General features: G+C 44.5%; 1 protein-coding gene across 1 annotated transcript; it reads left to right on the top strand.

Annotated features, from left to right (window-relative positions):
* The first annotated feature begins 44,525 nt into the window (after positions 1–44,525).
* LOC112559048 (LIM domain only protein 3-like) lies at positions 44,526–132,545 on the top strand. Its single transcript, XM_025229898.1, is given in 5 exon segments — positions 44,526–44,853; positions 126,197–126,494; positions 128,369–128,494; positions 128,807–128,829; positions 128,832–132,545. Coding segments are annotated over 5 exon segments (774 nt in total). The 5' UTR covers positions 44,526–44,711; the 3' UTR covers positions 129,017–132,545.
* Positions 132,546–140,537: the final 7,992 nt, after the last annotated feature.

The following is a 140,537-nucleotide window of genomic DNA, read 5'->3' as shown; positions in this document are numbered from 1 at the left end:
GAAAGCCTGAAAGGAAATAGTTCTCACCTTAGGACCCGTGTCCTGGCAATTATGCGAGCGGGGAGAAAATGATGTGAATCCTAGGACTTTAGGACTTCCCGTCAGCGTCGCGGCGCATGCGCACTCGGGGCCCAATTAGTTTCCGAATTCTTGACAATACTGCCAGAACATCACGCTTCTTCATTTAGCGAAATTACAGCGAAAATGGTCTGTTCGGACTTCCAGATGGAAGATCGAGCAGCTAATCAAAAAGGAAAAAAAGAAGAAAAAAAAAGAAGAAAAGAAAGGGCGGATAAATGGTCTGGCAGCGGTTTCGCTAACTCGACCTCAACAAAAAGTACTGTGTTGTAAGACGGGTAGGCCAATGGGGTGTGCGGAGGTTGTGGAGGGGTAGACTGGGAGCGACTGGACTTGCCTTTTGCTAGTAACCTACCGGCCTACACCTGACCCCCACTGATGCCACCACGGCAGCAAATGTCTATCAGAATGTATTAAAAAATATAAAACAGTTCAGTACAAGACTAATTCTCGATGAGTGATGTATAATCTCAGTTCAATACTAATTTTCAATGACTGGACACATTCATTAATATGTTAAAATTGTTGCGCTCATTATATGCCTAATATGTCAGGAAATTGTGAATTCATCCTCTGATATTTTCAGTCTCAAAGCTAATGCGATGTGTATCTTCATAGAAGAAAGTGTGGCAGGGTTGCTGTGGTCTGCACTTTGGGATGCAGGCCTGACGAGAGGGGGGGACAGGGGGGTCTGGTGTACCCGGGCCCGCGGCTGTCAAGGGGACCCGGCCTTGGTCAGTCGATTTTTTTTTCTTCTTCTCCTTTTCTTTTTCTTTTAAAGAAAGGTCTAAGGACAGAACACCCTAATGTTTGCAGTCTATATTTCGTTACTGAATGAAGTGTAGATATTGAGATTCGAGTTGTAAACATACATTATATACTGGGAAAATAATTTACGATTACAAGTACAAGGGGCCCGGAGAGGTCGTCTGTCCCGGGGCCCGGGCTGGCTCTCGGCGGCCCTGGTGGGATGCTTTGCTAACTAATGCACAGTTACTAATGCCTGCTGAGGTAAGACATGCTGGGATAATGCGACAACAGAGCTGACCATTCATGCTATGTGACCTGAAATCTGTGGGAACTTCCAGGAACTAATTAATTAATAATTGAATTTGCTGACCGCATTCCCTGTGTGGACACGAGCAGGAAAGAACAGTCATTCCTTCATACACCCCCAGCAAACAAACAAACAAACAAACAAACAAACAAACAAACAAACAAACAAACAAACAAACAAACAAAACAGCAAACGGAAGCGACCACGAGAAGCATGAAAGAAGTGTATGGACGAAGCTGAGGAACTGAGGAGAAAACGGAAAGTTCGGTGAACTGAGAAAGGTATTTATTAAAGAGGTAGGGTTGAAAGTGAACTCGAAAGCTTCGAAAGCATAGACACACTTCGAAAAGAAATAGAGCACAATTGCCGACTTTTCATTTCTTTTACAAAAATCAAACCCTTCATTTTGTAGAAGCACTTTTTGTCCTGTCATTGCCATTGTACACATATTTAATTTCTTTGATCCTGAGGGTCTTTTAGGATGCTTTCGAGCAGCTATATTTATTGTTGTTTTGTTGCTTGTCTTTTTGTTGCTCTTTCTATCTATTGCAACAACTATTCAATATATTTGTTAAAGGCAACAGAGCTTCTCTTACTGGAAATACTTCTTTTGCTACAATTGACCTATTGACACTCCTACTGATAAAGCTTTGCGCAGTGGAGGTATCATCGCCGATGAGGCTTATCCGAGGGTTGCTACTGATTACTCTCACTAATAATACTTGTTACTGCCAGTGCCAAAGATATGGTTGTCATAGTTTCTGCCACTGCAAAAAGATACTGCTGTCATTGTTACTGCAAATGCTAAACTGCAAAGTTAATGCAACTACCGATGCTTTAATTACCCTTGATGGTAATGCTGCTAATGACTATTGCTAATGTTACTATTGATGCTAATGTTAGTATTAATACTATTGTCACTCATACAGCTGTGAATGTAGCTTTTGCTGCTATTATTACTTATTACTAATGTTGATACAGTTACTGCTACTTTTGCTACTATATATAGCAACATCGCTACTTCTCTCTCTCTCTCTACGCCACACAGAAGGTTCCACTCAAATCGCTTTGTTTGTCCGTTCTTTCTTTCTTCTCAAAGTTGTACCAGTCTGTGAAGAAGATGTAGTGAGCCCAGCCCAGGAGTAACCGAGGGGCAGACAGCCAATAACGGAAATCTCCTAATCCTCGCACTTATCCCGTCCTTTCATCTGACCCTTCATTGGTGTCACGGGGAGATAATCATCTGACAATTAACGGCTGTAGTCAGGCGATCGGCGCTCTGCGTGGCTTAATGAAGCGTAAACAGTCGGTGTGCTCTGTGATCACAGGTTATGAGTGCGTGCCCACAAGGGCACATACGCACTTGCACACACACAGACACGCACGCACGCGCGCGCACACAGTTGTTGCGTCAGTACCCACGTAAACACTCGCACTCCACCCTCCAACCCTTACCCACGTACAGACACATTTAGTTTGATATAAATGTGTGCAGACTCTCTCTCTCTCACACACACACACAAACGCATGCACGCGCGCACACACACACAGAGCAAAGCCGAAATAATAAATACAGTTAGAAAGAAATAAGAAGGCCAAGAAATCGTTAGACGGGAGGGGCGGTGCGAGGAACGAAGGAGTGAAGGAAGTAGGCTCATCGACTGGAATTTCACGTACGCACGAGCGGTTGACAATCTTCATCTATTATGTCATCACCGCCAGATTACACGTGCCTTCTAAAGCGCACGCGCAAACTGACGCAGGCGACGCGAGAGAACGGGGGGACAATTTGGCCTGGCCAAGAGCGGGGAAAAAAGGGGAAGGCTAGTTTGATGAAGAATTTGAGCAGCACTGACATACCCGCCTAATGAAGCTGAAGGGGGTCTAATGAGCAGTGAGTGTCGAGAGAGGAGCTGCTTCCTTTCGTTTCTACGACTACCCCTCGCCCTTCCCCTCCCCGTCCCCTCTAGGCCCCCTCCCCTGGACACCCCGAGCTCCAGCCTCGTCTCGCCACTCCGCTTCCTATTATTCCACCCTTTTGCACACACAGACGCACTAATAAGAACGTGCACATTTACCAACACATGCATCCACACACGCACACACGCACATTTACCAACAATCATTCATGCAGGCATATTATAATAGTGTACAAGGGAGACAACGCCAAACAAGGAAGCAATGAAGTGTAAGGGTGGTAGTAGTGGTAGTAGTGGTAGTAGTGGTAGAGGTGGTAGTAGTGGTAGAGGTGGTGCAATGTGTGTGTTAGCGCTGACGTGGGCGAGCTTTTGTGTGGTAGGAGAAGAAAATGTATCTTGGGAAGATGCACTAGGAAGAAGGATTTACTTCTTGAAGATTAAAAGACTAATTATGGTTTATGGAGAGGCTTAAGTTTTTTACCTGGAAAACACGCCATCCAAATGTGAAAAAACAAGAATCGAAAATCTAAAAGAATGTATAGAAAGTAAGGTATGGCTAGGAGAGAGTTTTGGATGAATAGTGAATAGAATGAATAGCCCAAGCTCTTTTTTTAAACTGGACAGCTATATCTGTTCCCCTCATCCCCACTTCGTGTACTCGAGCTTCTGTCTTAAGCTGCTTTTTTGCACAGGGAAACTCTAGAAGTTTATTGTGCTAATAGTCGGAGTTGGATATCAGTGGAGCATTTTTAATCATACTTCATACCTGGATTTATTGAGAAAACAGGAAGTGACGAAAGTGTAGTATTTCTAAAAACAGCATCATCTGAGCTGAATTCAAAGAGAAAAGATGTAATCCTCAGTAAAGGAAAGCAGACCAGGACAGGATGTGCTATTGCTCAATGTTCTCTTTGACACTCAGACGAAGTTAGTTTGTATTCATTTAGGAAATCCTAAAAATAATGGCAGTAAACACCCGTGGATTAACTTTGTTCAGAGATCTGTACAGACACATCTTCGCTTTGTTTAACAATTTGCTCACAACATTTTAATATCGATTGTTATCCAGTCACACAATACAAGCAAGTCTTGGACTCTCAGTAAAACAAGTTCTTCCTACAGCAATGCCAACTGTACAAAAGTACGAGCTGTTAAAACCAACTTCGACAGCTGGTAAAAAGCTTAGACAAACATCAGGCACCAGACATACAACATCGACACTTTCTACACCATCTGGTCTACAAGTAACATCTTGACAGTCACAAACAAACACCAGTAGTATACTTATAGCTTTTCATATAAGAAAAATATTTTTACATCATCAGTATGTATCAAATTTATTTACAATGTTATATTATATTTTAATGATAAAAAGTCATTAGTTGTAACTATAAAATAAAAAGGCAATGCTGGAAAATAACCATCCATCAAAGAAAGAAAATTACAGGAGTTTACCTAAAACAAACGCACATTTAAGTGTATTTATTTTTATTGACAGCAACACACTCGGAAACATAAGCTCAAATGCCTCCATTTAGAAAATAGAGAATCAATAATAACACAAAGTAGACTGTTTTTGTTGTCCATCAAATGTTGATTTGTACAAGATTTACTTGTCAAAGGAATTCTGTTTGGACTTTTTACCTTTTCACAACTTCAGTCGAAACTTCTAGATGTTCAAACCTTATGTTCAAATCCTTTGTTTCCTTTTCTAGGATAAAAAAATGGCTTCTTGAACACGACAATGTTTCTTCATTTGACTCGAAGACATGTTTATTGTATATGTCTGCTGAACTGAGCCACACTCACTATTACCAATGCTACTTGCGCGCAACAGAACTCTTCAGCAAAGGAAACTAATTTTCTTCTGCTTTCCAGATGAGAATGCCGATGGCTGAAGCTTATGCATTTAAATTTAGCATAATTATGCACTTATATTTTGGGAACTATTATTCTAAAGTGAACATAATCCGATCATTCAAATAAAATGTTGCAGTCGTGTTGTCCTTTAAAGTCAGGAGACGGACATTCAGTTGTATCACGTGACTGTCCCAAGACCTGTCACAACATGGAGGACTACCTCATCCGCCTGAGATATGAAGTTTTAGACTCTTGTAAGTAAATGATTGTTTTTCATCTTAAATTTTTGTCGGACATGACTCAGAACATCGGTATGTAAGCCAAACTTGACTTACTTTTCCCTTTAAGACTGTTGACTGTTGGGTGTGAAGTTCTGTGAAAATTGTAGTTCGCTCCACTTCGGACCAGGTCACTGATGACCCGATACTGTGACAGGAAACAGTCCTCCAGAATCTCTTTGTCCATCCAAAAGACAGAAGTTGGAATGGAATTATCAGGGAAGATAGAAGAAAACTCTCAAGTAGAAGCCTGCTTTCTGCTCTCCACATGGTGTGCCCTAAGCACGTTGAACCACTTAACATTACTTCAACACTGCCGAGCTCCTCGTTCCTTTTCTGTTACCTCTCATTTTGGTTGAAGGAAGAAGTGAAGCGAGAAGTTGTTCATTCTCAGCCTTCTGTGATCTTTTGCCAGTCACAGCTCGGGCAGATGTTTCGTTTCGCTGCAGAAATCTTGTTAAGCTGAGGAATGTGTCTTTTATTGTTTGTACCACGAGGCGGCCCCATCGCGCTCTCCACAAACTTTACTGCAGTACCTCTAACTAGGTGCGGGCTTTCCATACTAAGGACTAGGGCTACTTTACACGAAGCAACCAGTCTAGTCAAATGTGAAAAGTATAGATACATGTAGGTACAGCATCAGTTTACTTACTTTGTGTAGAGGTTATGTTTGTGGAGTTTATGTGTCCGTAATATACATTACTTATTTGTCAGTACCGACATTTCTTAATTTATAAATATAATAAATGGAATGTCTTGTGAATATACTCTTGACCATTATATATGCTGTTCTTATTCCATTCAGTGACCCCAAAGAGACCTATGAAGGTAGAAGATGTAAAGTACAGCAGGTTGTTATAGTACATCACGTGGCTATGTCTCAAAGACAGCGAGAAATAACGAGAATCAGGTGGTCACGAGTACATATTTATAAAAATCGACTGCTAATAAAGCTTCTAGTACTTTGATTAAGTGATATCTGTGTCAGCACTATTGAGAGAAATCGAAACATGCGGCGGGGTGTCGAGGTTTTAAAGAGGAAGCGATCTTTAAAGATGTCAGACAAAACTCACATACCCACAGAACTCTGCAGCTCTCATGTTGGGGAGCTTTCACTAACACTGTCGGAGAATGGGGTTACTTTTGGGAAAACTTAGTTGTCGATAAGGTACACGGACTAACGGCATAACAATTGTTAATTTTTCCACTTTTCCGGCTGGTCTATAATACTGAGAACTACTTTAAATTAGCTGAATTATTTTAAAGTTTTGAGTAAACCAATGAAGACAGATGGAGTTTAAAATTAACAATTCCCTCTCAGTTTAGCTATAATTCATCAAATGTCGTTAATAAGACAGCCGTGGCTAGAATTTCATGATGCAGCTTAATGTAGCTAGCAGCTGTGTCAAATATAATTGACTATATCTCGGGTTTATCCATAAATTGCCTTACTGTTAGCAATTATTAAGAGGAAAAAGAAAATAAAAGCATCGCAAAATTAGCCAATAATTTCAAGAAACTTTGCTCACCTCAGCGAAAAAGTGTGGCGAGGAGGTCTTCTCGGCAAGCTCTCGCCAAGCTCTCGCCCTCGAGAAGTTGGCGTACTTGCCTGGAATGCAAGAGCTGTCGAGCCATGTAAAGCCGCCTCTCGCCGAGCGAGTTCTTCGCTAATGAGAGTCATTAGAGTCCTGGGGCTGGATGGCTGGCGGAAGGCAGCTTGTTATTATATCCCTTTCTTGTTTAAAGGAGAAACAAGCCGTCAAAATGAGCCATCTGATTAGCTGCTTGCAATTCACCGCTACTGCCAGGCGGGTCTGGTTGTGATAAAGACAGTCATTCTTTTAAAGAAAAAGAAAATTTCGAACACGTAACCTTTTTGTTAAAAAAAAAATTGAGGACAGTCTCTTCGCGAAATGTTCGAACATGGTAAGTTTTGTATCTGACAATGTATGTGTATATCAGAGAATCTGTCTCTTGGTCTGCTTACAATTGGATATAATTGTAAGCAAGTAAGGGAAATCACCCATCCAGTGTGTGTAAGGAGTAAGAGAGAGAGGATTATTATTTGTAACGCCACTCGTAACAGTATCAGCCCAAAGTTATTATCTCTGGGTTGTTTTTGATACACATCCTCTTCAGAACATCCAAACAGATGTATATTTTCTCATCAATTTACAGTCGTTCAAAGTAAGCTGCGGTGAAATGCGGAAGACGAACCGTCAAGCTACAGCACGACTAGAGCCAACCGGAAGCTGCGGTTCACTTCACAGCTTCACTTCAATCAACGCGCCGCCACCGGAAGTAATACGCGCACAAAATTGTTTTGGTTGTGCAGCAGCTACATAAATCAGGGAATCTCAATATGATCTTCTCGAGGGCTTCGTGTTCCAAGGCATCGAATACTCTGATATGATATATGATTATGGGCAGGGAATCGAAACTTTTTCGTATTCGCTTCTCGTCACAGGTTTGTGTAACTACAACAATGCACCTCTGTCCTTTTATTGCACTCCATCCACCTCCATCACCACCTACACAACGACGACGACCACCACCAACAGTCCACACAGTTTATGTGCGAGTCAAGGTGAATGTTCGTCAACAGACAACAAACAGGCTACAAAGACAACAAATTTCAGCCAAAACCAAAGCACGGGGGTACTGTACTGGGTACATCTACCCATATAAACGTCACCCTGAATCCCGCTTATTCACGGCAGTCTAAATTTACCGACACAAACATCAGCAGTCTCCTTCAGCTGCAACAACCGCAGCATTCATTTACACGCAGTTCAGCCAAGGGCTTCATCAGGAGCAGCCCCGGAAGTGACGTTGGCTTGGCGGACGGTAGGGATAGGTTGCTGCCAGAACGAGGCTCTGCTCGGTGCTTTTGACAGTTTCAATCAACGAAAGCTATCCGTCACGTTGCCAGATTGATTCCTCCGGGAACAGTAAGTTCTGGCCCTTGATTGCCCAGGCAGATGTTCGGTTGAAAAAGTAATCATGTTATCACCTTTGCCCACAAATAACTTTAATAAGTCGCTGAACCATCCACCTGCACCGCTATCTCTGTCTCGCTCCTTGTATGTATGTCTCTGTCTCTCTCAGCTTTTGTATCTGTCTCTGTCTCAGTTTTTTTTTTCTCTTTACTTTCTTGTGCTTACATTCTTTTCTCACCAACCCTTTTCTCTCTCGCTAAACCCGCCTCCTCCACCAACTTTCATCCAAATAAGGAATTTGGAACGAATGTAAAAATTAGTTTCATAATTGTTCTCCAAAGTATTAGTACCTCGAAAACAAAACCCAAAAGACAAGATAAACAAACTCTTTCCTTTCTGCATACCTGTTCTTTTTTCTGTGTCTCCAAGTCCCAATATGGTTTCAAGGATACTAAAACCTTCTTCCAAAGCTTAAGTCGCACATTAGGTTACAGGTAGTCTCTATCATTTAATCATAGCCAGTAGTCTGTCTATCATTTAATCATAGCTGGTAGTCTGTCTATCATTTAATCATAGCCAGTAGTCTGTCTATCATTTAATCACAGCTAATTTGGAAGCAACAGTTTTTAAGGTTTGTATTTCGGGAACTTTCTCTCAGTCTCTGTAAAGCAGTGAGAAGAAAAGAGGGATGAAACTATTTTCTAGGAAGTTTATTATACACGAGCATTTATGGGTTTAGTAGCTGCCGTCCTATTATATCTCCTGGACTATAAAATAATTCAATCGATCAGTCATTCAGTACCCACGAAGTCTGTAGCTCATAGTCTGTCAGCCCTGACTCCCATTCTCGGTCTCCCTCATACAGTCCCCTTCCCCTCAACACCGCTAGTATATGAGGTGTTACCACGCCCCTTTCATCATCTGCTTTTCGGGCTATTTGCAAATTTAGTTCGCCAGGCCGCCCTGCCCCCCACAGCCCTCGTCTCCCTCCTACGTTCGCTAAGCGAAGCTCGTTACTGGGACTTGAGACAGGGAACCAGTCACGTCTCAAAAGCCATTTGGCGCATCAGCCCGGGTGCTGACATGCTGGATTATTTCGATTTGGCTCTGTTCCCCTCCCAACAGTGGCCACTCATTTGCGTTCGATTCCTCGTGGAGTACACAAGCTTCGCTATTTAAAAAAAAAGAAAAAAAAAATCAGAGCCGATTTCCACATCTCTCGTGGCGCAGACCGAGGCTCGGTGGTCTGCCTTTTGATCGGCGGGTGTCGTCTGCTTGCGGAAAAAGCTCGCGCGCTTGGCTGTGAGGATACGTTCCCGCGACTGGCATTTTCGTCAACTTCCTGTCGGCTGCGTCGGAGGATGAAACAAGGTGGAGAGCTCTTACAGTTTGTGTGTGCTTCGCTTCGTGCTTCAGCGTGAGTGAGAGAAGATTCCGAGAGAAATCCACCAACGGACTTGTCCACCCTTCACCGCAACGAGAGTTTGGTGAGTTCAGTTGCATGGTGCGTTCCTTCATTGATCGTTGGCTTGTGTCGTCTGCTTGATTGTGTCTGCTCCAGTCTTGAATGTTTTGTGGTTGTCGCGAAGTCGTCAGTATGCGATGAAATGTTCTGTAAGTCTCTCTGTCTTTTTGTTTATATATATATACTCGTGCCTTTAGGTGCTTGTTTACTATGGTGTGGAGCTGAGAGGGACCAATAGCAAATCTTTATTTACGAGGGAATAAACAAGAGAAAGGGTTGAAGAAAGGTTGTGAAAGAAAGGGGAGAGAGTTGGCTTTCTGTGATTGAATATATAATTTAAAAAATCTTTGCCTTCAGCGTCCACTTGTTCCCTGATTCGTGTATCGTGTTTACTAAGGTCGATATTCCCATCCCGTGTCCCCCTCACCCCAACTAACATTAACGGCTGATTAGTTCATACAATCAAAGATCAGAAAACAAAATCCTTCAGACTGAAAAGATACCTGAGTTTCCGATGTGCCTCATCTCAGTTTTTATCCATGACCTTAGTGACCTCTCAAAGTACGGTTTGTGCCCTCTGACTGTTGCAAAGTTTATATCTTGTAAACACCGTGTAACTTCTGTTGATAGTAAGTACGCTTATAATGTCACGAAGTAGTCGCTTTAACTTCGATGAAAATCGATGTTAAAGCTATTTTTATTAGTTATCAGTGCCCTTGGCTGGTGGCGGCAGGATACCATCGTCAAAGGTTTTTTTTTATAAATTACCCAGAATACCTTTGGGGGAGGGGATGCCGAACACATCGTCATGGAAAATTGTTTATAAAGAAGACTGTTTGATTCCCTAAAATATTGTGTTGAGACAATTTTTTCCGGGGTCGTAAATTGTCCAATTAGAAAAGGTTCTTTGAGAAAAAAAAGCGATTACAAATGTATGTACATTATTTTTAAACTTAGAATAGGTAACGGGCTCAAGAAAATGTCTCCTCTGAAGGCAGGAAAGACATCAATACTCATAATCTCACAATTTAGAAATAAAGGGATAAAAAGCCCGAGGGCAAGAACGGTAACTGAAGGGCAAATGCTTACACGTGTGGCAGCTTAATTCGAGCTCGTGCGATGATATTTTTAGCTCCTCACCTCCTTCCTTAACCTCCAATCAAACGCTCATCAGCCTGGCCACTGCACGTGCTCTTTTGTGAGCTGAAATCAGGACAGTTGTTACAGGTCGGCAGGACAAGCTGGCATTACAAGCTGATAGAACCAAACTGTCTTTGTCAGACATCAGTTAAAGACCAACTGGAGTACAGAACTTTCTTTTCAACTGACCTGGCTTCGTCCATTGCACGATAGTAGTTCATTAACAGACACATGCTTTGAGCATCACAGGCTTTATTCGCATTTCGGGATAAAAGTTTATTAAACAGTAGGGTTTGCTGTTAACAACATCTCATTAGCATGAGCTTATCTCTCTTGCTGTGGATGCGAGTTTTAATGACGAGAAAGAGTTACGGAGAGGTGATTGATCCATCGGTGGTTGCTCTTCAAAAATAAAATCATGTGCATTTTTGTGACAAATGGACAATAGAGAGAGGACCATGAGCTTTATAAGTATTGAAACTGCCTTGAATGAAAAGGCTTTAATGTTCCGATCATTCTTCCTTGTTCCAAATAAGCAAGATTAAAGTATCTGAAACAGTTCTCATTCCAATAAACGATCGCTTGTTAAACGATCTTCTTTTGTCACTTAACGCAGTTCTGCTCTGCTAGTGCCATACACAGTAGACGAGGGCGAACGACGAAAGAGAGGCTGAGTTATCTCAGGGAGGTTGGGCATGGGTGATCATCCCTGCTCACGCAAGCAGCTTGAGCTGTCAAAGGTCCGATAACTCGCGAGCGCTTCGTAGTGTCCATTAGCCTGGATCACGAATCGAATGCAAAGGGTCAAATGACTGGCTCGATTATAGGACATTGAAGGAGGTAATCATGGCAGACGAGTAGTCTCCCTTGATCAGTAGCCTGAAGCTGAGGCGCACGACACTGCTAACGCCCAGAGTGACAGAACAAATAATTGTAGCACTCATCGTACTATCTCTGTGTGCCATCCTTCCTTCCTTCGTTTCTGTCTTTCCTGCTCTAAAGCATTTCCACCGTAGACTGGTGTGAACAATGAAACAGAGCGCCGCTGGTTCGATACCTGCCCAGGTATGTGCTTAAAAACAAAAATCTACTGCCATAAGTTGCTTAGCAGGAAAGGGAACTAGGTATCAGGGGCGGTAAAGAATGCTAAAGAAAGAGTTGTGCTCCCTTTTCCACTCGTCGTGCCTTAGACGCGATGAGCCACTTACATTCACTAGCAATATTGTTTGCTTAACCTTTTAATGCGAAATTTTGGAATTGTGGGATAGTGTGGTCTGGCCGAGAAACATGCATCCACATACATGTACCTACTTATCCACACACTTTTTAAAATTTTCTCACACACGTTAACTCTCTCACAACACATAAATACGATCTCTCTATCATACACATAAACTCTTTCTTGCATTCACTCAAAGTCACTCTCGCACACATTCTCTCACATTCATTATTTTGAGACAACACATTCACACTTTCACTCACACACACAGTCGCTCTCACAACACAGCACTCGTACTCACACAAACCTATTCACACATACCCCACCTACCCGTACTGTCCCGAGTGCAATCACTGCAATGCTAACCACACACATCAGACAGCTTAATGCACTCATCCAGACGAAAATAACAGTTTCGCTGCCTTCCTTGTTTCTAACTGGGTATCCCTGGCCTTGTCTGACTGACTGTGTGTCGCACCTTTAATCCCAGGGCCGGGTGCTAGCTGACTGCTAACGCTAGCAATCAGCTACAGTGCTAATAGTTTATAAGCTGTTTAGCTGACTGCTAAATGTTAGCATGTAGCTAACTCGCCAGCGCTCGGCCCCTGGTACTTACCGGGCCTTCACCCGCCTGGCAGTGTTTCACCCCCTCATTACCACAAACCTATTCATCAGGCTCGTCTGTGAAAGAGATCCTAGCACTTTTTTTTCACACAACCGATTATACCAGCTAAATCCGAACCCGCAATACTTTTTTTTTTCTTTCTTTCTCATCTTTTGGATTTTACACGATTGAAACATTAATATTTCCAGGTAGCACAAAATTTGGAATTCAGAGCTTAATTACGAAAAAGTACAGTTCTGTCAGACTTGGGTAGTCCAGAGAAATCCCGAGTTAATACAAGCTCACAGTTTGTTCACAACTGTAACTATTTTAAGCTATAATTTTACATAATTATAGCTCAGCTAAGGTAGTCGGTAGGATCTTCTAACAGTGGAAACATCGGGTCTGAATAGAATATCCTTTTTGCCTTGTTACCTAGTTACAGACGGCTGAAATCGAGAACTAGAAAATATAAGAAAACTGTTCCTGTGTTTCATTTTGCTTTCCTTTTTTGTTTTTTGCTGTTGTTTTTGTTTGTTTTGAGCCGCCCGGTCGTCATACAAATAGCAAATGAAAGCCAACGTCTGATGACGAACATTCATGGTGATGATTATTATGATGATGAAAACGACGAATTGACAATAAGTATAAACACCGCAGTGTATATAGTGACGATACACTGATCTCAGCACTCAGTTATGTCTTAGCACTCATACCGGATAAGAGACTCCAATTTCTTGATGGCAATTATAGCCTTTTTTCCCCCTCAACTGATTTGATGGACTGACAGTGAGAGGGCGGTGGTATCCCCCGACAGCTGCGAGGACATCTTATTAGCCAGTGATCCTCATTCCCCTACGTCATCATGGCCGACCGTTTAGTTGGCAGATAGTCTGCTCACCTGGCAACAGTCATTGCCCTCTCGACCTTTCACAACTTGCCAAGCCGTTCTCTTGAAAGATGTTTCTGTCAGCACTAGCATCAGATTGTCGGTTGTTGAGGTCTGACTGAATTCCCTCATTCCTAACAACAGACTTTTTGAACCGCGAAAATAAACATCAAGGTAGTCATCAACGAGATCAGCTCATCGCCAATGGCGATAACTGCTTCTCATCTGGGTGCCGACTAAATGTCTACTGATTTATGCACATTACTGAAATGCTCATAACCCCTCCGTCTTCCCAGAGTTTCTAGTCTCGTCGCTGCTGAAGTCACGTGGCAGATCACGTGCTCCTTTCATGTAGTTCGGGGACAATAGCCTGGCCAGTGGCAGTAGAAAGAGTGAGCGCCTATTGTCTCAAGTTCTTAGCCCAGTGCCAGTAGAAATAGTGAGTGGTTTATGGTGTCAAGAGGATGGAAATTTGAGAGCCGAGGGTGACCTTCCTTGACGAGCAGGTATTCGCTGCCAAGGAGAAAAATAATTTTTCACGGTTTACTGGTGCAAACAAGCCTCGAACCCAGCTCTTGTGATTCCTCTCGTTTCTGGTGGTTCAGTTCGCAAGTATACCAGTTAGACTTACAGCTTGCTTCGTGGGTTAACGAAAATAACACTGCGTCCAGAGAACTGGACAACTGACTGTCAGAAATCACGGACACCACCAAACCTGTTTGTACCCTGTATACCCTCCTTTCGAATCCAACTTATTTCGTTAAACATCGTTTCTTACTGATGAAGTTCTTTGCCGGACAATGTTGTTCTTCACTCTGTGCAATTACCGTCTGTGCGCCACGTAGGAGCAGTAATTTGCGTAATAATCGGACCTCACGTGACAAGTCTCGCGACGTGCTGCCCCTGCTGCCCCAGCGCCTGCCGCGAACTATATTTATTGCACAAACACGCCCGAGTTCTAAACGAGGGCTACATCGTAAAACTACTCACAACGCGAATTATGACTGCAGGGGGCGCTTCTCTCTTCTTCCTGAACCTCGTTACTCTTATCGTGACAATCGATACTTTTCAATGAACTGATTAAATGTGATGGCGACACGTGACCGTTGTCTTTTGTGGTGTTTGCGTTCAATTTCAGACACGTAAAAACACTGGCAGCACTTCCAGACGAACGACCATTCTAATATTTTTTTTTACAACGATAATATTTGCGGAGCTGTCTTTGTCCTCAACCCCCGAAATTCTGCATTCGAAAGAAATTGATGTAAGTCATTAACATTAATTTTAATTTCAATGTTACAAAAACAAGGCACAACTTTTCAGGCTGCAGATATTTTTTTATACTGTGAACATTTTTATTCTGTGAGTAGATTATGCTAATTGGTTTATGTGCCTCGAGTGATTTTTTTTGTTAATACATTTTTTTTTCTTGTGACAAGATTGGGTAGCTGAGAGTATAGAGAGAACTTTCTTTGCCATCAAGAACATTAAAACAAGCAAGGACTGGGGAAACCCCAAACAAAATAGAAGTGCAAGCTACAGCATCAGACCAAAATCTCCAGGCATCTTTTTCTGGTGACTCACGAGGGTAATTATAACGAAAGGGAGACGACTGCACTTGTTAGGTGGCGCGCTCCTTGCACGAAATGACTGGCGTACTAGATCCCCATATCGAGGTGGCCTGCGCGAACTTGTAAATTGAGGCCATCACAGCTGCTTTTCCTTTTTTCCTTTCTTTCCTCGTCGCCTCACAACACTTGTCAGTACAAAAAACGGCTTCCATTAGTGCGACGTCACGAGCGCCTCGCGGTCTCCTCGCGCAGAATACGTCACACAAGATTGTCCTCGCCTCCGTCCCAAGAATAAACCCATACCGTGCGATAAACCTTTTGTTGTCGACAGTTCCTGCTCGTCTTTGCTGGCCAGGTTCCGGAGTTCGAGCTATTGTCTTCAGGCCTGACAGTTTTCTGCTTCTTGGTGAGTCAAGGAAGAGATGGATCGGCGATAAGCTACAAGCCTTCCTTAGCCAGGAGGTGGAAGGACGGGAGGATGGGAGGACGGGGGGCATAAATTCAAACAAGGCGAGAAATTGCTCATTTCATTGTAAAGAGACTCAAGCCACTCTAATTGTGCACGCACGCAGGGCTGCAGTCGACGTTAACCCTTTCACTACCACCGGCTCCATTGAATAGCAGCTTTGGGTGATTGACTGAGGAAGAAGAAAGTCGCGATAATCATCTCTCCTGTCAAGCCAAAAGCCTGCAGCTTGGAGCCGCCGCTACATAATGGCCACGTTTCTGGAGGCGTCTGCGAGGGTTTTTGACTCCCATTAACATGTTTTTGAAGATCGCTCATTAAATCTCGCACCTTGGAATAGCAGACAACCGTTTTGTGGGAGGAAGGCCACACTTGGAGGTCTGGTCGAATTTCCATCTTAATTTGGTGGGTGCTGCCCCTTTCTTGGGAGGATGGTCTGATTTTCTCTATTGGCTCATAGTTAAATTAACTTTTCCCCTTTCCCCGTTTTTCCTTTTCTCTCCTCCCTTTCCATTTTTTTTTTATTTCTCTGTCCCCTCCACTTCCATTTTAGACCTCACCTTCTTGCTGCTTGTTTTTGTTTCCATACTTGGAGTGCGCGCTAGTCACCAACTTTTTTCACAAATGCAAAATATAAATCTGCACATTAAAAGTAATATGACCGCATAATAACACGGTCTGACACATTATAATTCATGGATAGAGATAAAAAATCTAGAAAATAAGTTCAGAGGGGTGGGCCACGCTGTATGTCAACTTTTACCTGTTCCCGCTCCTCTCTTTCTTTCTCTCTCCTCTCTTCCATCCCTCTCTTTTTTATACAGAAAAACTATGTACTGTACTATGTAGTGAGCAGAACAGATCGCTTGATTATGCAAGATATTTATTAAAGAAATGGGTTTTCAGGCGGGATTTGGAGGCTTCGAAGGTAAACACAGTTTCAAAAGAAAAAAAAAAAGTCGGGGGATGGAGGTAAGAGAATTTCAGACAGTGGGGCGTGAGAATGAGAAGAAGCTTTTGTCGAATTAGTCCCATTTGACACAGAGAGGAGTGCAGCATAACCAGACCAAAGAAACTGACTCAGGTGGTAAGGCGTCGGTAGTTCAGACAGGTGAGCTGAGGTGAGACAACCAAGACAATGGTAGTATAGACAGGTGAGCTGTGGTGAGACAACCAAGACAATGGTAGTACAGTCTGGTAGTCTTGTCATCAATGCGAGCTCGGACTGACAGTGAAGATCGCGGAGGAGGGGTGGATTGACACGGTTTGTTGTTTTACCTACAGAGAACAACAGCAGCGGTATTATTCCGAACCCTTTGAAGTGTGTCCAGTTAGAGGATAGGGCGAAGTGAATATTTTCCGAGTGTCCATTTTGTGAACGATACGAGAAGAAACGAGGGGCATTCCGCAAAGGGCTGCTACTCTTTTCAGTATCACTGTCTAGCATGAGTTGTGTACCTTTACTTGGCGCTGGCGCCTGAGATGTAGCTGCCGCTGCTTGTGTTTGTCAGCGTTTGTCGTGTTCTGCGGTTCTCCTGATGAGTCAGTTGCCGACAGCCAGACCTCACTCTCTGTTGCGTTCCTTTTAAAATAAGATAAAGCGATATTAAATCAGTTAATATTTTTAGCATGTTTATGAGACGAGTTTGTGTTTCTCTCTCATCATCCCTTCCCCCCCTGTGAGGTGTGTGTTGTGTGTGAGTGAGAGAAGACGAGTCTCACAACAAGAAATGTAATGCGGAATAATGTAATGGCGATTGTATTAAAGAAACGTATTCTTCCCCAAGGAAAACTTTGTCTCTTGACACAATAAAATGAATTGAATGCATTCTGTTCAGTATATTGTCCTGCAGTCCACGTGTCAGTTCTACACAGTGCTCTCCCCGTAGACCGTCCGGCTCGATGGCTCACTATGTACCCCCACCACCCTAGCGCCCAGTCAGTCCGGGTGCATGTTTCTACCCGTCTGTCCATCTGACTGTCTGATGTGCCTTTGATGTATATACTCACTGCACCACACTCGCGGCTTGTCTCCCTTTCTGTGATATTGCTACTTACTGCACCAGACAGGCTTGTCTCCCTTTGTGTGATGTAGCAACGCATTGCACCCGACGTGAAGCTTGTCTCCCTTGTTTTTCCCTCTGTTCCTGGGGGTGGAGGAGGTGGTGTGCTCCTTGTAAGGTGCAATTGTCTGTGGAAAGATTTTTATTATCGTCGAATGTTAGCACTTTTGTATTTTTTTGTCGATAATTGTTTTTTTCTACTGCTATTGAATGCTAGTAAGTGTTGTTTAGAATGCTTCTAGTGTGACAGAATCCTAACAACATTGTAATGTGTTGAGTGTTGTTACTGTCACATGCTAGCAATGTGGTTTATACTGTTTGCAATACTGTCTATATATGCTTGGACCGTCACAGAATGACCATAGTTGTTATGAATGTTGGCTGTAATACGTTCTACCAATAGTGGCATTTAAAATATTTTACTACCACAGATTGTTAGCAGTGGTGTTTATAATGTTTCTACTGGCACAAAAAGATACCAATACTTATTTTTTCTGTAACAGGATATCAACAATGTTAGGAATGTCACACATACACACAAACTAACGATACTGCATAAATGTCATGCAAAGTAAGACTTTTTACATAAATGTAAACTATTGGGATATTAGTGGTATTTTAAGAATGCATGCAGTCCGAGGTTACCTGTGTCCAGATACATAGAAACTGTTGGAATGATAGTGGTAGACTGGTAGTCAAAGATTGCATGCAGTGCGGCGAGGACAGACAGAGGAATGTTAATCAAAGAGATGCAAGTCCCTCGACCTTTGTGTGCCTGAGGACAGACCTCAGTGGAGTGTCTTGTTGCTTACCTCAGTCCTAAAGTCCTGACCTCCACTCCGACCCCAATGGTCCTGTAGGTCAAAGAGGTAAACTGATTAAAGGATGATACTTCTTGTGTTGGACAGAGGCTTCTTGAAATCTTACGATAAAATATTAGTTGAAATTTCAAAATGGTTTCATGTAGTATTTCAATCCCTGTAATACTATTATTAATGCTACTTGTGGTATTGCAAAGCATTTGATATTGTAAGATACTGTTGGTGTTTAAGGACAACGAATTGTCTGGGCTTTATATCTTTTGGCAGGATGTGTGGTGCTCCAAGGATCAGGCATTAAACTCATAATGTGGTGTTATTAATACTCTTGGAGTTCTTCTATAAATAATATAAACACATAAAGTATTACCACTGTTATAAAATATTTCCTATGAATTTGTTAGGATAGAAAAATTACATTATTAGAGATGTCAAACGATAAACAATAGTTCTTTTTGTTATAATTCATTTTAAATAACGCTTGCTGATCGTCTGACATTTCAAACAACAACAAACATTTTAAAGTTACATTAGATTTTGAGAACATTTATGATCAGAATTGGATAAATTACAATTGATGAATAACCGCGCTTGTAACGGCCGCTGTTGAGTTGAGAAAGAATTGCGAATTATTGCTAAAGTTTGCTTACTAAGTGATATAACATCAACTTTTTGTTTAATCTTTCGAACATCGTTCCCTCCTGATGCGGGCTGGAGCGTGCGGGCGTCAAGCCTCCTGAACATGGATCGAATGTCGATGTCGATTTGCTGTAAACACACGTACAGCCGTGAGAGTGATGTACCCTGGTCCCCCAGCGCTAAGCTCCTTCCCAAACTTGGGCTGAATTTTGTTCTCAATTCACTGCACATCGAGAGTGATGAGTTTTGGAGCCATGAATCACGCCAGGGTCGCCCTTAAACACGCTCGTTGACAAGGGTCCACGCTTTCTATTTTCTCGTTTTAATTTTCAAAGCTATCCAGTAAATGGAATTGCCGCCGCCAACTTGGCCAGAAGAGATTTGTAAGCTGAAGCGTTTTCATTACCGCGACTGGAGAGATTAGTTGTGTAATGAGAAAGTCTTTGAAGAAAGGCAATGCTGAGAGAACTAAATCACGACCTTAGTTCAGACTGAAGAGGAGAGACATTAAGAAGTAAATGAAACAGGCTGAAGCGGTATACACTCAGGAGCAAGGCTTTCCACTGAAATTGGACTGACAGCAAGGAACGGCCAGAAGACCCATGAGAAGCATAGTCTCTCGGTGAGGAGGAGCACCAGGAGTGGTCAACATTAGTGTGGAATCCTCGGCACAGAAAGTATATGTGTTGTAACATCCAGTTTACAGAAAGTACAACTGTACTATGATCTAGTGTACAGAGATAAATAAAGTTGCTAGTGGTAAGAGCGATTTTGAGGTTCATAAAACAATGTTGACTTCCAAACAAACAGACTAAAGACCTACAAACAAAAGATCAAAAAATTTCCCGCATTATAAATTTAATGATGAAAGGTAGAAGGGAAAACTAAAGGCTAAAAGTTGCATAGTCTAGGAATTGTAGGGGCAGCGAGCTGCATACAGTTTTCTAGTGAGCAGAATCCAATCTTTTCCTTCCTTACATTCCTAGATAAACCAGGTATACATATGTAGGTGAGTAGGTATACATATGTAGGTGAAGAAGGGGAGTTTTTCTGATCACAAGTGAGCCTCCTACCACCGATACTCAGGCCAAAAGTTCAGCCCACCACCCACAAAGTTACGGGAATAATGTTTAGCATAATGTATGAGAACATCTTGGAGATACAGAAGTCATTTCAGGGGTCATATCTTGATCTACCTATTTCTTGAAGAGAGCATCACACAGAACGTGCAGAGCTGAAGAGCCCTCGACCAGATAACCGTCTAAGTACCGTGAAGAGCAGAGTAATATTCATCACCATGGACATCAAAGACCAGAACAGCTGGTTCAGAGACCAGAAATGTGCATAGCCTTATTTACATATACACACATTTGTGTTGCCTGCAAATAAATTTAAACTTTTCAGTGTCTCTTTGGATTAATGTGCTTCCGTATTTTGATGTAAACTGTAAAGTGAACGTATCTAAGCTAGGAGAAAACAAACTGGACCAATTGAATCAGTGGCCAGGCCTATAAACTAGTTGTAGCAGTAGGAGTGTCACAACGGTTATTTGTCAATAAACTGGAAGATGTTAATTTAGAGCTACAAGTTTCTAGAAAGACAGTCTTCCAACTTTGAACTTATGGCAGTACTGCTGTTGTTGCTTGTGTTTTACTACATCTATGTTACTTGTATAGTACACATTTATATTACCTCACTATTAAAATCTGTTACGTGTTCACGTGATGTTGGTGTTTCACCTGTGCGTCACATGCGTTATGACGACAACACCTTTCCTCCTAGTGTAGTGACGTTGGCGATGGACCGTGAGTTATGGTCGAGCTTTGACGAGCACAGGTCAGCATGGTATAGAAAACGCTCCAGCCACGCGCCAGGCTTCTTTGAAGAACAAAACAACACCACGAGCGTCTGGAGGTTTGGAGCTGCGGTTCGTCATTTCTGAAATGCAGTCTCTCTCGTCAGACAGGGTCAGCAGCAAATGGAACCTGACAGAAAGGATGATTTTTTTCCCCCTCACTTCTCTATCCCGCTTAGTATTGTGACAGTGATTCTTCTCGGCTGTGTCTTGTACTATATGATGCCAGACCCACACGTCTTGCGTAAGGCAATCTGCTTACAGACATCAGTCTTTCCTGCAGTCCTATAGAAACCGATCTGACGGCTTGCCTATATGGCTGCCGCTTTCGGAGTAGTTTAGTGTCGATGGCACCATATTAGGTGTAACCTTAACATAACCTGTCATTGATTCTTCAACCAGAACCTTCCTGCAAGGAAGTTCTAGAGCTATTTCCAGACGATGTTCTTGTCCACCACAGTATTTATTTCTCAGATGAAATCACTCTTTCCTTTGTCAGACAGAACATCCTCTCTTCCTCCTCCTTCTCTCGCTTCCACTGTCTTGCTGTCTTTTTCTCTGTCTCTCTCTTGCTGTCTCTTTCTCTGGCTTCTCCCCTGTCTTCCCTCGCCAGTCTCGGTGTGAAGCAGGCCCAGTGGTGCACGGCGTGGCGTTTTGTGACGGGGTTATTTGTGTGTGAATTTCGGAGTAAAGATAATTACCTCGTTAGCTCAGTGGGCAATCAGGCACGGCTTTCGTAGACCTCTCTTCACCATAGGCTCGCAGGCAGTTCCCTCCACTCAGGAAATTGAAATTTTTACACTTTCCTTCACTGAAAATAACTAGAACGCTGGGCGCTGCTGCGCCGACTTATATAATCCATATATTTGCCAGACTAGACAGGAAATGATTTTGGTGGGGCTTTGCATGCTTGCATTTATATATAGGGGGGACCCTGATGGGGTAGTGTGCATGCGTTTGAGTGGTGAGTAAGAGGCTTGCCGGGGTTACCAAGATGGGCGAAGTCTGCAGTAAAATGTTCGTTTAGTAAAAGTCTTTGAGAAAGTAGACTTGCAGTGATATAAAGAGAAAAATAATCTTTAATTGTTATATTTCTACAGCCGATGGGTTACTGCTATTGCTGCTATTACTTGACCATGGTTACAAGTTTCTCTTATTACTACTCAGTGTAGGTATACTACTGCAGCTGTTACTACTAGCAGTGTCTTCACCTTCTCAGCCATGATCAGTCCACACCATCTATTGCTTGCCTGGCCAGTCTTTCTGTTTTAAACGACAAACACAGTCAGTAGCTAAACAAAGAAAGATAATTCTTTATTGTTATTGTCTTTTGATTCAATTGTTTATGCAAACTTATATTAGCATGTATGACTTGGATGGTAAGAATTGCCATTACTTGTCATTTGTGTTATTACTGGTAGTAATTATGTTACTATTAATGTTGCTAGTAATTCATCAACGTGATGGTCACAACATCAACAGTAACAATGGCAACATCAGCAGCCAGTTTGATTGCCTGGCCACAGCACAGCTCTTAATCCACTGATATTTTGTGTGATGAGCTAGTGAATGCTCGCACTTGTCACTGGCTGCATGTATCTGCATCATGCACGTGCAACATGTGTGTCCAAAGGAGCATGAACTTATCTCTTCGTGTATATTCGTTCACTTTTTTTGTCCGATTACCAAGGCAGCTCACATTCGTCTGAGTTCTAATTCGACTGCAGCAGCTGCCGTGGTTTTGTTTCTCCCAAGTCGTCTTGTGCAGCCAAAAACTATTCAACACACCACCACAACAACCACCACCGCCCCAACCCTCCATCATTATTATCATCGCCATCAACATCATTAATAACAGCAGTAAAAATACCGTTTCTTTGCCAGAGTTATCAGTCGTTGGCTGCTTCGCAATCACGATGTAACTAACCTACCTGTGGTACTAGCCCTGACACGTGATTCGGTCTCACTGTTAAAAGTTTGTTTCCAGTCTTGTGATCCAAGCTGTTGTTGCAGCTCTTGTGGTGCATCTGCATGTGGAGGTGAGCCGGACATGGTGTCTAGCTCCATCAGCGACCTCCTGACGAGCCGGATGCCAGCTTACTTGGGACAGCAAACGATTGCACATGTACGAGCTTTCAGAGATACTGGAACCAAATGCCTGTATTTCCGGTTGTATGGAAGATTGGCGGGAAAGTTCCTCTTCGGTGGCTCAAGATTTTCTGTCTCTAGGATGATTGGGACTGTGAGAGAATCACCGTTTTATGAGACTATTTATAGAAGGTGTGGCGTTTGAGGGGTATTTTGTTTGTCAGAAGCATGGCGAGGATCAGAAGAGAAAAAATTAAATGACCAGAAATTAACCTAGAACAAAATAAGTGAACTTGCTGCTGGCGGACAGCAGTGGAAGTCTCTATAGTGGGTGTCTTATTTACCGCCTGGGTACAAAGAGAAGTAAGTGCATAAGTAAGATGTACTTTAGTGACCCCCACTGTAGTATACAGGCTCCGTTACATTTTACCTTTAGCATTATTATACAGAAATACAGTTCAATAAGTCTTTAATTATTTACAGAATTACAGTTCACCGTTTAAAGATTTATATTAAGCAAAGAATATGAAGTTTCAGAATTATGATTATTCATACACACGTTTATTGTTTTACTAGTAATTATTCACCATTGTACGCTAGCAACATGTGTTGACTAAATTTATTATTATTTTTAGAAGTCATCACATCACTTATAAGCGTTTTGCACCATTTAGTGTGGTGTCAGTCGATTATTTTACACCAGTACATGTCAATGCCACCAAAAGGAAGTAATGTAATATTTTCTTGTGCCATTCATACCCGTCATATGTGATTCTAGTTACTGAACATAACTGAGTAAAACAGTGATTATACAATAGAATATTAATCTAACTCAAAGATTACTGGCCTTTTCTGAATCTTACTGGAGATAACCAGAGCTGACTGAACTGTTGTGCTTCTTTCTGGCGATAACCGACACTATCCGGACTGTTCCGCTTCTTGCTGGAGCCCGCAGCCATGAAGCAGGTACCCGGGTTCACGGTACCTCCTCTCAGTACCTGTAACTCTGTCAAGCCCTCTGTAGCCAATAGCTATGACTGCAAACACCATCAGGGTACAGTCCTGTCAAGCCCTCTATAACCATATTTGTGACTGCAAATACCATCAGGGTACAGCCCTGTCAAGCCCTCTAGAACTCTAGCTGTGGACCGTACACAAAACGGAGGACTAAATATCAGTCGACCTACTCAGTGTTTACCTATTTCCAATGGCGGTTGGTGGTGCAGTGGCTGTAGTGCCTGTCACCACGAAAGTGAGAATCAGGTGTCGTAGGTTCGTATTTCGGCTCCGACAGGCTCATTCGATTTCATACATGTAATTGCCTTGAGTTAGTCTTTGTTGTGGAATAAATCGCTCTGTAAATTTATAATTATTAATATTTTTAGAGACAGAATCCCACAACAGAGGTAGAATTACCTCTGTCACATACCTACAGACCTGGTCCATAGGGCGAGTCGGATAGACAGAGCACTATTGATGAATAAAATCACTTTATATCACTCCTCTGATCCACATTTGTGAAGCACACTACCCTGACCGACAGATGAACTATGCATTGGAGCATCTTGTAGCCCTGTGGAGGTCCAAGGAATCACAAACGGTGAGTGGTGAACTGGGCCCAGTCAAACGGTGGTCTCCACCACTGACACGAGCTTATCGCGAGAGACGGCGAGAAGGACGCGATGACAACACGTGGCTATGAGGGATTGTAGAGCGAGACCGAGGCTGACGGGCTGATGTAGATGGCTAATTTACTTGTCATCGCTCTAATTGATGTCACACTGACACACCGGGCTTCTGGGATAGAAGTGCAGTGCGCGAAAAGAGCTTGTGTAATTCATCATCATCATCGTCGTCATCATGATCATCGTCGTCGTCTAGGACTTATGTGAAGTCTTGATGAGGAGCTGAAGATTTTCTTAGAATTAACAAGAAGAGTTTATTTGTTCAAACTTACCTGAACTTCCTTTTCTGATGGTGGTAAATAATGTGGAGAATCATGTCTGTTTGTGATAAATCATATCATTGTTGTTTGGTGATGAGCCATGCTTTTTTGGGTGATGAGTTATGTCCTTGTTTTTGGATGTGAAGTCGTGTCCTTTTTCGGTGGCAGCTCCTGTCCCTGTCTTTGGTGATGGGTCTGTCCTTGAACAGAAGAGGAAACTCGCTACTACCACCCTGACAGGTGTCGCTGGACTGTGGCTTCGGAAACAGATTCATGTGACCACGAGTGCTGGAAATACCAAACAGTTCTTCGCCAAAGGACAGAGATAGAGTGGTTTGGCTTCTTAATCAACGGTTCTAGATAATAGAGGGAGCCACATTTGATGTTCATATTCGCACCGAGGGCGTTTGTAACGTTTGTGTCTCGTGCTGTGCATGTTGGGTTATTATCACATGTTATCTGTTGTCTTCTCGTTGCCTGCTTCATCAGAGAAGCAAACAATGGCAACAATAGTTTTGTATTTGCATTGACTTTCTGCACTTCTTGTTCGTCTGATGCATTGTCTGTCAGCCTACAAAAACTTGTGGGTGCAGTCTTAACAGCCGGCCTGTCTTACATGTTGGCCATCTACCAGGAAAGCTGCTTGTCCCAGTCTGCCTGTCTGAACTGTGAACGCCCTATAACTGTGAACACCCTATCAAATAGCCAGGCATGCCCTGTTTTAATCCAGTTGAACTATGACCGCTTTACCAGCGATGTAGGCCCTTGTTCTGACTTACCTGTGTGACAATGGGAGCTCGTCTCACACCACTTCAGCTTCAAGCTTGAAACGTGTGACGATCCCACACCTCGGGCCTCCTTCTGAAATTCCTTGTCCCACTTCCTTCGTAAGTTAGAAGCATTCAAGTGAGGTTTGAGGGTCTGTGTGGTAGAAGTTTCCCCCAGTCACTGGTTAAAGCTCAGTGCCAGATGCTGTTTCCCCAAATCTGAGTACCTTTATTCCGTTCTCGAGATACATCTCCATGCAGAGAAAGCTCAAACTCATGACTTCCTGTTTGTACACAACTACCAATAATTAACATAGTTCCCAGCTCTCTATGGGTTGAAGCCGTAGCAAGGTGAATGTACAGCCTTGTCCTCGATGTTGTGGACGTGGAGAAGTGTTGAGTTTTGTTTCTCCAGAAGGGAAGAGCGGTATTCATCTAGAGTTTAGGAAATATCAGATAGCACTGAACTTTACCCAGCCATTAGAAAAAAATGGAGCCACTGACCTTTTAAAAATTTTATTAATTTCTGTCTGCCATGAAGCTGTTTTTTATTTTTTTATTTTATTTTATTTTTTGTTCGCGTGTTACATTCAAGCCATGTTTTAAAATGTAATGGACCTGTTGACATCCGTATTTTCGTTTTTCCATCCAGAAAATAGTTGTCACTGAACTACGCGAGGAGCTTATATGCATGTGTCAGCTGCTGCCACTGTTGTCACTGTCACTGCCATCTTGAAGAATGAGGCATTTGGGAAGAAGGAAGATAAAGTGTGAGACGAACTAATGTATAAATCATCAAAAACTACAAAATAGGGGAAGGGTGGAGGAAGATACTGGGATGGACGATTTGTGACGGACAGAAACACGTGGCTTGGAGGTTTGTAAAGTAGTAAACACACATGACAATACGTCACGTGACGAGACTTTTAAGATACAGAAACATACATTCAATTTTCTAACATACACAGAACAATATTTCTAATGTACAAACATGTAACAAGAAGACTTCTGACATTTCCACTTGGCAAGTACAAGGGTAGGGAAACATGAAAGGGTGGTGTGAGGAGGCTGTGTCCAAAGAGGAAAAATCTATTGATTGACACCCGGGTAGATTAAAATGCACGTGCTATACTGGACTTGTCCCTTTCAATCCTCTCTCAGCCAGAAATTTAATGTGTGGTTGACGGTGGGAGTAGTCGTGTCCAGTAAATGTAAGGAGGGTATAAAGTTGATTTATAAACAAGGGGCGGCCACTCACGAGACGTGCGTGGCACTGTTATTAGATGATCGACGGCCGAGTTATTCGCTCATGAACAGAGCTCTTCAGACAAGAAATCGCGAAGACCAGAGTTGTACTGATGACTTTCATTCAGCAGTATCACAGTGGGGCAAAGTTTGAAAGTGTAATCCCGTGAAACACCAGTGCAGAGCGAGACGGAGCGAGAGAGAGACAGTGGCAGTAGAGGCGCTTGGCTAGCCAAAGGTATAGATAGTGAAGCTTAGCTTTCCAGCGAATTAATTTGATAAGAAAATGAAAACCGAACTTGGTAAACTTCGCAAGTGAATTAAACCCTGTTATCTTGATTACTTGGACTTGCCCTCCGTGACATGAGATTTTCTCGGCAGTTTTAGAAGCAGGAGGGGGAGTGAGGGGTCCGACCCACGATGGGCGTGGATGTCGGGCACATTTTATTGAAAGGTTTCTTCTTTCAGGGTGCATTAACGTACTCTTGTGTTTCTTTTCAAAAGAAATATTCTCTCGATTGCTTTTCTGCGGTATTAGGGTGGATGGGGTGAGTCTGGGTGTAGGGATCGCACTTGTGTATTAAGCCCTGCATCAGACTTTTGCTCATTGAGCTATGTCTTGCTGCGTCATTCATCCGGGCATCTTCTCTGAGCACTGATTCTTTTTTTTAAATGTCCAAATGCTGATATCACCTTTATGCGCAGGTCACACCGACTGGATCTTTACAGAATGTCTGTGTTCTGTGTTTAGCAGGAAGATACCCAAGGGTCTTGCAAAATTTTTTTTGTTCAGAGCTAAGATATTGCGGTGTGACTAGATAGGACAGGGAGATGGGGTGGTAAACAGCAACACCCCATGTCAACAGATACAACGATCGTCATCACGTGACTTAGAAAGTGGCTTATGAACTTTGACTGAAATTAAGGGTATCACTGAGCGAGTATTCTGTTTCTATCGCTGATCGGAATGTACTCTGTTTAGAGACCCACAGACTTGATTTAAATTGTTTATTCCAATATTTTGGCCTCAACTCCCTTAACAACTCCCTTTTGCAAATTTTCGGGTATGTGGTAGAACCCTTGCTGACATTTCCAAACACGCCTGAGGCTTTATGAGGGCATTTTGTTGAAGCCCCAAACCCTTTCTCAAAATATACAAATTATTATGTAAAACCCTGAAACACCAAGGAGAACAGTTTGACAAACAGTTGTGCGAAGCGGAAACAGAATACGAGGCTTTACAGTTCAAAGAAAAAAATGTGTTTATTAAAAAACTTGCTAGTTTTTTTTTTTGTTATTTTGATTTAAATAAATAAGTTTCATAGCTGTGCCAATGTCACTTAACTTTGTTTAGTTGTTATTGGGATTGTCTGGATCAGGCCAAAAAGGTCTTCGTAGTTCCGATTAACCGTAAAAAGATATGGCAAAGAAAGTAACAAATCTGGCAGTGTCCAGTGAAGGAGGCTTCAAGACAGTTTGTTCATGAAACTACAACATTAATTTAGCCAACAATAAATAAGCACACGTGTAACTTCTCTGGCTTCATTATTTGCCTTGCTCCTTGTTTATAAAGCTGACATTTAGCTATCTGTTTATGATTTGTTTGTTTGTGTACTTTATTTCTTGGGATCTCAGCAAGCATTTTTACGGCAGTGCCGAGGGCAGATAGATGGCCTCGAGGCCCCCGCATGGAAGTTGATGACATTGAAATCGGTGATTCATGATAAAGCCTGCCGAGCTCGACTACAGTGCTGATGTCCAGCGTGTTTGCAGACGTGAGAATGGGCAGCTGCGATATGGCGCGGAAGCCGTGCGGTAAGTCATCCGTTGTTTGGCGGGGATCAGCGGCGAGTCAACACCGCGAGGCTGCCGCCCTGCCGCGCGCCGCGGATGGCGACAGATTTAGGGAGCTGGCCACGACGGGCTGTGTGCTCAGTGCATCGATTCGTGTAAATTTCCCGGACTCCAGTGTCGATGTACGACTTTGAGCGCTGTCATTGTGAATTTTATTTCGATAAATTGGTTAATGCTGCCCCAATAGATTCCACCCTCCCCCTGCCTCGTCCTTCCTTCAGCTTGGTGATTGCCACCGAACGGTGAAGAAGAGAGAAAGCTTGATGGTTGCAACTCAGCGATGAAGAAGAAAAAGTGAAGGATGAAGGTGGGGAAGTGGGTGGGTCTGGAAACTTTGCATGGGATGTCCAAAACAGGAAATTGTAGCCGGCGGTCGAAGACATTCAAGGTTCATTGTATCCGGACAAACTTTCGGTGGAAAAGTTAATTGTTGTATTTGCAGTTACTCTTTCCATTTTTCAAAAATACTATGCAAATAGAGACATGATCTGCAGCATATAGAAATAATTATTAGGAGTATGTTATAAACTCTCCATGTAGCTTTTATGGTGAGCTGTGTTCACCAGCCAGGATAGTGTCTGGAAGGAAAAGTCCATCCGCCAGGGACTAAGTTAAATTTTGGTTTGTGTCTCAATGCAGTGACTCAATGTTCGTTTTAATTCCACTCGATGGTTGTATCTATCCACCTGTTAGTTTGTCTTCATTAATATTTTCTTATTTGATCTCAGAGTTAATTACACCATCCAATATTCACGGTAATAAAATCAGAGAACCACGATTAAAGTGTTTTCTGTAATCAAAGATCGCTACCTGTACACACATGTAAAATAGTAAACAGACCAGAAATAATCAGAAACTCTAAGCAAGTTCTTAAGGAAAACATTTTCACTTCGCTAACTTGACTTTGGGAGCCTTTGTTAAACTTGTGTGTATGTTATCTTTGACTTATGTTATGGTCAGTAATGGCAGTTATAGTTTCTGGACTGTGAGAGTGTACCATTATGTTATACTGGGAGTGTGTGTTCCCGCTGTTAAACTATGAATGAATGATCAGGAAGTGAAACTGAGAATAAATGACCTGGATCTTAAAAGTGGGAGTGCATGATTTTGTTGTTATACTTAGTTTTTTTTCAAACTCTGTACAGACTGCAAAGGTCAAAGATAGTCAAGAGATTACTGTGAAAGCGATACCAAAAGTTATTCAGCATGCTCCACCTGCTTCTTTAGATTGGTTTTTTAATACCAAAATGGCACATATATCTATTTATAGATATTTGTGTAAAACGAGCTTTTTCGATCCAAAGATCTCGCGAGAGGAATAAGTCATTTCTGCCAAGAAATTATAGAACACCATGCGCCTCCACAAAAAAGGGAAATTGCTGAGAGAACAAGTTAGCACAAACAAGAAAGATATTTAGTCTAAGCAGGACTAATCATTATTTAGTCTAAAACTTTTAGAAATTTAAGTTTTATGTTGAACTTTATGATAATGAATGAAGTTCTCGTGACAAATACAAGTCTGTTCTCCTGAGGGCAAAGCCTGACACGCGATGACCAACATTTTTTTCAAACCCAACAAATGTTTAGTTTTATTAAATGTATTTTTATTAAATGAGCTATGTAATGACTTCAGGACTTTTTTCTTCGTTGTTTTTCGCTTTTAATTTTTTTTTTAAGTTTAAGGGATCTGTCAGCTTTCTTCATGCAAACTCATTTACTGAGACCACCATGAAGGTGCGCATAGACGTCTTGAGAGAAAGAAAATTCTTTATCTCAGCGATAGCATAAGAGAAAACATTAACATACATTCACAAGAAGGTCATAACTGAAAGATTAATGGGTCTGCAGATTAACAGAAAATGATAGAAGTGCTGTAGATTTCAAACGAAGAAATTTCAAACTGTTTCAAGCCGGAACTTTGGAGAAGTTTCGGAAACTCATCACTGAATAGTATCATGTTGTCACTCTGCGAACACAGAAAGACTGCAAGGTTCATCTTTCTTGCTCTTCAGCCAAAAGTCGAGGTCGGACGAGTGAAGGCGAGAAGTGAGGCGAGGCCCGGCTACACCCGAGATCCGACCGTCCGTGCCTCCCTCCTCTGCCGGCCCGTGCAATCCTTGCAAGCAAACATCGATGTGCGCATCAGATTGATGACTTTGCACAGCTATTACTGTCCTCTGCATTCCGCGAATTAGCAAATGGGGATGTTGATAAATTCATCAGATTAAACTTCCCCTCCGTGGCAACGTCACGTGTCTGCCCTCGTTTCTGCCTCGTTGAAGCTGATATTAAAGGTTACGCGGACGGCGGGGGTAAGCACGGCTGAAAGAAGGGCTTTTAGATTTAATTAGAAAGACTGCCGGCCGCCATAAGTTTCAAGGGAGATTATTCGTTTGTCACATTTATCCGCCTGGAACTCTCTTCAAGAGAATAGGCCACGTGAAAAGAGATAAACCCCCATGACCTTTCGTGCTGCTCCATGAGAGAAGAGTTCCGAAGCAAGTACGTGGGCAAAAAAAAAAAAAAAAAAAAAGAAAACCAACCAAAAAGGACCTGAAAGTTTGGAAAATTGTAGATGAACCCCCTTTCCCTTCACTGAACGAAAGAAAGTCAAACTGCTGATAGGGAGGGACTTGAACTGCGGCTTAATCACGGTTTGGAAACTGGAGGTTCGCTCGTTGTGAACAGGGTGGCAAGAATGGCGAGGTTTGATTAAAACGCTGTGGACAAGCTTCTGGCAGGGGGAGGCCATCACGTGGCGGGAATGGTGGCGCTGTAGCCTCATTCACAGTCATAGTCGCAGTACTGTCGGATTTCGTGTCTCATTTCCCATTTTAATAGAAAGTTTTTCTTTCCTGGGGTAGGTCAACCCTTCAGTCACAACACATTTCCCCGTCTAATATCCGTTTCGGACTATGTAAATCAACCAACTTCAGGTCGCCTCGCGGGAGCCAGTCACAAAATCTTCACAGCTCTTATTCTTTTCGTGTTTTCAGCCCACAAAAGAGTTAGATTGATAATGCATGTAAGAAAAGATGAAAAAGATTTCAGGAAATTAACTCTTCTTCAGAGCTCAGGACCAATTTTCCAAATGAAATTGCTTCATTTCCTTTTTTGGGCGCGTTGAAATTACAATATCCATGCATGGTCCAAATTAGCTCCCAAAATGGATTCGTGTTTCTTTTTTTAGGTTTCATATTTTTGCCATTAACGTAATGTCTTCCTTGTTTGTTCATGGGTCGATTTCTGAATCTTTTCCAATAAGAGCTGATGCCTTGGCAATCAAAGAAAAATATTAGTTTGCGTTGCTCTCATGGTGAATTTATCTGGTCAAATAAAGAAAATAGTAAGAAAAAGATGTGAAAGAAATAAAAAAGGTAAAAAGAAGGACAGGAAACATAGGAAACGAACGCGGGTAAAACTTAACAATGGAAATTACAAATTAAGAACAAGAGAAAGAAATGTAGAGAAGAGTGCAGGAGATGTGGAGCTTGACAAGCATCAGTGACACAGTCAGGGTGGATCCCACCACCCCATCCACATCCACTGTTCCGTTGTCAATGTGTCACCAGGAAGAAAGAATCTGTAAGCTGCCGGTGATGGTAGTGTTGGTGGTGTTTGTCGTGTTGTTGTTGATGATAGTGGGGTCGATGATGTTTGGAAAATGGTTAGATTGGTAGTGGCGGTTACAGTTGATTTCTTGGAAAACTACAGATTAAAGCACACGCACCACGCATGTGTGTATATATAACACGTACACGCTGAATCACACACATGTAAGACATTCTTACACAATACGTTTATCACACACTCACACACATATACACATACAACAAACTCTCTCAGTCTTTCAGACATATACATAAAATGCGAGTGCTTACAAATCTCAGTCCTCTTTTTTTTTCCTCGCTCAAACTTTAGTAAACAGGTTATATCTTGTTTTTTATTTCCCAGTAAAACAGAAAATAGACAAACAGGCGACATGTCTGTCCTCCCTGATTCCCCCGCTCGTTTCTTCTCCCGTTTCCTTCTCAACTGACACAGAAAGTACATTACGATTAGACAGTCTCTGAATACTGTCTAGAATACCCCTTCCTTGCCCTCCCTACCCCCTTCCCCTATCGCTGTATACTTGTGCAGAACACCCCCAACCACATTAGCCCTCCTCCTCGCCTTTGCCACCATCCCCCCAAAGCTGGAGGTTACTCAAACCCTCGGCAAGCTGCATATTTCGTAAATTCCATTAGGTTCATATCCGAACGGGAATGTGAAATCTTCATTTACACTTGCAGTCGGGCCTCGCACTCGTCAAGTGCGGCGCTGTGGCCGTCCAACAATTTTAACACCAGCGGATCTCGAGATAAAGCAGTGGGATGGCGGGTAGTAGCAGCCTTCAAAAGCCTCGGCGCCGCTTGTGTGAAAGAATGAAAAGCTCCAAGGACGGTTGTCAGTACGGAAGGCAGCTGCTTGCAAACAGTGCATCCGCCATGTTTATTGTGATAGGATCTGTTTTAACAGATGGCTAGCGAGAGATGAGACCGCGGCACACACAGGAGCCCGTGTAAAAAAAGGGAACTATTATGCTCCTCGCTCACTCTCCATCTCCGAGCCTGTCTGAAGGCGCTCTAATGCTGGGTAAGTGGGTGGGTGGAGTGTGGGGAGGAGAGCTCAAGTCGGGTGTACGTGCGTGTGTGTGTGAGGTGGCATGAGGAAAAATGGTTGCACTTCTGGCCTCGACACAAATGTTATCGAGCGCGAGCAAGGAATCTTGATAATGACTATAGTCTCTATATCCTCGTCAGTGGTGGACTTTAGTGCTGCGGAGTTTCCGAGGCAGGTTTTAGGGCTCTGTGAAACTAGTTTACAAGGCAGACTTTATGGCTGCGAAGCAGGTTTACAATGGAGGGTTTAAGGCTATGAAAGTAGTTTACAGTGCAGGGGGATGAAGATGAGGGTGGTCGAGGGCATTTGACCTTTTACTCCGATATTTATTACCATCAAAATTTTCTTCATCATTACTGATCCGCGATAATCTCATCCACTAATACCGTTTATTTTAACAACAATGGATAAGCGATAGTCCCGATATTTCCTCTAAACTACCGGCACTAATGATGTGTGACCAGCTCTAGTTACACTATTGCAACATCCAGATACCCGAGCTGGCTGCTGAAGTAGCCCCTTTCCTTGTCAACATGTTTGCCCCTGATATGTTGTCTCTCCTTCACCTGTAATCATATCCTGATATGCAACAACTACAATCAAGTTCACCTATGATCGCCTGTTCGCAGCTATCGATCAAATCAGATCGAAGATTGGAATTTCCGGCCAGCTCCTCGCTCCTTCCGCGCCTCCTCCAAAGACATGGCTTCCGTTTGGTAATGGCAGCTGCTCACAACCAAAGATTTTAGATTTCTTTCTTTTAAACTTTGTTATATTTGTTTTTCATTTTGTTGTTGTTGATGATGTGTCACTGACTTGTTTTTCCCCTTCTTCTCTCACACCTCTGGAAAAGTGCTTGGCGTGTACCGCCCTCTGAATGTTGGCTTTACGCGGCGTTCCGCTCTTCTCACTTGAGCTGACCTAACCTTTTCTTAATAATTCCTCCCTGCAACAACCTTTTCAGTGAAAATTTCGTCAATCCACGCCGCAACATCCCCCCAACTCTCCCTCCCACGTGATCGCAATCTATGTTGTACCCTCGCAGCTCACAACGCCTCGGTGCAGCCTTGCCTCGGTTGCCGAACTGCTACCACGTGCCTTGGCCCAAGGCGAAACTCTGGGTTAGAGTTACAGGGAAGACATGGCGGACTACCGCGGGTGTAGCTGTGTGGAAGCAGGCGAAGGGGAATGCTTTTTGTTGTTGAGCCGACTGCAGGGCCTTTCTATCCTTCGTTCTTCTACACCACCACCATCCACCTCCAGCCCCACTTCCCCCGCCCCGCTTCCCCACTCTTTCCTAAGCTCATCTCCGCCTTTCGTCAGCAATCGTGCAGTGGCTGTTTCCCGAGATGCATTACGCTCAACACACCGGTTCTTTAGTTTTGAAAGACAAATAAATGGGCAGGCAACCTGATTGCGGCGATGGCGGATTCCAGCGCTTGCGAGTGGGTGTTTTTTTTTTCCTCTCTCCCCCTGAATGTAAATATGGAGCGCCTGCTAGTGCCCCCTGGCGGCGAGAGAGTGGCAGCATTAAAAGCAATACGCAGGGACCATGGGAGCCTGTCTTGACTGAGACAGCCGTGCCTATCGCCAAACTCTTGTCATCATCACGGAAACACACCAGCAGCAGCAGCAACAGAAGAAGAAGGGCGTGGGTCTGGAGGGTCTGCCCGTGCTTTTCGTGCTCTAAATCCCAACTTAAGCTGCAAGATTTCACACGCCTTCGGCAAGGAGAACATAAAGCTAATGATCGGACACACTTGTGGACAGGTACGGTGAGTGGATGGTTTTATTTCTCTCCCCCCAACACACTTTAGAAACTCTATCACTGGATATTACAGGCTCGACCTTCGTCCTGGGGTTCGTCGAGGGCGGTGTCGGTCTCGGCATGTAGCATCGCGTCAGCGAGCAGTCGACATGGGACACTGGTGTAGAGTAGTGCTAGCATGGTGCTAAAGGTTGTCCAAGCCCGCTGGTCACATACCCGACTAGCGCCGACACGTGACGCGACTTGACAGGCAGATTCGTGCGCGTGCCGTTGATGAGTTACCCGCTCTTAGTCACGGATGTCCTGTGAGTGAATATCGCCCAAAGGACCCAAAGAACAAACATGGGTGAAGTTTGGCAAAGCTTTTATGTGACGGTTATTAAAAAAAAACAACTTTGTCACACTTGGCCAAATGTTTTGAGGCGTAAGATAGTCAAGTCCTTGCAGTAGAATGCTGTCACGTGTGTGCGCGTGCTCAACAACTTATTTGTCCAATGTTCATCGATTCTAGAGTTAAAGTTTTAAGTTCAAAACAAATGTATACGAAAACAATTTAAGTTTACAGAAAGTGTTGGTGTATTTACAGTAGTTATGTCAACATTTGGAAGATAGTTCTAGTGTATGGGACTTGCTGGATCACGTGACCTGAGTCAGTAGTCCAGTAGAAATGGAAGTTCGCGGTCTGAGGTTAGAGCTGGTTGCTCAGGCAGGTACACTGAGGCTTGTATCTTCATTGCTCGGTGTCTTGATGTCTTCAGTCACTTCACCAGAACATTTACACACACAATCCAACCAATAATGATGAAGATTTGCGATCAGCTGATGTCACACCGGACAGGATCTGGCGTTCGGTTTTTTTTTTCTCCCACATACAAGAGTGAAAACATGAATGTGCGAAATTAATGTGCAATTAATTAATAATTAAGACTAGCATATAGAATGCGAGACAAAAATGCACTTCGCGAATTAATTTTCTCTCTGCAGAACCAGACGTTGAACTTACGCTGTTGTCTCCCCTGAGACTCGAGCGCATGTTGTCACGTGCAAAGTGAATGACTTGCGTGACCCTCTTGCTTGGTAACTGTGAGGTGGATTGTCTTAGGGTTTTTTAAGATGTTCTTCCTACTCGTATATCAGGACCAGAATGTCTATCCTGTTCATCAAAACTAAATATTTAAAGAAAGTAATTTTTAAAATTGTAAACAAGAGACAGCAGTGGAGTGAGATGGACTTGACCTCGACAGGTAAAAGTTCAGTAACAAGGTACCAAAAAATATAAAAGAAAGCGAGTTCTGAATGATTGTGTCTTTTAAGAGTATAAGTGCATATTCTGACTTAAAGGATATACCCCCCACCACACCCAAATGATAAAAAACAAAGTTCCAATTATTTGTTGAGGGTTTAAAATTAATGGCACGCAATCAATACACCCATTACTTAAAAACGATTTTCGATATAAAATAATTTTTCCTGTAAATACCCGAGGTATAATTAAGAAAAGGGATGTAGAAACCCTAAACTGATTCAAAATTTAATATATAACTGATATAGTGAATAAATATTTATATATGTGTGTCCATTGAAAGGATGGGGAAAAAATGACACAGAGAAAAAGAACGAACAAAAAACCAGAGCGAAAGTATTTATTGTTTTAGTCCATATGGCTTCAACAATACAGAAATTGAACACAACTCACACAAGAGAGAGAGAGAGATGTTAGTGTGACACGAGGGAAGAATGAAAATAATTTACCACCCATGGAGATCAAAGCTTTCCCTAACGGTCAAGATAACTAACTGTTCATACAAAGATATTAAACTAAAAGGCTGAAGGCAACGAATCTTATGAAAAAAAATCATATTGAATCTCCTCGTGAATTTATGTGTTGTTAATGTCATGTGCAGAGCCTCAAGGAGAGTCCATCAGGACCATTAAAGGACGAGAGAGGAATAAGGAGAAGTTGGTGTCACAGAGAATCACGGTAAGTCTGTTGTGTCACGTGGGATATGTTCACAAGGTGTCAAGATGACACTGATGACATGGGATCAGCCACTCAGTGAGTGATGATGATGACACTGGCAGCATGATGAGTCACTCATGATGATGATGATACTAAATGTGATTAAAATGTTACAACTCTCACAGCGTGGTGAGAAGTGAACATTGAACTCTCACACCAGTGTTGACAATTGAACGCTTGGTTACAGCCCTTGCAGATGTCCCCGTCCGTTAGTTAGACGACTACTTCTTTGTGCGCTCCTCCAGTCGAAGGTGAACTGTGGGACCTTCTTACTTCCCCTTACATAAATATGTCCTTACGTTTCACAAGGTGAAGGGGCTCAATGGGCATTTTTATGTTTGGACAAGGACTGGGGAGAAGGTAAGATCGAAAACGAGCGACTACGAAGCAATATTGGGAGCCATTAAGGCAGCTGGTTCGAGGACAGCACCCAGTGACACGTGGGACTGTGACAGAAAGATGGCTGGGCTGTTAGTCTCCGGTCTCACCTGTCGCTACGAATTCTACGTGGCCTCCTCGCTACTGTCACCCGCTGAGTCATCGGGGACTGGCTCGCGGACACCACCTGCCTGGATGGCCGACAGCTTCATTGCACGTCGCGTGCAGAGTGCTCGGCCCTCGGCGGACGATGGATCGCTTCTCACCCGGTAACACAGCCCAGACTGCTGCCTTGAAATTGCACGAGAAGCCTCGTTCATGTCTTCTGCTTATGCGTGTTGTGGATCACTATTTAGACCTGTTCCTTGCACTTAAAGTATGCAAGTGTACAAAATAATTTCAAAATGAGTGGTACTTGTATCCACCGACCCCTCCGTTCGTGATATATAGGTCTACACAAATCACTATTCACAGAAAGAGGTCAAAGTGCTCACGGTAACCTTTAGTTGTTAATAGCCAATGGGAGCTCTTAGATCGCTTGCATAAACTTCCGTCCAGGGCTTCACCTAGTGCTCCAGAGAAAGATGAGTACAGCATGAGTAAAATAAAATTCAAGGAAAGGTTTGTGAGAATATATTTTTCCCCAAACTTAACAACCCAAGTTGATTCAACCATTTTGTTTCAACATCGCAAAGTCGACTTGCCCTCGGCAGAACAGAGTACCGGTACTTCCCTACTTTCCATCAAGGGGGCGCCACTGTAACAGATTACAGCTACTTATGCTAAAGCTATATTTAAATTCATGAGATTGCAGCCCTTTGTCTAGGTTGCAGATAACCTAATATGTCAGTTGCATTTGGCCAGGTGTGACTAAGTCAGTTACAGGCAGCTTCCACCTCACGCGCGACGGGCGGTTGTCTTTGACAGTGTTAATGAGCTTACACTTCCCAGTGGCCCCCGCGCGCAAATCGATCACACGCAGGTTGCAGGCAGATGCCTGTCCTGCCAGATGACGCGAGACCTTTTTTACCTTTGCCCGTGTGCACGAGCGGGGAGGGTAGCACGTGGGACCGGCGCGTGCGTCCGCTTCAGTTTGTGTGTTTATTGATGTATGTGTATGTAAACAGATGAGCATACATTCAAATACGTGGATGAGGATGTCTGTGGTTTGGGAAGAAAAAAAAATAATTGTTGAGACCAAGAAAACAACTGATAGTTCTTCGTATGTGTGTGTGTCCTCCCGTCCATATGTGTGAAATTATTATATTAGTAGTTTCGACACTAATGTACACGCTAATGTTACTGTGTGTCAGTTCGTGTGCTTGTCTGTGTGTAAAAAAATATTAGAGCGATTACTTTCACTCTTGGCAACATGGCTAACAAGTCTAGGCAATTTGGAACAGGCAACTGAAAAAAAAAAATCGCAGCCTGCTTTTGATCGTATCGCTGTAGTATTAAATAGCTTTACCGCCATTTTCTTTCTGCCGAGCGGCGTTATTGAGGTTTAAAGTCTGTTTCAATACATATTTATAACGTCTCGCGCACGAGGGGCGAGTGCTGCAGCCTGCCTCCCGCCGTATTCTCATCATGCTAGGTGTAATTGCATGCTCAGTGACCAATCTGCGCCAGATCTTACCCTTCAGCTCGGGTACGCAACTGTACTTTTTTTTCCCCTCCTACAGTTTTTTTTAAAGCCCTTCTTCCATTGCCTTCGCCTACTCGTAATAAGCTGTGGGTGATAATTGAGAGCCAGTCAGAATGCTGATTCGGTTCCTCGTGGGGCCGGGGACAGGGGGAAGCTTATTCAATCGGAGAGCTCGCAACGTAATGGAAAAATTGACCTTTGGTGGCTCGGCCTGGGCCCATGGAAAAGAAGATGGGGTTGTCAGGCCCATCTGAAACAAACAACCAGAGAACCAACTGCTTTCTGCCGGCTTCGTGGTCGGCAGCAGGCGGTGACTGCTTCGTCGACCTATTTTCTTTCTTTTCCTGATTTTTTTTTCTTTTTCTCTCTTTCCCTTCAAAAATGTGTGCGGCAGTAAGAAATTAGACGAAAAGTTCTGAAATTACTTTTCCGAAGTTTTAATTTTCCATTTTGTCCTTCTCTCGATTTTTTCGCCAACCGGAAAAGTCGCGCTGTGTCATTCGCGCGTGCGTGCACGAGTCTCCACGTGGACTGTGAATTCGTTTTGTGTGTGTGGAGGTCGGTGGGGGATAGGGGTAGGTAGGTAACATGAGTCGAGAGAGGGGTCGAAAAGGTGGGCGAATGCGTGTTTATGTGAATGTATGTTCGTATAGTTATGTTTGTGTCCATGAGGCTTGTGCGAGGGTTTTGTAAGCTAAAGATGAACCTTAGCTCTTTGAAGCACCTCGTGACCAGTGTTTATCCACTGACCTGTACTCCGCCTTTCACGTGTCCTGTACTTGCAATTTACAATTGAAAGGAAACTATGGTGTCTTTGGTTGTATATGTTGTCGAATGTGTTCATAGTCTGTGTTTCTCTACAAAAAAAAGTGTTCAGCGAGGGTGAGAACGATGTGAGAGTTTTCCGGTCAATCACTTCTACACGGACACTGGGTACTAACACCACCCAGAGAGAGATTCCGCGAACAGAAAAAGACAAACACACACCCCGAGGACACACACTCCGCAGAGAGAGACAGAGACAGAAATGGCGAGACAAAGAGATACAGAGACAGAAGAAAAAGAGAGAGGTTCCACAAATTAGTCTCCCATTGAGTCCAGCGGCGCAGTGGCTCATGTGTTAGGATAACTGCAATTACAGAGTGCTCAATCATTTATATGACTTTCATTTCTTGTAGTTCATAAAATATGAGCTGGATGACACTGCTGCCAATAGGGGGCGCTCGCTGCTCGGAAGGACCGCAGTGAAGCAGCCTTCCGGATGTTCTGAGTCAGGGCGTTTGGACGAGGAGAGTTTCTAGGGGAGATAATTTCAAATTTGCCTAAAACCCTCTGTGCTTAGAGTCCATTTGCCTGATAAGGATCTGTCCAAGTGTTCGTGACTTGCAAGCTGTGTCGCGGTTGTCTGCGCTTGGAGTTGGAGATTTGAACGAGGGCTAGAGTTTTCTCGGTTATTCTCTGAACTATTTGCGGTGTTGGTCTAAGCTGCTGCAGTCTCCCAGTCAGCGGAGAGTTTGTAATACAAGCGAGTGTCACGAGTTGAGTAAAGTAAGACAATCCCCACCCACACGACAGGAAGATAGATAATGAATGTTAAACTGAAGGAATGAGGCTCACACGCACGCAGGCATACAGACAGGATACTTGTTGATGAGGAATGTGATGTATGTGGGTGGATGTCACAATCGTCAGAAATGTTCAAAACATTCCAAGATTTTACATTTTGATCACTTATAAACGGTCAAGCGATTGGGGAGTGAGGTGTGAGAGACTAACCCAGACTGCAGATGAAGGATTAACACACTTTAAATATAAGTATTCCTCAGTGAAAAAAATCTAATAGCCGAATGGCCATAAAGGTAAGCGGTTCACCGTGTTTAGGGCAAGGCACGTGGAAGGTAGAGCTAACCCTTTCCTTCTATTTTATTTCCCCTGATATAATCAGTGACCTTTATCTGATAAGAAGCTGCAGGGTGGGCAGACCTAAGAGACCTCGAACCAGCGACTTTTTTACTCTGCAGTCGAGCGCACTAACCAACACGCGCTACAAGCGAGAAAACGAGAGATCAAGGGAGATAATGCGAATGGCAGACGCAAGTGTTCGATCGTTTGCTAGCGTTCGCATTACATCAGCGACACGTGTTTCCACACAGCCTGACATTTGTAACGGTGGCTTTGGACACCACGGTAAGGGCCGCCAGTTTACAGGGCCCTTAACTCTCGCGGGAGATTTTTATCCCAGGGCCCTCAACTCTTGGCACTGCATGGCTTCCTGACGTTTGGTTTCCGTCAGATCCTGAAGCGTCGCTCGGCAAAACGTGTTTGAGAGCAAAAATTGAATTAGTCGTTAATGTCTTCTTTTTTGAAAGTCATATTGGCATTGTCTTTTAGAACTGCGCGTGGAAACGAGGCGCGTGCGTGTGTGAGAGAGAGAGAATCTGTGAGGAGGTATGAGATACGATAAGATGATGATTGACAAAAGAAGACTGTAGACGTTTAAAGCAACAGACCAGAAGCCCTACAAGACATTAAAGAACATGTAAAGAATTGAGAATGCATGACAGCCATAAGCTATTCTGCACGCGGGCAATGGGTAGAAATTCAGGGTTGTCCACCAGAGAGGTGGCGTGTGTGGCTAGGTCAGAAAGGTCATGACACATTAGTTAACCAAACAGCTTTATTAAGCTCCAAAGAAGTTCTTGTAACGCAACATGTTGGTGTTAACAGAGGGAGGGAGCAATGAAAGAATAAAAGGAGAGGAAGCAGACTAACAGGAAAAAGCGGAGACAACGTAGGTTGCTACTAACCTCCTCTACCCAAACCCTCTACCCCACGCGTGTACGCAAATACCCACCCACCGTACTCTAGTTTGTGGCAGCAGTGTCCACCAGTGAATACCTGACAGAATAACAGACACATAAGACTATGTACATTGTTGTGACGAACATTTCCTTGAACAACGCCTCAAAAAACAAAGAAATGATCTTTGACTTTGGGACGAACAAACCTGATGAAGTCATCAGCACTATCCGTTCTGATGCCATCCAGATAGTCAACTCTTGTAGGTATGTAGGCACTTTCTTCGCTAACCAGCTTAGATAGGACATCAACACTGACCTGATCCTCAGTAAGAGCCGGTACGCCTACACCTCCTGCTGACACTCGGGTCTTTGTCAGCTCTGTCATCCTCACTCGGGGCTCTCAGTCCTTCACTGAGCCTCATCGCCTGTTCTTTCATCTCTTGGTTCCACAGCCTCTCCTTAGGGAGCAGGAACAGTCTTGTCTCTCTTGTTAAAATCTGTTCCAAGATCAGTGAGTGGTTGTTGGCGAGGGCTGGTTTGTGTCGTGTCCAGTTCTCGCCTTTTTTAAACCCTCGTGTCACGAGGACTGAGAGGCAGTAAAGCCATCTTCGCGGATTCTGTAAATCACGATGATATTTTTCATATCTTAAGCTGCATAATAGTAAATAAAACCAGCATTCAATGGGTCAGAAGCCTGCAATGTGGAACCCAACCCTTTCCTTCTCTTTTATCTCCCCCTGATATAGTTGGTAGTCGCCCTTAGCAGGTTGGAAGTGGCTTATAAAATAATAAGGTGGAATATTTACTTGAATACCACCCCGGGTACTGCACGGGGTCTGTGGGCTGACAGTCGTACGAAGAGGGCTTATTGTGCAAGCAGGGACAAGAAGACAACGATGTTGTTGTTGTTGTTGATGATGGTGTGGGAGTGTTTCACCTAAACGCACTGCACACGATGCCGTTAGTTCTCAAACATCACCGGCAAGTAGCAGATGGTCTCGTGTTACTCTCGTGCCCAGATGAATTTCGACAAGGGCGCGCATGCGCAGCTGACGGAATTGATTACGTGTACGTCACACCTGCCAAGGACCTTTCGGCATTTTTTCTGTTATTTTACCTCGTAAATTCTGTTTACAGGCTGGCACGTTTATCTCACTGTTATTGTTTATTTTAGTTTTTTTTGGTGGATGATTCCTTTTTATATACATGGCAGGCGATGAGCTACCCGACCCTCTTCATTCCATTCTAATTGCCAAGATTGTATCGAGCTGCTGGTGTGGGCACCTTGCTCATATGCACACCCACATTGCAATCCCTCCCCTCCTCTTTCTCTTTCGAACAGATAAACAAACAAGTTAAAAATAACTGAGATGCTTGCAACTCTTAGGTCGCGACCCTGTCCTGTACTAAAATACACTTACTCGAGAACAACCACCATTGTGGTTACAAAGTTAAGTATTTAAGGATGAAAAAGTAAACAAAAAAACAAAAAAAACCCAAAAAAAAAAAAAAAAAAAAAGCGAAGGAAGGTTCATGCGGTATAAAGTGCACTTGCCAATGGTAAGACTAACAGACACAACACCCGGATAACAACATGTGATGTGTTTTTATGTGTGTGTGAGAGAGAGAAGATGGATAGAGAAAAGAGAACATAAAAAGCAGCAGGAAAATAAATCCAGCACAAATACTGTGGTCGTGACTTACAGCGAAACAAACAACAAATATCGCTTAAAAGTGTTGATAGAGGAATGGAAGAATAGGTGTTGGAGATGTAAAACAAACATTGAGAACGCGCTCACAGTGATTGAACCCCTCGTCCGGTCTACAGGCTGGACAATAGCAAAGATTAGTGAAAACTGTCAGTTGTAAGCCACACACACGCTTAATTTTGTTTGTTTTGATTTTAAGTGTGTGAATGGGCGCGCTCGCGCTTGAGAAAGTGTTTTAATAAACTTACTTATTACGAATATACACGTAGACAAACACGCGCTCTTATTCCTGCATTCTTGTAACACAAACAAACATCCAAACATACTTGAACACAGATACACACACACATGCACACAAAACAGACTCAAATGTACGAGCACAGGCGCACACACGTATTCGATCAGAAAGAAGCAAAAGCCAACAAGTGCCAACGTGCACGGTGATATCCACACACACCTGCGCTCGAGCTCCCCTGACAACGTGCGCGAGGCCAGCTCGTGTCCACCTGTGAAGTTTCCCCACGCTCATCTCCCTTCTGCCATCTTCTGGTATCCTCCCGTCCCCCTCCTCCATACCTTCTCCTGAATTTCTCTCTTTCTCCTGTCAGTTGTTCACCCGATGATGTCCTGGGCTGGCAATGACGCAAAGTGTCGAGGACAGCCGCCGTCCTGCCGTCGCGTGGCCGTGGCTACACGCGGTCCCACTCAGCCCTCCTCTTCCCTCCTCCCCAACCACCCCCTCTCCCCCTGAGCGCTCGCACTCACCTCTCGTCTCAACGCGAGCCGATAAAGGCACGAGGACAGTTCCCGCGCCCTCGCCAACCGTGTGACACTGCAGCGGACTGAGCCCCGTGCGGTCTGACTTGTCCCAACTACCGGCCCGAGTGTTACCGTGTGTGGCGCGCTCTCCTCCAGCTTCCTCCACATCTCTTCCTTTGCTTCACTGCTCCTCGGCCACCCCGTCCCACGATGGAGGGTGATTTGAATATGAATGCCCACAGCGCCTCCGTGGTAGCAGCAGCAGCAGCAGCGGTCGCTCTGCCGGATGCGCCGAGCATCGCCGTGGGTCTGCAGGGCGCCGTTCTGCCGTCGACTGACGTGTGCGGGGCAGGTAAGCGGTGATTTACTTGTCTGTCGTCTCACCTGGTGTACGAGGAGGTGTGAAGGATCGAGGGGGTGATGGAGGGGCGGGGGTATGAGATGGTCGAACGTTGTGAGAAGTTGTTTCGGTAGAAAAGATCGAGGGAAAACGAGTGACTGGAACTGTACACACGTGACGCGTCTTTAGTAACATCAACTTCATCGCTAGTTTCCTTTTTCTTGAGGCAAAAAAGGTCTTGGAATACATATACACTGATAAACATACACTCTGCATCCATTCCACCAACAATATAATTTGCAGCTCTTTCCTGTCTGTTCTTCCCAAAACTGTTTTTATGCCCTCTGTACTACCACACTCTTTCTCTCTTGTCATTGGTATTGAAACTGTCTCTCTCACACACACACGCATAGATAATTCCCCCCTCTCCTATCTTACCATAGCCCAGACTGGAGCCCGTGTACCTCTCCTCCACTACTCCACGTCTTGCGGCTGTCCCGTACCCACCATACCCATATTACCTGCGCCATGTCTTGTCGCTGATTGGCTGGCTTTAAATTATTGATACACCTTTGACGCTTTCATCAAACCACAGTCAATTGCCGAGCTTGCATAAGTTGCAACACCTGCGCTGCCTTTCTTGCCTCCCAGAGAAGCCACTGATTATTCTCTTTCGCTAAGCTGGCCCCTGACCAGAGCGAGGCTATCGTCTGATTAACATTTATGGCTTCATTACGTGCGATTAATAATTTTTAAGCCAGATGGAAAAGGGATTTTTTTCTCACTTGTGTTGCAGCGGATGTGGAAATGTGACGAGTATTAGGAAACACTTTATGGTTTGTGCTGGTGTATTTATGTCTGGTCAGATGAGTTGTCTTTGTGTAGGAATATAAATGAAATGTTTCGCACGTGAGACTGTAATAAATTTGTTTTAACAGCCGCGCGATTTCTGTTGGGTAAAAGTACTGTTGAGGAATATTTATGGTAGTAAAAACTTGTTCAGAAACTTTGTGGCTGACAGAGAGTGATTATTTATGTGTTTGTTTTTGTGTTACATAACAGCATACACTGGATTATTCCCCTTCTCTCTCGTTAGTCATTAACCATTCCAGTGTTTACATGGACTTAACCCTTTCTCGGTTTGTGGCTTGTGTTTGCTCCTATTCCTTGGTACTGGTTCTTTCGGTGACCATTTCGTATGCAGAATTAATTGTTGACAGCAACGTGACCCCCCCAAGTAGACATGAACTCTAACTCCAGGATCTCGTGCCATCTCGTTCTCGTCTCCGGTATGCGCGTGGCTTGCCCGGTCTCCTGACGCTTGACCCAGCTGGTCGCTTTCCGTAATTAAAGCTGCGGTAATCCTCAGGCGTATCTGATGATCTGCACTGCCATCTGTCGTAATCAAAGTCATCGCCAGCAAGCCCTCGTTCCCTCACTTCCGCTCGGCGCTGTGTAGTGTTCCGTATGTACCAGCCTGTCTATGGGAGGCTGTCCTTTATCAAACAGCACAGCTCCCACGTCAGAGGTGACGAGGTTGTTGCTCGAAACCAACACTCGACAATAAGTGATAATCCCCCTCCTGCACCACCCCCATCTCGCCTCAGCCTCTGACCCTGCCAGTCTCCGCTGTCCTTCACCTTGGTGGTTTTCGAACCGTTTGAATGAACGGTTTTTGCTCTTCCATTCGGGTTTTCAGTACATGCCAGAAGTCACTCCGCATGTGGCATTGCATCTTTTTTTATAATTTCGCCAGTACATTGCTAGTTAGCTTGTGGTAAACCCTGTTTGAAAGTTTTCGATTTCCGGTCTCTAGACTCAACGGTACTTGAAGGGATTTAAACGGTAGCGTCCACTGGAACACATGCGCGTGCAGTGCTTGTATGGCTTTTTTATTTTCTATAGACAATCTTATCGCCATACTAGTTTTTCTCGCTCGTATGTTTTCCCTCCGCCATCGAAAGCTTTGTCACAGTCTTCATGAAGTAAGATGCTAAACACTGAACAACGGCCGATGACTGTTTTGGGGGTTTGAAATAAGAGGTGCGCTGTTTGGTGTAGGAGTGTCGACATGTGAAACATTTACAGGTGTGACTGATGGCGTCATGGAGTGATTAAGGAGTAATTATTAATAATTATTAACTTCAAAGAAACAAAATAATTCAAGTAATGCTGAGGCATCTGACTGCATGCAACCATTAGACGGCTTCTCGAAATGAAAGTCACAGAGTTTTCTTGGATAACGTGCCATGGACTACTTACAGTAGTTGTTGACGTCACAATATTTATACGTGTGACTGTTAACGTCATCATGCAATACTTACAGGAGTAATGGCTTACGTCATAAAAACAAACTAACGCGAGTAGTTGCTGGCATCAAGGAACAGTTAAAAGGTTTTTCGAAATGGAAGTCAAATAATTTTCCTGGATAATTTTATGCGCACGTGCAAACGATCAGCCTTCCTTCCTTCACGCGCACAATCTGTGATTCACAGTTTCCTTTAGCGCATGCGTGTCGACCCCTTACCTTTAGCGAATCCACAGAAACAAGTACAGCACCTGTATCTTGTCGCTACAGCATGTCTAGGAGTCGATTTGTCTTCAGGAAGCGAACATGATTATACATATAAATATTTATTTTTTAACAGAGCACAAACAAACAAAAAATTAGCGAGTGATGTAAGTTAAAGGTTGGCATGGCGAGTCGCTATCTGCCTCGTGACCCTCTTACTTGCACTCTTGATTACGCCTCAAGGTGAGGGTCGAGAGGTCGCGCATGGCATGCTGGTGTACATATTAATGGGGTGATCTGTCACCACCTTGTCGTGTGTTTGACCTCGCGGGCTTTGACGTGAACCTGCATGTTGACAAGTATGACGAGGGCGCTTGGTATGAATATGGCCTCTCACTGCTTTTATCGTACATCCTACGTCATGGGTCACACCCCCTGGCTGTTACGTCACAGGCAAACATCATCAGCCACCTTGTCTTTCCAGTGGACGGGATAAGATGGCATGTGCTGACTTCGTTTAACTGCTCGATATAGCGCAGTATTATTCACAGAAATATCGATTTGATTCTTTCTTTTCCTTATCCTGTTTATCCTCCATTCACGTCTCATTTTTAAGTTAATTTCAACGTGGAAATTTTTTTTTTTTCTTTTTGTTTTAACACGAGTTACAATATTTTTCTTAGACACAGTATGTTGAACATTTGACACAGTATGTTGAACATTTGACACAGTATGTTGAACATTTGACACAGTATGTTGAACATTTGACACAGTATGTTGAACATTTGACACAGTATGCTGCACTGCTGGGCAATGTAATCCATTAACATCACGTGATACCCATCTGTTCATTTGGTTTCCTTATAATATCTACATACCCACAAAATTAAACACAAACAACAGCAAATACTTCCTATTTTTCATCAAAGGTCCGCGAATTATTTTACGAAGTTTATCATCAACAATCTTTATAAATGTCTGAAATAAGTGCAAAACATCGATTAACAGCGAGTCTCTATCTCCAACGGACAGCAAAGAAGCAGACGATCACAATTTCAGATTTTTTGGAACGGAGGCACGTGCACACAGAGCACTGTACACTCCGATGTATGATTGATAGTCATTAGTTTTAATGCGAACTCTGATTGAATTTGGTTTTATCTCACTGAAGATGGTTTTGAGCCGTTCAAACGGACGTTGCAAAACTAACTGCCACGGCGAAGTTTTAGGGTATAATATCGATACCTGTTACATATAATTGCAATTAAATTCCTGGCCGGGCTAAAATGGACTTTTTTGTTTGATGTCTCATTTTAAAGCGCTTTCAGATTAACAAGGTTAAGAGATTTCCATCAGGCAAGAATGTCTTGGAGAGATAATGGAATTGGTTGTGTCAGTTCAAAGGCTTTGAATATCTTTTATTGCTTTGTGTTTAAGATGAAGGACCCATTAGACAGTGCGTCTCTCTCCGCTGATATTTCGGGTCCTTCTGCCACGGATTCCTGCCTACCTTCACTTCAAAAGACAGGCAACGGAATTATTTTTCTTATCAGCTTTTAAATAGGGGGCAGCACTGTTTTCCTTGGGAATGCTTGTCTTCTTAGACCGTCAGCCGTACGAAACCTGATTTCGTTTTGTAATTATTGAGATAACTAGTGCTAATGAACTACTTTTTCTTAAAGGGAAGGTCTGGGGAAAATTAGCGAAATTTACAGAAAGTGAAATTACTGTCATGGTTGGGATTGGTGGAGGTAGTAGTGAGAGATGGTTATGATCGCTGCTGTTGTTATGATGACTATAACCAGCAGAGGAAAGGGGACAGAGGGACAAAAGCAGAGGTGGGTAGGGGATTACTTTAAAGAAAGAGAGAAGACAGGTAGAAAGAAAACAAAATGAAGAAAGAAATCCCATCCTGTGCACGCACACATTCACATACAAAACCACTCACGGACGCTTTTTCTATTTCTCTTTCTCACAGGGAAGTTGCTGTTCTGCATGCCATGCATGTATATATAAACATAATTTTGCCTTCCACATAGATTCGAAAAAAAAAAAGTTAAGAAGTTAGTCTCAGTTGTCTTCCCCGCCCACCCCACCACGTGACCCGCTCCCCAGCCCTCCATCACCGTCTTTGCTGTCGGAACTATCAGATCGCGGCGTCAAGCGGAATAGTTGTTCACCTCCCTCCTGCCACTGTTCCTCCCACCCTCTGATTCCATCTGAGTCGTGAGCCACCCAGCCCCCAACAGCCACCACGTGTGGCCACCCTGCGCGTGGTGTCTGGCGCGCAGCCTCGCATCCCCGCTGTGAAGTAAGACCGATGCTATTGAGTGTATTGTTAAATTGAAGTAGCTATCGTTTTCAGGCTTGTCAGCACCGCTACAAACATAACATTAGGATGATGAAGTGCGGAAATATCTCTGCTGCCGATAATCGCTTGACAGACATCGCTTCAAGGTCCACTTGACTCGGGCGCGTGCAGAGGCGTTTTCATTACCGCAGTCGGAGCATTGCTCTGTGTGTGTGTGTCTGTGTCGGTGAGCGCGTGCGCACGTGTCAATGTACAAGAAAGAAAAACCTGAGATATATGCCACATAAGTATTGCCACTCGCCCGTCTGCTAACTGTAAATGTCGCCTAATCACCATATCTTTGTTTCAAAAACCTTGATTGAATTTAATTTGACAATCGTTTTGAAGGAATAAAAATGTCGGTTAGTCGGCTTGAGCTTAGAAAACAGCTTGAGTATTGTGAATGTATAGTTTGGGCAAAACAAAATACCTCATCTTGCTGTGACCTTGATGTGGCCATTTTCTTCCCTCCCAATCCCTCCTCCTCCTTCTTTTCCTCCTCTTTCTCCTACTTTTACTTTTACCTTCACTCTCTCCTACCCTCGCTAGTTTATCTTTACCGGCGTGTCAGGCCGACCTCAGAATATTTATGACACATTTCTGTCAGTGTGTGCAACTTGAGTATCTGTCTACCTGTTCTAATGTGTTTTCAAGCTGTTCGTTCTCTCTCACTCTCTCTTTCTACCCGGAAGCCATTACTGTGTTGTTATCAGCATCGAGGGTTGTTGTCTTACCACTGGGACGAGCTTTACATATATCTCCGTACCATCTACCTTCTCTGTTTTATTACAGTTTATAATCATTTTATTAACATTCAACGACGACCTACACTCAGTGTGTAAATCTTTCTGTCTACTGATATAACCTGTGACTGAGGATGTAATGTCACATGATAAATATTTGTGACTGATGGTGTCATCTAATCTGATAACCGCTGGGTAGGATGGAGGATGATAACAGTACAGCAGCAGCTTTCTACAGACTGTCTACAGCTTTCTACAGACTGTCTTATTCATCTACATTACTGTATTACATGTAATGTTAGTCCGATAATACCCTGTTGTAATAGCCACCCCTTTCTGTGACTTGCTGAGACATTACTTATATTCATAAAGTGTTAATGATAAAATGTTGGACTTCTAAAAACAGATTTTAGATATGGTGCTCATCATGTTTATCAGTTTGTTTGTGTGTGTGCACGGCTACCACCATGTGTAGAGAATGAAGTGTCGTTGGTGTTCATCATGAAATCACATGCTTTCACTGCAGGTGGCGAGTGTTGATGTGAGCAGCTGTCACAATGTTGTCGCAGATTGGTGTCAGGTGACATGCAGCCTTCTAGAACTGGTGCCAGCAGTTTGTCAGTTTGTGTTTGTTAGTTTTCTCTGTCACCTGACTCGCACCTTCCATTGTGCACTCATTACTTCAGAGATTTGGTTGATGGATGGATATCTGTCAGCTCGTTCGCAGTTTGCCCCATACTCCCCTCCTCCCTGTGATCAGGGTGAGCAATTAATTGTCACTCCTTGTGTAGGTGGTGTCTTTCTCAATTGAATTTTTTTGTTTGTTTGTCTTTTAAAAAAAGGTTTGCTTTGCTGACCTTCTTAAATTTGAGAAGCGCAGTTAACACATGTGAAAACAGAATTAATATTCTTTCCGTTCTGTCGCAAGGAAGCGAGAAGGACAAACAGGAAAGACTACCAGGCAGTTGAAACACGAGATGTGACAAAGATACATAAACATGATGAGGGATGGGTGTTGTGATTAGACAAGGGGGCAGAGAGAAGCTAGAGGTACACGGGATGCAATAACGATGATTTGGACAACTTGAATGAAAAGGACTTGCGGGTGGAGGGGAGAGGAGAGTGAGGTGTGTGAGAGAGAGAGGAGGGGAGTGGTCTTCGTCTTCCTCAGCTGTTCAGCAGCAGTTTCCAGTAAAGATGTTGGGTCAGGTTACATCTAAAGCTAAGTTCATTCAACAGAAAAGATGAGTAAGACTACACTTCCTTTTCTAGTGATGTAATACAGAATTGATTGACTGAGGACAGGGGAGAAGGAAAGCGGTTATTATGATAATAAGAAGCAACACTAGTCAGTGCGGCAGAGAAAAATATTGCTGTGTCATGACACGAGGAGCTGGAGAACTAGAAGTTAGGGTTCGAGATTAGACTAGGTTCAGACTACCCAAGACTAGAAGAGTGGACTTTTTTGTTGAAAACATACGATTGACATGGACATAAACTACCTTGTGATAAAAGCTACCTGTACAATTCTCTTCATTTCCATACAAGACTACAAACGTCTGCCTCCACAGAAAGGAGACCTGACCTGTGACCTCGTGGCCATGTCTAGGCCTAATTTGCATATCAGAAAAGCAAGAATTTATTGGCAAAGTGACACTGCACTCGGAATATGACTTGATGATGGAACAGACAGAACAAAAGAAAGAATAATCAGGCCTATCCTATACATATGAACATACTACCTCTCCTCCTCGCTTCCTCTCTTTCTCCTCCACACTCCCTTTCTGTCACATGCTCGGACACTTTGTCAGAATAGCAGCTTTTACCACACTCACTGAATCATTGTCTCTCCTTCACAGAAATACTTTGAAGGAGAAGCAATATCGAAGATAAGGGTTTGAAAGAAGAGAGTGAGATAGGAGGGAGAGAGAAAGTTCTTTCCATTTTTTTTTAATTTTCGTTTGTCCATCTTTCTTTCTTTTCTCCGTCCTGTCCTATCTTTTTATCTGTCAGAATAAACACAGAAACTGACACAAGTTATTCGTTGCTTTGTACTGAGGTTCACAGAGGTCAGCAGTACCCGTATGTAATACATATGAACGTCTTTACAACCTGTCCCTCGAGTGCGCTCGTACCATAAGAGAGCACATGCTTCTACACCCTAGATTCTTTCAACTGTTTTCGCGAATGTGTCCCCAAAATGTGAAAGTATGTCCACGGGTACCCCTCGTGGGAAAGTTCGGGTACAAAAGTATTTATTTTCATACCTTTGTCGCACATATTGTGGCGATGAGACACGCAGCGACCTGGCGACCTTCAGACTCTTTGGTTGTTTTAAACTTTTATTAACGCATTGAAACAATAATTAATTATCTACCCCTGCATAACCCTTGCCCTACCCCTATGGGTACGCGTACACCCGGTTGAGAACCGCGGTTCTACACAGTTCTTTAGAGTTTAGAGTATCGACTTCAAGCTCGTTAGTGGCTTTTTGACTACGTCCGCCGTAAAGGGACGTAACAGCACAACGTGAGCCTCATCTTCAGAAGTGTAAGTGCTGAGCAGTCATCACCCAAAGTGCAGCCTCTTCATCAGGACATGAGCCTTGCCAGCATTTCAAAGTGACGAATAGCAACAGCCACTGAACGTAAGAGAAGGAAAGAACAAGCCAGCAATGGACAGAGAGGAAGAGAGAGAAATAAAATATTCAGACACAAAGACAGGAAACAAAGATGTCAAAAAGAAAAGAAATACAAAAATCGAATTAAGTAAAGGGCGCAAAATAGAGGAAAGTGTTCACAAGCTTTAGCCGAGAGAAGGCGGCGGTTATATGATAAAATATAAAATGCGTCCTTTTTGAGCGAAAGCCCTCAACTAGCGGTGCTTGTGTAATGAAGTCACTCCCGGTCCCTGCACATGAAAGGGAAAATCAATTACTTTTAGAGGGAATGACCCTTCTCATCGTCTACCTGCTCAAGAGGAAAATTCTGTTGGGAAATCAGAGTAATTCTCAGGTTTTCGGCTCCTGACGTCTGCTGGTTCAGTCACACAAGCCATTCACCCATCACAACCCCGCTCCCTCCTGCCCCGCTCACCCTCCACCACTCACTTCCTCCTTTTGTTTTTCATGCCCTCATGTTTCTAGCGTTTCTCTTTCTCTCCTCTTTCTCTCTCTCCCCTGGTAACTTCCCTGTCTTCTTCGACACCACCAATCCAATGCTCTTTCATTTCACACCCCGACCCATCTCCCTCCTTCCTTGAGAAGGCTTTTATCGATTGTGTTCGAAATGTCAGTTGTTGGTTGTATTTTGTCAACTGCACGCCTGGGTCGTGGAAAAAAAAAAAAGAAGAATCCAACAAAAAAAAGAGAAGAAAAAAATAAAGGGAATATTTTAGAGTGTGTAGGTTCTGATCATGACAAGGGGGCGGCGCTAATAATGTCGCGCGCCATGGTCAGGTGAGTTTAGCCTCGTTTTGGTTCACCTCTTGGTGCTGACCTCGCCAGAAAAAGTGATGATCACGGGTGATAGCTATGATATTACAGTTGTTGTTAATTATAGAAACTTTGACAAAGCCTCGACAATATGGAGTCCGGGGTACAAAATTTTTATTTTCATAATGAAGCAGGAATCATAAATTTTAGAGTTGACACGCGTGGCTGGCGACTACAGAATTGGAAGACAAAGAATTTAGACATCACATCATTGATCGTGTGTGTTTGTGTGTGTGTGGAGAGTGCGCTTGACCACAACCATTCTACTACTGGAATACTCTCCTTCAGCTCTCAGTAGTAATAGGTACCTGATAGTAGGTACCCGAATATGAGGATTGGGCTCTACCTTTTACACACCTTGCAGTATCAATGGAAACCGTTTAAATTTACAGCCAGTCTTGCCTCTGACTTTCCCTGTACTGCAACAGCTTACCTGTACCTTTTAGATGTCTGTGAATCAAGAATTTAATCTCCTCGTTCATGTGTGTGTGAACATATGTGATGGACGTGAAGGGGAAGTAAAATTGATAGTGGATAGAAGGGGAAGTAAGCAGGTAGTGGGCAGTGAAACTAAAGGTAGAAGATAAGCAGAGCAGTATCTGGCTGCTTAGAAGCAGGATGACCGGAAGTTGTGGGAACTTGATTAAGTCGGTCCAGTACCAAACAAACTGCCGATGTGGGTCTGGCGGCAAGGTCCAGACAAGACTGATTGCAGTCGTACAGCGCGAGGTAGGGGGCGCTGGCAGCTCGTGGCCACCTACGACACGCGCCGACCAATAGAATGGCAGTGAGCGGGCGCGTGATCCCTGGGTGGCTTGTCTCTTTACGTCGCCGAGTAAATCAAGGCCGCGATTTACGTGCCTGACACGTTGCCGCGCGCGCAAGGTCAAGACGTCAATGAGCGTCGCGTGCTGCTCAGTCTCAACGCTTCCACGTGAACGAGTTTAAACTGCAGGCCGTCTGACTGACTGAGCTAATTATAGTGTTTTACTCTGTTTGCTTGCACTTAGTGGCACAATGTGATGTAGAAATATTCTTTGTACATTTAAATGTAATATTGTGACCAGTTTTGACGAAGCCATCTTTGTCATGCGCACTAATCAGGTCTCAGTTCGCATGCGCACTTCTTTAGTTTTTACACCCGTAGATACAAGAAGCCAATTAAAACGCGCTAAAACCTCTATGCTGATATTTTTATCAGCTATTTTAATCATTTTCACACTTTAAAGAAATACCCCCCAAAACTATCCCCAATCAGAAATCATTAGAGATTTCTAGATAATGTTATATACAGTAAAACTGGTTAAAATGTGTAATAGAAAAAAAAAAAATCCACTACTCAGATTAAGCAGGTTCTAACCAGTTACAGTGAGTGTTACTAGTGTGCTAGCCAGTTGTGACGAGAGTTACAGAGGGTCTGATCAGTTACATCGGTACTAGCCAATTGTAAGTTCTTCTTGCGGAGGTAGCTTTATGGCTTGACAGAAAAATTTCCTTTGAATGATCGTCTGTTTTTTTAGTGTCTGAGTAATTATACAACAAATGCTTAATTCTTCTTATCTTCTATTTATTATGTCTTTTTATCAAGCATATGCTTAGAATTACTTCTGGAATATTTGCTGTTTGAAAATGTCGCCCTCGAATCGTTCGCTGAATCTTGTTTAAAACATCTGACAAGGGGAACATGATGTCACATGGCTTAAATCGGTACGCAGGAGCTTTTTCATAATTTGCTATCTTGTTCAAGCATTGTGTAGAAATGTTTATAGCGTGACCACACCGTATTCATATAGTGATCATACAATGGTCATATAAATATATTTCAAACGATTGGCAAGACCAGTGTGGAAGGCACAACGGGGGGTGGAGTCGAGATTCAAACATTTATGAACGTCGTCGGCTTTATTTGAGAACAGTATTATAAATTCACGGCAACACAGATGATTTCTAAGAAATTGTTCATCTATTCTCTTGGACTTTTTGTTTCTTCTGGCATGGTAATTGTTCCCGTGGGTTAGTTTGCAGTGGCAAAATCTGTGGCTATTCCTCTTCCACTTGCCACGCCCACTTTTCAGTAGGGTTAAGTTTGTTTGCGTTCACGCACGTGCAGTACCTGAAAATGGCGGACTACCCGTGATGGCGACTTGCCTTCTTCCCCTTCCCACGGAAGCCCAGAAATGGTTTCGTCCTCCAGAGCAAAGTCCACATCTGCCGCATCTCCCAGCAACCCCCTTCCATCTCATCCTCCCCATCCCTCCTCCTCACCTCATTACTCGGCAGACCCCCTCCCACCTCACCTCCTTCTCCCCCACTCTTCCAAGCCCCCCAAAAATGCGAATGCGAGCATTATTTTATCGCCCTTTTCTAAAACATGCAATATGAGATTCATTTAGTCAGAAATCCTGATAGTTTGGGTTGCATTAAGCTGCAAATTGGAAGGAGTTGGCCACATCGAGGGCGGTTTGCTCTCAGAAATTGTGGAGGTTTCTTTTCTTCTGAAGTGTCAACCAGCGCACACACGGGAGGATCACGGGGGGAATTTGTGTTAACAGGTCCACGCGCGGCGCGGAAAGCTAACGTGGCTCATTGTCATTCTTGGGACATGGCGGCCGCAAAGAAGGAGGAAGAAGAAAGAAGAAAAAAAAGGTTGTGACGTAGATGACATTGTTGCTTCACTGTGGTGCTGAGCTGGACTCAGTGCCTTCATATTGAAGATCTCTGTCTCGGTTGTGTTTCTCTGTCTCGCTATCTGAGGCTGTCCCCATAACATGTCTTCCTGTCACTCTAATGCTTTGTCTCTTGTCTGTATCTGGTTGAGACAGGTTCTTTCTCTCTCATTTCTCATTCTGTCTCTCTGTATGCGTCATGTCTCTTCTTTCTCCCCTTCTTTATGTGCAGCATTATATAAACTCTGTACACAGCAGACGGACGGAGGAAACAACGAGAAATTCATCTGGAAGTAGACAGGGTGAGACATGAGACTTCTTGTTCCTTACCAAAAAAATAAAAAAAAAAAAATAAAAATTCCATTCTCTCCCTGAAAATAAATAACAGCATGACAGGAATGCTAGAACATTTCACTTCAAAGACAGTATAGAGACAGGAATATTTTGGTCTCTTCATTGAAGGAAGACAGCAGCGAGATATTTCCATTGTACACTGAAGAAGACAGCAGTGGAATGGAAACATTTCCACTCCTTCACTGGAAACAGGCTGGCGACTGGGCGGTGACTCGGGGTTTCGACATGCGTAGTCAGGGGAATAGAGGTGGACATTGGTTTTGTGCTTTGCGCCCTCGACAAGCCTGTCAACAACTGCTGCGGTTCCCATCATCAAAGACCCTCAACTCGCTTTCTTCCCAGCTCTAGTTTATTGTGCGAAAGCTCACAACTTTCCTCTGACCTTAGGAAAAAGAAGGTTTCTGTCAAATGTGTTTGCCGATTGGCAAAAACACTTTATGCTATTTATTCTTATATTTTTTAATTTATTTGAGTTTTTTATGCTACATGAAGCAAATAAAACCCGCTACCGGCTATTTTCTCTTTGTCTTTTTTTTTTTAAAGAAAAATATTTTTACCATTACTGTAGTTTTTTTTTTTTGTTTTGCCACAAATGCCTTTTTACTTCAGTCATAGAGGTCTTGGTCTCATTATTTTTCATTTACCCGAGAGTGTTTCAAAGTGTGTCCCCGAAACTCTTTTATCTACAAGGCATTACACTCGCTATCGACTTACATGCGTGTGTGTATATACAAACTTTTTCTTAGTTTTGTTTCTGTTTCAATACTAGCTCTGTGTTGGTTCTGAGATGCTGTTTAACGACTTTTATCAGATAGACTTTTGCTAAAGATTGAATAATAATAAAGAATCAATCAACTCTCATACGTACGCACATGTTTGTCACTCTCACAGACACGCACACATGCACGCACGCACGTGCACACGTTTTAAACGATCGTGCGTGTGTTTAACACTCGGCATGTCCTGAGGAGTTGGATGTGGTGGCAGGAGACGGGGGCCCAGACAAGTGATAGGAGTACAATGTTTTATCTCTCCTGCTTCCTCTCCTACTCGCCTGTCAACATCACCAGTCGTATTTCACGGCAGATGTCTGTGAGTTAGGTAATAAGACCCTCGGCTGGAGGCCTCCTCATTGTCATTATTATTGGCGCCCGTGTACTGGAGCAAGCAATTTCCTGTTTCTGCCCCGATGTTAATGTACTTCTGCTCCCTGATATACCTCTTCCTTCAGTCCATTCGAGACGAAGTATTATTATTTATTATCTTTTCTTGTTTTCGCGTATCTAGTTTTGTAGGAAGATTTATAAAGTTTTTGTTTGTTCTATGTATACCTGTTTGTGTATGAATATGTCAACAGATGTGACTGAGGTATGTCTAATCGAGAGAGAGCGCAAGCGTGTGTGTGTGTTAATGAGAGGGCGGGTAGTTTGGATGGTAATTAGGTAATTGACTAAAGATTTGACAAGGGTTTAATAAGGCTCGTGTGTTGGAATCTTATCTTATAAATTTCGTCTTCAGTATGGACTCTTGCATTAGTAGAAATAAGTGTAGACCTTAGCACCAATTTCATTTTTTAATATATTACGTGACTACAATCCCAGTTAGCTCCCTGGTGAGTAAGGTCACAGTTCAACCTTTGGACACTCGTTAACGAGTTATCTCCAAGTCCTCTTCCTCTCACGCCTCCCTCCCCTAAAAAAAAAATATTTTTTTTTCGACTGATGCTGCAACATCTACCTGCTGTTCAATGTACAGTGGATAACAATTTAAATTTGATTGAGCAGCTGGGTTAGTATCTGCAACTTTCAAACGGCCGTCTGCATAACGACCTTTTGTAATCAGCTCACTGGGGGCTGCCTGCGTTGGGCGCATCCAGTATAATGACCGTAAGGAACACTATATTGATTTCTTCTCTTTGTCTAGGCTTAAGTAGCTGCATAATTTCTGTGTTCGGGATTTCAGTTCCTGACAGGTCTAAACAAGGGCCGGGGCATGCGCCGTCATGCCTTGACGTTTTTCATCAAGGGAGGTTATCCAGTGGCTGCCAGAGAGTAGTCCCGTGTTTACACAGATAATCATCTGCAATTTCTCCCTAATCATTGCGAGTCTGTTCGATTGCCCAAGTGCGTACGGACATAATAAGTTGACGTGTAAAGACGCCATATCGCAGTGTTCTCTGTCTAAATGAACAAACTCGCCAATTTTTTTCTCTCGTCCCTGAAATGATAAATCGCACAATTAAAATTTTACTGCCTGAGTGATGAGAGATAGAAAATGAGAGAGACAATAAGTCATTCTGTCTGCTTGTCTTCCTGCTGACTGCTCGCACGCACGCTTGCTTCTTCGACAGTTTCTGTATTTTCTGCACTCCTCTCTCTCTCGTTCTAATTCATACACGCGCGCACGTGCACACATACACACAGAATGGAGGGAGAGAGAAAGAGAGTAAGCTTTAAAATAGAAAGAAATTTATGTGTCCGAATTACGTGTGATGCTTATTATCTCAAGATAATTAGAAATTGATGATAACATTTTAAATTGCATTTGTGTAAGTTTATCATTTCATTAGTCGGACACACAACAGGCGACAAACTCGGGCTTGAGGCGGAACTCATTTAGATAGGCGACTAAAATAGACTTCGAATGAGCAGTTTCATAAAAAAAATTGTGAACAATACTCGAACCACCCATGGCTGCCCGACCACCCCATTTCCGCGACCCCCGTGTCAGAATGCAAGCGGTGGTAATGGAAAGTCAGACGTGCCACGGGTGTTGTTCGTTAGAAATTACCTGGCTTTCACTGTTTTCAAGACGAACATCGCCACACAAAAGAAGCTGCAAATGGATTATTCCGCCCAACAAAAAGTACCAAAAGACCACCCTTGTCGTCTGCTTCGCGAGCGTTTCTCGCCGTATCAAACTCAGATTGCGAAGAGGCGGTGGAGGGAGGGAAGGTCGGGGAGGCGGAGGGAGCTGCGCATGTCGTGATCACGCAATCTGAATGCCAAGTCATACGCCGGCCAAATTGACTTGAAGCATTTGTTCGGGAGGGATTTAGCCAAGTCAAAACCTATTACAGGCAAGTGACACAATCATGGCAATGCAATTTTCTCTGATCCATCAGTTTATTCAATATTGAAAACCAATTTCCCGAGATTGGATCCCCATCTGCGAGAGTGGAGGGGGGAGAGCCTGGATCTGCTACACTGGGGCTTGGCGAGGGCGCAAGACATGAAGCGCCAAGAAGGGGTAGAAAGACAGAGAGAGAGAGTTCCAAAAAGGGAGTTAAGCAAGGCTATGCCAATAACCACTACCCGCCTCGGCTTTCCTATATCCTCTGCTTTCCGATTTCCATTCTCATCAAGTCTCGTAATCCGACTGAGCCTGCGCTGGCGCAAAAATTTGGGATTTTAAAGGCCCGCGAACGTGTGTTGGATGCGTTCGCTGCCCGGGGTCCGCTATCCGCTATTTGGCGTTGACCTCCTTGTGCTGAGTTCGTGATGCCTGACGGTGATAGAGGCGGCCATGATAGAGATTGCGGCCCGTGTGAAAGTCGTCATACTAATAGAACAGCGGGCGACAACTCCTGCTTGGCGGACAACTTAGGGCCTAAGCTCCGGCGCGTGTTGATAACTCCATTTCGACTTGGAATATCCTCACGCGGTCCCCGCGCGCGCCTGATACAGCCACGAGACTTTACCTCCACCGGGGAGCAGCAATGTCCTCGCTGGACAGTACTAAGACGATTTGGCGCAGCGGGTGTCGCTTCCTTTGTGGACTGATAACGATACCGAGTCTTACCGAGATACTAAGCTCCACCAACAGCAGCGGCCGTTGAGTTTATGTGGCAGATAGAGTAGTGAGCGGCTATGTGCTATGCTAATTGTGCATTTCCATTTTGAACGAGCGCCCAGGGTTTTGAAAGCGGCATCACTGGAGAGCCGGGTGATAGGGACAGTTGTATTGGGATATGACATCATCTGGGGACTGCACCAGGAGCACCAGATGGTAATCGTCTCTCACCCGGACATCGCATTCCACCCTACAGCTTTTTGTCTTTGCGGGTGGCTTACGGCAACCTGGCACGGGTATAGTGACTACGGAGCCTGGGTATAGTCATCGTGGCTACGGAAGCCTAGCACAATTATCTTGGCCCACAGGGATTTAACTGATCGCGAAGAGAATTCTTGTTCAAACTTTCGGCGAGAATAAAATCAAAAATCTGGACTTAAGGTGTGGCTGAAGAACGCTCCAGAAATAATCTCCCGGGGAGAAAAACATTTAGGTTGTAGATATGTGTTCAAAGTCAGATTCTACCCTGAACTAGGTTATTAAAGTTAGACTTTGAATTGGCGAAAGAGGAAAAAAAAACCTCAAACAAATAAAAGCCAGCTGCTTGATATTGTTCGCCAGAAGTGGAACAGTTGTTCGGGGTGTGCTAGAAACTCGCTTGTCAGTCACTTGTAAGCGGTGATAGCCTGCCAGGCTCGCTGTCCGCACCCGGACAAAGTCACGTGGACAAGACAAGAGAGGTAAGCGAGAAACCAGAGCTTTTTTGACCTGAATTGATCGAGCCATGACCCTCGTGCGTGATTGGCGGCGGGAGCCGAGGGGTTCATCCTGAGGGTGGGTTTCTTTAATATTCTACATTCTACTCATATGCATATTTCAGAGAGTATACCTACGTGTACTTGCAGAAGCTTGTCTGCACCACACACACCAACACACACACACACACGCATGCACATGCATACACGCATTTACACACTATGGTGTCATCACTTTAAATTAATAATCACGTGATTATAATACGAGACCATCATTAATGATAAGGCTTACATGACCTTGTCATCTGGACAGCGAACTAACTGTAAGTGGTTCTCTGTGTCTAAGACATGACACGTGGAAGGTCAAGACCTCTACCTTCTCCTCTCGCCGCTTATCTCCCTTGATCAGGGAACTGTTTGCTGGGTGAACAAGGGTTGTTTCCCAGTCATAGACCCGGGCGAGCCTCGAGCATCTGACCCCGTGGTCCCAGGTCAAGTGGACTAACAACCAGACTACGGCGTCTGTCTTCCTCATCAGAGGACCCTTCCCCCCCTCACTACAACAGTGATGATGTTGTCTGCACCTGCACTGGGTAACCGCGGGGCGGCGCTCTCAGCGTGTTGTTCGTGCTACTTCCTGTTGGCGCGTGAGTAATTGTAGGAGGTGCAGACGACATCAGCGCAATAATCTCCTTTCCCTCTTTTCTCATCTCTCTCTTCCCCCCAACACTTTCTCATCGTGACTTTTATTATGTAGTGCACGTGCTTTTCACTGACCGCGCGCGCAGCTCCTGATCTCGAGCCAATGTGCTCCTGTTGGCTTACACTTGTATGAAGGATGTTATCCATGATCTTTGGTTTCCTTGTTTGATTGTTGCGTGACTTGTCCGTACACGCACACAACCCGACCACCCTACAGGCTTTCAAATAAAAACTTAGTGCTTTCTTTATGTCTTTGTGTGGGGGGAGGAGGGGAAAGGAAGGGGGAAGGGCTCGAGAAACATTAACAAGAATATTATTATTTCAGCGAACGTTTCATTTTCTGTCAGGACAACAAAAAAAAAAAAAAAAAAAAATTAGATTGAAAGTCTAATGAACGTTCATTTTTACATCAGGAAAAACAGAAATTTTACATACGTGTCCTCGCGGTTGTGGAATTGATAAACAGGTTATAAAAAAAAAAAAAACCAGGTGACTAAAGGTCAGGCAAGTTGTCGCGATTCTCGTAGTCTTCGAGCGTTCTCGAAAGTTCCTTTTTTTTCCTCCACTACCATGCTTCCCTAAAGCTGTAAGCCCGCCATCGCCCTCCTCAAACCCCATACTTTTCCCTGAAGTCATCAGATGCAAAATGCCTATAAATGCTGTTGAAGAGCAGAGATCAGTAAATCGAAAGTGTTGAAACAGTTAAAGGCTCACCCGACAGAAAGCTGGAATCAAGCTCAAAGTTTTTGACAGTTTAATTTGCCTGTTCTTAGTAAGTCTAAAAAAATTCCTTGTGATTTTATACGAAGTAACTTTTTTCTACACATCTTAACCATGTAAATTTGAATTTTTAAAATTAGTGAAAAGAGTGTTTTGAGATCGTGACATCGCATGAAATAAAGTCTTATCTTCCTCCAACAGCTGACAATCACAATGTTCAAACTTGTTCATCTAGATGAGAGTGATTCGTTCAAATTTTCTTACCATTACCATCTTAAAAACAAACTAAATCCAGAAATAAAAATGTTTGACACTCGGAGCAGCCTTTAACAGCGAAGAAAGCACTGGATCATTACTGTCTAGACGGTGCGGCTGCACAGGATCCTTGGTGAACTCAAGCAGCCAGAAAGCAGAGAGGACCTCACAATGGTGTATCAGTATCCAGCACTGATCTCCAAACTAGAGTTAATCATGCGAGACCACATCGCCCCGAGAGCGTAACGGTGCACGAGCCTAGAACCGGGAGGTTAGGAAATGAAAGGTCATTACACTATACTTGATGACTGCATGGGAGGAGGTGGGGGAGGTAGTGAAGGGTGAACAAGAAGAAATGTTGAGATGGGAGGATGGAGACAGGAGTGGAGGGACACTGGAGGGCACGGGGATAAGTACGGATGGAACCCCCAACCGCTGCAGACTATCAGCTGGAATCATGTCTGGCTGGAAGCAGCATCAGTGCCGAGTGAAAATAAAGACAGGGTTCGCACGGTTGTAAAAGTTCTTAAAAGTTTGTGAGAATTGAGATAGCTTTTCGAGGCCTTTAAAAGTCTATAAAAACAGAGGAAAGTCTTTTGAAAGTTTTACAGTTTCAAATATGAAAAAACATTGAGCAAAATAACAGCCAAACTATTAGCCATGAATGTATTTCTGTCAAGAAAATCCTCCAACCCCACACTCTGGAAAAGGGCGTGCACTGGAACCATCTTAGGTTCGTGTTCTTACAGCTTGCCTTGTAAAGAGTTTCTTCCCTTAGCGGATGTCAAGTTTTCTTTTAATTTTTCTGTTGTTATGACATTAACTACATCTTTGTAGTTTTTTTGTGTGAAAAAAATAGGTTTACCCCTTTGATGTTTATTTAGTTGTATTAATAGCAGATATTTTTTGCAGTTATACACACCCTTAGCACACAACAACTAATCAACCTGTAGTGGACTGAACTTTAGAAACAGGTTCCTAAGATTTGTAGAAGGTCCCTACCTGGCATCAGCCTTGGACCCTGGGAACCCTTGATACAGCTCAGTATCCTGCCAACATACTTGTTTGTGTTTTTTTGTGACAGGGTTGTGAAAGTTTGTGAACAATTTGTGAATTTTGAAGCCTGAAAGAAGAAGGCACTCGTGAAGCCTCGGGGCTGGACAACTATAATAACCTGGTTTTACCATGAAAGTCTTCTTTCGTCTTTGTTACCAGTTGGAGGGACAGACTAACGAGTGGAGCGGGGCGCAAAACACTTTTGCAAAGAAGCAGAATTTGGAAATGATTATCTTGTAATGAGTTAAATACAGACGAGTGAGAATAATTTGCACACGCCTTTACTTTCACTTTTTTGCGACAAAATCTGATTATCTCAGCAGCAAATTTAGCGTAAGTAAAAACACTTTAGCAAATTCTTGGAGAAATTCGAGTATCTCCGAAAGTTTAACAAGTGGAAGCCCTGTTTCTCCAAATGGTAATCTCCAGAGCTTCGCACATTACAAACAGTTTTTAAAGTAAATAAATGCAACTGTTACTTGTTAAATTAACTTTCAGCTTTAAGTATGGCTAGACCAACATATACCCGAGTACACTTGTGAGATGAACTAAATACCTAAATATTCACATACACTTTTGTGTAAAGATACGAGAGCACGCGCACGTGTACACACAGACACATCACTTTATTGTCGAGGCTCTCGGCCTGTCACGAGGGACAATGAAAAAGTCTGCACACAACAAGGTGACACATTTCACAACCAAGTTGCAGCAAAAAATGACACACAAATATGTTGCCTTTCAACTTTTATGGAGCATAAAGCAAAAAAATGTGAGAGAGAAAAAAAGAGATACACTGTAGACAGAAAAATTTACACTAAAAACTGTACTAAACAGTACACACAATGACAACTGCACTGAACCACACATACACACAGACTGAGGCATCAGGAGAGATGTTGCTTCAGAGGAGAGAAGTAGCGAGTCAGTCAGCACACAGTCAGTCATTGGAAAGACACGAGGCTGCCGTAGTCATCAGTGTAATCGTCTCTAAGACCCTCGACCGACGAGCGTGGTATCATGGCCGCTCATGCATCAACCTGCCATATCGCCTCACTCCTGCTGCATCACTCGCGGCCAAACACCAGAAGAGGGGGCCGTAATTCGAAGTAATTAGGTCCCTTGTTCTTCACCAAAGCATGCAAGCCAAAGCCTGCTAGAGGGCCTTCCCGCGCGCGCGAGCTGATGCGCCGTGATGGGAGAAGATCAAGCCATTTATTTCTACCTGCTGATTGTAGTTGATGCCTGCAAAGAACAAAAGGCTTTTCATGTGAGATTGAGTTGCTGAGGTGCACAGGCTGGTGGGTGCACCACCACCACGAGGACAGTTGCAGCGGTTTGAGGGCTGAGGTCTAATTTGCGCCTCTGGGGGTGTAGGAGGCTTTGCGAGTTGCAGGTAAAAAGTACAGCGAAAACACGACAAGAACAGGCCAATCCGCATTTTGGTCTGATTCCAGGTAGCAGACGAGTTCACGGGCTTACTTTGTGAGCACTGACTACAATATTAGTGGTTGGAGTGGTATGTAGGACGATGTGATTGTTTGTTATAAAGGCAGTGGGACTATTTGGTTTGACAGGAAATATGCTGAGGTTGTGTAAACAAGGATGAAAGGCTGAGTCCAGACCAACGTACAGACGGATAATTGTTTTTGCTCGAGTATATCTTGATATGACAAGAAACAAATTGTTTTGGGCTACTAAGCAGACAAAACACGCAACTGTATGCTTTCGCAATGTTTATGTTGCTACAGTACTCAGAAAATTGTAATTAATATACACAAACTGTGGTTAACATGATATGGACATTTTGTATGCGGGATTATTACAATGCACAAGATATCGTGAACAACCGAAGGAAAGAGAAAGAGAAAACGATAGAAACAATGAAAATAGGGATTGGAGGGGAGGATCGTTAAGGCCACTAACAAGTCTCATGATTGTATTCGCTGCTTCAGTATGAAAGTCATTCATTCTATAATTTCCTCTCTGCAGCACTCCATCTCTCATTCTGTCAGTCAAGTCACTCCGTTCCCTCAGCCTCTCCGATCCATCAATCAAGGCAATCATTTTTTGTCACAGGTTCGCAAGGCCTCATTAGCAGCGAAAAAACAAAGCCAATATAATTTTTGTGAGTGACGAGGCGGTGAGTGACCTACTGTCTCTGTGTTTTTCCAACCTCCCGCAATAAACGTCAGACAAACAGCTTCTTAATATATTATCCAATCAAGTGAAGCTTTACAAATGAGTGTGCCCAATCGTGTGAACATACATAACGCAGTCATTCATCACCCCGCGCAGGCAACCGCCACTACATTCAAAAGCTGCGCTGATCATGGCGCCCTCGCGTGAAGCTGTATGGTATGGCTCCACAGAATGATCAAAATCGCACAAAAAGAAAGAAAGAAAAGTAACAAGGTGGAGGCATGATTATCTAGACAATCATGTTTCCTGGCAGGAAAATCTAGGCTTTCTTTTTTCAGAAGGGAAATAACAGTTGAGTTGAAAATCCTTTGAGGATCGGGTCAGGAAAGCTGTTAGTCCATCTTCATCATGATCCTACTTCAAAAGAGGTTTAAAAATAGCTAATTGTCTCCATGCGCAGCTGCAGCGGACGGGGGTTTGAACCTGGGTTAGTGATGCCCACATCACCTTGAAACTTCTTGACATCCCCAATACGTGACAAAGTAGTTAGGATGTCAGAGTGCTGGCCCCTTGCGTTTTGTTAGACAAATTTTTCTCACTCTCTTACACTGCCCTCTCCTCTCTCCTCCATTCCATTTCCTTGCAAGCCAGTGGTCAATATGGCGGCACGCAATTTGTAAACATTACTTGTGAGAGAGAGAGAAGGGGAAGACAGTGTTTGTGTTTGCACGTGTGTATGTGAATTGTGTTTGTGTCTGAGAGACTGTGAAGCATATATGTGTGTTTGAGAGAGATGTTGTGTGTTTGCCACTTTTAATTTTCTATGTTCTCGCTAATGGAGTGAATTGGATGATTGAGCGTGCATGTATTCTTGTGTGCACGCGCGCCGTGTCTCGCCTCGCACCTTCTCATCATGTCATCGCCAGCGAGTTGACAACAAACCTTTTTGCTTGAATTCATGTTTGTTGTCACTCCTTTAGGTTTTGCTCCGAAAAATATTTTATATTTCTGTGGATCTCATACCCTCTTAATTTTTTTAAAAGCACAGTTCTGTCCCTTGAACAACATTATTTTCGCTGATTAAAAAAAAATTCAAGCAGTATTGATAATAATACAAAATCAAAGCGGTTAGCAGCTCATTTCCAAGGTAGACACCCATTTATATATCGAATGCCTTCGATCAGTCGTAGAGTTTTAATCGTTTCTTTGCACCGTATCCCGGAACTGGGGGAGGGGCTGACTGGGGCTAGGGGCGAAAGCTTCTCTGCCCTGACAAGAGTGTGACAGATTCGTCACACTAAGTACACAGCCCACAGACAAGGGGTTTGAGGGTCATTAATTTGGCCCCCGCGTAATTGGGGATTTGGTTTGCCTTGCTTTCAGGACTGGGCCCAGGCTAATTGAGAGAGTTCTGGCCCTGGGATTACGGCCAGCCGCCAGCAGCAGGGGAGGTAATGGCGGGCGTCATCGACGTTGGCATTGTTGGGAATCGGGCGCGATAAATCATAGTCGCTTTCCGTCCTTGGTGCAAGAGTTGTCGCCCTCACACGCAAGGTAACCACCTTTGTGGACTGACGAGAAGGGGAGGTAAGTTGGAGTAGTATGGAGTACATGGTCTACCCTGTGGTGGAGTTTCTGTCACCTCCCCACCTACCTACCCCTCCGTTTCGACTTTTATTATTTCGACGAGACATTTATTGCTGTTCTTTCATGATATTAGCGCCAGAGGGATGTTCGTTCAGTGCGATTATATTCGCGCATTAGGTTTGGTCTGCCAGGATTTCCCCACATGCAATGGTGAGGAACCGAGGACAGTGTATTCTGGTGTGCACACTGCTTATTATTATTATTGTTAGTAGTAGTGGTCAGACGCAAGGTAAAAGCGGAAAAATAACGAATGTGGATATCGTTTATCAAAATCGTTTTCACCTGGAGACATAAAGATAGAGAGTTATGTCCCTTGGGATGTTGTTACACAACTTTTGATTGGAAGACAGACAAACAAACAGTAGTTCGGCTTGTAGGTTTGACTGTCTCTTTTTAATTTTCTCTACCAATTTTTCCATCACAGTTATTGGACGGTCATTTATCTTTATTTTCTTCTACATCTCTGCCAGTCAAAAGTTTAAAAAAATGTATCCCCTCGTGTTTGTTCTTCAGCTTGTTTGTAAGTGTTCTTCTCCTGGAATATTCTAGAGGTATAGCCAAGCACCTTCAGCTGCACTCATCGGCCGGCTAGGAACCGTTCCCCGACTGACATTAAGAGGGAACAGCTGGGACTGACCACGTGACGCGTGAAAGAGAACTTCAGCTAAGCGTTTGACCTCTCGGCTTGCTGGTGCGACCCTTGGCATTTGAAGGTAGAAAAAGTATCTCTGGCTTTTGGCTTCTCACGGGACCTAGGCCCTGATGCGGTAATTTGATGTTATTTCACCGCACGTGTCAATTATTTAGTCCGAGCTGGAATTATTTCTAGGGGTGGATGGGGCAGGGGTAGGTATGGAGGGAGCACTGCTGATCGGTTGGCGATCACAAACAGTGGTTGCGTGTTCTCCAGTAATCAAGTAATCATTTTTGTTCAAGCTTCGGGGAAGGAAGGAGGTGAGCAGAATTGGACGGGTGGGTAAGAAGGGGAGGCTAGTGTTTCGTTGGTTTTGATTCTTTTTTCAAATTTTCACAAACTTTAGTTGCCGAAATCAAATTGGCACACACAAAACAGATTAACTGTCTTCTTGATTATTTTTCTTTAATGCGGGAACTTTCATAATTTGTTTATAATTTCTTTTCCATAAATACCCGAAGTCTGTTCCATCTGTGTCATCATGTATGAGTACGACTGCATATTTTTTTATTATTGATGATTTGTTGTGTTTACTATTCCACGTGATCGTGTGTGATTGTGTAGATTGTACATGATAATGCAGAAATAAATGATTGTTCGTGATTTCCTATAGTTTTTCTATTAGTGTCAGTGGGATTGTCCATGATGGTGTATCACTGAGCATGAGCAGTGTTTATTCAATCTTCATGTCTTTATGCCTGGGTTACCATGTGGAGCAGAAACCTTTTTTTTTGGGGGGGGGGGGGGCTAGGGCAACTGGCTTACCTGTAGGTCAAGTGCCGTTGGAAATGGTTGACCTCAGGTCTGACTATCAAAGCTCATTGGCTTCCTAGTCTTGTGGTGGAGCTTCAGAACCTCAAGAACCAGAAAATATCTTTGGGGGGTTGGGTGAGGGTGGGGTGGAGCAGCAGAATTGGACTGTGCCACAGGGAGATCGAAAAAACACGAAAATTTGAACTTTCTGGATTAAGGGTAGGGGTGTCCTAGGGTAGCAGCTAGTGAAGTTACAGGAACACACCTTTACGATCAGAGCTGGTGATGTTACAGAAACATACCTTTGACAATATGAACTGATGATGCTTAAGAAACATATCTGTTAGCGGAAATGATTTAGTGACGTCACATGGCCGCCACCGAAGTCTCGGGGTCGGAGGTAGAGACGTCACAGAAGTCTCGGGCATGCAGGAAGGGAGCTTGACACGTCACACGTAAGGAGTTGGAGACAGAAGGAGTGGACGATGACGAGGCTGGACAGCCTCCCTCCCATCCTGTCTCTGGGTGTCCCAGGCCAAGCGCCAGGCTCCTGCTCTCCCTGCCCCACCCCTCGACGCCGCCATTTTGGAGCAAAGTGAAGTGAGACGGAGCCGGACCCGCGCGTGCCAGACTGCAGACGATATTGTTACACAGAAATCAATGCCCAGCCTACACGCAACCGCCGCCAAGTGGATGATTATCTCCTTTGATGCGGGGGCCATTCGCAGGGCCGAGAGTGAGATGATTGTTTAAAGCGTTTGAGGGTCAGTGTAATGGAGGAAATTTCCGTTGTGACGCCGTAACACGTGCATTATATTTTGAAAGCCGATGGCTTGAATTGCTTCTTTCGATTTCTTTCACTTTCCTACCGATACACAGCGACGGCCACTGATTTATCCTTCCGGTCTTCGCTCGCACGTTGGGTGGGAGGCCGTCGTCGAGTCTTTCTTTGCCGTGTATGGAGGCACTGGGGTGGATGATGATACGAGTGGGGGGAGGAGGGGTTGCAAGTGTGAGCTTCTGTTATGTGACTGTGACACACAAACATATATCCTGTGGAAAACTGTGTGCATGTTTGTGTAGCAAAGTGTTTAACCAATAAAATGTGTGTTTCTGATGGAACCATGTCAAACCACAGTGTCCATTCTGTATCTCACTGTTAATAACCTTACAAACGGGTTTTTTTGTCTGCTTGTCTGCATGCCTGTTTGTTTACTTGGTTGTACGAATGTATATGAATGTATAAAGTCGACTAAATGGTTTCTGTGATTACCAGAAAAAATGATACGAATACAACATAAGGACAGAGAAATAGATTAGTTGCACTTTGAACTTGGACAACTTTGTGAACTTCTCTCTCTCTCTCTCTTTGATTTTGTCTTCCCCCACCCCTCATACCACCACGTGTACCGTATCTTTAATCTGTTAATAACTTTGCGAACCTCGGAGTTGAAAAACCGATTCGTTCCACTTTGAAGTTGTAAAAGTTTGTGGACCTCATTTTCATTTCTTCTTCCATCACTCACCTCTCTCCTTCTGTCTCCTCTACTCCACCCTGTCATTCAACTCTCTCCTTCTGTCTCCTCTACTCCACCCTGTCATCACCTCTCTCCTTCTGTTCCTCTACCTCCACCCTGTCATCACCTCTCTCCTTCTCTGTCTCCTAGACATCACCCATGCATTACCCACACCCACCCCAGCTTCTTCACACATGTGACATCCATCGTTATCCAAACACCGCTAGTGGAAAAAGGAGATGGCCCTGCTTAGTGTTCAATGCTCTCCCCTCTCTCTTTTTCTCTCTCTCAGGAGAAAGAAATACGTTCACTTATGAATAATAAGAGAAAAACTAACAATACGAGAGAGGAGTCCATACACTCCATCATGCGAGGCTGCCAGAGTGTGGCGCCGCTAGACTTCCCCGCGTCCCATTACAGTGCTAATGGCACGGAGGGCCCAGCAATATGCTGCAGGAAATTGGGCTCTGGACTCCAGCTAACCACGCGCAGGCTCCCAGCCAGCTCCTGTTTCCTGTGAGGGTGTAGGTCCATATTTTTTTGTAATCATTTGCGAAAGTGAAATGAGTACTTCGATGGCTGTTCTTCCTACACAGTTTGGTCGTGGGTCAAAGTGCGTCATTCTTCTAAGAGTCCGGGGTGGAGAGGGGTGGGGGAGAGGTGCCAGGGTAGATGTCAAGGGAAGTTTTCAAAAGTTATTTGTAACCCCCCTTCCACAACTCTCTCTCTGTCACCTTCCCCTTCCTCTCCCCTTATCCATCAGAATTTCTGAATGCAAAATAACTTTGTTTTCTTTGTAGATGCACATTTGTTCGCATATCCCTCCTCTAATCCCATCGGCCAGGGCATGGTGACGTCACTGAGGGCCGGAAATGCCATGTGCTTAACGGCTTTGTAACTGTACACAGTCACGTGACAGTTTGAGAGGTCTTGCTGTGTGTACAGGGTCTCGACTTACCAAAGGGCTAATCTCTTTCTATCGCCACTTTTTCTCTTCGGATTATCTCTATTTTCACACGTGACTAGTGACTAGTGATACATTGTTAGTTTAGACTGACAATAACAAGATTGTGTAAACATCTCAGTGACTGTGCTCACATATTTCATGAATGCATGGCGAACAGTCAAATTTAATTTTACTTTGTTTTTCATTTTGCCTAAGCCATCTTTATGAACACTGAAGTATTATAAAACAATCTTGATCTTATTATTATAATAACAGAATTTGTAGAGTGAATTTTCCTGTGTGAAGACTACAAGAGAACTGACAGTCACCTTTACAACAATCACAATCTCTTTTACAACAATCACAATCTCTTTTACAACAATCACAATCTCTTTTACAACAATCACAGTCAGTAAAAGGACTACACTATGACAGACAAACGAATGAATGAAGATTAAGGACTGAAGAATGAACGAATGAGTTCATTGATTATGAAAAAATACTCCTTACAGAGGTGGGTGCTGAGACCGGATGAGAAACCAACACTCACTACTAATTCCAGCAGCATGCCGAAATAGTCTTTTATTTTTCCTTCTCGAAATACTAATTGCATATAAAAATGAGAAGGAAGCACAGTTGGCTACATGATGCCATACCGTCTTCACTTTCCAGCCGCCATTTTTTAACGGATTCATTTACGTTTGAATAATTGCGACTATCACAGCCCAGAAGACGCGAGCTGATGAAAAGAAAACACTTTAGCGCTATCTAGTCGCTGTAGCCAGGTTTATTTAGTTTTTATCCGCAATCGAAATTTGTGAACAAGTGGAGAGACCGCGGGAAGTAAGGCTGTGAGGCGGAAACATCAGAACCAGATGTTGTTTTCACGTGCTTGTTTTTAATCACCTGACATGCACGTGCATAAACAGCCAGCAACTTTGTTATGAGGCAACTGTTGGCGGAGTTGAAGAGTATTGTGTTTCTTTGCCATGGAGTGAAACACAGCTACATATAATTATATATATAGTATATGATTAGTCGATGGCTTTCTGTTTGTAGGCGTGTTCGTTCGTGTGGTCTGCGTGTTGTTGACAGTGAGATGGAGGCGGTGGTGATTTGTTTATTGAATTAAAAAAATTGTTGATTGACCACAGCGAGGAGAGAGATGATAACTTCAGCGATGGCAGCGAGAGCTTTCTTTCCCAGAATCAGCCTGGTGGCCTGACATGGAAGTCGTAACATGCATGTGCTTGTCATTCACCATTAGACTTGTCACTTTCTTTATCTTTTTTTTCCTCCACAGATAATAGGTCGGCGAAACAATCAGAAGGTAATAAGAAGCGTGTGCTGTCTGCAACGTCAACAGACAGTTGGTCCTGTGGGATAAAAACATTTTTCCAATACCGCCACCACTCCTCCTCCCCCTCCAACCCCTGTAACCACCACCAGAAATCTGCAACTGTAGCAATGGCATGTAGCTACCCTTCCAATCCTGTCCACCTTGAAAATGAGACTGAAAAAAATCCCACATCCCCCAAAATAAAAACACAAACAAAAAAGAAAAACAAAAAAAGCGGATTCATCCCCATACTGTGGAAGACTCAAATGGACCCCTCTGTCAAATTGATTACTTCTACATTACGCAAAAAGTCGACACCTTGACATTCCAAGCTAGTGTTAATTTTCAGGGAGGAAAATGGTGATTTTTGTTTGAAGCGCGCTGGAGAGTAATTGAAAATTTCCCAGTTTGAATGCAAGAGGTATGACTCGGAAAAGCTAGAGGGAAAATAAGATTGGTTAGCAGGAGAACTTAGAAGACAAAATGATAATTGAAGTTTGATCTCCATGGGGAGCGTTTGGAGCAGAAGTTCGTGGAAACAAAAAGATACAAAATATGTTTTGCTGTTGCCTTCTTGCTTGTCTGTCTGTCTTTCTCAGCAAGCTCTCCTTCCATTTCGTTGACCTGAAGGCTTCGTTACAGATCCTCATTCTGTAAGCCAGGTCAATCATTTCTTCAATGAAGAAAGAACTCGAGATAAGTTGCTAAAAGGCTACTCACCTGTACACTTACCTTGTTTCACACCACATTTTGTGAGATTTATTCCTGATTGTTGTCTTTCAAATCGCATTTATGTCTGTTTTATTTTTGCATGGTGTTCTTCTTTGGGACAAAAGTGGTTGTGTGCAGTGGATGTAACTGCACACATTTAAAAATATTTTTCAGTCCTGTCTTTCATTTGCGGGGAGAGTTTCGCCCGCCTCTCGTCTTATTTGTATTAGTGTTGAGGGATCTGTTACACCGGATGTGTTACGAATTATGTATTATAAAGTCCATTGAGGAAAAAAAATGGCTTGCGAGACTTGCAACTTTGAAACTCAGTTATTATGCTTAAAGAGAGGGGTGGGGGAATTTTATAATGGTCCCTTAGTACCTCCTGCGGTGTTTGGCTTATTTATGTAACAACGTATGAGCTGACTTCCTTCACTATTTTATATTTATTTTTGTACCCCACTTGCTCAATTTCATTTGCACACCATTGCACATATATACACATGTTCACACACCTTAACAGCTTTCTAACAGCCTCACATACATGGTAATCATCAAGGAACAACGTGTTAACAAAGCATATCATCCGAAAGTCGCCCCCAGAAGCGGAGGAGAAACCCTCGCTGAACTCGGCACGAGCAGCGCGCTACGGCGCCATGTCTGCAGTAAATGAGAGAGGTGTAAAAAACACACAAACTCATTCCCTTATCCCCGTCGAAGGTTTTCTTCTCATCAACTTCTGAAATACAACCGATTTTCTTGTCACCCACTCCCGTGTGCCTTTTCTTCTGCCTGAACCCTCCCATCCCACCCTCTCTCGGCTGCTTCACCTAACTTTGAAGGTGGCCGCTGGACTCAGGTTTTTGTGGACCCCTCTCCCCTTTCCTCGACATCAGTTTGGGGGCTGGGGGTGGTGGTGGTGACGGTTGAAAGAGAGAGTGAGGTAACGGAGAACGCATGCTCTGACGTCAGGGCGCGCGGTATGACGAAGATGAAACTCGCGTGCGAGTCGGCCATCGCCGAGGTTACAGCGTTCCTGCATTCATGTTCGTACGTATGAGCGATCGCCAACAGGAAAGAGAATTTCGGGTGGCGTGCAGTTTCAGCGTGCGCCGGCGGCCCTCAATTACAGCCACAATCTGAGCTTGACAGAAGGTGCACGACGTAACCGAGGCTGCCACTACAAAGCTGCGAGGGTGTTTGTGAGGGTAGTGGTAGGGAGCGCGGGCTCAGTTCACTTTCTGGCCCTCGTCTTCAAGTTTTCAAGCCTCGTCATGCAAGATGCTGGGAGGCGCAGGTTCCCTTCTCCCACCCCTCCACATCCCCTACCCTCTTTCACGGGTGTTTATTGAGCGAGAAGCAGAACAGAAAGTTAGCGGCAGTTAACCCTAAACAAGGGAGGTAATTCATCACTGGGCCTATTATTCGCAAACATGACCACAGCCCGGGCGACACGACGCCTAACCGTGCATATTATTCCACAACAATTTAAAAAGTCTAGGGTACCTCTCAAATGCCATTTCGTCCAGTTTGAGGCCCGCCATGGCATAGATTCCGATCCATCTGATGAAATACGGGGAAATTTGCCAATTTTCATGAACCCAGAAACCCAGTCACCCGTATAATGCCTAACAGCTCTATAATAACACGCATTTGTTTGGTCTCCTGAATTGTTGTTTTTTTATTTTTATCCAGCGTGTTAAGTAGAGAACTCATAGAAATAATGTCTGGCTGAACTGAGCACAGTTCACAAACCGAGACTGTAGCTTTGTCAAGTGCTTTCATAGCAGCTTACACCCCCGCCCCATGTTTCCTTTGCAGAAAAAAGGAGAATATGTGGTGAAATGAAAAAAAAATTTCATTTTTTTGTAATTACACCTAATTACCTGAATCAGACCATAGATGGAATGATTAACAAATATTCCTATTAACATTTTTTTGAGATTAACATTTTTTTTCAATAAACTCTGATTTCACGTTAGGCAGCGGAAGAAGAGGGTTGAACTTTGCCTTCCACATGCCTAACCCTTGTTTAAGTACTCTGCCGATATAAGCTGAGGGGCAATATAACCTTTGACCTTTTCCGCAAGCGTACAGAAAACTTGGGGACACATCAAAATTATCTTAGAATATAGATAGGAACATAAATACAAGCCTACTCTTTTCTTGCTAATTCTACTTTAAGCATGTATGGTATAGAAGATAGGAAACTGAATCTCGCCATGGACTAGTGTGACTTACAGTTATGTTATATGTTATGCTTATACTTGTGAATAATTAGGGTAATATTTTGGTTTTTCTTTCTGTGCCTTTAGCTGATCTGAGTAAAATGTTTGAAATCTGTCGAGCAACATATCTCAGTATTCGGGTCTTCATTCACATTTGGATGTTTCCAGTTTACCCTCGTTTGTTCTGTGTAGACCTCAACATGGGTGGATAGCTTGGGTGGACTGCAGGTGGCGTGCTTTACAGACCTTGAGGCCAGTTTTTGGGTAGCAGTTATTCGCTGACACTGTTCAGGACCTCATTGTACCCACAACCTGGTGACTAAAACACGCCCCCTTCCTGTTCCTCCAGCAGCTGGAGGATGTAGCCAATGTCTTTTCACCCGCACATTTTTTCGCGTGGACTTGCATGTGATTAGCAGGCGTGGAGACAGCCAAGGACTACCCATCAAAATGGAAATGTACACCTGGGGCGACTGTATTTTTTCCCTTTTCCACATTTCTTGTAACGAAGAACCAAAGAACCATTTTCTTAAACGACTTCTCGCCTCCCCTTTATCGCTTTTGCAAACTTGTGGCTATTTCCTTCTTGGCAGGTTCTTCATCTCGCTTAGCTCCTCTGCTTTTTGACACGTCTGGGTTTCCGTCGCTTCTGTAGTTACAGGGTTGAGGTTTCAACCCATCCAGGCTTATGCCCTTGAATTTAATTTGCGAGAAGTGTTTTTACTATGTCTCCTGACACTTACAGAGATGCATAACCTTTGACTTTTTCCCTCTGTCCTCTCTCGACGCACAAAAAACAACTCTCGACACTCGGATAAACATGCGCACAGACAGACTTTCTGTCCACAGATTAACTGTTTTCCCAACGGACAAAGTACACATAGTTCAACTCGGTACACGCAGAGAAACATTTAAACACAGGTAAATACTCTAAGCAAGGGTAATCTGGCATTCAGACACATTACTGAGAGGAAGTTGCTCGGTCTGTGAGGAATCTCGAGGCTTCTGGAAGTCTTCGACTTTAATGTCCTCTGGGAGTGGGGGGAGGAGAGAGAGAAGGAGGGAGGATTAAAAAAAGGAGGCAGCTATTAGCGAACACAAGCGTTTGTGCACAGAATAGAATTAATTACAGAATGAGCGCCAAGTCTCCCGGACAAGCGCCACACAACAACATGGCTGCCGGTCCGAGCCTTCTCCTCCTCATGCACGGGGCTGTCAATCGCGACCGGCCTGACAAAAACAGAAAAAAATGCTGCGTGCGCTACGACAGTTTTGCCAGATGAGGAAATGAACGTGTAGATTTAATTTCCCGTTATTTGCACCCCCACCCCCTTCATTACCGTCCTGTCTCTCCCCGTCGTTCTTCTTCTCTGCCATTCTTAGCCCCCTCCTTCCTCTACCACCCCTCTCTACATCGACATCGTCGTCCGGGCATTCCTTGCCGGACTGTAGCTGACCTCTGTACACTTTGATCAGTTGTAGCATTTCCCTTCCGAGGGGCCCAGTATATACACTCGCTGGCAAAGTGGCTCCCATCCTGAACCCCATCCACTCGCCGCCATCTTCCCCTGCACCGCGCATGCGCCTCCTTAAAGATCTTCGTTTCCTGGAAGAAAGTCCTAAGTTTTGATTACCTCGCTGCCGTTGCCCAGGCAAAGACGCAAAGCTAGCGATTAACGAAATGAAATTTCATTACCTTTCAGTAGATTGATTATTATAATTAACCCTGGTCTTGCCTGCTATCCGTCGCACCCACCCTCCTCCTCCTCCTCCTCCCTTCTCTCGGAGCTCATACGGTCAAGCGAAGCCGACAGGGCTAGCCGAGACCTTCAAGAGGCGGCCCACACCCAAGTTGTGCCCACTAATGGGATAGCTGGAGGAGCCAGAAAGGGGAGCACAGGCAGCCGCTCGCGTCCAGATTAATTTGCGAGCGGGCTGCAAGACCCAATCACTTTGAAAATGAAAGGAGATTCAAGTCGGCCGCTGGTATGGATTCTGGTGGGTGAAATCGGTCGTCCGCAGTCGCCATCAAATTATGCTGTGTCAACAGCGGGCGCATGTTCGAGTTAATGGAGCCCGAAGAAATAAATTAAAACATGTCAGGAGCCAAAGCCATGTGTTTTCACATAAAGCACAAACTCGATTCACAAGTAAATTGCGCAGATTCGGTCCTTTGAGGCTAAGGAAGGCTGAGGAAGCCAGGAGGGGAATGGACGGGAGGTTGTCTGGAGTAATTACAACTTGCGCCGGGGAAGGGCTGAGTTGGTAGTACGGCCTGGGCTTCTGATGGGTAGGGGTGGGGAGACAGGTGGGGGAGGGAGGGACAGGGATAGATTTGCCGCCACCCAGTTAAAGACCGCCAGCAAAAGCCGACAGCATCGCTGCCCAGCTTCTCCATCACGACCTCGTCCTGCTGTTCACCTTCAGTGCTGCGGTTACTAAGCACGGCATCGGATGCGGCCATGGCAACAGCTCTGTCCTCCGCGGTAGACGTTCAGGAGGCGCCCTCTAGCGAGCAGGTTCGCAGTCCGTGTCTCCTCGTCGCGACAGGACTTTCCGTAAAGACAGGCGAGAACTCTTTTTTTTTCTTTCCTTTCTTCTGGTGTTCGGCGCCTTGCTCGACACCGCCGCGCCTGCTGCCGGAGTCTGTGGTTGTTGTCCTCTCGTGCCGAGTGCCTGCGTCAACAAGCTGTGGAGCAAAGGACTACTGAGGGCCGCAGGAGGACTGTGAATTATTGTCTCGCGGGTGAAGTGCCTTGATGGCATCTCCAAAATCCATCGTAGGAATACCAGCGCCTTCTAGCTGAACGCCGCTCCGTCCCCTAGGGTCCTACTCCAGACTATAATAAGGTCGTGGTGTTAAAAGGTGAACATTTGCCCTCGGCTGAGTAAGGTTAAGGGTTGTCGTCCGTGCACTTCTTCTTCTTCCGGGACAGAGCTTATACGGATGTACTAACTAAACCGCGTGAAGATATTGGTAAGCACGCTGCTTCCATCTCAAGATACTGTCAGATACTGTCGAGGGCGGTGTGTGATGCTGCCAGAGATACTGCAGTGTGATTGAGGGACAGTTACACTGTGTCAGACCCTGAGCCGACCGAATAAACCAAACTGTTGTCAGGGTGTTGTAAGACACTTGTACACTGTGTAGGAGCCGGATTCTGTGAAAGGACCTGTAAGCAAGTAGTTTATTTGTGCCCATGGCTCACTAAAGCAAACAGTCTATTGTCCTCGTGCTGATTGGTTGGACCTCGAGGTATCCTGGAGCAACGAACTTTGCTCTCGTCTCGGCCTTCATCTCTAGCGCCATTTATTTGGTACAGCTGACGTCACTCCCATTCCACCCGGACCACGTGACGGTCGTCGAGATTCACATTTTACTCCGAGTTTGGTGAGTCTGTTCAAACGCATAATGTGTGTGTAAGATAGTGTGTGTGTGTGTGCGTACGCGCATGCGCGTGGTCGTTGTGTGTACATGCATGTGCGAGTGGACACGTGCAGGCGGGCCGTCCAATCGTGTCGAAGTTTTCACAGGCCGGTCATTTCCTGCCATACAACTGCCGCCTGTGTGTTGACCGTTGTCTCGCAGAATCGCGTCTTTGTCTTAAGTCCCAGAGTGCTCTGGGCCCAGGTGCACGGGAAGGCACTAAGACCTGACTTTACTTACCACCTGTGAGTCTTAAGTGACGCGCTCACGGCAACATCCGGGTGTTGTCTAGCGATACTTTGTGCATCTAGGCCCTGAGAAGGTTGGAAAAGCTGGTTCAGGAACAGGAACTGGACATCCACACTAACACCTTTCTTGTCTCTAACTCGCCAGCAAGTAGAAGCAACTCGTTAATTTTTTGTCAGATTTTATATTTTGATGGGTCGGATTGGGCATTCAAGACCGCACGCGCACATATCAAGCTACACACACACACTAAATGTTCATTAAGAGAACATTCAAACACGCACGCACGCGCACATTACTCGTAAAAACACTCACAGGAGTGGGATGGATGGGAAGGTGTTGACAGTGAGTGGACAGCTCGGTAATTATCATGACTTCCATTAAAGTGCACTCTGACTGGAGTGTTTGCTTCCGAGGATGAGCGAGGGAAGGAAGAGCTTATTCAGCAGGTACGGACTCGATAAAGGCGTGAAGATATATTGCGATGCTGCTACAGTGCTGCCCCCACAGCTCTCGGGTGTGTGTTACCATCCACTCTGCTGGAAGCATACATCACATCAGTTGAAATGTGAGTATTGTGGCCGATGGATGAATGGACATATTGCAGTAAATTTGATTCAGACGATAAAGCTTGTCGTCAAGTTTCTCAGGGTGGTATTGGGGCATCTTGTCACATCGCGGGGAGGAAATGTTGCGGAACCCCGCGAACAGTGAGCAGTGGAACATGTTGCTTGTCTCTCTATAACCTGCAGACAACACCAAAAAAGGATGGACAGAGGGTCAGACAAACAAACAAAGTCTGCTGAACGTATAAACTAAGTCTGGTGAACATATGAGCACACATACTAACAAAGAAAAAGATTGGTGAGCAGAGCGCCAGACAAACAATTGGATGTGTTCACAGAGACAAACAAATGAGCAAAGACAGAAGTCCAGACAGGCAAACAAAGGAATAAAGACTTGCAGATAGAGGTCCACGCAAATTAGGCAAGGAAGAATTAAAAACTGGCGGAGGGTCAGACAAATAAAAACTAGGGCAAAGGTTGTAGTAGAAGCTTATATGTGCAAAGATACAAAATGATATACGAGTACGACAATATACCAAAATAAATTTTCTCTGTCTTTATCATGAATGCACACACGTGTAGACACGCCCACGCACACACCCACACACAAGCAGCACGCGCATAGTCGAGTGATTTCTAATTCGTTTTGACAATCGTCATGAAACACTCGTGTACCAATTAAACTCTCGCTAACTACATGGATAATTGGACGCGAAGCCACTAAAATATAAATTTTTATGCAGACACGAAATGTTAATTCAGTCTTTGACATTATCATCAGACAAAACCTCAATAAACCTGCAACACGAGCAGTTCATCCCAAACACTGGTAAGTTTTTTTTTCGGTTTTGTCTCTAAACGGAATCAGGCGAAGAATTAATGAAGTCAAAGGTTAGCAACCCGAGTCTGCAGCTTGTGTGAAAACACGGTGGTGGCGACACCTGTCTAGTGACAACGACTGTAGACAGTGGCACTGACATCTCACTGACACTTGTCAGAACAACAATAGACAGTGTCATTAAAAAGTTTATGGAATGAACAGCTGGAGACTTCAAGACTGACTCTTGTGAGAATGAGTGTAAATAGGCGCTGACACATGTAAATAGTGACAGTGACAGTAAGAACTGCATGACACTGACATTGTCATGATATAAACGACTGTAGATGGGGATGTTGGCATTTGTCTAGTATGTCTGCAGACAGTGACACAAAGACTTGTAAGAAGGACTGTAGACACTGACAGTGACACCTGCCCAGTAACAGCCTGTAGACAGTGGCGCTGACACATGTCAATAGACAGTGACACACAGACTTGTAAGAAGGACTGTAGACACTGACAGTGACACCTGCCCAGTAACAGCCTGTAGACAGTGGCGCTGACACATGTCTAGTCCCAGAGCCAAGACGACAGGCGGCGAGAGAGACCTAATCCAATTGTTGTGTTGCTAATTCCGGGCTGCCCATGCAGAACACACAATTTCCACTCGGGGCTGGACAGCCCATTTCCTCCTCAGTTTGAAAGACCACCCGTCCCTTCTCCCCCCGACCCTACTCGGCCTGCACGTCCCTATTAGCCTCCAGCACTCCCCTCCCTACCATCATCCTCCCCCCATACACACTTCCACTCCCTCTCGAGCCGAGCGCGGACACAGCCAAGTGTGGATTGCAACCGCATGGGAAGACTGTCGCCGCTCGGGACGCGAGACAAGCTGTAGTGCCAATATTTGCTCGGCCAGTTCGCTCTAATTAGGAGGAAATTAAAATCCTCAAAACACCGGCGAGGCAAAGCGCTTCTCGGGTTGGTAAGAGATGATCGAGGAGGCATGGTTTGGATTGGTTTGCGGGAGGCGGTAGAGAAGGATGGGGTGGACGTGTGACGGGGTGGGAGCATTGAAACAAGTGTAGCTGTCGGAGACAGAGAAAACACAGAATGTACCCCAAGCTTCCACGAACACGAGAGGTTCGGAGTTTGTGGAGGTAGGAGACTGTTAAAAAGGTTCGACGATCTTTATGAGCGAAGCAGGGCTTGGGAGACAAGATTGTGGTTGAGAGGAGGGTAGGGGAGTGGTGGGGTGGCGGGAGATGAGACCAGCGTTGTTACAAGAAGATAATTGAAGTGTTTGAGTTGCGCAGATCGCACTCCTACTCGATGTCGACAGTCGATGCCGAAGACAAACACGATAGAAAGCGTCGTCAGCCGGCGCCATTGTTCCTGTTGGAAGACCTCGTCCGTGGGGTGGGACCGCTCCGCGCCTGACCAGTGTCTCGTGAGCGGACATCAGGCTACCCGCGGTCAAAAAGAGACACACTCGGGTGTTTACACAAGCCGGCAGCTAATAGGCGGTACCCGCGTAGGTGTCAGGTACCTACCACTCGTGTCTGCCAAGAAAAATGCCGGACTAAAACGGCTTCTGGATGAGTGGGGTGTGTGTGCCTATAGGGAGGGAGGGGTCAGATACTGAGAGCAAAGGTCAAAGGAAAGAGGGTCGCTCAAACCACAGACGTGTAGAGGTGGATGGCTGAGTGTATGCCGAGACCAACTCTCGGCCTCTTGGGAGGTTCTTCTTTGCTAGTCTCGGCGAGCCTAAAGCATGAATGTGACTAAACCGGAAGCTTTGTACACACCAGCCTCGTTCTAGTAATTAAGCTGAAACCAGAAGCTGTTCTTTCATGTCTTAAGTACAAAGAAGGGTCTGCTCATCTTCAGTGTAATTCTGACCACGTGATTCTTCTTGTATACGATCACAAAAAAATCCAGTGTGAAGTCCTAACTTGGGAGAGAGAGAAAGAAAAACAAACACGCACTAATCCTAAATGTGCACTGTTCTAGAATGGTGCAGAATTCTCAGACGTGGCGACAAGGATGCTTTAGTCCCCTCCCCGCCCCAGTGAAACTGACGCCATGGATGTTGGTGGCAGAAGCGACATCGCATTGTGATTAGCTAATACCTCCCCACGGACGCGAGTGAAGGGAGATGACAACACTGTAGTGCAAGCAATGGCCGCTGAGAGAAGCAGTCGCCTCCCTTGTTGATGCGCGCTAGGTGACGTGGATTTCACCGGCCTGTTGTCCGTTGTGCCTAGAGTTGGGCTGTCTTTACCTCACCAACATCAACAACAACAACAACAAACGTATGCCGAAAGTGCATTGTATTAAATGTCTTTACATTTCTTCTTCTGTCTGGAGTGTGACGTGTTCTGTTCGTTTGCAGAGTGGATGTGACGTGCTCACCGTAGTTTGGTGTCTTGTCTGGATCGTGACAACATGTTTATCTGTTGTTTTGAATGTAACAACATGTTTATCTGTTTGTTTTGTATGTGATGGCATGTTTATCTGTTGTTTTGAATGTGACAGTATGTTCCTCTGTTTGTTGTTTTGAATGTGACGGCATGTTCACTGTTTGTCACATGTCGAGCTCGACAGAATGATGGCGGAGCTTTGTAAGACACTCGCGTGCAATCTATAAGTAATCAAAATGGAGATCTCTTACCGAAGCAATAAAAAATCGTAATTGCATTTATATATATATAGCCTTTGATTGAAGCGTGATTAAAAACTGGCCTGCGTGTGCATACATTACATTGTACGAGGTATGTCTGCAAGTAGTGACATGAACAAACAAAACAAAACACTAGCAAAAAAAGCACTCGACTCAGCATAGTGAAAATCTTCATGAAACCTTGCTTTAATTAATTATAAAAGTTGCCGTGAATATTTCCGCTTTCCGTCGTATTTTGACTTGTTGTCTATTTTATTGATTTGTTTATTGGGTGAGATACAACTGAGTGACGTATGCAAGGCAACCAACCTTAACTGAAAGCCTGACTGGGTGAGGTAGAAAAGCTGAACTGTGCCATTAATCTCACCCCCAGCATCAGCTTATGACAAACACACAGTTTGTGTCCCTGACATGTCATTCTCCCCATCTGACAACGACTGTAAAACTCTGCTCACTGCCGATGATCAGCCAGGATGTCAGTGGCACTAGAAACCAGGTCGTTTCTTGTTCCTCTGTCTGTCGATCTTACATTCGCACCAGAAAACAAACTTGTGTGTTATTCCTCAGTACTTATATGATGTGTGATAGTATGTGGAATCACAAATAAATGTACATGTTTGCGGATGTGTGCACGATAGAAGGGACAGTGTGAGTTGTGTGTGAAGCAGAAAGAAGGTGCAAGAGAAAGGGACAGAAATGTGAAAAAGAGGATCAACCTTATCTCTCTCTCCTTCCTCCCTCTCATCCCCCTACCCATGCTGTTGCCCCGGCACTCCAGCCTGTCTCTCTAGTCCCACCCCACCCTACCCCAAACCAAGCTCCACTCTCTCTCCATCTTCTCTGGAGGCTCAGGAGTATTCACACGCTACGGCGTTTCAATCAAATCAACACCCCTCTTCAAGAAATTACTTTGTGTAAAAGGGGGCAAAAAAGTAATAGCCGCTTGATAGCAGGCGCGCCGCGGTTCCATTGCATTCATCCCATCCATTTTCCATTTGATCCGCCGGCTTTGGTTTTTCTTGTGTAACCAAACCGAGCGCTTATGAGCGACCCTTATTTCCGAGAGTGCAGCTTCATTACAGACGCTTTGACCGCCTCGCGCCAGCGCACTCTTCTTCACTGGGCTCCTCAGCTGTCCTTCAGTGGGCCTCCAGCTGTCCTTCGTGGGCCTCCAGCTGTCCTTAGTAGGCTCTGCAGCTGTCCTTCACTGGGCCTCCAGCTGTCCTTAGTGAGCCATGCAGCTGTCCTCAGTAGGCTTCAGCTGTCCTTCAGTGGGCCTCCAGCTGTCCTTTAGTGGGCCCTGCAGCTGTCGTTTAGTGGGCCTCCAGCTTTCCTTCAATTGGATCCTGCAGCTGTCCTTCAGTAGCCTTGAAGCTGTCCTCTCGATGGCTGTTGTCCTCGTCAAGCAAGCTCGGCTTCACTGTCGGGTATGTAGAGATCGCAGTGATGTCCCCTTTGGCCAACTCTGCTTCCCGTGGTTTTAAAGATTCTGCGATTACAGCCTTCAGTTGTTTCGGGTATCGTCAGGTCCCCGCTGGTAACGAGCCCTCACAGACTGTGGACTACACTGTCTACACTTGCCCAGATGATCATCTACACATACAATGATATGTAACTTTTGTATGCAATATACTTATGTCACTTCTGGATATATTTATTTTTGTAACAAGCTTCTTATTTATTTACTGCCAGGCTGCTGAGCTGGGAATGGAAAGAAAAGTCATATCTGTGTCATCTTTATTAAACTGTTAGGGTATTGCCTCTGGCACCGATTTGTCTGAAGATGAGAGTAGGTTGTTTGCGACCACATGGTTGTAGTCTTGAGAGGTTAGCGAGGAGCGGGCTGTCATTAGCATCCCCTTGCTGACAGTATCGTCTGCACGCGCACAGAGACACTCGGCAACATTTGCTGTTCACATTCGATTGTCCGGCTTCTCTAAATGTTTTATTATCTGTACTGACATGGCCGTGTGGTCGTAGACACATTTTCTAAGCTAGTCATGAGGGAGATGTCTACTTTCTTTTCTTATCTACAGTCTCGTCTCTACGACTGTTACAACCTAATTTTTTTGGAATTTTTTAAGGAAAGAAGAACAAAGTAGGAATGGTCCAGGTTCTCGTTGTGGTGTGCGCCTGATGGGGATGGTTGTGTGTGTGCTTTAGAAAAAAAAAAACAAAAACAAAAACGGAGCCGACAAGATCTGGTGAACTGCGAGACTGGTAATTTCCTCGTCTTTGTTCTCCTGATTACCAAAATTTTTTTCTATCCTAAACGAGGACGGAATTATCAGCCAATTATTTGTTGACTATAATTGGAATGGTTATTACTAGTTTGTAAATAACATCTCGGGCTACTTTTTGTAATGCATGCTTTACATCGTGCATGCCGCTGGACCATTGAATATGATTCACTCTCTCAGTGACCCCTGACCCTCTGTACCTCTTGCTGTGTAGATGTTTGTGTGTGATCTGACTCACCTGACGATGAATTCGTGGCACGTGCTGTTTCGGCAATTACTTTTCCTACGGATGTGGTGGCTGCTTGTATGGTCTTGATATGAAAACTATAAATGTAATGTTTATGTGAACACTTGTATTCTTTCGGCTGCGAGTGAACAGTCTGCATAATTCACACATCGTGCACTGTCGTCAGCAGATGACATTATTGATTGGAGGCAATGGCGACTGGAACGAGTAGCACGACACATCCCTAATTTTAAACACATTTAGCTATTTAGTTTAAACAGAATACATCTAAACGCAGAGTGTTTATTCATAAAAGCCACAGAAAAAAAAACAACAGTCTGAAAGAGTCGGTGAAATACGAGTTAACCAGTGTTTATACCCGACTTCCGCTTCCGCCAGCACGTTAGTGGGAAACATGGCGGCTCCCTTGGAAAATCAGGTAAAGGAAAAGGAATCACTGAATGGATTGGTTAATCGTCAGCCAACTACAGCATAACAAATAAAGTTTTGCGCATTTGCCGATGTGGCAAGAACAATGAGTAGGAATGAAAAATAAAATCTTGAATTGCGAGGAGGCAACTTAAGTAATGGAAAGTCTGGGCATCCTTCTTTCACTCCAGAAATCAATCACATCCTCATTTTACTCCTCAGTCAAGTCAACCACATCCTCATTCTCTCAGCTTATATTTTTGTGTGTAGTCTTTTGATAAAGTGCATTGAGGTTGCTGTCAAACGATGAAATAACATTGTATACTTTCATTTAAATTTAATTTTATTATTTTAATCTGGGAAGTCGTCTATTTTTCTTTTTGTTCTTAATCGCCCCCAGTGGAGCACAGGGCCGCAACTAGTGTTGTATTTGCTGTTTCTCTAGTATATATATAGGGCGGGGTTGTTAGCCCCACGCCAACCTTCCTCCTTCATCAGGGCTTGGTACTAGCAGATTACCCGGGGTGTTTCCAGGTGGAGTTAATTTGGGATGTACCTTACCTTTACTTTTACATCATGTTTTATACCTTCATTTCACATCTGCAGGTTTCTTCTGTCTTTATGTCTTTGCAGACTGGTCGACAATAGAATGTTTCGTGTATTTTTTATGATTTATATTCACTTTTTTTTCGGAGGACCGGAGACAAGCTTTTCTCCAGAACGCTGTTCCAACAATCAGGTTCGTGCTACTACCGCGAGAGTCTGGAGTTTTGTGGGAGAGAGAGAAGAGCGGACAAGAGAGAGAGAGCCTATAATAGACAGGCTTATTGACAGACTGACTTGCCATTGCTCAGGGGCGCCTGGGGTCGAGCAGTCAATAAGCTAGCGAGATTAACCCTCGGCAAGGGAGACAATTACGCCGCGCCTTGCTAACGACTTTACTAATGGGGCTTGACACATCGCTGATTTCCATAATTACGCGGACCAATAGGGTGCGCGGGTCGGCGCGGATCAGAAATGATATTAAACAGCTGGGGAAATAGACTCCCGTACACCACCCGGCCACCTCCATCCTCGCCGCACGTCGCCGCAGCGCGCACACCCAACGCCGCTCACCCCCGCGCGTGAGGTTGCGTGCGCATGCGTATCCAGGCACGCGCTGGTCCACAGTCGCTCTCCATCCCTCCGCCAATCACACACAGCGCTTGGCAGCTCGCGCCTGCCTGTCATGTCGTTCTCAGACTCCTGTGTTTGGTGCACACACAGATGGGAGTGAGAGTGACCACGGTGGGGTGACAGGGCGGGGGGCACGCATCGGCCGCTGCTGCTGGAGAGGGAAGGAAGCCTGGCGATTCGTTGGCGGGAGTTGGCTACAGAAGGTCAGTGACATTCATCCGCTGCTTAGAACTGGAGCCAGTCTCGACCTTACCTGTGCTTGCCAGCAGGTAAGACAATGTTTGGCAAACTTTTGTTGTTGTCTATTTTAGTTTCGCGGCTTTTGTTTTCTTACATCCGTCAGTCTCGGTCTCCTCGATCTTCTGCCACAGATGTTGGGATAACGATGCTCGAGGCGAGTGCGCGCGCGGGGTTAAACTCAGCAGTTACTAATACTAGGGTGCTGTCGATGTCAGTATATATCCAAAGACCATGACTGCCTCTGTCTGCCCATCCATTACCAACCTGTCACATATCCGCTGCTCATCCGTCCATCCATTTCGGCCACTGACCGCCACAGTCTACAGACGCCGCCCAGATGTACACCGCCACTCATAAATTTTATTCTTTCCTACATTTATTCCTTTTTTATCAAACATGTACTGCATGCTGTACCCAAGCTGATCAAGTAGAGAGAGAGAGACACTGGGCAACATGCACACTCAGTGTTACACTATTTGGAGGCGCAGTGAAGTGAGTGTTTCCTGCTTCGTCTGATCTTTATCTCCGCCACTTGGGGGGCTTGTTTTCTCGCTCGCTAGTCGTCCCTTGCCTTCTCTCTCTCTTTCTGTGTTCTGCTCAGCTGGGCGTCAACACAAGGCTAAGTTGTTGTGGGTTTTTCTGTCGGGGAAGTGGGGGACAGGGCGCGTTTAATCTTCACATGAAGGACACGGTGAGACACCGGGAACTCCCAACTGTTCGCGTCACTGGCAACTCGCGATCGCTGAGAGAATAAACACGAGAGAACAACTTAGTTGTTAGAAATCTGGTAGTGCGAGGTCACGTGGTCATGCGAGATGTAAGCATGTCGCTTACACCTTGTAAACAGATGTCACGTGCAGAGACAGAAAAGCGCGGCCGAGATGAGAGCTGAACCCAGGACAGACAACCTTCACTGTGCTGGTGACAGTAACCTGTGCGCCACCGCGGTGCCCCAGGGAAGTGGGGGCAGCGGGGACGGGGTGGTAGTTAATACCCATGTCGTCTGATTGTCAGCCAGTTTTTCGTTGTGGCGTGCGGAAGTTAATTACAGCCATACCAGCAAGATGGATGAACTGGAGGTGAACTGGTGGGTGTGTGTGGGGAAGGATTTGAACAAAATAGTGAGTGGAGAAGCGAAATAATGTGGATGTAGAGGGGAGGAAAAAAAATGCCGCCGTATCACCTTTAACCTTCGGAAACGGTGTGTAAATGCACCGAGATGGTGTAGCTGATGTTGCGCGGCACCAGCACCAGCACCAGCTGCAGGTGTCAGCAATATGTCTTTCATTATCTTCAGCACCCACTACGAGGGGGGAGATGGGGTGGGTGTGTGGGGCGGGGGGAGAAAAGCAGGTGGGATGGCGGATTGACTTCTTAGCACAGAGTGTAATTAAGACACTAACCGTCATCGCAGGCCCTCTCAAATTAGCTCCGCCATATTACGCCATTGATTGCCAGGTTACCATTGATGGGACACGACCGCGGGGATAGCCGCTATCAAATTAAGACGGGGATAGCCGCTATCAAATTAAGGCGAGGTATTTCATTTGATGCGAGGCTGGCTGATGCCGAGGACCGGGGACGCAATACAAAGCTGCGCTGCACCGAGTGCATGCAAGAACGCACACACGCACGCGCATGCGGCAAAAGCCCTCGGTGGGTGTGGCTTTGGTCTATGACGATTATGAGGATGACAGTGATGATGGGGCTGATGATACTTATTACGAGGATAGTTGTAGTCGTGTCAACCAAGTAACCTCCCTGTAGCGAAGGTAAGGAGAGGGGGGATAATATGAGACTGGCTTATCTCCCTTTATGTTACGTGCGGTCATCAGACTTATAGCTGTTGCTGGTGGTCATCCTGATACACAATCAGTTACTATAGTACAGCAAGCGCTGCGGCCAGCGGAAAAGCCAACAAACAGATACAACGAAAAGGCAAAAAAAAAAAAAATTTAAATTTAAATAAATAAAAACCAGACCGAGCAGTGGTCAAGGTATATAGCATAATGGAATGTCCGGCCCGCGAAATCATTTCTGTTTCATAGCAACATAAATGTATACTTGGTGAATACTACTAATAAAATAAATTAAACGAATCCTAAGGATAAAATATATTACATAAATCCTAATAATTAAGTATATTAGGTAAATCCTAATAATAAAATATACCAGGTGAATCCTAATTATAGAGGGATATCAGGTGAATCCCAATAATAAAATATATTAGCTGAATCCTAATAATAAAGTATATTCTGAAATAATTAAAGTGGCTAGTACCATCCATGACTTTAGTTATATAATTGATCTAATGTACCAGGCTCATTTCGAAGTAGATAATTTTGTATGGCCCGCAAATGAGGTCATAAATATCCAGATGACCCTTGACAGAAAAAAAAGGTTCCCGACCTCTGGTCTGGTAGATGGAGTCCGTGATGGAGTGGAAGGTGCGAGCGGAAAGGTGGCTCCGTGTTTGATTATGGTAACAGAACAGCGGGAGGATCATGAAGCGACTAGTGAAACACTCGGCAACAAGACCATCAGCAGGTTGGAGGAGTCGATGAAACCAATGTTCAGTCAGACATAGAGACCACAGGAGGCGGCAGAGAATGGAACAGCCACAAACCCGTTAGTAGAATGCTGTCACACCTACGGAACACATGTAAACCAAAGAGGTTTGGAACAGTTTGGTGTAAGCCAGGTACCCCGATGATCTCCCCTACTCCAGGCTGAACGATGAAAGATGGCGCTGTGCTCAGTGCTCAGACGGGTTAGTGCTTCTGACATCCGGTGCCAGAGCTAGTTCTTACAATCAAAGAGTTCTTGATGCATGCATCTCCACACGCGCAGTTTCTCTTGGTTCACATAGAGAGTGAACAATGGCGACAAGGTGTGAACACCTTACGAAAATATAAAAAATCTCAGAATTTAGTAGCTAAAGTCTCATAGCTTAGTAGCTTAGGCCTCACAATGTCAGAGCTCAGACTTCAGCGTTTATCAAACAAACAATTTAGTGCTTAAATCTTAGAACTTAGTAATATTAGTTTATCAGAATATATCAGCTAATTAGTCAGTATTTTATAAACTATTTTATAATGTTAGTTTCAAAATAATAATATGAAAAACCAGGGTGAGGGGTACAGACTGTGCCTCCTCCCCGATCGTACACTCTGTTCCTGTCTCGATCCACCGATGGCCTTATCGTCGCCGCCTGATAAAAGAGCCGATGATACGGACCAGTCTACCTTCTCTTCCCCAAAGAATCCCCCCAGGCTAAGTAATTGGGGGTGATCTCTTAAGGTTTGCGTGCTGAGGATGGATTTTGGCCTCTGAACTTAGGCGTTCCGACCTCTGACCGGCACCCAGTTTCTGTCACCTCAGTGGCTAGAGAGCTCCACGCTGTGCAACTCATTCTGTTTGATTAGAGCGGCGCGAACGTGCGGGTTCAAAACTTACTGCGAAGAAGTACACTGGAGGTTACTGAAACACCACGGGGAACTGTAATAACTTTTTTTAATACTGAAACTTTTTTAATGATGCGTTCTGAGACTCTTAGATCATGGCGATTTTATAAGCTAAAACAATCTTGTTCGTCTTTGATACTCACGGGGTTCCACTAAATAAATCTGTTAGTTAGTTTGGTTTTTTTTTTTTTTTTTTTTTTTTTTTTTTTTGTTTGTTTGTTTGTTTTTGAATTATTATTTCCCGGAGTGTCTGACAAAATGCTTAGGAACGGACCTGGAAAAAAAGGCGAAAAGAAAAAAAATGATTACGATGATAATGATGATTTTTTTTATTACTTTGTTGTCTACAGGTTTTATGCCAGTGTGTTATGGTCATATTTGAAATTATGCTCCTCAATATTTATCACTTCCGTTGTTTTCAAATTCATGTGCTGTGACTGACCAGCCTCGTGTGAGGAGGGCCGACCTTTCAAAGGTCAGTCATAGGAGGCGCGCGAGTGTGTAGATGTGACTATCCGATCACGTGGTAGTGAACGATGCTTATCTTCAAACACAACAAGAAAACTGCGATTAAACAATTCTGTTGATGACATCTTAGCCTCTTCATAAGCACCAGATGTCTAGTGTAATCAGAACTAGTCACCCGTTGCCTCTAGAGTGGCCTCCCCTCCCCCTGTGGCAGACGCACTGCTAATAATTACATCTCTTTTTCAATCTGATTAATCAGCAAAGATCATATTACAGTCAATCACAGGAAGACAACCTCTCGTGGGCAGGGCTCGGAACAGCTCGAAATTAGCGGCTTGATGAATTAGGGCTAGAAGCCTAGTGTAATCACACAGGGCATGAGTTTCATGTCCATACCCCAGTCTTCGCAGTTCTTCAGCCCCGTCCATGATTTTGCGGAATGAGGGGAGGGAAGAGAGAATGGGGGATATGATTGGTTTGTATGAATCATACAAAAGAATTTAATTTTAGGTCGACATTATTAGCAGATCCTAGTGTGTACATGCCAATACACTTGGCTGCAGTGTCCATTGATAATTGCAATAACATCCATGCTGTGATGGGCTCGGTAATAAGCAGACAGCTAGTGGTTTATTTTTCCAATGAACTCTTCGTCTTGTTCGAGGACGAGGTCATGGTTTTGTCGAGTTAACTGCCCTTGAATAGAAAGTTCTATCTTTGTATCTTTGTATGTCTCACATGCAAACGTACGGACACGCGTACATAAACATTCACACATACGCGCGCGCATGCACGTGCCTAGGTACGCACACACCGCGATAAAGGAGGGAGTGGTTAACAAATCCGCCCTGTCTGAGAATCTCTACCAGCAAAACAAGTTCCTGCTAAACTTCTGTCTTGCTTTGCGCGACTCAGAAACAGATGCGAGGTCTGGCGGTGGCGGGTGGAAGGGTGGGGTGGAGTGCCAAACACGGGTGGCTTTACTACTACCATAATAGTCGCTTGCTTTGTGTGATTTGGACAACTTCAACACGCTGTGCGACCCGTCCCCTCTCACCCCCGAAATCTTATTGCACTCACATTGCATAATTTTTACGAGGGTTTGCCGAGCAACTTTATCTAATTTTCTGCAAGAATCCGCCAAAAGAGATTCTCAAGCCCAGCGACTGTGACTGGCTCGGCAAGGCTGTAATTGAACTTACTGGGAGGTGAGGACATGGGAGAGGAGGGCTGATGGCATGGCGGTGGCGCTGGCCGTGACTGCAGGCTGGACGCACAATACGAGGGGTTCCTTCCATGGCCAGCAGCAGACTGCACACATAATCACACAATTCAAAATTTTGCATAACAGATTTTCTTTGTCGTTCACGTGAACAAGACTCCATCGTGTATCGCTGTGAGCACACGTGTCTGCTTGTCTGTCTGCTTGCCTTCCTGCCTGTGGGATACATTGTAACAGTGGTAAGACAGTGAGGATTGTGGGCTGTGGGTTCGGATCCCGCCTCTAACACACTCCTTTTGATGTCTAAACTGACTTTAAGGCGTAAAATCTAGCTACCGCACGCGCGCGTTTGTGTGTGTATATATATGTGTGTGTGTATATATATCTCCCTCACTTCTTTCTTTTTGTTGTCTCAGTCGCTGGTTGTTTTCCGGTCGGTAAGCGGCCTATGGTTGTTGTCAAATATATCAGCAGCTACTGATGTCTGCTAGAATTATAAACCTCATCGACTTTGATGCTTTTGTGTTCAAATGAAAATAATTGTTTTCGCCGCCGTTATTTCCAAATCAAATTTATTCCAAATCTTTTTTTTTTTTTTTGACATTTATTTTTTTTCAAATGTCTTGCTTATCTGTAAGCGTAAATATATTGCCGGATTCGTCTACACTAGCAGTGATACCGCCCTTCAATAATAGTTGCAAACATAATAATGTTAGTGACTAAAGTTAACATAGACAGTAAGAATGTGATGCACTTTAATCAATCAGTTTGCTTTTATGTTAACATTATTATGACAGTTGATGTCGTCAGAGGCAATATGGTAATAGCTTACTCCAACAGCCGTAGGATTAAAAAAACACTGATGTTATCTGAAGTGATGTGGCCAGAAACCAGGGCTTACACATCGTCGACCTCGTCAACAGGGGAGAGAAAAACAGTGTAGACAGCCGTGTTTTGACCCGAGTCTACACCCGACCGTGCGACCGGCACTGGCGTCTGTGACGTCACAGTTACCTCGGACAGGACGAGCCAGACGACAACTGGCGAGCGTCAACGTTCACAAGAACGTTAACTCCTGTAGCAAAGGTTGAGATGATCTGGGGTCAGATTACCAGCCCTTGCTACGAGCTAGAGAGCTAGACAGATCGAAACACAAAGCAGCCATCTAAGGACCCCGCTTAGCCTCGTGTTGTCCCTCGCTCCCCAGGAGAGGGGGGAGTAACGGTTTTCAAACGAAAACCACCAAACGGACCTCATGTCACTGCAGTCCCCAAATAAATTGGATACCATTGTCGCTAGTCATCTTTTTTTCGTCGGCTTATCTAATACATTATAGCTATCATTTTGACATCGGATTATCTACTAGTCTATTTCAGTGAGTGCTAACCTGACAGCAAAGTTAAAGGTAACGGATAAAAATGTTTCATAGACTAGAGGTAGCAGGGCAGTGATCGTGGGTGGTTCACTGTGTCTAGCACACTAAATGTAGATCGCGCTTTCGTTCGTTATCCTTTTACCTGCCATGCTACATCAGGTACCCGTTGGCTGTGTGTTGGGTGGGCAGGGATTTCTAGCCACTGACCTGTACAGGCCCCGATCAGCGCTGCTCTGCTGAGGGTCAAAGATCAGGAAGAAGCTAGTTAATGCGATGACAATATTTCTGTTATTTACATGGCAGATACGCACACGACAGACGGCAGTTAGTTCCAGTTGGTAATCAAATGATGATGGCACACGTCACCTAACGCACCGAGCCTCAGCTTAGCATACGCGCCCGCGAGCACACACGCACATATTTTGTCCACGATTACACGAAACTTCCGGCACGTGTTCAGTGTATTGCTGTGTTTTGTGCGGGTTGTGGCCCCTGGGTGATCGAGAGTGCGTGCCCTTGTGCGGCCATAACTGCGTAACTGCAAAGGAAAATTGTGTTTATTGTGTCGGTGTGGGTACAGATCAGTGCATCAACAAGCCTCGTACTACAGGGTAGCCACAAGTGCAGGCGCGTGCGAGAGACCCAGACAATGTCACAAAACGAAGAGACTTCTAAGGAGAAAAGGAATAAAACTTAAAAATTTAACACTTAAAACATTTAGCATTAAAATAAATTATTTATGACCAGGGAACAGAGAATACATTTTACAATTTAGAAATAAAATTATTCTAAAGTCCTTTATTCAGAAATTGTGGACTAATGCTTCCCTTCTGTGCACCAAGCCAAGTCATTTGGTTTATTGTTAATCCAGAGGCTGATTAAATCCGAGCTTATCCCATGGCATGTTTCCGTTAACTGATTAGGCTTAAAAAATAAATTCCTCATTCTCTCAGTCTCTTTGCTGTTGAGGAAACGCTTGACTTGTTACGAGCACCAGTCAGTCGTAACACCTGTGTACTTGTTACTAATATTTTCCTACAATAATCATTCACCAAATTTGCATAATACTCTGCATTTTTAGTTTTAACCATTTTCGTAGTAGAAAACCGATTTTCCCGATCTTGAAAACATTCTTAATCTTTATATTGCATTATTTACTTTAAATGTGGGATTCTGTTAATGAGTTTTTCTTGATTGCTTTATAAGTTTGACAATAACTACTCAAATGATTTCTTTGTCTTCTATAAAATGTTTGGGTGGCTACTGAAGTATGGCACTAAATTCGTAGCTTCTCAGTTGACAAAAAAACAAAAACAAATGCTTACACTCGAAATGTTTATTAATGCTCCATTTTACACATACTGCTCGCGCGTGTGTATAGTTAAGAGAAGATAACAAACATGGTGGCGCAGTTTTCTGTTTCATGTTATGAAATTTCTCCTACAAATATATCTTTTTTGATACCATTTTTTAAACCTCCGAAAGCCGTCACGCGCGCACGTGCACACGAGTTTACAAGCTGGCACTGCACGTGCATGTACGTGCTGTCAAGTGTGTGGCGCAGACGACTGTGTTATCACAGTCGCTCTTTTCACCGGAAAACAAAAAAACTTGCTTCCGCACATTTCACAAAAAAAAAAAAAAAAAGAGAGAGGCGTGCGTGGTTGGTTTTTCAAGATGATAACAACAGTCCTTGTTTGGATGCGAGTTCGCACGACTGACTCCAGCGAGAAGAGGCCTCTTCTTGTCGGCCGGCTCCTCGACACGGGAGGAAGTCTGGTATCGAGGGCCAGTGGCCTGCTGTGATATCAACTGTACAGACAATATCCTTTGTCACGTGCAGCGCGCGCAGGCGTGGTACGGTGCATGTGTTAGTGTTGGTTTCTGTGAGGTTTTGTTTACATCCATTATGCAATTTATTTTACTTTTTCACTTTTGTGAGAAGTTGAAAAATATTAAGCGATGCAAGTCAGGCTAGGTCTTTGGTCACGTGGGTTCGGGTCTCTTCATCGTGAAAATTCAAACTGCCACGCGCGTTCTCACCGTTTCATTTCAGTTCCTTCCTCGTTTTTTGCTGCCTATCTTCCCTACCCCTACATGAGGTTAGGTACCCAAGCTCAACAGCTGTGAGGCTAGGTACCCAATGCCCAACATCTGCACCCAGCCAAGAGGAGAGGGGGGTTACTTGCATTAGTCGCAGTTGTATCTAGCTGTGCGCCAGTTCTGACCACTCGGATGTCCGTTTCCCTATTGAAAAGTGCAGCAGCGCTTCATTCTTCACCTGTTCAACTCTCATTCCTTCACCATGTTTTTGTTTTCCTTTGTTTAAAACGATCAACAAACAACATTTCTCAGCTCGCAAAAATGTAAAAACCTGCGCGTGAAATGTTAATCCTACTTATTATCATTTCATGGACCTTGCTGCCATTTAATAACGAGGAGAATATGTCCTCCCGTCCTGCGGTGTGCTGGCTGATGACAGCCTCTTCTTGTGATTTATTAGTTTTGTTCTAGCTCAATCGATATCAATGTTGACGCTTTAGACTAACAAGCTGTCAACATCTCTACGCTAATTATTGTTAATTAGAACTTATGGAAGAGACTACAAAAAACGCTCGATCAATTTTTTTTCTTACGGACCGACAGTTGAATTTCCTTTGTTCCTGTTCGGATGGGAAAATTAAAATACTACCTCGATTGTGTGTCGTGTGGAGCCAGTGGAGAGTGTGATTTCCGTTGACAAAGTGTCGGAACCTTTGAAAGGTATCGCGTAGGACAGCATATCATTGCACCTCGAGCCGTATGGATATGGCGAGCTAAGTGCCAGGATGTGGCGTTAACTTCCGCGCAATGTTTCCTGATCCACCTGATGTGAGGTGGCCGGGGCCAGCCGCAAACAGCCCGCCCGTGGTTCCCAGACTGACCCCTAACGCTTATCCCGCTTGAATATCGCTCCCTCCCCCGTCCTCCTCCTCCCCTCCTCGCTTGGTTTCACTCGGCAACGCTCGGTGCACAACAAGAGATCGGCGCATTCGTGGCGTCACACGTGTGGAGAGAGTGAGTGACGTTTGCAACTGGCTGTGTGCGTGACAGTGCGTGACGCTGCCTGATCAAGAGCGGCGGAGGGCCGATGCCGAGGGCGTGTGCTCGTGTGAGGCGCCGCCAGACTGACCACAACCTTTGACCTCCTGCGACAGCGCCGACACGTCTCGTGGGCAAGCAGCTGAGCGACGCTGATGTTTAGTGAGAGAAGGACGGCAGCATCAGCATCCTCGACACCTACGAATGTGGCTGCTTCAGAAGGAAGGAAAAGGCAATGTCAGTCTGTCCACGTGTCTGCATGTATGCGCATTTGTGTGTCATGCCATGCGTTCACGTCAGTCAACTGTCGCCCTCCTCCTCTCTGACGCAGCACCGAGCGTTTAGAAGAATTGCTGGCAGCCACGAGCCTTGTCTCAGGGGAGACCACTGCGTCATGTGGAATAACTCGTTGTTTCTTCTGTGAGGTTCCACGATTCCCCCAAAATGAATTTGCAGCTAACCTAACCTGTTGTATATTGCACGCGATGGACGCGGCGCACGAGCGTCCTCACAGCTTCACTGTGCTCTCCACTGTTATTAGTGTCTGTGCACAGCACGTGACTGCTGAGGGGTTAATTCGGCGGCCACCAAACGCTCTGATTATGAGTCCCTTAGCATGTCTGGACATGGCAGCAAGGTGCCACGAGGTGAGAGTCACTGGGAGGTCTGGACATCACGTTAAAGTGAGATCACGGGCTATTCATGCGCATGCGCACGGTGGGTATCCCAACTACCGACGCCGTTCCGAGCGGAACCCGGATGTCCTCGATGTTTCTGAGGACTGGCGGTAGGGATGTTTCTGGCAGTCGCTAATGATCCCAGATATATGGGTGTTAGGTAAATGTTAGCTACCTGAAGCTGAGATACCTGTCCGTTAAGTAACTAATAGCTGCCAGGGGCCGAGATGAATGGGCGCTGTAACAGCTGTACGGGGGCTAGAGTAGCTGCCCGTTAGTTGGATGCTAACTCCTAGCTGTCAGCTAAAATGGTGATTGGAGACATGAGCGACTGTGCACCCGGCATCCCGTGTCGACAACTGTGAACGGCGTGAAAATGTAGACAAGGGTTCATCTAGGGTCACAGCTTTGAGAAGAGCGTTTACTCTGCGACATACTCTTCTCTGTGTGTGTGTGTTGTGTGTGTGTGTGTGTTTTTTACACTCAGAAAAGTACATGCATATTTGCAGTTTATCCCACGGGACGGAATCAGAGATATCTCCAGACTTCATGTGCTCTACCAGTTCTGTCATGTCTTCTACTCAATGTGTACAACTCTATCGCCCTCGGTACCGTGGCTCGGACCCAACACACAACAATGTCATCTCTGCCTTGACTCTACAAGAGTAGAGTTTAGAGTCGGTGTTAATAATGTTCCCACACAGATTTTCTATTTATCTGCTTATGAATGCGCGTGAGAACGTGTGCACGCGCCTGTGTCCGTGCGTCGGTGGCGCAGTTATCGGTTTCGTGTTTCCTACTTAGCAGTGTTTGCCGACGGTTTAAGTTTATTGTCAATTATTTCCCTCTCAGAATTAATCCTCACGTAAGTCTATCAGACACTGATTAATACCACTTAATTCCCAGTTAGTGTAGTAACAACGTTTTGAACCTTGAACTTGGAGAATGCTGTTGTCAGTTGTCCAGCTACTGTAGCATGCAGCTGCACAAGTAGCAGCAGCTGCACAAGTAGCATACAGCTGCACAAGTAGCATGCAGCTGCACAAGTAGTAAAAGGTTCAGGAAGTGGTTATAAAGGCAAACAAATAAATGTCGAACTTAACGAATCCCTGTCTTCCTCACTTTTAGCGAAAGGAACCCTCGGCATGTTTCATTGGCAGGTAGAGTGTCTGTCAGTCGTAGCTGTCAGGATGATATATTTTTTACAAGTTTTATTGTATTGTTGAACCATTTTGCGGGGTCCCTGGGTGGAATTCATGTCAGTGCTGCCACTAACTAACCGGCAGTCTACCCGATAACGTTGGGCACGTGCTCCACACGTGGCCTGGCGCATTCTCTGCGTGCGCACGTGACTGACTTGTGAGGTACAGACTTGACATGGCACCAGCCTTTCTGTCATGTCATTCTGTCCAGCTTTGTGACAATCAAGTCTGTCATCGTCATCGTCACTGCGCTGACAAGTCTGAGAAACAGTGTTTATTGTCTTTCACAATGTGGAAAATACTGGTCGTCACGGTCTACAGAACACTCGCCTCAGTGAGCATGCGTGGATCCATGCAGACACAAACAGTTTGTTGATTTGTTTACACTGGAAGGGGTTATTATGTTTTGGTTTTGCGGAATTTTTTGTGTGTGTAAAACTTGATGACAGAATTCATTTCTCAGCTCTACTGAATTTTCCAGAAGAAACATGTTGTCCCTTCCCCCACCTCCCCTGTCGGGTGTGTCCTCTTTCCTCATCCGTTTGACTTGTTTTTCATGTTATTTCAGTCGTTAAAATGAAATCATGCTGCCCCATCTCTCTGCGGGACTCAGTGTTTGTGGTAAGTCGACCTCAGAAACCTAATTCCTAGCCAGGCATTAACATTCCACACTCGAAAATCTTTGTAGTTTTTCAGCGACCGCTTCACGTGGGAGGACAAAAGAATCCGACACCGCTGTAATAACTTTTTTCGGATTAAACAACAACAACAATAAAAACTGATGTGTGATGAAGTGTTGATTTAGTGATAGCTGAGATAAGAGTAGATTTTCTGTGAAAACTGATATTTTAAGTGGCTTCCTGTAATTTTGCAGCGTGTGACCTGAACGAGAGAATGTGTCATGGGGTTGACACCTTTTATGGAAATCTTGTTGTTCGGCTAATGTGGGCCACATTGTATGAGCTTAAGTTTTATTCCTCTCACCTTGCAGTTAGTTTGTGCTTCTGCATTCTACATTAGTTATGGTTAGTACTATAGGGAGCATCCGTTGGACAATCGATCACAAGGCCCTTCAAATGCTGGTCTAATGCACCACTTGGGGTAGAATTCTCATCCCCTTTTCACACCCCTCTGACAAAGTTGGATGGAGTGAATTCATTTTAACACCCTGTTTTTCTGCCGTTTCCGCTAACGGCTATATGTCTCGCACATGCTGATTAATTCCAAAACGATTTTTTGTTTCTGAATCAACTCGAGGCCTGTCTGAGTGGGAAGCTTCTCCCTGTTGCCCAGCAAAACTGAGATAAAGGCGAGAAAGGAGGAGGGTTAGGTCCTGGCCCGTCACATATACCATACAGTAGACACAGTGAACCACTTACGTCATACCTAGAGTCACTCGGTTATGTGGCTGAATGATCTGGACGCGTCGCTGACATGAAGGCAGCCATGTGGTTCGTGTCGATGACTCACAGAAGCCTCGTCGTCAACGAGGGCGTCTTCAGACTTCAGTTGGCAGTCAAGTGCTTGTTGCTACCTGTGCATCGCGGACCTCCTCGGCGTGAGTCGCTCGGTCGCTTGTGCCCGCAGCAGGAGCAGCAGCCGACCGACCGCCGAGCTGAACAGCGCGAAGGATGCCGCCAGATGGCTCTGCAAGCTCTCCTCGACTTTCAATGCCAGCACGTGCGGGTCGCGTGTTTGTTTGAACGTGCGTCTGTTCGCACCTCTCGGCGCGATAAGGCAGGCCGCGGGGTCGTCCGTAGCGCCTCTTGTTCATGCAACCTCCGACCTCACTGACGTCACTACGATGCCTTCTGTACCACCCGCTTGCTCGTTCCCACCCCCAACACCTGTTCTCCTCCCTTTCAACTCCTGACGCCCCACACGCTGCACGTCAGACCATCCAGCATCACTGCCGCAGCCCCGCTGTTTTCTAACCCTCGAGTCGTAAAGTTTTACGATTAACGTTTGTGAGCCGTTAGGCGGACGTGCAAAAAGCTCCGTAATGTTGACGGCATTCTTGTGACAGGCCGGCTGGCAGCTCGCGCAGAGAACCGAGGCTTGGTCCGCCGAGGGCAATAAACACCTGCAGCTGCAGTTAAGACTTCGACAAGAACAATATACGCAAGCAGGTGAGCACGGGGCTGGGTGGTGGGGAAGGAAGAAAAGAGGCAAACTGCACGTGACGTGTAGGACGTAACATGAAGCAAACTATAGGGTAAAAGGGTCATTAGGTGACCTCTAGTCTTTAGGAAGTTGGGAGAGCGGTCCCAGTCAAACTTTGGGATGCCAGCGCGTGGACATCAACCCGTTTTGGGATCGCCATGCACAGATATCAATTTTTGTGGAATCTCAGTGACGTCACAACTACTGCAGGCCGTGCTACATCTACGTCACCTGCAAGAAATGACGTAATTATCTCCCTTGCCTGTCAGTTAGTCCGGTGATCGTTCAGCTGCAAGGGAGAGCAGTGTGGCGTTCATTAGTGACTTACTGGTCTCTCCTTCCAGAAAATGCTTCTGGACTGATGGGCTGTCAGCAGATAAAAGTGGCTCGAGATTAACAGGGAAACGGCCCGGCTTCCCCTTGATCGCCCCCTTTGAAAGGCGAGGGGATAGTCTGGCTGGGTCGTTCCCGCGCTTGTTTCCGTAGACACGGGAAAGTACTCTTGGATCATACAAGCCTTCAGACTAAATTTCAAATTTCGTATATCCGCATTAGCCGACAATCCGCCGAACAGCTAAGTGCAGACATTAAAAGGACCCTTCAGCCTGCACCCTGCCTCCTCCCCCACCCCGCGTATCTCTCTTCACCCATTACCACGGCTCTGACAGCAACCGGCAAGCATCTTCTACCCCCATTACCTCCCCTTCCTAACTTTCAAGCACTCGTCCCAGACGATGGAAGCAAGGGTTTTTTTTTTCTTTTCCTTTTACTTTTCCATCGCAACAGCTTCTGCGAAAGTTCTAGAGCAAGAAAAGGATACTCGGTTTCCTGTCTGCGTCTTTGCAAGCTGACCAAGAACCAAAGCTCGCGCTGCGGAGAGCCTGTGTCCGCGACTGTCACGGAAAGTGGCCGTGTGTGGGCGCCGCTGTTTTAACTTGTCAGTTTATATAAATTTACGGGAAATGAAGCAAGGGCGAGGCCGGAAGGCGAGGAAATGGGGGGCCCTTGTCCCCGCCTAGCGCAAGGCGAGCATTAAAGTCGGGCCACGATCAAAGTGCTCGCCGCGCCTCTTGTCGAGGCGAATGGCAAACTCCTGTCCTGCCGGGCTGGCTTAATTTGAAGAGGAAAAGGAGCATTAGGATCACACACCGAGGACCGTGCAGCATCCAACAGTCAACAGTAAGTGTCCTTTTGGTCCTGTTGGTAGGCGAGTGGATGGAGCTGAGTAGTTCACCACCAACTCCGTCTCCACGCTTTCATGTCCTGTCCACACACCATAGGAACAAGCCTCCTTCTGGTTAAAAGCTTGCTAAGCCTGCTCATCCGCCACCCCACCTCCATCAAGAAGGAAGAAAAATGAAACATACTTATGCAACATTAAAACATTGTTTTCAACTTTTTAAAGTTTCTGATAATGTCTTAAAAACTCCAAATTGTGGTTTGCCTTTTGAAAACATTGATCTGTCGTTACGACCTCGTCGTGGCGCTGGGCCCAAGCTTCCATTACAGCTTTTCTGTTTTAGCCGGCTATCCGACCGACCTATCCTCTTCAGCCACGCAAGGGCTGCCACCGACAGGTTGCTGGATGGGACCTTAATTAGACCATACAGTTGTGCGATAATTTCCCATGTCAAGCCTTTAGCGACCCGCTGTCCGTGACGGAGCAGACGCCAGAAGTGAAAGGGCGTGCGTTGCTAAGCGGCCGCGCGCGCCTGCCACGAGCTTCCTTCAACCTCCAGACCCCGACCCCCTGCCTGCCCCCAAGTGACCACAGAAGTACATTGTGGCCATAAAGTGAGAGGCGGCTTATTGCAGATGTAGCTCGGAGAGTCCCCTTGGAGTTAGGCACGCTCTGACACTTCGCAAGTGAGACCGAAAGACCAGCACTTTGAGAGAGGAAGCCTGCGAAGGACATGTACAGGGTTTGACTATTAACCGACATTATGCCGCAGCTTCCATTACAGAGAAAACCCGTTAGAGGTTATTGACGCGGGACCATCATTAAAGGCTTTTAGGCCCCTCCAGTTCGGCCTCGGCTGGCGAGCGTTGCCGTGCCGCGGCGGTCTCGCGCTCTCTCGCGCGCAATCTTCGTCACTTTGTCGCTTTTTCTCGCCTTGGGCAGCAGCAGGACCCGCGCGCATCTCCAACAACCCTGTGGTCTGTCTACGTCAGCCTGTGTCACTCTCCGCAGCGGCGTCCGAGTGTTTAACGTGGGGTCAAGCGTGCTTGAACCCTTCACGTCTTCCGCGGACACGCTGTTGATTCTGGGAAAGCCGCGGGGAGACCAGTGTGTGAACGGGTTGTGACGTCAGTGTTCACGTATCACAGTGAATCCGGTAATGCTGTAACGATGAACTACATCGTCATCTATCTCTTGTTGGTACGATGAGTGAAGTTCCGGAACATACCGCCATCTGACTTACACTGCGCCGCACCACTGAAGACCGCGGGAGCGGAATAATTTGTCCAGTAAGTTGCCTTCTCTTTTTCTCTTTCAAACTGCACTTAGATTTTTAGATACCGTTACAGAACAAAGATTACCGCGAGTGCTCTCGCGCGGCAGTATCGCTAGTTTGGGTTAGCTACAGTTCAGGGTCAATGTTTCACCATGAAGTGAGATGTACTCAGCGAAACAAGAGAAAGATTTCTCGCCCAAGAAACCTGTAATGGATTTCTCCTGTTTTTCCCCGGGTCCCAGTTCCCGCAATAAACGAAAGTAGTCGGGATAGTGTTTCGCAAACTGTGCGGCATGCGAGCGGCCAGCGTTTACTCGCGTCACATCCACGGCGCGTGAAGTATCCAACGGCTACCTGATCCACTTTCAAAGTCCAGCAAAACCCTCGCTACTCGTCCTCGGCAGATTGGCTACGGGAAGCTCTTTTCATTTGGACTTGCAAAGCTCTTAACAAGAGTATCTATCAACATCTCAGACGTCGGCTTCGGCGTTTCCTACATATCCCGAGAGCTTCAAAGCCGTTGCTGCCCACTGGTGTGTTCAAAATAAATCGAATGCCAACCCTTCCAGACCGGTTGGCGGGTAGAAAGACTGGCCTTCGTGGTTTCAAAATTTTGATAAATAGTTCTCTGTTCGCGCACGAAATATAAGAATTTAAGCACGGATATCGTTGAGGGTTTTCCTTACTTGAAAGGTCAAAACACTGGCCACTGTCATCCCATTAGTGAGCGCGTGCTGTCATAGCAACACATCGTATACCATGTCAGTGTATGTTGAACCTTTATGAGGAATATTTAAATATTCAACTAAGAATTTTCATGACAAACAGTGTGGGGACAGAATGCAATTGGCTACACCCCCATGTCCCTTCCAGCTCCAATTATGTAAGCTAAGGGACTGAACTCAACCTAATTAAAACCTGTTTCAAGTATTTATAATTATTTCAAGTATTATAAAACTGTAGAGGGACAGGCCGCGATGAAGAACCTTTCAGCTGCGACAACCTCCCTGTATAATTATAGGTTAATATAAAATAATACAGACTGTCGCGCGCAAAAAAGATCACAATAGTAGAGGTTATCGATGAACATGGATTGAACTGGTAGATACACGGCTTCCAGCTCCCCCATTGGCTGTTGTCTTAACGGCATTTCGACCTCAGTTCTGTTTGCTGGCCTTCACGACTTCCCTACCATGATTTGATCAGAGTTTTAAAAGTTTGTTGTTGCTGTTTTGTTGTTGTTTGTTTGTTTGTTGTTTGTTTGGGGTTTTTTTTTTTTTTGGGGGGGGGGGGTTGTGTCGAACTCAATAACCTCGATCTTTAGGCGGACAGTTGCACTGCAGCAAGTCTTTAAATCGCTGGGTGACAGCCGCATTCCATTCTCATGTAGAGAAATGTATAAAGACAAGGTTGGGTAGAGATTTGTGCGGAATTTCTAATGAGTGTGTAGATGTGTACGGACTGTTTTGGAAGCTCAAATGAACATGTCAACAGATAAATCTTATTGCATGCACACACACACCGTACAAGAACAAACGCATACATTAATCAGACCACCCAGAAAAATCTGTGAACTCTACGTCCCGGGTCACTGTTAGTGAGAACTGGACAAGGACAGCCAAGAGTCTGTTCTGACACCACGGGTGGACGCTCACAGCTCACACCCAGTCGTTGCCAGTAGTTACCAGAGTTACACACGTCGCCAACAGGCGGAGGAAGGAAGGAGGGACAAGCAGCTGTCGGTGACATGTTTATAAATGTGGGGACAGGGTGCACTTGAAGGCTGTAGTAGATGTAATTATCCCAGTAAGGAAAGCCGGCCATTTCCATTACCAAAGGAGACCGGACGTTAGACTAACGGAGCAGACGACCTGGTGAGTTGGACTAACCGTGTAGACAACGGCCGGCGAGCAAGACTAACAGAACAGACAACTCGGCCAGTTATACTAACAGATGGGTGAGACTACCAGAACAGAGAATAAGACAAGACTAGTTAAATAAGACCAGAAGTCAATAACAGCAGACGACCCGGCGAGTTCGACAACAGAGTCGACAAGTTAGACTAACAGTGTAGACGAGGGTTAACGAGTTCAGACTAACAGTATAGGTAAATACGTAAAGGTGGTCACCCTGCCGGCGGTCAGCGAGTTCAGACTAACAGTATAGGTAAATACATTAAGGTGGTCACTGGGCCGGCGAGCAAGACTAACAGAGTTGGACTAACAGCAGACGACCCGGCGGGTTAGATAACAGCAGCGACGTGGCGGCTGTTGATGCAGGCGCCCTCCCATTTGCACGGGCCGCGCGCGGGCTGGTTGTCGAGCCACTAATGGGCAACTGCACTTTGCCTTGAAGTGGACAGGAAAAAGCCCTCCATTACCGGTCAACCCCTTGTTTAAGGAGTGATGCATTGGCCATCAATTTGAAGAAGCCCTTCGCTTCTCTGCCAGCTTGATGCAGTTTTGCTGCTCTGGCTTTTAGGAGCACCTCTCGGTCCGGCGTGGCGACCTCCATTTGGCGCTGCGTCAATTTTTCTCCTCGCCAATCTTCTTGCAACACAACCCGTTTTAATGGGAGACAGCCAGGGATGGAAGGGAGGGTGGTGGGGGAGGAGGACGAGAAGCAAGGGGGGTAGCAGTGTTTTTGTTTTCCTCGACAGCTTGTCAAATGTCGCTGGCCTGAGAGACGCGGGCATGGACGTCAGCACTCAGCAATGTTTGACGCGCGTTTGGCGCAACATTTCCTGCAACATCAGGGATAGCACCACTCGAGAGGTTTGTGTCACCATACTTGGCATCTGGCGCTAGCGCCACCTTCTCTCGCCTTTCCACTGTCGAGTGCTTAGAGCAGACAACGAGAGCTGTTGCACTGAACTTCTCTCTGCTTGCTCGCCATCGGGTCTTCTGTCCTGTTCCTTCTAGGTGTTCTCTTCACAATCACAGAACCAATTAGAGGATGAGTGACCGACTGTGAACATTTGTCTAAGTAATTTTCTGCATCAAAAATTGTGACATAAATAACGAGTGTTGGCATACATAAAATACATAAAATGTCGGGAGTTCTCGGGTCCCAGTTGAAATTGTTGAGAATCTTTAGACCTATCCTTTTGTGTTTGTTTGTTTGTTTTGTTGCTGTTGTTATTTTCGACTATTTGTATAAACAATGTACATCAGTGTAATAAGGTGTCATTGTGTCATGACATGATGACACACCCTGTCCCTCCCCCATCCCACCAGGTCCCTGTCGTTTCCTTGTTCTACGGTTCATGGCTGACCACATAATTTTCGGAAGGTCAGGGTAGCTGAAGGATTCCTGAAACCAAAGCCTTTAACACGGGTTTGCTTTTATATGTCGCCTGACTGTGGCCCCTGTGGCAGAGTGTATGGCGGGTCTGGTGGCGGGCCTGCTGGCTGGCCCCACACACCATATTGATTTATCGTCAGCGCTAAAATTCATTGCCCAGTAATAAGCCTTGCCATCGGTTAAAGAGCCAGTGTTAAAATGGACCTTTTGCTGTGAACTTTCTTTACTCCACCCTTCCCACCCCTCAAGCTAGAGTTGTCGATCGTTTCCGTTGTTGCCAACTGTGCCTCATCTTTGTGGTGATCCTGCAGTTAAAAGCATGGAGTGGAGGGTAGTGTGGGGCTGGGGAAGGGTGGGTGTAGAAGTGAGAGGATGAAACTTCTAGTTTTCATTTCTTCATCCATCTGATAAATTATTTTTATAATAAATATTCATAAATAAAATAGAGAACACAGCACTGCATGAGGCAGGCTTTTTTAAAGTGACAGGAGGCCTGCGACAAAATATGCAATGATGACCATCACAAGCCCGACTGCTAGGCTCCCTCCTCCAGTAATCCTTGTGGTGGTGAAGTATTAAATCGTTATCTTCCTGGTTTAAGGGTTTAAAAAACTAGTACAGTGCTTTAGCCAATGAGAGCCGGAACCACAAAGGTCCTGCCATACTCCCATGGCAATCTTGGGAAAAAGTCACATGACAGTATTGCGCATGACCTCCCGGATAGAAGTGTTCGTAGAACTGGTCCACCCTCTGAAATATGGACACACAGTCACTGTAGGAGACTCCTCTGCTTGTGCATCCATCTCAGGACATTTCACAGATGTTTTGGTCCAGCCAGATGTAGACAAACACGTGCTGGCATTGGTCACGGTTCTCTCTGACTCACTGTTAACCGCGGGATAATTTTGAGCGAGAGGTCAGAGATCAAACCTATGAGGCTTGTAGCTGTCCACACAGGACAAGAGAACTTACACACAACACAAACTACACACACATGTCATGGAAGGTTTAGCACAGACTTAGCTATGATCAGTATCTACTAGACTGTAAGAAGGAAGTGGGATTTGGGGGTTAGCGACAGGAATTATCTTTGAAATCAATGTCTACATGCTTTAGCCTGGTGGCTGGGAGGATGACTGGGTGGGTGGATGTGTGGAAGGCGCCTACATTTCTCTGAATCCTTTGTGCAAAGTCTGTCACTCACCCACACACAAACACACAAACACAACAACACAAGCATACACATCCATTGATGTTCATCTTGAACCACGAGACTGATGCTCTGTCACACACCCACATTGCACAACTGGCCTTATAACACGTGACTGTGTCCTCTTGACCCGGACATATCAGGTGACCCCTAACCCTTACAAGAACTTAATGTCTCGTGCAGTTTGTCCACGATGCACGCTACAGAGAACTCGACAGATTACACAGTCCACTCGTGGGTGAAGACCACTTACAGTCACAGTGAAGATGGTACCCAGATAGCATGCAAACGTTTTAAAAACGTTTTAAAAATGTTTACATAAAACGTTTTAAAAATGTTTGCAGAAAACGTTTTTAAAACGTTTATCATGCCCATCAAAGTAATGTTTTTAAAACGTTTTCTGCAAACATTTTTATAACGTTTTTCAAATGTTTTTAAAACGTTTATAAACATTTTTCTGTAAAACATTTTAAAAACATTTAATAAATATTCGTATGTAAACGTTTTTAAAACGTTTTTAAAATGTTTTTTAAACCTAATTTAAATGTTTCGCATGACACATTTTTAAAACGTTTATAAAATGTTTTTTAAACTAATTTAAATGTTCCACATTTCACACATACTTTCTGCAGTTTCACTTCAAACATGGCAAAAAGGATGTACAGAGAAGATTTTCATTTGTTTTAATTAAAACATATTTCGTGTCATTGGGAATAAACCCAGGAGACATTTACATTATACAATAGCAAGTACAAAATGGTGACTATTTGTGATAAAAATGAATAAATGATACTCAAAAAAGAGAAAAAAGAATATGAATTAATTAAACACCGACAAATCAATGCATAGGATTTTTCCTTAAATCAATACTTTTAAATATTTCAATTTCAAATACTTAAAGGTGAGGTGGTGCGGCACTGTGCTCCGTGCAGAGGGCCAAGGAATAATTAAACTAAAACTAAACTTATAGACCTTTAGATTTACAAAAAAACAGTGAATTGTAAATACAATTGGATGATGTACAAAATACACCAAAAAGTACAGTTACCCTGTTGTAGATAACAACATGCACATTATCATCTCTACCCTTCTACAAGGGACATATCATTCCAATTAATTAATAATATGAGAATTTCCATACCGTAAAATAAGGCTGAACAATTAAAAGTTCATGTATGTCTGGTAAAGAAGCTTTAAGAAAATGCACTTAGAACACTATCAGATCCACATGCCTTCATTTTAACATACTAAAACCTTCTTATATGTAATTATTAGATATCTGAAAATATGAGACATTGTTGCTAAATATCAGCAAGAGTCCAATTAGGGTCAAGAGTGGCTTTGGTGATAAGCCTGATGTTCCTTATGCAGCAAGTTAGGCATACATGCCAGTGTAGAGGAGTAAAAGGAGGCAAAAGCACAGAAGTGTTATATGTGGGAGACAGCTCTTGAGCGTGGGGGAGAGCCAGTGACAAAGGACTGTAAGGACTGCCTGCTGTTGCCGTTGGAAGTGAATGGCTATGTGACCAGTACTGGCATTCGGCGGCTGTAGGTGGCATTGCAGTCATCGTAGACATTACGTGTATATCTCTAGACTTCTCTGTCGCTGGGAGAGGAGTCGTCGCTCTCTGATGCAGATGGCAGCTCGGGCGGGAAGGATGACTGCACTGGAAGAAGCACTGTCTGCTGAAGCATTGGTCTCCACTCTGTGATGGCTCCTGCACTAACTTTATCGGAAGCCTCCATACACCCACGGTTCTTCCGTACAGCTTCTGCAGATAGCAAAAGTGGGATTTGTAGATTAAAGAAGCGCTACAGGTTTATAGATTAAAGATGGACTAAAGAAGTCTCACACTATACATATTGTTTCAGTTCTATGGTGCTTATGCTTGTTCCCCATGTCTTTCCGTTTTTACGCTAGTTTCACCCATAGAAGCACAATTAATACTGACAAGAGCTACAAATAATTTTCAACTGTAGAGCTAGCAATGAAAAATGTCAATTCATGTTATACAAAAATAAGCACTTAGATCTGCACTTCTCTTTTTTGTCAAAGTATGTGTAGACAATATATCATATATCTATACCTTTAATAATAATATAGACTAACATTTATACATCATCACTTACTGTAGATCATGGCCTGCACCTTCAGTCCCTTGAAAGCACACATCTCTCCCTTTTGTCCTTTCCAGTTATAGTTCCGAGCAACCTTGTCGGTCAGGAGTCGCCGCATGATTCTTTTCGCACAATCCTTTGCATTCGTTCTACCCACACAGGAGAGGCTTTTGACTTGCAAATCATTAGAAGACAAGAAACATATCTGTCAAAAGTAGGCCACACATCATAAACAAGAAAGGGTGTAGTGAAAATATCCATGGCTTTAATTATTTACAATTCAAGGGCCATACAAAAATTATAAACTGAAAACTTTCACAAAAAGCTTACATTTAATGTTTCCTTCCCCAATAACCATAAAGTTTATGAGGCTGAAACCCTTTGAAACTGGATTTAAAATTTGACTTATTGTGTTCCACACTATATATGTATGATAGATTGACAAGAACTGATCATTCTCAAATGAATTCCCTATAAAAACATAAGTTTTTCAAAAATGTCAAGCTATGCTTTAAAATTCCCCTAAATTATTACAGATTATCATTTCAATCATGGCTTTAACAATGACATCTGCTTTACGTACGAGTAATTCATGAAAGGAATCATCATCAAGGCGTCCATCCAGTTCCAACAGCTCTTGCTGTGTTCTAATCGGAAGGATCAAATCTTCTGGCAACATTCAGGCATCCTTTGCTGGAGCAGGCTGGTCTTTGCTTATCAGTGAATGAATCACCATATCTTTTACTTCCTGTAGCATCAATTTCAATTCTCTGTCTTGTTTCAGAATGAGCCAGGCAAATGCTGCAACAGTATGAACATAGCACTGTGAGCAAAAGTGGACAATTAACTTTTATAGGTGAATGAAGCCAATCAACGGTGATTTGGGAGGCAGTAAGAAACTTGTATAACCACCACTATGTTCAACTTGAGATTGTGAAGGGAATTCACAACAAAATTAAATAGGCAAAACAAAAAGCAAGAAAAGTAACCCATAATATAAAATTGTCTGAATTACCTTCATTAGACACTCTCTGGGTACCGCCTTTTACTGCTGCAGTTGTGAGGTCTGTCCCCTCTTGTACTCCTTGCTGAGAGTCAGTACGTTGGTTACTGGGGTGCTCACGTCGTGGGGGCAATATTCTTGTGGTTAGTGCATTTACCTGTGGGCATAAACGGTTGTTTTCCACTTGTGGTTGCAATGAGTCCTGCTGGCACTGCTGGATGCACTGATTTCCATCTAAAGTCGTCTTCTTCCTCCTCGTCTGGGCTCTCTAGCCCTAACCTAATTAACAAGCATACCTATTAATAAGTGTGCAGTGAAATGACAACTATGAAAATTTAAGAATTTCTGGAGTAAAAGATTTAAGAAATAAAATAATAAATAATTCCTAGGCTATACCTATCATAATATCAATATTACCCTCATGAAAAATTGAAATGAACTGCAATACTGAAATCTGTACTGATCTTGTAAGTTGTTCTCCAAACCTAGGGATTCCCTAATCCCTGTCATTCTATAACTCAAACAAGACACAATGTGACTACTTGTTTCTCTTCCTTCCTCCGATCTTTTCAACCTTTAGTGCTGTCATCATCTGTTGTATCCAAGTTTGATGTATACTGGCTGTTATCCACTTTTCGTCTGGCAACCAAATACTCATCTGAAAGGGTTATTATTTTGTGAAGTTATAATAAACATCGAGAATAATGGCATGCAATGCTTTACCACACAATATGAAATTCACATGACAAAATCAGTTAACTGTCTGTTCGCTGAGATGTTAATGGTCATGTGGCTGTATGTTCCAGTCTGTAACCACAATAAACCCTAAGAAAGGTCTGCGTGGACTAAAGACACTAACACTACCTTAAAACCTTTTACAAAATAAATATGAACAATACTTTTAAACTTTATCAAGAGACTGACCACAAAAATATTAACCAGGCTGATGAAGTCATCAAACATCTAATCTCTATAATATACATATATATGACAATGAGTAAAAAGTATAAAAGTACCCTTTGAACCCAAAATGCAAACAGCTTGAAGAGTCCAGGTATGTCTATCTGGCAGAGCTCCCTCCTTAAGGTGTTTTGTCAGCTCACTTGGTGGCCAGTATGCTAACTGTTTAGCGTGCTGAAAAATAAACAATCCTCTATGAACTCTTACCAGGGAGGCTAACTGTGTGTCTTTATGGGAGTGTTGGACGTTTGACTTCATCTGTCATATTTCCATCAGAGATTATGACTGCATAAATTTTTATACACTGTTATACTCAAGGAACTATGGTAAATACAGGAAGGATAGCATGAATCTTGTTCAGCTGAGATATGATTGTATTGACTGCAGTTTGCTTCTGTGGCATGCAATGTTATAATGTCACGTTATTTAATGTTAGTAAAAACTCTGTCATCCTTAACGTAAATTTTAAGAACATGTAACACAAATTTACATCATAATGAGAAATGATTACACAATACCAGTGGTACCATTTCAGCCATAGATAACGGTTTAGCAATGAATTCAAGCAAGCAGTTATTACAGGATGCTTTTGTCGCAACAAGGCAAGAAGTACTGAAAGTGAACTGTTGGAAATGTTAAATGTTGCGACCCAATATGCCAACTGTGTGGCCAAATCTGTATCTGTTTCACTGTCGCTCTCTGAAGATATCCTGAATCAAACCGATCATCAATATAATCTTCAAATTCACTAAAATTAGATTTCACAACATCATCATCATTATTTTCATCCAAATTGTATTTAGTCGGTAAATATTGCTGGCGTGATGTTATCGCTGAGAGTTCTGGTGTCTGCTGGTTCGAACTGTTATTAATTTGACTCTGTAGATCTAAAACTGTGAGCACCTTCTCTACGACAGTGGATCGTGAATGTTTGTATCAGTGTGTATTGAATACATCTGACTTTCTTCTTTCAGTTCTGCCAACGCTGCTTCTACAAGTTTTATTAACTTTTTTCGTCCAGTAGGACGACATGATGTGAACTATCAGTTGCCTTAACATATTAGAATATTAGATTATGTACGAGCGCTCAATTCAGAAAGTAAACTTTGACACATCACACCCAATAAGCATACATTAAATGTGTGTTGTACTAGAACACGGTATATGGCGTTTTATAATAAAGAACCTGCAGTACGTGTGTGGTAAACAAAGAGAAAAGATTACAACCTTTGTTTTCAAACATACAGTACATCAGCAGAGAAAATGTCGCGCCGCGTGGAATCATGGGAGTAAGTGCATCCACAAGAAGAATAGCAAATATTTAGTTACGTAGCATTGATGTTTTAAAAACTGCAATGATTTTAAACTATCAAACCTAGTCATAAGACAAATATAACAAAGTCTTTAAAAATGCTTTTTTGTAAGGATTTTCAGTATCTACACCGTGGACTGGCTCTAAAATTCCGTAGGAAAAGTGAATGCCCGCGAATCAAATAGTGACGTCTTATAAAAAATTACGTCATGACGCAAAGCCATAAAGGTTAACATTGTAAATGTTTATAAAACATTTATTTAACATTTTTGTTTTAAATGTTTTATTTTCAAACATTTTAAAAATGTTTTTAAAATGTTTTACTGAAAAATGTTTTTTTGGTAAACGTTTTTCAAATGTTTTTAAAATGTTTCATCTAACACGTAAACCTTATTACAACCATGTAAACGTTTTTAAAACGTTTTTAAAATGTTTTCATGCTATCTGGGTAGCTGTGCCCCGCCTCTAGAAGCCGACATAAACTCCGGTTGCACATATCAAAGCGTATTTTAAAGAAAACTTCAGTCACAAAGAAGTTGAGATTAAATATCAAATAATAAAATGCTGAACTGTTTACAGTCAAATGTCGGGTGTGAAAAAAAGACCGTTGTACAATCACAGATGGCGAGTATAACTCAGGGTGGAGCTGACCAGTCGGAAAACTATCACGAGACTTGTCCGAGGGGCCTGTGTCACCAACTAAGGTCACAGTTGCTTGGAGTTTTTTCCGCTCAAATGGCTGCCTTCATAAACCGCATTGCCGCTCTGTTTTTAAAAACTATTCTAAGTAAACTATTCTTTTACAATCCGCAATTGTAATAGAAAATATTTTTAGAAAATATATTTATCATTTAAGTCGGACTTGCTGGCTGCCTTGCTGTTCCATTTAATGTAAATCGCAGTCATCAGTGGGCATAAAACACATGCATAGAGAAGTAAAACACTTCTAGTGACCTTAGTATGAGTGGTTCACCGTGTTTAGGTCACGCTATGTAAGGTGTATCCACAACCTCTCTTTCATCTCTCTTCTACTTTTTTGGATAAATCAGGAGGCCATCACTGCTGGACGGACGGAGGGAAAAGGGAAACTGAACAGTCACGATGCTGAAAGAAGTTGTAACTAGGAGTCCCCGGTTTGATCACGATTGTAAACTAGATTGAGGGCTAGAATGAACCAGACTGACAGAACCAGTTTCATAGCGGGAATAATCGCCAGGTTAAGATGTGTCTAGCGAAGATCGGGGGTATACTGTTTCTCAGTTAACTCCTCCAGCTGCTACCTGAATATAAACCGGCTACATGCGGATATTTCTCGAGGACTCACCAAAGCCTCGGACTGAAAAAAATGGACTCACCAAAGCCTCGGATTTAAAAAAAAATGTAAGCTTTATTGATAGGAGATTCGAACCTTAATCTGGAGCTTTGATCGGGGGTCATAACTCACCAGCACGAGGTCCTAGCCTCTTGCCCACGTCAAACGTCAGCCTGACGCACGTCGACAGGAACGCCAGCACATCAAAGGCAAAAACGCCGCCATCGTCAGCTCGATGGTTTGTTCTTCAGAACCTCGAGCCCTCGGATCGTTATCGCTCAAACAGCTGGATGCGCGCCCCTCCACGTTCCGCGCGTGGTCCTCAAAACTTGGCGAAACTTTTCGCCCGCTGTCGATGTTCGAGGTGTTTCTGAACAAATTTGTGCTCATGGCCGCCGATGAATAGTGTTTGACCACAGCTCTGATCATGGGGGGAGGGCGGAGGGGAGAGGTAGTGAGTGCCAGACGACATGCTGATGGTGGACAAAGTCTGCCGCCTCCTGTTTGTATAATAATAAACGGCCGTCTGCTGTCCCGACCTTCCAGCACGTGCGTCGTCCGTGACCTGTGCGAACTGTCGAAAAGTTCGTGGAAGGCGTACCAGTTGAAAGTTCGAGAACTCGGATGTTTTCAACGACCATCAGTTGGTGAAGTACCCGGATCTACTGCGCAACAGTCAGCTGCAGATTCCCACGCACTGTCGTCAAGGGCAACGGACGGAAACTTCTGATGGTTGGTTGAGTTTTACGCCTTCTGGCAACTGAGGCTGTATATCTCAGCCACAACTGATGACTGAGCTCTGTCTCTTTCTCTGGAAGTGAATTCAGGCTGGGTTATTTTGTTTGCTCCATCACATGTTTACTAGTGTATATCCAGCGCAGAGTTTACTGTCGGCATTTTCGCGAGAAGTTTATACTTATATTTTTGTATACAACATATATGCAGGGCAAAAATTCCGTAAAGGATTTCCTGATATAGTCATATTTTTTTACTGTTATCAAACTACAATTGTTTTATCCTCAATTAAACCGATTAGGAAGGAACATGAACACTGATGTGAAACTTTGATGGATAGACTTTGGCTACCTCTGTGTTTGAAATGTCCTATTGCGAATTTTGTTTTGTTTTGTTTTTTTGGTAAAAGTTCAAAGTTGCATCCATTTTGTTTTCTTACACTGCTTGATGTCAAACTGAGGTAGGTGTCATTCAGTTCATGTCCCGTGCTGATCTTCTGGATAATGTGGGTTTAATGTAAGCTGACAGCATGGTGGCCTCGGCAAGTTGTTACACCGAGCGCATAGGGTCTCCAGGGGCAGTAGTTGTGACTCAAGGGTAAGATGTTACCCTGGGGCAAGTGTTTCCAGACCCCACGGACACTACTTCATGTCTGTTTACTAGGACATCTTTGCCACCATTTTGTGAGCATGACTCCAAGAGTAAAATAACATCGGAGGAGGTCTTGATATCGCTTATGACTTCGGAAACAAGACACTTCTCCTAGAATCCCCCATACTGCCCCAGGATAACCCCTTACCCTCAGTTCATAACCCCGGCCCCAGTAAGTGCATGTAAGACATTTAAATGTCGCGCACGTTGCTCAAACATTTGCACTGAACGGCGCCCGGTGCTAAGGATGGCGAGCGGCGCTGTCTGTCCCACGTGCGGCTGCCGCTGACCTCTGCCCCGCAGGCTGCAGCGAGGCCGGCGTGAGTGTCGCCTAGCGGTGCGCGGCGCGGAGAGGCTGGCAGTGGCGTGCAGCGGACGCACCTCCCGTTGCGTGCGGCGCCCTACGACTCCTGCGAGAACGAGACCCCACGTGAAGGCGGCAGCGAGCGCGGCATCCTCCTCAACCACCACCACACTACCTCCCCTCCATCACCTCCATGTCGCGGGCACGCGGCCCTCTGTACACTGCCCTGCGAGCGACAGTTCAACTGACAGGCAGCTGACGACAGAAGTCGTTAAGAAGTTAGTGCCAGCGACAAGAGCATCCCGCTGCAGCTTGATGGCATGTGCTTTCTGGGGACTAACTGTGGTGACTGGCGCGAGACTAAATGTCGATGCGGTGGTGCTGCCATCTAGAGTCCACCTCACTGTTTACTTGGCATGAAACGTGTTCGGTTCCTACCTCGGCTCGTCAGTGACCACGTGACTATCAGGCGAGTATTGCTCAAGATTGATCAGTTCGATATTTTCTTCTTATTCCGTAGCGAAGTTCGTGTTGCGAGCGGTTTGTGTTCCGACTTACGAGAGCTGCGCGGTTACCACCTCGAGTTGCGAGAATGGCGAAAGACGTTGGGTAGTGAGGTAGTAACGAGGTTTTACCTGTCTAGGTCCTTACCTTCACTGCATTACCACTCTAACTGCTCATGCCCTCTGACGTCATCTTGTCACGTGCTTCCTGTCAGGCTGGCGTCGGGTGTGTGGGAACAGCACGTGCAATAAGTTTGGGACTGATGCGCCAGTAGATTCGGCAGTTAGTATTGGCAAGGAGCGATGTTACATGTCACAGACTATAACAAAAATGGCGCGATGGACATACCCAGGCTGGAATGTGGTGTCAACTGTTATGTAGTGGTAGTGGTGGCTGACAGCTACAGGAATGCCACTGATACCTGACTTGTGGTAGCCGCTGATAGCAGCTGATGTGCGACCCTTCCTCCACTCCGGTTCCTGCCCAGAGAGATTGCGTGTGGTGTGATGAATAATGATGAAAGCGATGAGCAGTTGCATCGTGCTTATTGCAAATGCTGGTCGGTATCTCGCATGGAGTGCCCTGCCCCTGCTTTATTCTCACGGAACCTGTAATTTAATCCGACATAATTAGAAGTTTCACAATGACATAATGGACACGACTTTTCACATCGATGTTGGAGAAACGAGATCGCCAGAAGATTGGCCTGACCGTTAGTCGTGACCTCATGGTCGGTAAAGCGAGAAGGAGGCGACTCCATGGGCAGCTTACTGATACCTCCAGCTTACTGATACCTCCAATCGTCCAGCACTCAACTAAGCAGGCTGAATAATCCACGGACACAGACTATCGTCGACTCATTTTTCTGTCAGAAGCACGAGCGAGCTTTGAGGGGATGAGCGGGCATTAAACTCCTCAGTTCTTATTGGATGCTGCCACTGCGTGCATGAGGTTGACTTAAGACCCAATATGGCGGGTGCTAAACCCCAGCATGGACCCTGTGGTTAAGACCCACTCACCACCTGCGACCCCGCTGCCAAGCCGCTAGCCCTGTCATTATCTGCTTTTAGCCCCCTCCTTCCAATAACAATGCCCGGATGATACAAACTTTGTGTCCTTTGTTTGTCCCTCTCCCCGCCACCACCATCCTCCCTAAAACTAGCGAATCGTCGTCTAAGTGTTTTTTCATCCTTAAAGCACACCAAAAAACGGAAAAAAACGGACTGAAGGCTGAGCTGAACTCAGCAGCGGGCGAACTGGCTCTGATAACAGCCGCGATTATAACCTACACTGCGCCAAGTCATAACAGCTCTGTCAACAGCGCCCCCGATAAGAGTGGATAACTCTGGGATGGAGTTCTCCGCCTCAGGCAGAGGGAGCTGCGGAAAGCACGCGACGACACGTTGTTGATGGCGTCCACGTGTCGTCACAGGAAGAAACAACACCCGTGACACCCGAGGATGTCGGCGAAGTGGTGCGCTGGCTGCTGAGCTGTTATCGGCTTCTCAAGACGAGACCTACCACCGACCTTCACCTTTATGCCGTCGGGTCTGGAGCCCTGACTTCCGGTTTTGTTTTATTGATTGAGTTATTATGATGTTTCACTCCGACTGTGAATTCGAGTCTTGGACGATGTTGTGTTCAGAGATTGCAACCACTTTTTAAGGGTTTTTATTTTCTCGTGTCAGGGATGTTCGCGAGAGATTGCGATAGGTCCTCAGGAATGAAACATTTGTTTACTTGGTATATACCATTTTTTTTTTTTATTTGTTTTGGCCAGGATCCAACTCATCAAAATTTACACGAAGACTAACAGTACAAAAAAGTTTACGGAGGGACAGATTACTTGAAGGGGGCGTAACTGCTGTACTGTCCGACTCCAATTTCACAGACTTTGCGAAAGACCTTAACAGGACCATCGACAAGACTTAACCAAGTTTAATCAATTTATAAACGTTTGACGAGGAAAACAAGACGACTTCCGTTACTTATTTGATGATGGTCTGAATTTGGCAAAGATGTAGGTTGTGACCCCGAGGCACCGACTTACTCCGAGAATGATAGACTGTGGAGTCATCTTATTTACGAGACTGGTGTTTACACCCAGGTTATAATTTGACTGCATGCTGACCTGATCCTCCCTCCCTTACCACCCGTCCACCCTTCGTGATGACGTCAGTAAACACCAGGGCGGGGACTAGCGGATGCTGGTGTGTTGGAGAAGCTGTTCAGATCCCCCCTGGGCTTATCTCCCAGGATTCCCATTGCCCTTTAGCCTCGGACCCGCTGAGCGTCTGCCATGATAAGGGACTGTCAGCATGGGTTGCTTCCCTTTTCAGATTGTCTCCGCAACAAATTGGACAACCCATTAATCGAGCAGAAGCTTAATGAGGCGAGGATTGGATGGTGGTGGGTGAAGGGGAGAAAAGGGGGAGAAAACCTCTCCGACAAGGAAGATAACTCATTTATAACCGCGAACGGCAGGTAAAGGCGGTCTTGTTAGCGCGAGGCTGTGTCTTGGCGAGGGGACTTTAGCGAGATAAGGCTGCTCCTAATTGTGGGGAACCGAGTCTGTGTGGTCCAGGCCTGGCTGCCACTCTCCGGCCACCGATATATTTCACTGCTCGCCACCAGCAGCCTCCATGAACATCACCGACCCGTTGATCTTCGGGTGGGATGCGCAGGAGGCTGTCGTTGCAGAGTGGAGGATATTTGAAGAACACAATTTCGGTATGACTGCTGCATTTCAGAAGAAGGATTGCATATCCTTAAAAAATGGATTGGATTATTTTTATTATATTTTCTATATATATATATATTGAAGTTGAGAACCAGCCAGTCGCGTGCTAGACTGTAAGGCTAAAGGTGATGCTGCAAGAAATCCAGATTCTTTGACACAGTCGGAGTGGAGTAGTCGATTCCCAGTTCGCGAACTTTTTCTGCACACATGTGAGCTACATTTCTTCAAATACACGATAATAAAGATATTAATCTGACAGAATTGGACGCAGCCAGTAGTTGGCTAGGTAGGGAGGGAAAATGAGTGTTGGGATATCGCCATAACATTTAAACTCGTCTCAGACAGCAGTAAATATATTTTTCTTATCAGATAACCTGTTTATTTATTTAATTAAAAAAATGTCCAGTAAATGTGATATTAGAGGGGAAGGTACGTGGGATGGTCACAGGACAGAGCCTCATGGTTGTCCAAAGATCGCTCCTTCACCAATCCCAGTTCCTTGTCTTGGCCATCTCCTGCTCCCTGTGTTCTAATCTTGTCTACCCCGAACCCTGTAATGCACCCTGCTGTTTGCCCTCTGCCTGCATTGGGCCCTGGAGAGAAGAGCTACACCCGTAATGGGGTGGGTTTCACCAAACAATGGAGTCCACCAATCGCTTCCCCGATAAGCGATGGAAATTACACACGAGCTCCTCATCTGCAGGACAAGAGGGGAGGTTGGGGGGAGAGGGGATCCAGGATGATTAAGCAGCACCTCCCGAGACCGAGCTGTGGGGCACAACTGATGTACTTTACAGGCTGCTGCCACTTTTCAGAGATAGCACCGGGTCTAGGTGTGATGCTGGTGATAAAACTCTGTCCTGGCCTAATAAATTATTGAAGATGTTTTAGGTTCTTTGTGTAAATCATAGAGGCTTCTCTTCAGTTAGGTCTTTGGCCGGATTAGTACCCTGTTTAGATTATCTGTAATGAAAAGCTAATCTTTGCACATAATGCTAAAGAAGAAAGTAAGAAGAAGAAAAAAAGCAAAGAAAAGTTAATGACTTCAAGCGTTACTAATCTTGATATTGCGGGAAGACAATTCAAACTGATATCAAAGTAGTAGTCCAGAGAATTGCTGGAGGATGTCACGTGTACACTGGGGACCATGTTGGATTGTTGTGTATGGGATACAAAGCAACAGCGACCTTACGTGCGACACGTTCACAACCATCTTGAAATGTTTTGTCCGACAAACACAGGGGCGTGCAGCACTGGCGCCAACGATGAGAAGTTGAAAGACAGAACAAACAGCCAAAGGAGGAGTTGTCATTAGGTTCCCAGTCGTGTTATGGCTAGCTGATAAGATTTTTATGTGGACGTCTGAAACCGCCAGACTTTCCCTCCCTTCCTCCCTCTATTCCACCCCACCCCCTCCGCCATCGGCTTAATTAAGGACAGGAATGTGGCGGCATTTGCTACACAAAACGCGAGCAGCCTCGAGTTGGAAGCCAATTAGCGAGATGTGGGTTCTTGTATAAGGTGGGTCAGGCGGCTGGAGGGAGGTTTTGATGGAGATAGGGATGTGGCAGTGGGAGATGCTGGTGTGGGGGTGTATGTAGCCCCCACGTCAACGGCGACGGGCAGGTCGAGGCAAGGACGGTAACTGCGGTTGACGTGTTACCTGCCTTTATCGGCGCGAGATTAAAGCGAGAGCTGAGCGTTGGCATCTCGCGTGTCATCCATTAAATGTCGCGGTGCTGGAGGGCGGCCTGGTGAGCCACACGCCATTCTGGGGGCTGGTAGGAGGTGTAGGGTCCATAACCAGCTGGTTGATGCATTCGACTCGAGGCACCATGTCGCAGTTTCCACATCCGGGTCTGGGCCCAAACCGGCTCAGACTTCTGTGATCTGTGAAGTCTGTGGTTACCTGCTTTTATCAGGGGAGCTAAAGACAGTATAAGGGACAGAACTGGGCTCCGCCTTCCCCATGGCAAGACCATGGTGGACTAGTGACTGACGGTCTTCACATTTTATGTTGGACATCACACTTTGAGCTTCACACCTTGATTCACCATCCCACCGGCTCAGCAGCCCGCTTCTGTTTATCTGATCTGACATGGGACATGTCACTTTACAATGACAGTCTTGTTTATGTCACTTTGACAAGGGTCAGTTTGTTTCTGCTTCTGACACAACCTTTGTTTCGTGCATCCTGCTCCTGTCCTGTGATGGTAGTCTCTGCTAGCCAGGGCAATGCTTGGGAAACTCTGGCTCGTGGCGTCTGCTTCACGTGTGAGTGCATAAGTCAGTGATCTCATCTTTGGCTTGTCTCTTTAATTCGGAACGGCTCCTTAATCCATTTAATACCTTTGACGGCCATGTCTTCTCTCCGTCTCCTTAGTAATCCCTCTCCTAAATTCTGTTCTTTGATACACCATATCTTCTGGCGGAGCCTTTGACAGGGTGGCATTGTTTTATTTCTCTCGGGCAGCCAATATTTGGATTATTTCTGTGACATAACAATGTTTGTCTACGTGCCTTCTACTTGCTTTCATGCAAACAAAGAATATCTCACATCTGTGTAGCAACTTTTCAGTCAACAAAATTAGAAACTTCCTTTTTGATGTGTGTTGATTGAAAAATTTGTAGTGCATCCTTTAAGTTTGACAATCACACAAACATCACATAATCCACCTTGTGACAAATAAAAAGCCTTTTGCAAAGAAAACATCCTTCTTCGAGAACAGACCGACCAGATGTATCTCCCATCTCAAGCTGTTTATTCCTTCATTCCAGCCTCGCGGATCTCTTTCACAGATTTTATTCATCCTGTTAGGAGGTCAAAGTCAACGAAGTAGAAGGCTGTAGCTTCTTATTGCACCAGGAACTTGTTCCGAGTTCCTTCCTCTCATTGTTGAGACCCAAACGGTAGGAAATGCCGACTGGGGTCACGTGATTTTACGGGGTTAGCCTGTCAGCTTTGATAGCCTCCCTTCATAACGACTACCTGGGTAACACCAGGTGTGCGAGATAAATAGTCTCAGTGCTCCACAGTTATGTCATTGAATCAGTCACCATCGCGGGAAAACCCAGTGGCTGGCCGTTATTCACGGTTTGCTTTTTTAAAGTCGATAAGCGTTGAGTGTATGGCGGCCTGCTTCAGTCATAAGTGAGGTTAATGGAGGTTTTCGCTGCTTGTGATCCTGTCGCTGACTGAATCACGAGTTTTCTTATATTGAGTATAACGATAATAGTATGTATTTATATATGATCGTTATTTCTACCAAAGAGACAGTAGAGTATGATACAGAATCGTCCTACATTATTTTTATTTACAGTGTGATCTACGTAGAGAAATAACAGTTTGTCGCCTCACAGCTGCATCACAAGGCTGCCTTACAGCTGCAGCGTATAGTTATGTGACCACAGTTATTCACAATACACATCTACAACTACATGCAGAACAATTTGAAACCACTTGGATCAGTTTCACTGAATCACCATTTAAATTGTTTTAAAGTAAAGTAGACGAACAATGCAATGTGTTCACCAGTCCAGAACTGCGGATCGATTCCGCACCAGTTCAAAAACTTGATCTTTTAACGGCCTGCGCTAATTCAAAACTGTGAGTGTTTTAACTTGCCCCGCATCAGTTCAAAAAGTGTTAATCTCTTAACACTTCTGCACGAGCTCACGAGCTGTAAATCTTTTAACTGTCTCGTAATCGTTCAAAAACACAATTCTTTCTAGCAATCCCACTCAAGCTTTAAGCTCCTCCCCTTTTAACGGTCGTGCGCTACTTTTAACACTGCTTGTTTTTTGTGACTATCCATGAACCAGTTCGAAACTTTTAATCTGTTGAGCCATCCGACTAGGGCGAAATGCAGGAAGTTTTCCAGAGTGCAGGAAACAGAAGAGATGTATCGGTGGAGCATCTGGCTGGTAACTGAAGCAATTGTAATGGGGTCAGCAGGGGTCAGGTCAGCTGTAGTGCCCCCCTCATCCCCAGTGCGACCTTTTTTCTTTGCACTGAGCTCTGCGACACTCATACACAATCTTGTAATTTGTCCTTTAATAATGTCTAAATTCAGTCGAGGTTAAAGGTTTCTTTGGCAGGTTTCCGTGTTTGATCGCGCATGCGTAGAACTGGTCAGTCATCAAGCTAGTGGGAAAAAATGCTGCACCTTATTCTGATGAAAACAAGGTGTAAGAACACTTTTACCTGATTATAAGTCTTTGTTCGGCGTGGATGGCACAGGTACAGGTGTGCAATCAGGTGAAGATAAAGATGTAGCTATGACGACAGGCAGTAGGCGAGGGCCAGTGAGTGGTTGTGGAGCAGTTTGATGGGCTGTGGAGGTCTGGAGTAGGAAAGCTCAGGATTAAAGGACAAGCAACACATGTTGTGTGGAAGTAGTTGTTGCAGTCAACATTAAGAACAAATGCAGTCTGACTGACAAACAGACATTTTGAGAAGTTGCAAGACTAGGCTGGCGGCTGAGGTATAGGACTCACTTGTTGCTGAGCCATCGTCGTAAACATTTGACATATTTCGCTGGCAATTGGATTTAATTGCCTTTACAGGGTTAACTTGTGCGGTGCCTGGTGTTGCTTTCCCGCGTCACGTGACGGAGGTTTGTTTGTGGAGCTTATCACACCGAGGACACGCAGGTCGGAGAGCTCTGTTGCCATTCAAGCCTCTCTGCGCTTGCGTGTGTGGTCGCGCCGCTTCCGTCTCCAGTTCTCTGTTTTTGTGAGGAAGGTCGCGAGGTCACATCATCTTTCAAGAAAAAGTATGGCACACTTCCGGTCGTATTTTGGGGGATCCCTGTCCACTTCATTTTACAAGAGATTTAGTGGGATATTTTGGTGGAAAAGTTAGTAAACTTGTTCGACTTGACCTCTGTAGTTTGTTAGCATGACGAGCGTTCATGAGGGATTGTGACCTTTGACTTTTATGACCAGTTAAATCAAACCTTCCCCTAAGAGGTTGCGAGTCCAGTTTGACAGGTATCTCTGTCCTTCTGCAAGGCCTTTACAAGGAACATCATGTGAGCTAGCTTTCTTGCAGAAGAAAACTTTTTTTTTTTGAGTGGTGGAGGTGGTGTAGTGATGGTGGCTGTGCGGTGATGGTGGTGTGAGATGCGCTTCCGGTGGATTGTGGTGGTGGTGGTAGTGACCTTAGCGTGTGGAAGACTTGGTTTGAGAATAATTTTTTTTTTTTTTTTGCCAATGTTGTATTATGTTTTTTATAACTAATTCGCTGGCGTCTTTACTTCCGCTTCCTCTTTCGAATATTTCTGATTTATCATTCGCTTCCCTTTCAAGGCAGCAAGTCAACCAACAAGTAAAAAAAAAAACAGACTAACAAAAAATAATCTCTGATAAAATAAATGCCTCTACACTTAAGTCTCAAGTGCAACGCTCTTACTTAGTAAAACTGTCACAACTTTTTTGTTTATATTGGGTTACATTGCCCTCTACATGCAGATCCTTTTGTCACAACCGTAGGGGTCTCGATATATTTCAATACATTTGTCAAATATTGTAGTACAGTTGTAATTATTGTATAATTATAACCATAGTATATAATTATTGAATGGAATTGATGATAAAATTATTGACTGGTATGATACATCATTTTTAGTTTTTTCACAGCATTGTTGTTTTTTTTTTTCAATGTTTCAGAATCAATGCAAATTTCGGGTGACGCAAGCGACATGGGGAAGGGGGGAGTGGGGCAGACGAGCGTCTTAACGCAACAACAGCAGCAACAGCAACAACAACAGCAGCAGCAGCAGCAACAACAACAGATGTGCTCAGCATGCAAAAAGACCATCCGAGAGAGGTACCTGCTGAAGGCCCTCGACCAGTTCTGGCACGAGGACTGTCTGAAATGTTCCTGTTGCGACTGCCGACTGGGAGAGGTTGGCTCCACCCTCTTCGCTAAGGCCAACCTGCTCCTGTGTCGACGTGACTACCTCAGGTAAGTGACATCACGCCAGGCACCTCAGCCGGCGATAACAATGATGACAATGACAGGATCGTTAGCTTAGCGACTGCAATGGTTAATAGTAGTGAGTGGCTCACTGTGCCTAAGGGCAAACCATGTGTTAAAGCAGGGCTCAACTATCCCAAGTAATCTTCTATCCAGCAATCGGGCCATTCAGTATCAAAACCCCTTTTTGCCTCCATACCCTCCCGTGATCTCCTTCCCTCTCCCTACCCACTGACCTGATGTCTGTAATGCATTACAGCTTTCCGAGCTTTTCAGGCTTAGAAACAAGGGTCGGGCCCACGACACAAAGGCCGCTAGTCGCCGTCAAATTAAAAAGAAGTTAAAAGTTTCCTTTGACTGCATGCTCTTGGACACCGGAAGTCCGCAGAACACGTCCATCAGTTGGGGAGAAGCACGCTCAGGAAAGGCAGAGCCCTATCCTGCGTCACTTCCTGTGGCGTTGGCATGCGCGACCTACATCGCTGGTAACACAGTTACTGCTCTGTCGGCGACGGTTTATAAGTGCATGGAGGAGGGAGGTGAAGAGCGGGAGGTAGATTGCCATCAGCTGATACACGCAGGGTGAAATGTAATATCTTTTCTCTCCAGAAAGGGTGGACGGCCTTATTGATTGGAAGTAGCAGTAGAAAATAGAAAGTAGGTGAAAGAAATAGTGCGAGACAGAAAGTAGGTGAGAGGGGAGAGAAGGAAAAAGGATTTGGTAGATGAGAAAGTCCACTTGGCAGAGAAAGGAAGAAAAGAGAAAAGAATGAACAGTCAAGAAAGGCGCACACGAGAAGGGCTGCCAGAGAGAAGCAAGCATGCACTTCAGAGAAGGAAAGGAATCGCAAGAGCCGGCGTGGACATGGGGGTGAGCAGGGAGGGAGTTGGTGAAGAGGGAACCGAGACATGCACGTGAGAGGGCATTGCGTATAAACAGAGCACGATGGCAGTCAGAGGAGAGTAGCACCCTGGGGTGGGTGGTGGTACTGGCTAAATGCATCCCTGGATTAATTTACACCTGGGTATCAGCATCACGGGAGTGATCATCGTCACACCCTCTGATTTCAATGTCAGTGTCACACTCTGTTTTCGTTGTTGTGGTCCACGTGCACATGGACTGGCAGTGGTGCACACGGCCGGACATTGATGTGTCAGGCCACAGTCCATGGGAGACAACACACTTTGCCGACCCTTCCTCACTTGTCCTCGGGCGTGTTGACATCTCGGCTGCTCTTGATTTACCTGGGTAGCCTTACAATGTAGGAAGGTTTCAGGACATCAGGGTGTCGGAATGAGTGGCGTGCAGAGGGTCGTAGGGTGGGCGGATGTCAGCACACCCTGGATTGTCACACTGTATACACTCCATTGTACAATCGGGTACGGTCCTTCAGCAATGTACGAGGGCTTCACAACATCGCTCGAGTATTGCGAACGAGTGGATAGAAGCAGACGACGGCCTGTCGACTTGAAACACAACCACTCAGCGCCTGTCTTGACCGATCTCAAGATGGCGCGCTGCTCTCTGACCCCAAGTGCATGACCCGGCAGCGCAGAGCGCAGCCGAGCGAACAAGAGCACGAGGGCGATACCCACAACTTGTGTGTCGCTTTCTCAATCACATTTATCGCCTTCTTTGTACAAACAGTTCCTTGCGTGCAGTTTTCAGTCACACAAAAAATCATAATTTGTTTAATTTTATTTATCAGTATTTTCCCAACTCTCTTCGGTAACCAAACATTTTGTCAGCTTTTTATTTTAAAAAATAGTTTTTTAAATAACTAAATAGTTGCACTGTTCAACTTTGCCTTTTTTTTCTTTGTTTGCCAGGCAATTCAACTGTTGTATTTCTTGTTGGCCAGGTTGTTTGGCACCACCGGCTACTGTGCGGCCTGCAACAAAATGATTCCCGCCTTTGAGATGGTCATGAGAGCCAAGGGCAACGTGTATCACCTGGAGTGTTTCGCCTGCCAGCAGTGCAATCACAGGTGAGTGGCTAGTTGCTGCCTTGGCCTCCATTACTTGTTCAAGTGTTAAATGTCAGACATTATTCTTATCTCCTGAATGTTAGACATTATCCTACTCTCCTGAATGTTACACATCATCATAATGTGAGATGGAGATTAAATTTTGGTGGCATGTACGATGATCCTCTTCCGGCACTCGCGCAACAGGATAATGTGTGGAAAAGAAAGAATAATTATTAGCTCGTTTAAAATATCGAATAGATTTCATTCAAGAAAGATAATTATCTGCAACTTGTCGATTCCTTACTCGACTCTCTTTATATTTTCTTACAGATTCTGCGTCGGGGATCGATTCTACCTTGCGACAACAAAATCCTGTGCGAGTTTGACTACGAAGAGCGGATGATGTTCGCCAACATGGCGGGAGGGTTCAGCTACACCAGCCCCGGCTACAACGCCTTGTCGCAGATGAAGCGGCAGACGCAGAGCCTGAGCGATGACGTGTCCAGCGGTTACGGCAGCCCCAGCCCCAGCTCGCTATGACGTCAGAAGCAGCCTCAACTGTGAGTTCTGTGCGGCGCCTGAACTCCATTGGTCGCCTCGGGCAGTGACGTCACAGCTGACGCCCGACTCATGGGGTCACTGGCGGGAGAGGTTGCAGATGATTGTTGCTGTTGACACTTTTCTCGCACAGTCGGTTGGCTTCAGTCACGGTTCGTTTCGGCTTCAGAGCCAGCCATCACGTGTTGCAATGCTGGCAACTGCTCAGGGTCAGAGTATGCCATGACCTTTGCACGGTTGGTGACTGTTCCAGACAACAGGTGACCTTGGTCTCCACGGTTATCGCCTGCTTGGCACCCAAGTACCCAGCGCTGTATGCTGTGAAAGATCGGTTTCCTAGGAAACTAACAGTCGTGAAGGTTCGTCGTCCGTTGACCAAACGAAGACATCGCCATGTTCTCCTGACTGTTCGAGTCTTGCCGTGGGAGTAAGTCGTGTCTGCCACTGATTGGCTACAATTACACAAGTGAATGACATTTTTTTCCATGGACGTCTTGCACACATTAATTCCCTCGGTTTTGGCTCGATGAAGCTGCAAGGCGTCTGGTCAATGTCGGAAAGTAGAAAACATGGAATCATGTTTATCTGAAGACTTTAACCTCGGTTTCAGACCGCTGAGTGTGTGTGCGCACGCGCGTGCGTGCGTGTGTGTGAGAGAGAGAGAGTGAGGAAGGGGGAGAGAGATGAATAGGGATAGGGAAATAGCCTGGCTTGAATGAAGAACCTATTGCATTAGCGGGACTTCATTCTTGCCAAGGAAGTGCTGGCCCGAGAGTTGTCCGAGTTGATCAGAAACGTGACTAGCGCACAGCTTTCTCGCGGCAATCACAGATGTCATTTCAGAGGACCAGTTTCGCAGCTTCTCACGCCATGAACAGTTGTTCACCAGACAGAGTGAGTTTGAGTGAACGAGAGAAAAAGTCTGTGTGTGTGTGAAGGCTTGTCTATGTATTTATTGCTCCAAAGAAAATGTCTTGGGTTCTGTAATGTCTCAATCATTCAGTGGAATAAGACTTGGACTGCAGATTAAAAAACATTTGCTTATGTATAAATTCATGCTGTCACGGGAAGTGCCAGATTTCTGATTTGTCTTGGCGGGTACATGTGAATATTGAATGCTGGCTGGCTAGTGTCATTTTAATCCCCTCTTAGCTTTTTCATGTTTTTCCTTGCTCCCCAAATAGTTGGTGATTTGAAACCGAACTGCTATTCTTGTACCCCATCCCCTTTCAAATTTGTCTCCCCGTCTGTCTACACCTCACCTGTCTACACATGGATGAACGGAAGGTCAATTTTTAAATATTTTTCTCTCTCTCTCTTATTTTATTAGCAAGTCCAACAGAAGTCACAAAATTTCAGTCTGTTTCATTTACGACGATTTTTGCCTCCTCTGAGTCACCATGTACGACTGTTTTGTTTTTAAACTCTGGCTGCTGTGAAAAACATCAACCACAGCTGAAAAGATTTTTTTTCTGTCTCATAAAATGCTTTCTTCTTAGAACAGCAATTCCCATTTCTCACTTCATCCTAGTCTGGAATTATTTTAGATCATGCGCATTTACTTCACTTCCTCCCTTCCCCACCAGAAATTTTTTTTTAAAAATCTGAGCACAGTTTTTAAATAGTATTTATTTTGGGTGGTTCGCTAGTTTTGGTAATGTAGCCGCACAAAGATTTGGACGATTAAGGTTCAAACATTAGCATAGTAGTAGTTTGAATTGCGGTTGACTTCCTTTCTCCTACTTGCTGTTTTCATTTTTTTTTCTTATTCCAAGAGGCGGAAGTTGTAACAGGAACGTAGATATGTTCACATGGTCACCATGTATCGTGTGGAACTCCATGCCTACAACACCTACGATTAGTATTAAACACTATACACGAGTATGGGGCTAGTATGGGACACGTGACCATGGCACTATTGACCCTTGCAGAAATTTCACGCTTGTGGCTCGTATAGGGCACCATACATACGAGCTGTGCATACAGTACTCTCCGTCCCCTCCCTCTCTCTCTCTCCTACCCTTAGACCCGCCATTCCTCCTAAAAGAATGATAGAGATTAAGCAGATTAAAACTTTTGCTTTGGAAATCCCGGGCGTCGTGGTGTCTTGGTATGTGGAGGTTGGACGATGGGTGCCTGAGGTCTGCTCACATACCCGGGAGGTGGGGAGAGAGTGGTACACCAGTGACACTCATCACCGCCTGCAGACATCAAGAAACACGCTGACGTGTGAGAAACAAACAAAATGTTTTTTGTAGTCAGCCAGACGCCAGTGGCAGCCATGTTTTGCCCTGTGTTCCATGACCTTTGTGTGCTGCCCCTACCAGTGCTCTCAGTTTGTGAATTATTGTCATCAACACTGACAGTGTGTTCGTTTCTATGATCTTGTCAAATATGTGCAGTATTACAATAATTCTTGTGGTAGTATTCAGATATCACAAACTATTTAAAGTCATTGTCTGTGGAAAGTTCAGACAGAGAGAGAGAGAACAATGAAAGAATTTAAGTTTTTAAGATGAATGAGAAAGGAAGTGTGGATGTGTTGGCTCGCATGTTTGTGGATGGACTGAGACTTTAAGGTTTGTTCAAATTTTGTACATATACATCGTGATCTGAAAGAGTTGGGTAGTTCCGAAATTATTGGTGTACAATTATGATTCACTTATACGTTATATGTCTTTCATCAGCTGTCTTGTTTGAGTGTAAGCACTTGAAATTTTATCCTGGAATTGAAACAAAAGTAATTTGACTTGAAAGCAAAATTTTGACACGATGGTGTGGTGGTACGGGAGGAGAAAAAAAATCATCTCCTCCTTTTTTCTTTCATTTTTTGTAAAGAAGTTTCCTGGGAATCTATAATAAAACAAATTTGTGTAGGCTGCACCTTTCAGACGTTAGGAGATATCGCAAACACAAAACCCGTTATTTGTGGTGACATGTTAGGGTCACGTGGTTCAGAGAGGGCATCTGCCTGGAATAATTATTAGGCAGAATTATCGTTCCTTCTTGATACTTTCTTTCGAGTTTTCTCTTTTTCTGTGTCCCGTCGTTTGATTCTCCCGGGTCTCGCTCATGATGCCTCTGGCTATTTGTGTAGATGATTTCAACTGTAATTTAATCTGCGACACATTTTCAGTTCCACCCTCGTTCCAGTTCCAGCCGCTAGGTGTCCGAAGCTTGCGTGTAGCTTGGGTGTGTACAGGCTTTGCGAGCTGGCGCCGGGTGGTTTGCACAGCGAAGCTTCACCGAGGAGCTGGTCAATCAAAAACTGGCTTTGGAGAACTTTTACACGACTGCGGCTGCGCAGAAGCGTGTTCCGCGCGGCGCATGCGCGGTAGCCTGCAAGTGGTGTCTGTGCAGTCACGCGCAGACACAGTCACGTGCACACGAGATCTCGAGCAAAGACAAACAATCGTCCAGACGTGTTGTAGTTGGACTGACATCAACTTCTGTTTAATTTTTTTTTAATATACATTTAAAAGTGATTTTAAAATAAAGTATTGATTACTCACTTTTGGTGTGTCCTTTGATTTTATGCGGATGTATAAGAGAAACAAAAACAATACTTTCAGTCTATCTCTCTATTTGCATGGACGGTTCAGCGAGTGTTTGTGTGTATGTGTGCGCGCGCACGTGCATGTGGACATGTTTGCAACATACGGAAGACGGCCACACTACCTGTACAGGTCTTCAAAGAAGGTTCTATTTCCCCTGCCTGCAATGAAAATTCACATTACCTGTATATATCTGCAAATAAAAAAGTCACATTACCTGTGTATAAAGTTATGGAAAACCACATTGTAAATACAATAAACGGAGTCATCTTAGGTCACCTGTCATGGAAGACATTACGAATATATAAATATGCAATGGAAGATCGCCTTACCTGTACATACCTGAAATGAAAGTCCTCACTACCGGTTCATATTTTTTTGTCTGTACCTGCGATGGAAAAGTTTGCTCGAGTAGTAGGCGTCAGTTCCAAGAAGCAGAAAACGACCAAACTTGGAGGGGTAGTGGTGGTAAGGGGGTGGAGAGAAAGACTGGAGAAGGAGGAAGAGGCCGTGAAGCGCTGCAAGCGACAGATGAGAGGTCTGTGACACCGACACAAACATTGTCGCCCTCCCCACACCTCCAGCATGGACGACAAAGTGGAAGACAGGCGAAGGTTCGCTTGGCTGACAAGCATCGGGCGGCCTTTGCCAAGCTTAATTGTCCGTGCGATCCCAGACTCACAAACGTCTGCCCTTCGCGCATGCGTGAACGCACACGATCGGCCAGTTTCCGCTGGCGATGACGCCTGCAGCAAAGTCGAGGAAAATAAAAAGAATAAATTGGAGAAATACAGCGGGTGTGGTTCGCCAGGCGGGAGGGCGCCTTGGATGGTAATGTGGAGTACCACATCAACAGCCCAACTCCAAGCCTCCCTCACCTTTCTTGTCTCTCGGGTTTCCTCAACCGGAAGTTGGCCCGGTCCTTGGACTAAGATCAAGGGGCAAGTTAAATGAAGTGACAAGTTATGGTTTGTGTCTTTGCAGGATTTTCAGGCTTGAAAGGGGAAAAAGCGACAGGGTGATATAGTTGTAGGAGCCCTGGATGTTTATACAGAGGAAAATGTAAAAAAAAAATTCTTATTGTGTGTACATTCAATCGTGTGTCTGTGTCCGCGTGTAGGTTCTGCTCATGGACATACTAAGATTTATACACTTATTACAATTGCGTCTATCAAGCAGAAGAACATTAATATTCACACATAGTCGAGAGAAAGCTGTCAGTCACACACACACTATCCGATTAATAATACATATACGTACCCGCACCAGCGCCATACTCAACTATCTCCACCCACACCATGCTCAAACAGCCTGACTCCACTTACAAAGCCCATATATATATACACACATATATCAAAGTAAACAAATAACTGACACTCCACAGCAGCCAAGTGCACGAGTGCCAAACATTCAACTGCCATCGAGTGTCATGTCCTGTGTTCGCCACTTAACATCTGACAGCGCGTTGTCTGACGACACATCACACGATCACAGTCACTCACAAAAATATGATTAAAGTGGATATAATCCCATCCCCTTTCCGATGAGACTTACACCTGCGCCATCTTTATTTGGGGAAACTAAGAGTGCAGGCGCACCCATGGCACCACAGCAGATGCACGAAGTCGCTCGCGATTGTCTGCATCACTTGCAGAGCGTGAATGTTTGTTTATTTTTCTTTTTTATTTATTTATTTAATTATTTTTTTTTTGTCGTCTTGTTGGCCGTGACAAAGGGAAAGTCTGCATGCTGGGTGATTAACCAATCAATCCCTGATTTACACACATGCTGCGGTCGTCTGCGCATGACCGGGAATTAGAAACGCGCATGCGCGTGACGCGTCGCACGCCGAGTGAACTGAGACGTGAAGCCAGCGACAGCGCCATCTCGCGGTTGGCCGGCCGCCTGGCAGCCAGCGTGTGCTGCACGTGCCGAGCGGCGGAGGAAAACTTCGGGTGGGGAAAAGCTGGGGAGGTACCCGTGAACAGAACTACAGACGACACGTGACAAAGCTGCATGCTGGATTTTCAATTCACGCTGCCAAGTGAAAAGCGCCATCACAACCTACCTTGTCACAAGAGCAGGCAACTCCCGACTGCAGACAGCCTTCCTCGAGTTACAGCCCTTTATTTCAGTTTTTTTGCTTTTTTTTCTAATTCGAGCGACGAAGCTTGAAATAATACTTTGTTTAAAAAAAAAAAAATTTCGTGCAGGAGAAGGGATTGAAACTGAGGCTGTGGTCTTAAAGGACCTCCAATGAAATGATACCACAGACGTAAATCAGTTATAAATTAAGACTCACATGAAAACTTTAATTATTTTAATTTTTATAAGTGTAAGATTTTCAATTAATTCTCTCTGACATGTTAAAATATTTGTCCGTAAATAGGCATCTGTAGAAACCTGATGGGGATTGGATATTGCATGGGTTAGCACTGTCACCAGTACAGTGGAGGTTGACTGCCTTGGGTTCAGCTCTTGTCTCGGGCACACTGTTGTTTCTTTGTATGTGGCATCTGTTTACAAGACTGGCTGCCTTGCCGTGATACAGCTTTATATAAATAGATATATACCGTTGGTGTAGAAATAAGCAGACATTGAAACAATGGTATATAAATAATTGATGTGTCGGTACATCTAGAAATGCCGGCGTATATATAGTTACATACTATTGGTATACGTCTAGATATAGTATGAAAATGCTAGTGTGTAAAAATCATATATTTGTTAGTGTATAATCAGGAAATATTGAACTATTGGTGCTTAGATAGACATGTATTTCATCATTCGTGTGTAAATGAGGTACATTAATTGTTGATATATACAAATACAAATTAAACAATGATATATTAAACATTAAGATGTAAACAGACATAATTTACAGCAGTCAATAACAAGAAAGCAAGATAGAGGCAGAATGTCACGTGGTGCAGAACTAGTTGCATGTACAAGACGAGGGAGGTCAGGCATTGTTCGTGACATGCGGGGGGCAGTTTAGCTGTTGCCAGAGGCCCGGTGCCGACCAGAGACCTAATCTCGCCGTGTGGGGCTGCGGGGGCTGTGGGGGTCGGCGGGGTGTGCCCGGACCTCAGCCAAAACAAAAAAAAAAAAAAAAAGAATCCCCCGCACTCCTACGGATCTCTCTTTTTTACGTCCTCCGTTATGATGTTACGTCCTTCGTGTGCCCAGCTTTGCTTTTTCGTTGATCGTAAAAATAACAGACAAAAACTAAATTTGAAAGTTGTGTATTTATCATATTGTTTATGCTTTTACTACACATTAATATTATATTATTGATGTTTTTGTTATTTCGAATAAAAGCTCAAAACTTTTTTTTTACAATTTTTCCCACATGTTCATAGTATATAATGAGTTAATGGTAATTCATTTTTCACTTCATGTCATTCCGGCTTACTAAGCGATTCTATTGAGAGATGGACATAGCAGAGATAATAACAGATAACAAGGAAACATACTACTAACTAATCAACGGGACTGTAGAAACATTTTCCTACAACCTCGTTACAAGTCAAACAGACTGTATTCTTCTAAATTACTTGGTTGAGTACAAGTAAAGTATTCTCCTAAATGTCAGGGAACAGCCGCTGTTATTTTTCACGATACAAGCTACAAACCATGCACAAACCATGCACAAACCATACACAAACCATGCACAAACCATGCCCTAACCTCTGCCACCAGGAGACCTGAGACAATGTTATTTATTTGTGACCAGACGAGTTTGAATTCTTGCAGCGCGTGAAGACCTCTGCACCCATCAATCTCGAGACCCAGTGATGGTGGGTAGTGGTGAGTTGTCATTCTACTCCCAGTTTGGGCGATAGCATCTTGTAACCAATCTGCTAACAAAGGAAATAACTCCCGTCACCCATGGTACAGGCACAGTTGCAGCCTGTTCATTATTCAGTGTCATACAGACGGAGGACAACATTTCATGTCAGCCTGCCTCACCCACACGCTTGTCTATGTTTGGTCTGGACAGCAACCGAAACCACTGGTCACGCATCCCTGCATCGCAGGTCTGTTGACAACTATGACATTTCCATAACGAATGTCCATCACTTTCAGTTTCTGATGTCACCAGCCAATCAACTTCAACTTGTGGATGTCACCAGCTAATTATTTCAACTTTCTTATGTCATTAGCTGACTGACTGCACGAGGCATTCTCTGCATAACGAACACTCGGTTTTTTTAAAAAAAGAAATAAGTGATAAAAAATAAAGATAAGAAAGCGAGTGTGATGCCAGGATTTCCGAAGAACGGAAACTACAAGGAAAAGGGGGAATCCAGCGACAATTTTGAAAATTGTTATGAAAATCTATCGAATTTAGCAGTCTGTAGTGCGCAGGGGGAATAAGAAGGGGTTTAGAGTTTCCTCCAATTTGATGGCCAGAACCTAAAAGGCTAATACAATAAGTGAGGGTTAGATCGAATAATAGTTCGGGTCTGACCAGCCAAGTAGAAGCACACAACCTCGTTGGAAATCAAATTCGAATCATTAGGGTAATGAAATTGACTTTTGCGAAGCATTACTGTCGAGTCGAAGCGACACCGGAACGCGAGGGAGAGGCAACGGGACCCTCGCAGACCCTCCGCGCATCCTCTTGCGCACGCCGCAAGTAGGGGGCGCCGTAATACAATTTCCGGTAGAAGAATAGGCGCTGTCCACCTTGGGAGCTTTTATGCGATGGTGGTAGCGAGGAGGATGGGGGAGGTTTCATCCGATGATATTGCACTGACTTTTCAATCGCCCATTTTTCTTGTCAGATTTCTTCCGTCTCTAATTTCCGATTTTTTCCCATGGCCTGCTTATTTCCCATGATTGCTCTTGTGGTTAGTGTTTCTTGTCTGCCGATCGCCGTTCGTTGTTCCAATATTCTGGCATTGGGAGCGATTTCCGAGCAAGCAGGCTGGACACAGCAGACACTGGAATAACGCAATTAGTCTGGAGGCCAAAAAGTGCAGTGGATGTTGCAATATGTCATTATAGGCACAAGCCCTCGGCAGTTGGGATGAGGGGGTGGGAAGAAGAAGGCAGTTGCTTAGTGTGTTTTGTGTCAGGAAATGACTTCGAACTTGTTACACGATACGCTGACAATTTTTTTTTTAATTTTACATTTATTTCTTGTTAATTACTTTTTTTTAGATATCGGCAAATCAGTAAACCATTTTCGGGTTGTATGTCAATGTGAATAAATGCAATGTTTATGTCCGTTGTATGTCTACACATGTTTCATATGGTTGTCCACTGAGTTTGCTTGATTTGAGTAAATACATTGAAGATGTATTGTTTGCATTCACATGATTCTGTTTGTCTCTATAGTTGCTCATTATCTCTCTCTTTCTCTTTCTCTTTCTCTCTTCTCTCTCTTTCTTTCTCTCACAGGCTGAGAGGAAGACTTACATCCACACGTACAAGACCAAGCCAGGGAGGCAGTGTTCAGCTGCAGTCTACAAGAGATGAAGTCCTCCCATCGGTCCCTAATGACAGTGACAGTGAGAACTGGCGGTTGCCCCGCTTGTCCAAACTTCATTGAAAGAATCCTGATTCACGACAATGTTAATATCACTTAGCATCGCTAATAGCTTTCCCGAAGCTGCGCTGTCTGGTCGCAGAATTATTCCCCTCCTGTATGAATGATTAGCATTAAGTTATTCCTCTCTGTGGTCTCGAGTGACTTCCCTTGCCTGCCACAACCAGGCTTTTGCGTGATCCGTTTCCTTGACAGCAGTGTACAGCCTGCAAAATAAATGATTTATGTCAACTGTAAAATCGTCTTTTTACGTGTCTCAAACTAAAACACTTGAAAAAATTCGTAGATCACATACTTGGTTTTCATTTGAAATTTTGAAATTTTCATTTTGGTATTTCTATCCTGAAGCATCAACTTTTGGCTGAGGCAATCCCGTGTTTTGCATCCGAGTTTTTTTATGGTTTAATCTATCAAAGGCAGACAGTGTTACACATCTCTTTTTTGGAAGAGATAATTGGACTGTTAAACACCACAGTTCTCTCAGGGTTTTCCATTCTTCTGGGTTTTGTGTGTTTACTTTTGTTAGCTTCCTTTTTTTCTTCTCAGCTTTTATTTTATTTTTGAGATTTAAACTCGTAGATTGGATCGCCAAAAAAAAAAGTAGACAAAAGTTTTTAAAAGTTGAAGAATTCCAAAAGAATGTTTTACTCTTTATTCCCTGATGTCAGCCTCATATGAAGTTTTGTATCAACACGGTCTTTGTTAAAATTGAGCTTGTCTTGACACCACTGTTTTAGGAAAGGAAGATGAACTGCAGTGAATGCCTTTAAATTCCTATACTAGTATAATCACAAATTTCGTAAAGAAACAGTTTCAGATGATGCTGTGGATAGTGTGATGAACGAAATTTCCTACATACTTTCTTTTCAATCCAACCCAAACATTCTAAAGGAATATTGCGGCTTCCGTTAAAAAATGTTCTTGAAAAAGATTGGATCTTTTGGCCATTGTAAACACCAGTTTGGAGGACTTGACCAAGGCCCTGATTACTTGATTTCACTCTGTCAGTGATGACCAAGTCATGAAGCTGACCAACGCCACCGATTACCTCCCGTGGTCAACTGTCACCAAGGGGAGATAATCATGAAGTAGACGGTAGCTTACAGGTAGGTGCAGACCGGATGAGTTGAGGAGTCGTTCCATTGGACACAAGTGCAGACCTGTCTGTTGGACTAATATTCTAAAGGTCCTCTTCTTGCGTGCTGTCCTTACTTACAGCCACAGGAGGCCTGACTAGGACTGTACGGAGTGGAGGTAAAGCTTACCCAGGGATACAGACATACCTCTTCTTTATGAATACGACCCCAGTTGTTTTCAGTCTCTAGGGGTGGAAACGGACTCGCGAGGAATCAGGGATGTCTAGACAACCAGCTCCTGACCCTCGCTTTCTCCCAGAGCAGTGGTGTGTGCCTACATAACACAGACTGCCTCCCCGTCAACGACCTTTTACACCACCACCACCACCAACAACAACAACAACCTTGTACACCAACATCGACCTTTTACACCAACAACGACCACTCCCTCGCCCGCGGACTGGGTGCTTCCATCCAGTGATCTCCACAAAACACACTGATGCTTCTTGTAAATTTTTTCTTCGTTTAAAATAGCAACCTTCATTTCGATAATTCAAAGCCAAACCGGTTGATAAATATCGTTTATCAGGTTTGTAAACATCTGGACATCAAACGTTAAATATTTTCTGAGGATGGCGAATATGATGATGACAGGCGGTATCTGAGGAACGATGTGCTGTCTTATTAAACTTGTTATGTGTAGCTAAAACATGTCACTAGCAAACATTTCACCCCTACACAGAGGGTGGAACCTCTATACAGACTGACAGAAATAGTGTTGTACATGTAACAGACTTCGCTCTACCACGACCAGCCTGTCTCTACAACAATATTTTACCCCTCGTTAAGCCGTAGCTAGCTCGTTTCACTCAGAAAAACTCGCGTGAAAAGATAAAAATGGTTGTAAAGAAAGGTAAAGTAGTCCATTTTAGTCGTTGGAAGTGAGGTGTTAAAGGTCGCCCTTATCTCAGAGCCAGCATTTGTTCATAGTGCCCATCTCTTCTCCCTCACTGCCTTTCACTTCCCAGCCCTCTAAAGGATCTGTACTCGTTCAAACATTTTGGTAACTGAGGAACCTACACTGAACCACACGGGTGTCGAACCGCCTGTTGTGCTCACCTACGGCACGCTACTGCTCTATCCACTGAGCTATCCTTTTCACCTCACAAGCTGATGATCAGTTGATAATTCTTCATTTCATCTGAACCTGCCACGTTTATTAAACAACAGTTTCAAGAAAAATGAGAATTAAGAGGCAGGCTCCACAAGGACTGGAAAAACAATCTTCTCAATCAGCAACTTTGTCAGAGCGCATG

This window comes from Pomacea canaliculata, linkage group LG3, assembly GCF_003073045.1.
Source record: "Pomacea canaliculata isolate SZHN2017 linkage group LG3, ASM307304v1, whole genome shotgun sequence".
NCBI lineage: Eukaryota > Metazoa > Mollusca > Gastropoda > Architaenioglossa > Ampullariidae > Pomacea > Pomacea canaliculata.
The sequence above is the reverse complement of the archived record's forward strand: the minus strand, read 5'-3'. Positions and strand labels throughout refer to the sequence as shown.